This window comes from Taudactylus pleione, unplaced genomic scaffold (genome assembly GCF_031769625.1).
Source record: "Taudactylus pleione unplaced genomic scaffold, aTauple2 ptg000184l, whole genome shotgun sequence".
NCBI lineage: Eukaryota > Metazoa > Chordata > Amphibia > Anura > Myobatrachidae > Taudactylus > Taudactylus pleione.
Window position 1 is genome coordinate 1625934 of NW_028284586.1, and position 144179 is coordinate 1770112.

The window sequence follows — 144179 nt, forward strand, 5'->3', positions numbered from 1 at the left end:
GTGTCATTTTAAATTGTGAAGGGACTCTGGGCCTGTTTCTGACCCGCTCGCGAGCGCTGTACGCTCGCAAGCGGGTCGATGGTGCCTAAGTGCGCATGCGCACGATGGAGGGAGCTCCGTCATGCGCATGCGCGAGACCCAGCGAGCGACGGGGAATCCGTCGCTCGGGGTCTCACACCAAAGGGGGCGTGCTGTCGATGGTGAGTTACAGCATGCCCCCTTTGGTGGGCGTGCCAGGGGTGTGGCTGCCAGACAGAGGCGTTCCCATGGGAATGCCTACCGTATGGGTCCGGCCCCTCTGACATCACTAGTGATGTCAGTGGGAGTGATTTTGGCTCTCATAGAGCCAAAATCACTCCAGGGCTTGCGGCAGCGAGACCCTACCGCAGGGTCTCGTCGCAAGCCCGATGGTCGCGATGGTCTTGACCAACGCGACCATCATCATGGATGCTCGCATAAGCTGTGGGTGGTAACCCACAGCTATGCGAGCGTTCAAGAGGCCGCTCCAAGAATAGGTAGGAGGGCCCTGATTCAGAGCGAGCGCTCTGGTCAGAGCGTCCAGCTCTGATCAGGCCCTCTGATTCTCTCTGGCGCTATAATATCCCATATAATCTGTCATATATATATAATAAATTAGTAGCTATTTTTCAATTCAAGTCCCATTATACTGAATTTGTGTTATTTTATATGATCCAGATAATTTTGTTGTACTAACTTTTGCATGCAATATGTATATGTGTGCATATATGTACATGTATATGGATTTTTTATTGTAATATATCATTTATGGTATTTGTATGTCCATTTTCTATATTACATACATTTATATGAATGGTTTATTAAAAAGATTTTATTTATACTATTGTGTACCAGCACGGTCAATTTTCTCATGTTGCCTGCACTCTTCGCAGCCTTTCTTGAGACAGGAGAGAAGCCGGAGAAGTCAAGCAGCCTCACACCCAACCCTGCCCGTGTGCTTGCCTCCTCGCTCCCCTTGGCTATCCCTGCTGCCTGTCACCTGACCCCCCCACCGCAGTCTGTGACCCCCCCTCAGATCATACAGCCCTGCCGTGTAGGTCCCCTGCTGCTGCTGTGCCTTCTCCCTTGCTGTCGGCTCACAGGAGGAGAGCTCGGGGAGCTGAGAGGGAGCTCCTCGAAGGTAAGAGGACACAGCAGGGAGGGATCTTTTCAGATCCCTCTACTGTATTGAATACTGTACGCCATCTCAGGGTAGCATACAGTATCACTGTCAAGTTCTGAAAAAAATGCTTTTTCGGCACTTGATGAATGACATAATTTCCATACGGGGACTGTGGAATATATCGGTATAGAATTGTAACCAGTAATATCTCCTGCATTATAAGAATGATGAATAACCCTAGCACTTAATTTCTACAAAAACAGGGGAAAATCCTAATTTTCCCCTACTTTTGTAGAAATTAAGGGGCATATTCAATTAGGTGAGAAAAAGTCCTGTACTTTTCGCATGCCGGACTTTTCATTGCCATCGCTGGTTTTCCATGCGAAAAAGTATCGTGCTCGTCCCCACTTTTCCCCGTATTCAATTAGAAATCGGCAAAAACCGGACCCGGCGAAACTCCTAACAGGCGAAAAGTACTGTCAGATTTGGGGAAATCAGCCTGACACCCCCCAAAAGATGAACTGACATTGGGGATCACTATAGATACCCCCGAATAGCCCTGATGAAGGTATTTGGGGTACTTAAATTATCTCAATAGCTGCTAATTAGCATCTTTGCATAAGTGGTGAAGAATAGCATTTATCAGTATTTTTTGGTGAAAATCACTAGTCCCAGCAAATATGGGATACACGAATATGGGTACTAGCATATTTTAAAGTTGCTAATGTGAAGTTTTAAAAAACTTTAAGAAATCCACCTGCCGCAAGCACCTGCAAACTTAAAAACACCTGGGGCATACTTGGGGACCCCTCTGGAGTCTATTTAGCTAGTTTTTAAATTTTTACCCTAACTTTGGACATTTTCGCCCCCAAATGAAAGTACTTTTTTGTGGTGATATAAAGTATTTTTTCAACTTTTTTTGACGTAGTTTACCTTTGGGGGACTGTCCCAAGGGTGCAGGGGGGTTCCCGCAACTTTGCACCCCAAAAGCCCAATTCTGCACTTTTTTTCGTCACCTATTCATAGGCAAAACTTTTTTGCCGGTTTCATTGCATTGAGTTTCCACACCAGCGAAAAGTCTCTGGAATTGAATACGGAGGAAACTTTTCACATGGCGAAATGACTTCACTCTCGATACTTTTTCGCAGATTCTGACTTTTCGTCGCTAATTGAATACGGCCCTAAGTGATGATGAATAGAGTCCTATTACACAGATGCTGAATTAGCAGCAGGGGATAACAGGAGAATTGAGGACCTATTTCCCTGTGTTTCTCTTCAATAGGCCAGCCCACTATGTAAATTACAGCAAGATTTGGCACATTTCACAAAGACGATCTACCAGTGTGTACGGAGTGAAAGATGAAATGCCCAATGTCCTCACAACAGATATATCTTTAGATGGCAATGACGGTTGTTCAGTGTGTATGAATAACCATCATCTGCAGATATATCTTTCAGGTGCGTACCCAGCTTTAGTCTCATAATAATAACTAAACCCCTCACCCTCTTAATCAGGGATGGATTAAGGTTTGTGGGGGTCCCCTGGCAACTAACTTGTGGTGCCCCTAACAATAAAATTCTCAAAATGATATGCTGACAATGTTATTAAAAAGTATAATGTGTAAATACTCCCAGCTCCACAAATGTGATAAACATACTGTAGTGCAATCAGTTCACATTTGCCACAAAGAAACCCCAGTTCACATATGCCACAGTGCCACCCATGCTTATAATGTAACTATGTGTGGAGGCCACCCAGTGTGTGGGGGCCCCGAGGCAATCAGCCCATCCACCCTGTTAATTGGGCTCTGCTAATAATCATACCTAACACCTAACACCCTAATAATCATACTTAACCCCTTCCCTCATACCTAACCCCCTCACCCTTTTAATCATACCTAGTCCTCTCACCCTCTTAATCAGACCTAACCCTCCATTCCTCATATTCATACCTAACCTCATCACCCTCATAATCATACCTAACCTCATCACCCTCATAATCATACAGCATGTTCTTCCACACGTGGACAAGCACTTTTTGATGTTGAATTCTTTCTCCCTGGAGCAGCTGCGGAACAATTCCAGACACTATTATTTGCCCCATTACATGTGTTAACAAAATATTTAGAGCAGCGGCCAATATAAAAAAAAATATAAAGACTACATAGTGCAACCAAAAAAACTACTGTGGTTTCTAACCTAACAGTGCAATGGCCCTTTATGTGCTAGTTTATCTCAAAAAACATTATTGTTGAGTTAGATTCTATATTTATTTGCTAACATTATTGTTTACACAAAAATAAAAAAACAAAATGACTCTAATGCTGCCCATCCACTAGGCGATTAAACCTAGCGATTGAGCGATAACGACCGTCGTTATCGCTCAATCTCTTGGTAATCGCCCGCAAATTGGGCAGTAAACTGTTAAAAACGACCAGCGATGCGCACTCCCACTGGTCGTTTTTAACATCAATCATCGCCCGAACATGACGGTCAACCTGAGGACTGCCATCAGGTTGCCATGTTCGGGGATGATTGATCTGCATACACTGAACGTTCAGTGTATGCACTTCACCCCGCGGGAGACGACGGCAGATTCTACAGATGTGCCCACATACATCTATCCTCCATGCGCAAATAGATAGCAAAGGTAGCTTCTGCTGATTAAAATGATATGCAGCATGCCTATATTCTGTGTGTGACTGTGGTTGTATCTGCATGCTAAACACTACGTTACAGTGTTTCAGCCGCTGACACTGTAATGTAGCATTTTGCATACAGATTGCATACAGATACACCCGCACTCACTCAGAGAACAAAGACATGCTGCATATCATTTTAATCAGCAGTAGCTTGTGCCATCTATTCACATCGTTGTGTGAATAAGATGCATTTGAAGCTAAAAAGATGCACGAAAACACGCTCAATGCTACCGAGTCACGCCATGGCATGGCGCGACTAGGAGGGCTGTTTAGCACCCCAAGAGGCTAGATATATGTGTACCCATCTGTACTTAACAGTTATCTAGCAACTTCTAGAAGATAATAGCTAGAATCTAATTGGTTGCTATGGGCAACATCTCCACTATTAAAAATCCTCCAGCCTCTGCTGAGCTTCCCCAGTTCTCTTGCTTTGCGTCACTGTGTCTGCAGACCACACCTCTCCTCTCATTGAATCAGCTCCTCACTCCCTATCAAAGCACAAAATGGTGGCTCAGGGGTTTATATAATGTGTGTGTGATGCCTAAGTCATGGGACTTTGCCCTGCCAATGGGTGATTCTCTTTGTGTCAGTATGCTTGCTGAAATTAATCTCGCATTCCGGTTGGTCTAAAATCCGCGGCTTTTCCAGGGAGTTTTCTGGCGAGACGTCGAATGTGAACAGCGTATGTGGCTGAAATATCACTACCTATTACATACGGGAATTGAGACTGATACTCGCAACTTTAAAACATGCGATGAGATGCGTATTCATATGTCCGAATAAACTCACACACTATTACATTTAGCCCCTGGTCTGTCTTATGGGTGTTATGGGAGTGTCTCAGGTGTGTTACGGATGTTTTTGTGTACACAGATGCCTAATCGCCCACATTGGAGGCCATACTCAAATGGATAGTCTGCACCTGCCAAAAGGTTGGTGCAAATTTTGGTGGCAAGACTGATAGTGGTGTCTAAAGATGACCCAGGTGGCATTACAGCATCTACAGATGCTCATAGCAGAGGCTTCACTAGGGTTGGTGTCACCCGGTGCTGACACCTCCCCTCCACCAAAAAAAATAAAAAAAATAGTAGGGACCAAGGTACACACACACACACATATATATATATATATATATATATATACACACTAAAGCCGCATACACACTGGACGATATTTGTGAACGATATAAACGATAATGATATCTTTGAATGATATATCGTTCATATCATCAAGTGCAGTGGTGGGCCCAGGTGCAAAAATTTGCTTTGGGTCCCCCTCCTCTGCCCTACTCCATGTTCAAAGTGCAGTGGGTGACAGATAGGTAGAGGTTGACAGGGAGAGGCAAGAAGGTGACAAGGAGAGGGTGACAGGGAGAAGAAGTGGGTGACAGGGAGAGATTGAAGGCAGTGGGTGACAGGGAGAGAGAAGAGGCAGTGAGTGACAGGGAGAAGCAGTGGGTGACAGGCAGTAGGTGACAGGGGAGAGGATGAGAGGTGATAGAGAGAAGCAGTGGGTGACAGAGAGGGTGACAGGGATAGTTGACAGGCAATTGGTAAAAGTGAGAGGGGACAGGCAGTGGATGACAGGGAGAGAGTGAGAGGTGACAGGCAGTAGTGAAAGGGAAAAACAGTGGGGGAGAGGGTGACAGGGAGAGGTGACAGGCAATGGGTGACAGGGAGAGGGAGGGGCAGTGGATTACAGGGAGAGGGTGATAGGGAGAAGTGACAGGGAGAGAGAAGAGGCAGTGGGTGACAGGGAGAGGTGACAGGCTGTGGGTGACAGGGAGAAGCAGTGGGTGACGGAGTGATGACAGGCAGTGGGTGACAGGGGAGAGGATGAGAGGTGATAGGGAGAAGCAGTGGGTGACAGAGGGGGTGAGAGGGTGACAGGGATAGTTGATAGGCATTTGGTAAAAGTGAGTGGGGATAGGCAGTGGGTGACAGGGAGAGAGTGATAGGTAGGCAGTAGTGAAAGGGAAAAACAGTGGGGGAGAGGGTGACAGGGAGAGGTGACAGGCAATGGGTGACAGGGAGAGGGAGGGGCAGTGGATTACAGGGAGAGGGTGATAGGGAGAAGTGACAGGGAGAGAGAAGAGGCAGTGGGTGACAGGGAGAGGTGACAGGCTGTGGGTGACAGGGAGAAGCAGTGGGTGACGGAGTGATGACAGGCAGTGGGTGACAGGGGAGAGGATGAGAGGTGATAGGGAGAAGCAGTGGGTGACAGAGGGGGTGAGAGGGTGACAGGGATAGTTGATAGGCATTTGGTAAAAGTGAGTGGGGATAGGCAGTGGGTGACAGGGAGAGAGTGATAGGTAGGCAGTAGTGAAAGGCAAAAACAGTGAGTGAGATGGAGAGGGTGACAGGGAGAGGTGATATGCAATGGGTGACAGGAAGAGGGTGATAGGGAGAGGTGACAGGCAGTGGGTGACAGGGAGAGGGTGGCAGGCAGTGTGTGACAGGGAGAAGGAAGAGGCTGTGGGTGACAGGGAGAGGGTGATAGGAAGAGGTGACAGGTGGTGGGTGACAGGGAGATGCAGTGGGTGCCCAACACATTATACCACACTGTAGTGCCCCCCACATAATGTCACACTGTAGTTTCCCACACATTATGCCACACTATAGTGCCCACACATTATGCCACCTGTAGTGCTACCACATTATGCTACACTGTAGTGCCCCCACATTTTGTCACATTCTAGTGCCCCACACATTATGCCACCTGTAGTGTCCACACATTATGCCACCTCTAGTGGCCACACATTATGCTACACTGTAGTCCCAAAACATTATCCCCCCTGTAGTGTCCACACATTACGCCACCTGTAGTGCCCACACATTATGCAACCTGTAGTGCCCACACATTATACTACACTGTAGTCCCCACACATTATGCCACCTATAGTGAACAGTGGCCCTCATTCAGAGCCGTACGCTCTGAGCAGAGCGCACGCTCTGAATGAGGGCCGGGCTCCATTTTCATGGAGCGTCCTCCTGGATGCTCGTATAGCTGTGGGTCACCACCCACAGGCTATACGAGCGTGCATTGTGATGGTCGCGATGGTCGAGACCATCGCGACCATCGAATTTGCGAGCCGGAGCCTGCGGTTGAGGTTTTCAACCGCAAGCTCCGGAGTGATTTTGGCTCTATCAGAGCCAAAATCACTCCCACTGACATCACTAGTGATGTCAGTGGGCCGGCTTCTGACGGGAGGCGTTCCCGTGGGAACGCCCCCATCAGGGAGGCACGCCCCCGGCACGCCCACCAAAGGGGGCGTGCTGTCAATCAACATTGACAGCACGCCCCCTTTGATCGGACACAACGAGCGAAGGACTTTCCTTCGCTCATCGCGTCTGGCGCATGCGCACGATGGAGCTCCCTCCATCGTGCGCATGCTCAGTCCATAACATCGACCCACTTGCGAGCGGACAGCCGCTCGCGAGTGGGTCTGAATCAGGCCCAGTGTACTTACCAGCAGCATCCTTAGGCAGCAGGCAGAGCAGCAGTCACAGCCTCACAATGAGTCACACCCATGAGGCTGCACTGCTGCTAAACTCCATGTCAGAGGAGCATGTGATGGGCTCCTCCAATTAGAGCTCAGCACATGCTCCTCTGACCAGTAGTGCACTGCAGTGCTTAGCCTGACTGCATCGTGCCCTGGACCTCTCTGCGTGTAGCTGCCAGCTGAGTCAGTCAGACTGCCCGGCAAGCAGCTGCATAAATGACGCCAGGCAGTGTGGACCCCTATATTGCGGCAGGTCCTGGTGCAATGCCGGTAGTTACGCCCTGATCAAGTGTGTATGCACTAAGCGATCAACAATGTGTGCTCCCGCAGGTAGTTAACGATATGCCCAGTTGTCTGTACATGCAGCTCAATCTGGGGATATCTGCTGAAAGCAGCATAGGCCCGCTCCCCCTCCCCCCCTCCATCATTTGTCGTTGCCAGCATCGGCAAGTGTGTATGCACTTACCGATGCTGACGAGCCCGCCGTGTCTGACATCTTGGCATACACACATCGTCTAGTGTATATGCAGCTAACACGCACACAAAAAAGTTAAAGTGTACATAAACTATATTTTAAAAAAATATGTTTTGAAAAGTTTAATGATTAAAAGGAATAAAGCATTTTTTAAACTGGAGAAAAATCCTTAAAGGCTTGGGGGGCCAATTTATCTATAATAGCATACTCAATGAGATCTTAGCGCAATATTAGTGCCCATGTTCGCATTGCAGTATGCAATGATGCAATGATAGCGCCGGGATTTATGAAATAGCATCCAAAAGGGACAGGGGATCTGAATGGAGCCCATCCCTGCGATGTATAAGGAGTGAAGCAACCACATCAGTAATAATAATATATATGGGCCCTTAATAATTGAAAATTGTGCTTCCTTGTCATCCTTAGGTTCATGTATGTGGTGTTGTATGAAGTTGATCCTCTGTTCAGTCTTGCCAGCCAGCAGCCATTGGGTAAGGATGCAGGCACACATAGATAATGTGGGCAGAGGCACAAATGTGGAGAGGCACACAGTAAAAAGGGATAGGGCATAGATAGGTAGGGGGCAGAGTCACAGATGGGGAGGAGCAGAGTCACAGATATGGGGAGGGGGGGCAGCAGAGTCACAGATATGGCAAGAGGGCATATGCACAGATATGGGGATGGGCAGAGGCACAGAAAGAGAGTGATCAGAGGCACAGACATGGGGAGGGAGAAAAAGCACATACAGTATATGGGGAAGGGGCAGAGTAAAGAACAGAGCAACATATAGGAAGGGGCAGAGGCACAGATATGGGAAGGGGGCAAAAGCACATATACGGGGGAAGGGGCAGAGTAAAGAACAGAGCAACATATAGGAAGGGGCAGAGGCACAGATATGGGAAGGGGCAAAAGCACATATATGGGGAAGGGGCAGAGTAAAGAACAGAGCAACATATAGGAAGGGGCAGAGGCACAGATATGGGGAGGGGCAGATTCAGGAATGGCAAAGAGGAGGACAGTGGGACAGACTTCATAGGAAAGAAGGGCTGAGGTACCTCTGTGCAGTGTGTGGATGGTAGAGCCGTCACTCTCTCTCACATTGCATTGTTAGTATCTTCTTCTGTGCAGTGCACTGCATGCACATTATGCCGGCCAATACGAGCAGGAGAGGAGAGCTGGGGGGCCAGATAGCTGTACAGGCAGAGCTAAGAAAGGAAGTTTATCAGGTGGGGGGGCTGAGAGGGGGTAACTGCATGTGAGAGGGGGGTCAATTCTCCAAACTTTCTCATGATGGAGCAGATGATCCTGGACCCGGAGGGAGGTCGCGGCCAGTGTTCGTCAGAGGTGGAGCCTGCAATCAGAGAGCGGGGGCTCGGATGAACACTGGAAGGCTGCTGTAGCAGGAACAGAAAATTCCTGTCTAGAGCAGCACAGCGATTAGTTGTCCGGTAGGCCTATATTGATGGGCGGCCTGGAGCTGTAGCTCCACCTGCCCCATTGGTAATCCGGCATGCAGGCTGGAGTGTGTCGGGGGGGGAGAGAGGTGCGTTCACGAGTGTGAAGCTTCTGGTGTCATCCCCTTGAAGGGTGACACCCGGTGCGGCCCGCAACCCCCTTGTAACGCCACTGGCTCTTAGTGGGCATCTCAGTCCTTGGACATTTGGACATTTATACGCAAGGGAAGGGCTTTGTAGTGGCATTTGCATTAAGTCACAAATGGGAGACTGTATCCACCTCTGAATGCAGCCCATTCACTCCAATGTGGGGTTTTCTTGTAAGAAAAAAGTCCTTATACAGAAGGGCAGCCAGGAAAAAGATGTTCCCAAAACAGCTACCAAAGATACATAGAAATTGGCATGGTCTTTGCAGCAAGCTGGACCAAGAAGACAATAAATAAATAATGTGTACTAAACGGAGATATGACATTTTATACCATGTGATAGTTATTGTACTTACACTCCCAAAGATTCATTTAGGAAAAATACATAACCTTCAACCATTATTCACCACAGGATTGGTATTTCACATCCTTGTTGAGGTGGAATTCTCCTTTGTCAATGTGGGAATCACCTTGACCATGTATAATTCCTCTTTCCTTCCTTATTCTCAACATATAAGGAACCACAGGATGTGCAAACAATGACAGGAATATACTTTATGCTGTATTTTAATACTGTATAAAAAAAAGGATTGTAATTACTCACTTGACACCGGTGAGCTTGTAGCATGTAATAAAAAATATGAAATTCACTGCTTGGTTCACAAAGAATTTAATTGTGAAAATAATAGTGCACTGATACAACAGTATACATCTTAAAAAACAAGTTACACAAACATATTACAAACGGTATGCAGTCGGGAAGCCGGCGGACCTAATCCCAACAGCCGGCTTCCCGACTGCTTTATCCCGGCGAGGGTTAAATGACAAGCGTCTAAGTCTAGATGCCTGTCATTTTACTGATGCCGGGAGACCGGCGCCCGGCATCCCGATCGAAGTGACTCCGGGCGCCACTGCGGACAGCTGCGGGGGGGGGGGTTGAGGGTTAGGTTCAGGGCTCCCGAGGGGGACTTAGGTTTAGGCACCCCCCCTGGAGGTTAGGGTTAGGCTAGGGGGAGGGAGGGTTAGGGTTAGGCACCCCCGGGGGACTTAGATTTAGACAGCAGGGGAGGGGGGGGTTAGGTTTAGGCACTTAGAGGGGGAATTAGGGTTAGGTACTGTGGGGGAAGGTTAGGGTTAGGCACCCTAAAGGAGGGTTAGGGGGTTAAAAATAGGTTAGCTAATACTTACCTTCAACGATCGGGATTTCTTCCTCTGCCGGCCTCCTCGTGTCGGGATTCCAACCGCCGGGCAGGGGTCCGGGGGTAAATCATACCGCTTCCATTACAAACATTGCTCTGTTAGGGTAGATGCCATGTCTCCTCTTGTGTTGCCATCTTCTTGTGCTTAATACCCTTGACCTATGTCTCCTTTATGTGTGATTATGTCTTTTTGTACATCTTTTTTTGTCCTCCTTAGATATTTAACCCATTTTTGTACATCTTTTTGCCCTCCTTAGATATTTAACCCATGTTTGCACATTTGCACATTATACTTTAGCCATACTTTATAGTCAGTTTACTACAGTTTAGCATGACATTTTGTATTTATTATTACAGTATATTACCTACAAGGCTCTTGTTACTTGTCTAAGAGCGGTTTACATTTATTATCTTTTTGGCGACATTCTTATTTTACTGAGGGGTATCCGTTTTTCCAGTTACCTCTGCATTCCTGAGTTTGTGTTTCTTGTATATGTGTTCTGCCTATCTTTGTATTAGCCGCCTTGCATTGAGTTACAGTATGCTTATGAGCAGCTGTGTTCATTCTTTTGTGTGACCTACTGCACTGTATGTTGCTATATAATGGCCACCCACAGTAGATGCTGTTTTACTATCTACATTACTATTTTTTTATTTTCCTCAGCTATTCAGTTTTGAGTTGTTAGAACATGGAGTGCACTACAGCGCTGCCTCCATTCTGCTTGCTAGTGAAGCATCTTCCTTTACCAAGATGGCTTAAATTGGGCCTTCTGCTCATGTGTGGTGCCATTTTAGTTACTGTGGGCCTGATTCAGACCCGCTCGCGAGTGCTGAGTGCTCTCAAGCGGGTCGATGTTGGCCCAGTGCGCATGCGCACGAGGGAGCCGGCTCCGTCATGCGCGAGACCCGGATAGCGACGGCCAAGCCGTCGCTCCGGGTCTCGCTACAAAGGGGGCGTGCTGTCGATGGTGAGTGACAGCACGCCCACTTTAGTGGGCATGCCGGGGGCGTGGCTGCCCAGACGGAGGCGTTCCCATGGGAACGCCTACCGTCTGGGGCCGGCCCCACTGACATCACAAGTGATGTCAGTGGGTGTGCTTTCGGCTCTGATAGAGCCGAAAGCACTCCAGGGCCTACCACAAGGGTCTCGTCGCAAGCCCGATGGTCTTGACCATCGCGACCATCTTTTTGGCCGCTCACTATAGCTGTGGGTGGTCACCCACAGCTATGCGAGCGGCCAGGAGGCCGCTCAAAAAACACAGAGGGACGGCCCTGATTCAGAGCGAGCGCTTTGTCAGAGCCAAGCCGTCGCTCCGGGTCTCGCTACAAAGGGGGCGTGCTGTCGATGGTGAGTGACAGCACGCCCACTTTAGTGGGCATGCCGGGGGCGTGGCTGCCCAGACGGAGGCGTTCCCATGGGAACGCCTACCGTCTGGGGCGGGCCCCACTGACATCACAAGTGATGTCAGTGGGTGTGCTTTCGGCTCTGATAGAGCCAAAAGCACTCCAGGGCCTACCACAAGGGTCTCGTCGCAAGCCCGATGGTCTTGACCATCGCGACCATCTTTTTGGCCGCTCACTATAGCTGTGGGTGGTCACCCACAGCTATGCGAGCGGCCAGGAGGCCGCTCAAAAAACACAGAGGGACGGCCCTGATTCAGAGCGAGCGCTTTGTCAGAGCGTCCGGCTCTGAATCAGGGCCTGTGTTTGATTGCCACAGTGGGACATGGACGTGTTCCACTTAGCTTCAGTTAGAGACATGAAACTACCTGCATTTATCTGCAATTGCTTGCCTTCATACATGTATGTATGCTCTGCACACGTGTATGTGTATAACAGTGAGTACAGCTGTACAATACCTTGTTTGCAATACCTTGTCTGCAAACCAAGCCATTAGGTAAGTTCTACCTGGCTGTAACATCTAATACACATTAATTTCACTAGTGCCTACTATTTCAATCTCTGCCTACTACAAAATAGTGCACACGTCTCACCGTGATTTACCTTATATGCCATGCTGCAAATTGTTTGCTATTTTTTTTTTATATATTGGTAAGTTGCTTGATATATATATCATATGTTGTTTCCCATATATGTTTAATGTCATGTCTGTGTATGTTTATTTATCTGTGCACATTGTTTATATTGCTTGACCACTCCCCAAAGTGCTGAGCCATAACACTTTATAATGACACATGCCTATGACTGATTCCAGACTGGATTTACCTGAGTTTCAATGTATTTAAGGTTAGTTATTTGTTAGAAAACCAACAAACTAAATCAATGAACAGCGCTGAATGGATAAAAAATAGTCTAAAGAAATGAATCACATTTAATCTTTACATCAAAAAAAATAACATATAACATACTTCAACATAAATGAATACAAAAAACTAATCAAAAAGAATTTAAAAATAAATATACAGTTGCTGCAATCAAAAATTATATTATGGTATACCAATATAAGGGTCACATATTATTTATCTGCATAAAAAATGTTTTGTAGTTATGTAGATTCCACTTGTGAATAAACACAGTTCATTGATATTCCGTTATAAAAGATGTTGCAAAGTCAACCAACAAAAATTGTTTAGTTGCTAATAGGATACAACATGCATTTATATCTCACCCTTCATAAGCCTGATAGGGGAAAGTCTTTAAACATTTGATTTTTAGTTTAATCCAGGAGATTCAGGACCTCATTCAGAGTCGGTCGTTGCGGCCGCACGGTCGTACACAGCCGATGTTCGCTAAACTGCGCATGCGTAAAGTTCGCAATGCGTGTGCGCAAACTAGCTGTTACGATCAGAAATTTATCTCTCCTTGAACACAGCCAGGTCGTTAGTTTGAGTGACAGATTGAACCGTTTGTGGGTGGTAACAGGGGAAGGTGCTTGAAAACGGGGGAGTGGAGATCCGAACGCAGGCGTGCCTAATTATGCGAACGGCGTTTAATGGGAGTGCATAATTAACAAAGTAATGTCATGGCACATGTGACATGGGAGGTTTGTACACTGACTTGATCGTAGTGCTTAAGAGAGGGTATGGTCAACCTTAAGCTCTACGACCAGCTCCGATAGTTCCCAATGGTCGCGATTAATCCTTATATCCCAGGAGATGCAGTCATGTGTTCTACCAGCAGAACACAATAAAGTTTAGAAAAAAAATAATAATTTTTTCTTCTTCTAACAGTACTGTGTGCTGCTGGGAGACCACATGACCGCATAGCAGACGGAGCCGGAGGCTGCTGCGCGAGCAGGTAAGTGATGAACGGGGGGGAGGTGAGCGGGTGGGGGGAGGGGGGGCAGGTGAGCGGAGGGGGGGACACAAACTTACCGGATCTGTAGGCAGTGCTGCGCATGCGCTGGTTTTACAGATGTAACAGCGCATACTCAGCACTGTCTACAGATGCGATAAGTTAGAGCAGGCAGGGATAACTATCTATTTCCCGAAAAGCTGTCATCGCAAAAATAACAGCTTTTCGGAATGGATAGTTATAGGGAAGAGGAATGATGAATTCCTCCAGTAATTAGGTAGAACTCCATGCGAGTTCTAAACCTAATTACCTCCAGGGAAAGTTTAGTTATGATGAATAGGCCCCAACGTCCGTCCTGATGCACAGGAATTGACACTGCTATACGAGGGTTTTACATAATAACGAAGCCGCCTCCAGCAGCGTTAATTTGCGTGCATTAGGATGGACATTAAGCCTTTAGCGGTGCTATCCACAGGTACATGCACGTTTTTAACCCCGCCCTACAGACGGATGAGGGAGTGACGGACCTAGGCAGAGTCCAGTGCAGAAGCCGCATTCAGCAGTGTCAATTCGTGTGCATCGGAAAGGACATTAAGCCTTCAGCAGTGCTGCCTACAGGTACTTGCACGCTTTCACTCCCCCTCAGACAGATAAGGGAGAGACGGACTCAGGCAAAGTCCGGTGCCGACACCGCTTATCATCTCCTGGGGGTATAGTGCATTACGCTCCCCGCACAGGGGGTTAACAACAAAGACAGAGTTCCCTGCCGCATGCCTAATTAACTTTATTATAATAATTTAAGAACTTCTCTATAAGACTAACGAAAGACACAGTCCATTGTCGACGCCGCATGGTTTTACCCGGTGTCCATTCACTGCATACTCTCCCTATATGTGGATTCTAATGGGGATTGAGGGTCTCATTCAGACCCGGTCGCAAGCGCCGATGTGCTCGCAACCGGGTCGATGGTCCCCACAGAGCATGCGCACGACGGAGCCGGCTCCGTCGTGCGCATGCGCGAGACCTGGCTAGCGACGGGCACTCAGTCGCTAGGGGTCTCGTTGCAGACGGGGCGAGCTGTCGATGTTAAGTGACAGCTCGCCCCATTTGCTGGGCGGGCCGGGGGCGTGCCCGGCCAAACGGAGGCGTTCCGGTCGGAACGCTTGCCGTTTGGGGGCTGCCCCACTGACATCATTGATGATGTCAGTGGGGAACTTCCTGCTCAAGCAGAGCAGGAAGTTCCCTGTGGCTTACGAGATCCCAGACCCAACCTTAGGGTCTGGTCATAAGCCCCGATGGTCGCGATGGTGATGACCATCGCGACAATCACCCTGGTCGGTCGCTAGAGCTGTGGGTGGTAACCCACAGCCTAGCGATCGACCAGAAGGCGGCACTTAAAAAAATAAGTGTCCGCCCTCATTCAGAGCGATCGCTTGCAGCAAGCGATCGACTCTGAATGAGGTCCTGAGACTCCTGGATTAAACTAAAAATCAATTGTTTAAAGACTTTCCCCTATCAGGCTTATGAAGGGTGAGATACAAATGCATGTTGCAACATTGTATCCTATTAGCTACTAAACAATTTTTGTTGGTTGACTTTGCAACATCTTTTATGATGGGATATCAATGAACTGTGTTTATTCACAAGTGGAATCTACATAACTACAAAACATTTTTCATGCAGATAAATAATATGTGACCCTTATATTGGTATACCAATAATATAATTTTAGATTGCAGCAAATGTATATTTATTTTTAAATTCTTTTTGATTAGTTTTTTGCATTCATTTATGTTGAAGTATGTTATATATAATTTTTTTTATGTAAAGATTAAATGTGATTCATTACTTTACATGGGCATTTCTTTAGACTATTTTTTATCCATTCAGCGCTGTTCATTGATTCAGTTTGTTTGTTTTCTCTTTTTGGTTTGCTACCATATTGCACAGCTGCAAGGGGATAATTGTTTTAATTGTTCAGTACCCCAGTCAGCGCCTGAGGCTGATTTCTTTAGTTTTTTCTTTGTATAGTTATTTGTGAGCCCTGAAGATGATATTATAATTAAACAAAAACATTGTATTAACGGCCACTAGTAGCAGTTTTCTTTCTGTGAATAACCAAATTTATTAAGGTTGTTTTTTTTACCATTTTGCTACAGTTATAATGGTTAATGCAGTATTTTGGTGTATTTACTGTTTATTCATTATTTATTATGATAGCATTTTGTTTATATTTATGCATTCTCTTACATGTTCCTAGTGCCTTGTTGTTGTAGGTGGTGGTTTTGATGCTGATGGGCTGTTCACATGACTAGCCACATTGACCATGCGCCCTGCGGCATACATCTAAAATGGCAACATGTTTATGTTGAACATGTGCTTCTATGGGGCTGATTAAGAGATGTACATTAATTTGATGTTAAACCGCATCTCCAATGACTTGCGTAGGAGCCGTACTCCACATGTTCAGATCTGGATCTGCAATGTCAATCACAGTACCCAAAAAGCCACAGCATGATTTACATGCTGCTGGCTTTGGAGGTGGCATACTGGCAGCATGCTACAGTACACTTAGCAATTTAGTTTCCACCTGCCCTGTAGAACACCCCTCTGAGCAGCAATAAATATGCCCATAGGTAGAGCTAGACACACTCTTTAGGCAAGCATGACATGCCCCCTCATTGGCATGCCGTGCAAACTCTGATACCAACTAGAATCTCCCTGAAGTTAGTTTCCAAAGGTAGGCAAGTATGGAGTACAGTATAAATATATTGTTGACATAATATATTTATGATTTCTTTAATTCTTTTACAGGTCACGAGACATAGGACGACCATCAAAACAAATGAAACGGGCAAGGTCCCCAACAATTCTCCCCCACTGGATCAGGGCCGCAGAGACCGGAACTGAGCCCAGGTACTGTAAGGGCCGTGGCCTAATCATAGAAGCATGGCCATGCACCCTACAAAAATATGAGGGGCACAGGGAGGCGCCTTATGTTCTTTAGCCATGAGAAGAGCCAGGGGTGAGGGGGGCATCAGTGTGATCGCTTTTCCCCGCACTGCAGTCAGGCAGAGGAGATGGCTACTGCTCAGTCGCAGTACCTCAGGGTACTACCAGATAAAATCCCATATCTCTGGTTCCTATAGTCTCAATATTACCTTGTCCCTCTATAGCTCTGCTTTCTGTGTGAGGTCTGCACCTTTTCCGCCAACTTTGTTTGTTTTTTTCCTGTTTCTATAGGTTTTTTATGCCTGGTCGCTCATATCAACTATCTGGCACTAGAGGATTTTATGGTACTTTATAAATAAATGAAGACAGAATAATAATAAACATGTATGAAAACTATTAGCCAAATTAAGCCTTATACACTGTTGCTACTGGATTGAAAACAAAGCTTTAACTGTAATGGGGGAGAGATTATATCAGATTCTACACTAGATTACCCATTGTCCAAATTCTGTTTTGAAAATGTAAATAAAAGGAACACAGCGCTCACTGTATCAAAATATATACAAGAAAATATTTAAAAACAAAATGAATTGGATGGTTTAATGCAATAAACACACATTTATTAATTTCAAAATAGTAGTATATAGTACTTCACATATGAATAAAAATAAGATGTTGATTCACACAAAATATAATATTTGCAATGAGTGAATGGTGCAATCAAAATATCAAATAGTCCCAGCTCCTATATCAGACTCTCAGCTTATGAGAAGTAAATCAAAGACTTTAGATAAAATAGACCAATAATTGGCCAAAAAATTTGAAGGTTCAGTATTAGTAGGTAAAATGTTACCAAACAGTGGGAGATGTAGATCCATACAGTCCTGACCAAGTAACACTTGTAGATTTAGCCAGACCAGCCCTACACCATCTGCAAGTAGCAAGCAAACTGCGAGGTTCTGGTCCAAGATGTTTAAATAAGGAGTCCCGGGGGTAAGTACAATGGTGTAACACGTTTCGTTAATAAGTAAGTACCATTCAGCTTCTTCAGAAGCATATATGGACCAGAACCTCTCCAAGTTCCATTATGCTTCACCTCCATCTTTGTAGGTGTGTTATACCAATTCCTGTGTGATTAAAGTCACAGGCCAGCATCTCTTTTCACTGCATATGTGATGTGAATAAGATGGAAACTGTAAAGAAAGATATGGTACACATAATCTGGGAGTGTCTCAGTCATGCAGGGCACTGTATGGCTTAAAAGTGCTCAGTTAATGTGGACACATCTGTATGGGATGCGGTCATAATCCTGACCGAGGGGATTCCAGCGTTCAGAATATCAACGCTGGAATTCAGACACATGTCAGAATACTAGCGCCGGCATCCCAACCACCGGGATCCAGAAGGTAAGTAGTGGGGTTAGGGCTAGGCAATAGGGGGAGGGTGAGCATTAGGCATTAAGGAGGGTGGATTAGGTTTAGGGTGCGGGGAGGAGGAGGTTAGGTTTAGGCACCAGGGAAGGAGGGATAGAGTTAGGGGTAGGAAGAGGAGGAAGGTTAGGATACCGACCAACAGGTGTCAGTATCGGGATCCCGAGTGCTGGCATCCCATACCCAACCCATCTGTATTGTATACCCCCAGGTTACTCAGGATGTCCAATGAAGTCATACTGTAAGAGCCAGTGAAGCTGCATGCAAGGACGCAGCCACTGGCTTTGGCATGCCCAGAAAACTGAGCCAACATGCCTCCATTTTCTGAAACACTGGCTGTTGCCATATTAATCATGCTTTGGCTTTTAGGGCAGGGGCTTAACTAGAACTTGGGGGGACCCATAGCAAATTTTTCATGACCCCCCCCCTCTCAGCCGCTCACCTCTTGAGCACCATGGCCGACCTCTATTTTTTCAGCAGTGTGCTGCGCAGAGCAGACACATCTGCTGTCCCAGCCAGCTCCACTTCCATCTCTCCTCACTGACTGATGTTGGAAGGAGGCGTGGCCATGCTGAGCTTGCTGGGACATCCCCAGATCATGGCCATGAGTCAGAGAGGAGAGCAGATGTGCCTACCCCGTGCAGCACACTGCTGAAGTAAGACAACCATAGTGCTCAAGAGCTCTGCCAGAAATATAACAGGCCTGGCAGTGTAGGTGCACAAAGGGCCAGTCCTCGGCACCGTAGGTAAAACTTTTGCCTCCCGTGCCTCCCCCATACCCAAAGAGAGAGCTGGGATATATATATATATATATATATATATATATATATATATATATATATAGGTGAGGGGGGGTTGCCCACATTCTGGTGGTATCAGCTCCCTCCGAGGAAGAGAAAACAAGGCGGGCACATTCTGCATCTGCAATAGAAGTTTAGAATACCGGGTTTTCTGCGCTGTACAGCTCATACTGGAAATATAGAATTCAGGGTTTTCCAAGTTGCCCAGAGCCAGCAGAAAGTCAGCAGCATAGGAAGGGTTTAAAACTCTCACACACCTGTTGCTCCTTGCACTGATGCTGTCTAGCAGCCAGGTAGTAAGAGTAAAGCTGGACCAACTTACATCCAACCAGCCAACTAGTTGATTGGTTAGAATGAAAATCTGGTAACGTATGAAAGCAAATGACAATCAGCAATTTACTCCCAAACTTCGGAAAATGGACAAAAAATGATTTTTGAACAAATTGTTTAGATCAAATATTTAACAAAACTTGTCTGAACGACCATTTTCATCTGTTTTCTGGCATTTAGGAGCAAATTGCTGATCATCATTTACTCCCATTCCTTACCAGATTTTCTTTCCAACAAATCAACTAGTTGGATGGTTGGATGAAAGTTGGTCTAGTGTGTGGCCAGCTTAAGTGTCTATAATGCCAGGGTCCAAGGGCTATGTTAGCAGAGCATGGCCAATTGTGGCTGCAAGCCATAGCTGACTGCTAAGCACAAGGAGTGCTGGAACCTTTTATGTTTGTTTGCTTTTTATCTGTTATTTGCCTGTGTGTGTCCAGGCCTATGCTCAAGTATCATATAAAAGGTAGCAGCGCCGAAATTCTAATTCATTAACAGACAATTGCACTTATATAATGGTCACAATACACACAATTCATATTGAAATTATTTAATAAAAGAAACATAAGATCTACATGAAAAATAACCAGATTGAGAAAAAGTATAGAAATCAGCTAAAAAACCTCAGAACTAAAATGGAGGAGAATGTGCACATATAAAAAAATATATATTGGAGTATTGCAGAAATGGTAAATTCAGTCCTGCTTGTTTCCTAATTGTATCACTGGGTCATATTGAGACAATGTAGCTTGATAAACTAAAGCTCCTCTTAGAGTGAAACACAATCCACAGAGATGGTATTTCTCACAAATGCATCGCTGGAGGGTAATGTCCCATAGAAGTAGGATAAGTATAGACCAATACGTCCTCACCAGTCTTTCGGTGCTTCTTTGAGTGGAGCCTTATCCACCAGGAAAGGAGTATTTTTCCAGAAAGCATATGAATGGTCCCAATTGTAAATGCTGCAGCATATGATCCAGTGTTGGTTCAAGCAATTCCACCGTAAATCAGTCCCTGAGGTAATAGTGGGTGAACACCTGATGTGTTTCACTGCTATCCTGTGCAGCTTTATCAAAGGTGACTGTCTATGTCCCATGTTGGGGTTTAAATACCCTCCTTAATAGGCAGCTGATTGCACCTGATTCAGGTAATTACTAAAGTGCATTTCCATGTATACAAACATTAAAAACAATTATTAAAACATGTAATATATATCTATATAGACTCGGAGACAGACTTACCATAGAAAATAATTGTGATACAATTAGGAAACAAGCAGGACTGAATTTACCATTTCTGCAATACTCCAATATATATTTTTTATATGTGCACATTCTCCACCTTTTTAGTTCTGAGGTTTTTCAGCTGATATCTATACTTTTTCTCAATCTGGTTATTTTATATGTAGATTTTATGTTTCTTTTATTATTAAATCATTTTACTATGAATTGTGTGTATTGTGACCATTATACAAGTGCAATTGTTTGTTAATGCATTAGAATTTCAGCGCTGCTACTTTTTATATGAGTGTTGTTTCTGTTTTTATTGGAGCTGACTACTCCCAGTTTTTAGTAGCTGCTTTAGAACAACAATCCATTTCAGTGCCTAAATACACCTTAATTGGTTAATTATTTTCTTGCTGCCACACTTAGGGCTCTATTTACTACAATCCGCATATTGAATGCAGTTTGTAGTGTGATATTATCTTTATAGACTCAGAGACTTACCATAGAAAATAATTGTGTTCTCAAAGAAAGCTGTAAGTTTGAATATCTCTTGCTGTCAGATCGGAACAGAGTTTCCGGTAAGTCAGACACAGAGATAGTCACATGACATTCACATTACGGGCTTACAGCTCATAATGACTACATTTATTAATGAATGATGGAGTGTTCTTACTAGAATCAGTGTCTATTTACTTTTTTGTGATGATCTCTCAAAATACCTGATCGCCGCTGAGTTTTCATATTGACATCGTAGCTTCCTGGTTTGCAGGTCACCGGTGACTTCACGAACAGGATTCGAAATCCAATGGGGTTTCCCCGCACAGGTTCGAATCCTGTTCGTGACGCCAAAAATTTATGTGATGTACTGACTGGTTTATACAGTGCTGCACCACTAGCACCAGGTTCAGGTGTGTTCGGATTGCTTCGGTGGCCGATTTCCCCGTGTTCAGATAGGACACACCGTGACAGAGAGGCAAGCCTGAATTCCCCTTTTGCAGACACAATGACCAGTCAGGAGGGAAGGTGCAACGCAATTTTATTATTGGTTAATATTTAACAACAAATGACAGGAGATATTTACCATATACAGATAGAATGAAATTAATTACACTATTCAATGACAAGGTATTTATTTATTACCTCCACGTCATCTACCGGTGACCCCAGCTGGCAAGCATGTGAAATCAACAAGAACCACAATTCCTGCAGAACTTTACTTTACCAAAAAACAAATGAGAGACCTAAATATGAAACCTGCTGGTCTAGCTTGAATCAATGGTGCTCTGGCAGTCTATAGCTGTGAAATACAGTCTGTGTTAACGCTCCCATTTTGCTGAGGAATAACGTGGGAAAAAAAACACATGCAGGCCAAGCTTGTACTTGTAGTTCTCCAGCTGTAATGGCTAACAGTTCATGCAGAGTAAATGGCCCAAGCACAATAATGCAACTTCAAGTTAGGCTGGTACTTGTAGTTCTCCAGCTGTAACGGCTAACAGTTCACGCAGAGTAAATGGCCCAAGCACAATAATGCAACTGCAAGTTAGGCTGGTACTTGTAGTTCTCCAGCTGTACCGGCTAACAGTTCACGCAGAGTAAATGGCCCAAGCACAATAATGCAACTTCAAGTTAGGCTGGTACTTGTAGTTCTCCAGCTGTAACGGCTAACAGTTCACGCAGAGTAAATGGCCCAAGCCCAATAAAGCACATGCAATTTAGGCTGGTACTAGTAGTTCTCCAGCTGTAACGGCTAACAGTTCATGCAGAGTAAATGGCCCAAGTACAATAAAGCACATGCAAGTTAGGCTGGTACTTGTAGTTCTCCGGCTGTAATGGCTAACCGTTCATGCAGAGTAAATGGCCCAAGCACAATAAAGCAACTGCAAATTAGGCTGGTATTTGTAGTTCTTCAGCTGTAACGGCTAACAGTTCATGCAGAGTAAATGGCCCAAGTACAATAAAGCACATGCAAGTTAGGCTGGTACTTGTAGTTCTCCGACTGTAACGGCTAACAGTTCACGCAGAGTAAATGGCCCAAGCACAAATAAGCAACTTTTACTACCAGAATTGCCAGCCGGGGTTACACAGGGCTAAATAAACAAGTAATGTACATTACATCACGGGAATTGACAAAGCAACAGATTCACAGTAAGCATGCACCTTTTGCTAATGAGATGACAGCACAAGTAATATAAAGTACATCAGCATGAATGGACTTTGAAATGGATACACAGCAGTGTATAAGACAATTTACATTAACCCCAATATCAGTAAAGATTCAAACATTTCATACAAGCAAAATATTAGTCAGCATTTACAATAATAACACAGCGAGCAGTGAACATCTTTACAGAGTGCTATAACAGATAAAGGGCCACGGAGGACCACTATCAACCCTTTAGCTAACACACGAGTCAAACAGTAAACAGAGCCAAATACATATCACATGGCATTACATTTACTTTACAATCCTTTGTACATCACCCACAGTGGCATCGGACATGAGCCGACACCCATAAGGCACGTCCCCTCCTGGACATGAACCAGAGGTTCACAGGAAAGTAAATGACCACCAATACAATACTTGGAGAAAAGAGGGGGTGACCTATCTTTTACTTCCCCCCCTATTTCATCACTACACACACACTTTACCTAATTTAAGGCACTATGAGGGGGGGGAAAGGGGCAACTATGTGCTTTAAACAAAGAAAAACCCCTGGTGAGCCTGAGAGTACATACAGGGCACAACTGCAGCTCCTAAGAGAGGACAAGGGACCCACTAAAAGGGCACTGCAGGATGCGGGATATAGGGTGCCCTAAATGGGGGATATCTAACTAAAGGTAGGGGTTGCGCCCAGGGGCAGGCTGGAGGTAACAAATTACGGGCCTTGGTCAGTTACTAGCGGGGGAATGGGGCAACATAGTCCTCACCACTTGCAGGGGCTCTTCTGCCCAAATGGACTCCTCAACCCTGGAACTGTGCAGCTTGGGATTATGTGCACCGCACCAGGCCGCGCTCCGCTACTAGGATCCGCTGACGTGAGAGGGGACCCAAGTATCCAACAGGTGTCCGGTAAATATACAGTGCTTGATGTCCCCAGCAGTGCGGCTGTGTCCCCTCTGGGCTCCGGGAAAGGGGCAATGACTGCAGGGCACCTCTCCGCACTCCGGTCCTCTTCTGGATTCCTCCACGGTGTCTTGTCCGTGGTCCTCCTCTGCAGCATGATCCTCTGACAGGCACACTCTTCCGCTGGTTGGGCAGTACTCGGCGATTCCTCTTCCCCAGCTGCGGCGTTGTCCTCAGCGGAGGCTGTCCTCACCGGTGCCGGCAGTCATCAGTGTGCTGGCAGCCACTCCACTCCGGTCTGCAGGAGCTCCTCTTCCGACCACCGGCAGGCAGACTTTAACAGGCAGCAGCTCGGTACCAGCGGAGCAGCTCTACGCTCCAGGGGTCCTCTGGTTGGCGGGCACTGCATTGGGCAACCTGCGGCTGAAAGGGTCCTCTCGGCGGGGTCCTCTTGATCTCCCAGTGGTCCTCGGCTGCAGGTGCTGTCCACTTCGGCACTGGGGCTTTCCGTCCTCTTCACCCAGCTCAGCGGAAACCCTCAGTCTTTGGCAGCGGGACCTTCTCCGGCGGCTCCTTCTCCAGCCTGGCTGTGCGGAAGTCCTCACTAGCAGCAGCCCATCTCAACCGGCACCAGCGGGGCAGCTTCAGGGGTCCTCGCGGGTCACAGCTTCTCCAGCAGAAGCATCCTCCGCAAGGCAGATGGTAAGTCTTCACTTCTTTGTTCCCGGCAGTGCAGCAAATCCTTCTACGGTGTGACCGCACAGCAGGGTATGCTCTGGGAACTTTCCCAGCTGGCAGGCGACTTCCAGTGGAGACTTCACCCAACAGAGCAGCAGGCTCAGTGATCACTCTCCCTTTACTCTCCCCACCGCAGGGATCCTCATAACGACTCCCTGTCTCTCAGGCTCCGCAGCCCGGCCAGCTCCCAGGCAAGCTCTCCCCAGGCTCTCGGGAGACATAATTTATCACCTTGGTGCCTTCTCTGGCCCTCCTCTCTGGCATGATCTGGACTTCTAGTTTGCCAGGGGGCTTCAATAGCAGCCCACCCATAGATCCCTCTGCCCTGCAACCTAAGGAGCCAATCAATGGGGGGTAATTTTCCCGGGTTTCTGGGTGGCTGGCCAGCTGGACAATCTTGTCCCCTGGCTGCACATGCCCAGTAAGGGTTCAGGGACAGTGGGGTCACTCAGGGTTCACTATACCTGCCTATTATGTGGAATGGGACTGCAGTATATCTATGTACACACATAAAAAAAATATTGGGGGACCCCTATTTGGAAACAAACTTGGGGCTACCACAGGTGCTTGCTGACTTGGCGGCAGGCCAACAAGAACTGGCTACGGAGCAGCAAACCCAAATCCAGCTACTGCATGAAGAGCTAAGGGAAATAAGAAAAGGTGGGCAGGATCATGAAGTTTTACAAAAACTCACAGCTTCAGATGATATTGAGGCTTTTTTGTGCACTTTTGAATGTACTGCCGCCCAATTAAAGTGGCCAGAGGTGGAATGGGCTGTCCAGTCAGCTCCCTGTCTCACAGGAGAATCACAGCGAGCCTATACTGACCTGATGGTAGGAGAGGCTAGCTCATATCCTCATATAAAGCAGGTCATTCCCATCAGGGTTGTATTAACCGGCCCCAGTAAATCCCAGGAGTTCCATGATGGGTGGGCTGAACCTCTTCGAGCCTCCCAGAGTTCAACTGGCTAAACTAGCCAGATTGAGTAAAGCATGGTTACAGCCAGAGAAACATGCAGCGCTATGCATAGTAGAAATTGTTGCCCTAGACCATGCTATATGGGTATTAGACAGTGGGGTACAACACTGGGCCCTGCAGGCTGACCCCAGACATTTGAGGAATTATCAATGTTAGTTGAGCGGCACTCTACCTTTGGTAAATTAACCAAAGCTAAGCAAGGGTGACAACCAGTGCCGAAGCCCAGAGCCCAGGTACCCATTGCTAAGGACATAACCCCACTTCCTGTGGTGAGTTTCAACTGTGGTGAGTTCAGTCATGTGTGGCAGGACCATCCAAAACAGATTGAAATGATGGATTGCAGTGCAGGGAAAACAACCAGATCTATGGTCATCATGGCTGCTGAGACCATCTCTCCGGCAGACACCACCCTGTTCCGTTTGATGGTACAAGTGGATGGCCGGGCGATCTGGGCACTAGTTGATACTGGTAGTGCCCTCACCATTGTTGCCGCTAACCTGGTACCTCTGGAGGCTGACCAGGTTTTAACCCCTGTAAGGTGTTGTGTATTCATGGGGATGTTCAGGAGTGCAACGTGTGCATCTACCACTATTGATAAAAGGACGGTCATTGAAAGTGTTAGCCGAGGTGACAACCAGACCACCTTACCACTGATCCTGGACAGGTATTCCCATTGCTGCAGGATGTGTTATGTGGCATGACGATGGTAAACAGTCAGCAACTGAGGCGAGCTGCAGGACGAAACAAAGACTGAAGCCCAGTGGTCCCCTGTTAGTGAGCAAGTGTCTTTAAAGTACGAAGGCAGAGACCAACAAAATGATAGAAATCTGGTTAATGCCTTTGAAAATGTGGTAGAAATTAATGGCAAAATGGTTGCTGCTGTGCCACCCGAAGGTGTACCATACTTTATTTTGAAAAATGATTTGGTGTACCATGTAATCTCTTTGCAGGGTAAAAGGGTAGATCAGTTATTTGTATTAGGGGCGGCACACATGCATCTGTGGGGTGGCCATTTAGGGGAGGAGAAAACTCTCCAGTGCATACAACCTAAGATTCTTTTGGCCTGGTATTCATGCTGTAGTAAAGAAATTTTGTCAGGAATGCCCAGTATGTCAGAGGACTGCACCCCAGCCACAGTTTATGGTGCCCCTGGTTCCCCTCCCTATCATTTCAGTACATTTTTAGAGAATTGGTATGGATCTGATAGGGCTGGTGGAAAAATCTGCTCAAAGGCATCAATACATACTAATGGGGGCCATACCAATACGAAATCTAGTACCATTGCCCGGGAATTGTTAACACTGTACACCTGCCTGGGAATACCAAAGGAGGTATCAACAGACCATGGTACCCCTTTTGTCTCAAAACCAATGAAAGACTTGTGCCAGCTGTTAAAGATGTATAGGATTATTCCACCAGCAAACAGACGAACTGGTGGAACACTTTAACCAGACCCTTAAACAAATGATAAAAAGGGCAGTATCTGAAGAAAAGCGAGATTGGGGCTTACTCCTACCCTATTTAATGTTTGTAGTGCAAGAGGTACCCCAATACTCTATGGGATTTAGTCCTTTTGAACTCCTCTATGGGAGGCAACCTAGAGGGATTTTACATCTGTTGAAAGAGGGATGGGAACAACAGTCATGTCAAGAACCTAACATCGTTCAGTTTGTGGCCCAATTGTATGGCCGTTTATGGCACCACTCCTGAACGAGCACATGGAAAGAGCACAACAATGGCTGAAACGTCATTATGATGCGACCAGGGTTAACCAGTTCTGATACCCACCAGTGAAAGCAAAATATATGCCCAGTGGCGAGGCCTTTATGAAGTTATAGAGTCAGTGAGACCTGTTAACTATAAGGTTCGACAAGAGGGTAGAAGGAAAGAAGTGCAAATCTACCATGTAAACCTGTTAAAACCCTGGAAAGAGAGTGTTGGTGAACCCTCTTTGGTCTCCAAGAATACCCCAGAATGTCATGTACACACTAATAATATCCTTGATCTTAGCCAGAAGCAGCAGGTGGTGAATTTACTAGCATGACACCAAGATGTGTTCTCTGCCATTCCGGGGAAAACCCAAATTATCCAGTATGATATAGTCACTCCTCCCGGGGTGGTAATAAAACAGAGGCCGTACCGTATACCCGAGGCAAAGTGGGCAGCAGTCAAACAGGAAGTAGAGGAGATGCTGCACTTAGGGGTCATAGAGGAATCAAAAAGTGAATGGAATAATCCCATTGTTTTAGTGCCTAAACATTCAGGTGCTTTAAGATTCTGCAATGATTTTCACAAACTAAATAAAGTTTTGCATTTTGATTCTTACCCTATGCCCGGGATGGACGAGCTGGTGGAGAATTTAGCAAACAACCAGTATCTCACCACCTTAGATTTGACTAAAAGGTATTGGCAGATTCCTTTGACTGAGACTGCTATGGCCAAAACAGCCTTCTCTTCCCCAGAAGGTTTATATACAACCTTTATGTATTATGTTTAAAATATAGCATGGGTACAAAGATAGCACACACACAAAAACATACAGACATAAGCGGGTACACATGTATCCAGCCAACCTATCATGCGACGGGACCTGGCGGGGGACCCGGCATCGGCAAGTGCCTGCACACTTGCCGTTGTCTGGAGCAACAGTGCTGCAGCGGCGGCCATGCTGTAGATGCTGGAGTGCGCATCATCAGTGACATTAAGGGTACACACTAGACTCAAATTATATTCTCTATATTTATGGAATTTCAATTAGTAAATGCAATATCAATAAATAGTCAAATAAATATATATAGTGTGCTCACCAATAATAGCAAGTGAAATATTAGGTAAATTGTGCACAGTGCATGTGAAAGAAAGATGCTTCACAATATCTTTGTGAGCAGTTACAGAAAATCCTTCAATAAACTCTGACCACAATGCATCTCACTTTAAATATCTAAATAAGTTTATATATAGGTTATATATTAAAAGTATAAGTGTGCCCCCAGAAAAAATAGAGTTTCTTTCTTCTTCTTTCTCATATTAATGTAATTGTTTACACTTAGGGGAGCACCACCACAAATTGCATTTTCATGCCCACGGATAGGGTTGGCATTATAGTGTTATTATGGATGACAAAGTTGTGAATAGGTATTACTTTACTATACCAATATACTGTACATTATACACCTAGGGGTCGACTCAGACCTGGACGCTAAGCTGCACTCTCTCGCTGCCAAAAGGGGCTGGGTATGCAACTTCCATGATCACACTGGCTGGTGTCTATGTCTTAGAAAGCGATGGCAGAGTGAGAGCACACTGGTATAAAGACGCCCACTTTTCTTTCTTAACACATGTCATCTCCAGGAAGTGTATGATTAATCAGAACCACCGAGAGCCATCGGAGGTGCACACAGCGCTTGAGGTAGACCCTACCCCGTCGCAAGCACTGCGATCACTGCAGGCTGAAATATAACCAAGTGACGTGTACAATGACGCTTCCATGCTAATTATGCACACCCATAAAACTCCGTTTTGACGCCCAGACACGCCTGCGTTTGCAGCACCACTCCCCCATTCACAAGCACCTTCCCGTTACCACCCACAAACGGCGCTATCTGTCACTCAAAGTAGCGCTCAGTCTTTGTGTTAAGAGCACACGATTCCCGATCACAATGATTGGTTCGTGCATGCAAACTGAGATGCATGTGCAGACATGCTGTTTGCATTAATAAACACAGATTGCATAAAATGAGATCTCTTCAGCTTGCATTCCTTTTTCATGTGAAATGCTGATGTAAAGAGCCTAGGCATCTACCATGCACCATTTCAAATGCCCCCTTCCCCCAGGTGTGATACAAAAGGTCAACAATCATTAAGTCAACACCAGAAGGTTGAATGTGGAAGAAGGTCGACATGACAAAAGTTAGACAGTACAGAAAGTCGACAGGAACAAAATATGGACAGGCTCAAAATAACAACAGGAAAATGGTCAACACAGAAACGGTCAACACATATTTTGTTTTGTTTTTCTAACCCTAATCTTCACCCTAACCCTAAATCTAAAATAAAAAATTGCAGAACAGCGTGAATATCCAATTATAAATATAATCCCCTGGTAGGGCAGAGATAGTGATCACAGCGTGGTAACGTATTTATTAATACAGTGCCAAATGCAGGATTTCTAGAGTGGGGGTTTCCAAATGCTTGATTTTAGAACGAGTGTGGCCAGTCCATGTTGAGGGCATAATTAGCACTTAACCAGCTTTAATATGCGTAATACAAAGTGTATTGTGTGTTATAATTCCAGCATATACAGGACCAGCGATCACAGTATGCCATTAGATTCAGCAGTGGGGCCATCCTGCCTGAGCTGAGTGTTTTTATTTCAGATGTGGGAACCATTCCAGAGCATTGGAGCAAGTTCGGGAGTCTGGGGGAGCAGCAGAAGAACTTAGCACTGCCCTGGACATATATGTACATATTGGTCTTGTCATGCACTGGATAGTGTATTATTATATGGTATTAATAATTAACCCTATTGATTGTCTGTAGCAGTGCATCCCTGACAGTGCGTGTTTTCCAGATCTCCTAATTAGTACACAGGTGTCTTTATTACTGGCTGACACATGATAAAAGATCCACAGGTGGTGCTAATTATTTCATTTGTGATTCTGAGAACAACATGCAGCACTAGTAAAATTGTAATTACTATTTCTATTGTGGTCATGGTGTGGGCTGGGGAGAGGGTTTCCAGGCAACCAGAAACACCCCTGTGTTTGCTTATGTAATACATATATAACACCGATATTCAGAAATATAATACTAATATAAATAATATCATAATATGTCCAAATTTGTAAATCAAGCTTTTGGTATAAGTAATGCTGAAAAACCTGTATAGAATCGGGCCCCGTTTGCAACCAATATCCTGTGTATAAGCTGCCAAATAATTAAGATCATCTCATATATATATATATACAGTATATATATATATATATATATATACAGTATATATATATATATATATATATATATATATACCGTATATACTCGAGTATAAGCCGAGTTTTTCAGCACATTTTTTGTGCTGAAAAAGTACCCCATCGGCTTATACTCGAGTGAAGTGTATAGCGCTGACCGGACGGAGTTCGGTCACCACTACACAGCACAAACACACAGTTGCCGGAGCCGGCAGCTGTGTGTTTGTTGTAATCAGCAGCCGCTGAGAGTCTGTCAGACTCTCATCGGCTGCTGCTGCTCCCACTGCGGGAGGCATCTTCCAGCTCCCGTAGTGGGTAATGGGAGAGACGTCATGAGTAATGACGTCTCTCCCATGGGGTTTCAGGTAAGTGATTTTTTTTTTTTAATTATTACGTCTCTCTCTACTGGGGGGGCGGGACTACAGGGGGCAATTACTACAGGGGGCACTACCATGGGGTGATTACTACAGGGGGCACTACCAGGGGGCGATTACTACAGGGGGCACTACCAGGGGGAGATTACTACAGGGGGCACTAAAAGGGGGGATTACCACTGGGGGAACTACCAGGGGGGTATTACTACTGGGGGCACTAAAAGGGGGGATTACCACTGGGGGCACTACCAGGGGGGATTACTACTGGGGGCACAACCAGGGGGAATTACTACTGGGGGCACTACCAGCTGCTGCATTTTCCACCCTAGGCTTATACTCGAGTCAATAAGTTTTCCCATTTTTTTGTGGTAAAAGTAGGTACCTCGGCTTATATTTGGGTCGACTTATACTCGAGTATATACGGTATATATATTTATTTATTTATTTATCCTTAACAGATAGCACAATGTCCCAAAGTCAGAAATCTGACATATATTCACCAGAGTGTTCAGACAGATAAATAATCCCAAATATGCAGCGGGATATAATAGTCACCCAAGTGATATTAGCGCTGTTCTGCAATTTTTAATTTCTTTTTCTTTTCTATTCATATGTGGATCTCACTAATCCATCAGAACCAGCAGCTTTCCCTGCAAATTGTGTATATTAGCATATATTGTTTGGTACCCCCCCTATATAGATATCATTTACTCATTTATTACATAGCGCTGGGTTCTTTTCTGCTTTTTTCTAACCCTAAATCTAATCCTCCCCTTGGTGCCTAAACCTAACCGTCCCCCTTGATGCCTAAATCTAACCATCCAGCAAGTGCCAAAACCTGACGGCCCCTTCTACAGCCTAACCCTAACAGTCCGGTAAGTGCATAACCATCAATCTTACACTGACCCTAAAAAAAAAAATGTGTCGACAATGTATGTGTGGACCATTTCCTTGTCGACCTTTTGTACCCGCCGACCTTCTGTACAGTCAAGTTTTTGTCATGTCGACCTTCTTCCATGTTGACCACGTGGTGTCGACCAAATGACTGTTGACCTATTTCTAGGTTCTCAATAGAATACTTAATATGAATCAAAGAAGCAAACTTTTTAATGTAAATGTTCACAAATTTCACAAATTTATACAGCTTAGAGGTAGCTGATCTGATCCCGGAATTATCAGGTGACCAATAAATTTTTTATATTTTTGTAGATTTTGGGAAAAAGTTAAATACAGCATCCTAGGAAACAAGTTCCTTAAAAATCTATATCCATCTCCATTGACTGACCCCTCCAACAATCCCTTCTATAACATTACTTCTATTTCCAAATGTGGATAGTGTAAGGTTCTCCCTTTCTTTCCCCTCTTAGTTCTTCCTATTTTCTTATTTGCCCAACCATTGATATCCGATTCATTGGTGTCCATTTTCCCTTTTGGACCAAGTCCATGTACTTTCTAAATAAAAAAGCATGTGATTCTCTCCTAATATTAGGAGTACTAATTAAAGGACAGTGATCCCTATAAAATGTGACTGATGCCCAATAAAACCATACCCTGATGAAGTGTGAACTGCTAAGTTAAATATTTTTTATTATATGATCATTTGCTTGTTATATGAATATATAAAAAATAATAGATGCCTCCTTGTGCAATATTTTCAAAATAATACATCAATGTATATATATATATTCCATAGACAAAAATCCTTACGGTTTCACATGTCCCATTAAGGCTGCTTAGACATGATCTGAAAATTCACAAAACCTATTGATTTTCTGCCACTCAAACTTAAAAAAGCAATGAAATTACGTTCATTAAGGCTGATGCCTTAATGGACGTGTTCCTTGCGCAATACAGATATGGTATGCCATCACACCCTGTGGTTAACTGCAGATTCAGCACTCTCACAGAATGAGATTGCTGTCACTCACAAAATGGTGGAGCTGCTAATTCATAGAATTGTGTGCTCATTGTAATACACACAGGGTGACACACACACACAGGGGTAGGGGGTCACACACAGGGGTAGGGGGGTACAGGGTGTCACACACACAGGGGTAGGGGGGTACAGGGTGTCACACACACAGGGGTATTGGAGTACAGGGTGTCACACACAAGGGTACAGGGTGTCACACACACACACAGGGGTAGGGGGGTACAGGGTGTCTCACACACAGGGGTAGGGGGGTACAGGGTGTCACACACACAAGGGTACAGGGTGTCACACACACACAGGGGTAGGGGGTCACACTCACACACAGGAGTAGGGGGGTACAGGATGTCACACACACACAGGGGTAGGGAGTACATGGTATGTACCTGATTTACTGTAGATGGCTTCTTAGCAGCAGCTTTCCTCCCAGCACAGTAGTCACAATCATGCGCACCTGAGAGAGAGGAGCTCTGGGAGAAGCGCCCAGCTGCTCTGATTGTACAGCACAGAGCAGCCGAGAAGCATCCTCCGTGCCTCCCTCCTGAAGCCAGCCATTTATATGCGGCTGCAGTAGGCACTGGACCACTAAAGTTGTACCAATCGGGGGGGCGCGGCAGCCGGGCATGGCATACACATATCCCATATGAATCAGTCTGGGCTGGCAGGCATTGACGGACGGCGTCCACCGGCCCGGCAGAGTTGAGGATGGGACCGGCTTAGCGGGATGCCGGTGAGCCGCTGGCCATGCAGGCTGCCTTCCTGGTCAGCTTTGTGACCTGTACCGACGCACCGCCGGTGCCCAGAGAGCCGCAGCTGCACATAGAATGGACCTGGGAGGCGGCGCTGTGCTGGCACAGGAGGGAGACTTTGCGCTACCACTAGCACAGCTCCTTCCTGGGCGGCCGATATATTCCTACTGAAATACTGTTATCTCCTCTGTGCTCAGCCGTCTTCATATCTAAGCTCTACTTCATGGTCAGCCAGGTGACAGGCTGGTGTAAAGTTTGTACAACTAATGAGAATTCACCACTAACATTACTCTCTGGGAATATACTGTACTCCAGCATGGTGGTGGGTGACAGGACTGTAGAATACCCCCCTCTGTGTGGCTGCCTAATAGCTAAAAGGCAGCCATGTTAGTGCACCCAGTTGAAGCCACAGTACATACATCCTCTGCAGGAGGCTCCTACTGCGGCTGCGCAACAAGTTGAAAAGTCCTATCTCTACAATGGTGCATTCTGGAGGTAATAGTTTAAAAACTGTCACTTTCTAATTTACCTGAACCCCAAAAGCACATACCCTGGCACAATAGTTACCTAATAAAACAAACCCAAGTCTAAATTCCACCCCTACCCTGAGTTTTGCCTTCCCAAAAATCCCCCATAGAGAACAGCAGAGAAGTTGTCCTAATTGAGAATGTCAGAAAAATGTGACAGTTAGAGCTTTAGATTACTCCCAAATCCTATTTTTTTATGTTTATGCCCAGAAATTTGGCATGCAGCACCCAGTGACAGTTCTACCTGGCCTTACCAAATTTCAGATCCGTACCTCTAATAGCTTTTGAGGTGTAGCCCCTTGAACACTCTGCCCCCCCCTCCAGAATTCTCTATGGAGAAATCCATTTTTTTAGATGCAGCCTTAATATAAGGGCACGACTGCCCTTATAATATATATATATATATATATATATATATATATATATATATATATGGAATCAGTATGATTTACCACCGACGGCAGCAGCACAACAAGCATGAAAATCCTGATCGTAAATTAAGGCATCGCTAACCTTTCTAACCCCTCTAACCCTAGCCCTCCCTTAGGGGTGACTAACCCTAACCTCCCCCCCAAGTGCCTAACCCTAACCCCCCTCTAAGTGCCTAAACCTAACTCCCCCTTCCCCGCAGCCTAACCCTAAGTCTCCTGGGGGGTGCCTAACCTTAACCTCCCCCGGGGGTGCCTAACCCCCCTTCCCCTAGCCTAACCCTAAGACCTCCCCCGAGAGCCCCTAACCTAACCCTCATCCCCCCGCAGCTGTCCGCGCCCGGCTTACTTTCGAGCGGGATGCCGGGCGCAGGTAAAATGACAGACGTCGGGATTTCAACGCCTGTCATTAGACCCTTGCCGGGATTACACAGTCGGGATGCCGATGGTTTGCATCTCGACTGCATACCATATATGTATATATATATATATATATATATATATATAAAAGACCTCTCACTTGTGTTAATATCCTCTATTTTATTCTAATTCCCTGCTAAGCCAGAGTAGGTAGGCCACTGCTTCCCCTCACGGCCATTAGACTGCACCTGTTATCAGTCATACTGTCCCAACATCAGCTGTAAGATGGTGGGGACTGGCGGAGACATGGTCAAACATTGAGGCACATAGTGTGGTCAGATTTCTGCATCTAAAGGGCACATCAGCAGCCGAAATTCATCACCTACTAGTTGAGGTGTATGGTGAACATTTCATGTTACAGAAACAGATATACAGGTTTGGTGCACTTCCTTTGATAAAGGCAGGACAGTTGTTTAACATGAACAGCGATCTGGCCAAGCACGGCCACCACAGATGACAATTTATGCCGCATTGAAGGTCTGTTTCAGGAGGACAGGCGCATTTGAGTTAGTAATATTACTGACAAACAGAACATCTCAGTGGGAACTGTGCACAACATTGTTCAGGACCAACTGGGGAACAGGAAAAAGTGTTCACACAGAAATATACAAAACCAGTAGGATGAAAATGTCTCTTGTGCACTTGATGTAGTATCATGAGGAGGGGGTGCAGTTCCTGCAGCATTTTGTTACTGGTGATGAAACATGGGTGTATCATGCAAAACTATAGATGAAGCAAGCATCCTTGACATGGAAACACGCATTGTCCCTACCTTCAGAAATTCAAACAACTTCAATAGCAAAGAAGGTAATGGTGACTGTATTTTGGGACCACAAGGGGGTGTGCTTATTGATTTCCTCACCAAGAGAGATATTGTGATTGCTGTCCACTATTGTGAGACATTGAGTTGAATGCAAAGACAAATTCATCAAAAACAACCTGGGTTTCTGCAAACAGGCATCATATTGCTACTCGATAATGCCAGGCCACACCGCAAGTGTGAGTTGGTATGGTACTACCAATGGGAGGTACTGGACCATCCTCCCTACAGCCCTGACCTGGCACTGAGTGATTTCCATCAATTTGTACCATTGAAAAAGCAGCTTGGCGGAAGGTGATTTGCAACCGATGGTAAAGTTCAGCAAGCCGTCATGTCCTGGTTTCAGGCAAATTACACTGATTTATTCTATGCCAGGATAGATACCCTGGTTTCCCATTGGAACAAATGCATATACAAGTGTAGGGACTATGTGAAAAAATAATTTGTACCAAGGTCATAGTATTGACTATATATATATATATATATATATATATATATATATATATATAGCAAACAAAGGCGGCACTCAGATGACTTGCACAGAAGATCAATCGACCCAGTTTGATGTCAATGTTTCAGAATCTTTATTGATTCTTTCGTCAGGAAACGTTGACATCAAACTGGGTCGGTTGATCTTCTGTGCAAGTCATCAGAGTGCCGCCTTTGTTTTTTTGCTACATTTGGTAAACCCATTGACATTGGGTTCACCTGAGGAGGGCAACGGACGCTGTTGATTGTTTACAGCTTTGGAGTGCCGGCCATTGCATTTTATATATATATATATATATATATATATATATATATATATATATACACAAAACTGGAAACAAACAGCGGCATTCAAGGCAATTAGTGAATGACTTCCTGTTTCTCCTCCGAAGCATGCACGCTGTGGTGGCTTCTTCCTATTTAAGGTCAGTCATTAGTTTTATATGTTTACACCTTGATTAAGGGACATGTGAGTCCCGAAACGTCGGATCATGTATTGAGTGCAATACACCTTTGTATTTTTTCACAAGATCTTGAGTGCCGCTGTTTGTTTCCAGTTTTGTGTATCCATTTCTATTCCAGAAGGCACCAGGGCCACCTATCTCAGTGGATTGAGTGCCGATCCGAATACCCGTTTATATATATATATATATATATATATATATATATATATAGTTTACAGTATAGTGAAAGGATGGCACTCAGGGTCTCAACAGCACTTCTAATAAATAACAGGCACAGTCAGGAAATATAGTCAATGTTTCAGAGCGTTGGCTCTTTTATCAAGACATATATATATATATATATATATATATATATATATATACTGTATACACACCAAGGACTTTACTGGCAGCAGTCGGTCCATCAGTCTTTCTGGAACAAGAGTGCAGAACACCAGTGTGACTTCACTGCCAAAATCCATCAAAGCCAGTAAAGCCTGTTGCTCTATCAGGACTGTCACTAGGAACAGCAGTGGGCTATCCGGGGATGAGGTCATGGTCACACAGACAGGAAATGTGAGGACCCATCGCCCCACGAAGCAATTCATCGGTTCCTACCAACTTGGACAATTCCTCTGAAAGTTTGCCGGTTCGCCACACTTAAAGCACCCTTCTGGGGTCACCCTCCACTCTGTGCTAACATCTTGTGCTGATTATTTTCTGAATATTGGCCTGACAACCTTCTCTGCTGTCTGGGCCATATTCCCTGGGCATAATATCGGACAATGGCTACCCCAAGCTCCTCAAATGACTGCAAATTGCTCTGCAGAACCCATTTTTGCATTCCCTGCTTTAGGTTCCAGACACAATGGTCAATTGCCAGGATGTCCAGGATCCTGTCCAGTGGCTTTCTTTCAGGCTCTAACCAACTCTGGGTTAACTTTGCCAGATCGGCTAGCTGAGCATGCATTGTGGACCCCAGCCTATATTGCCAGTCAGAAAAACACTGTGCTTTCCTAGGCCCTGTCACCCCTACCCATGCCAGAATGGCAGCTTTTAGCTGCTGATAATTCACCGTTTGGGCTTTGGGCATATCCATATATGCCCGCTATCCTTCTCCCGACATGTATAGGGAACCAGTTGTGCTGCCCAATCCTCTATTGGCCATTTCAGCTGAGTCGTCATCCTCTCAAAGGACAACAGAAATGCCTCAACATCATCAGATGGTGTCATCTTCTGCATTACAGCAGACCTTCATTCACCCAATCACAGCTGACTGAGCTCTCCCTGCAGTAGTTTGTTCTGCTTCACCAGACCTCAGCGACTGCCAGAGCCAGCTCCAGGCACACTCAGAGTGTGTGGCCACACAGGGGCACCGGGTCCGGCTGGAGAAAATCCCTGCACTCCACCTACCTGCAGCAGATATTATTTTATGCTCAGGGGTAGGGTGCTGTGAAGGAGTGGGCGGAGGTGAAGCACAGGACGGCACTGGGTGCAGAGACACCTAGCGCCGACCCTGGTAACTGGTAGCATCTGGGCTTGCTGAGCCTGTTGTGGTGCAGCTAGATTAGTTAAGGCTCGGGCTGACTGAGTTGCAAATTTGGGCTTCTCTTATTGTGCACTGGCAAGTCAGTGTTATTAAACCAATATAAACTAGCTGCCACTAGCCGCAGAATATTACCTTCTAAGAGGCACAACACACACAATAAAAACTTCCCCTGTAAGTGGGTTTAAATAATATTGCAAATGAACGTTTTGTTCATAATACACACAGGAACAAAGTTCCCTGGTTTACTTATACAGGTTGAGTCTCCCATATCCAAATATTCCGAAATACGGAATCATTTTGGCATGACTGAGATAATGAAACCATTTTTGATGGTTCAATGTACACAAATTTTGTCTTAGGTACAAATTATTAAAAATATTGTATAAAATTACCTTCAGGCTGTGTGTATATGAAACATAAATGAATGTCATGCATATATACAAACTTTGCTTGAGCCACAAATTATTGAAAATATTGTATAAAATTACCTGCAGATTGTGTGTATAAGGTGTATATAACACATAAATGCATTCTGTGTGTATATTGGGGTCCCATTCCCAAGATATTTCTTTATGGTATGCAAATATTCCAAAATACAGAATATTCCGTTATCCAAAATACCTCTGGTCCCAAGCATTTTGGATATGGGAGACTCAACCTGTACCACATCGTGTTTCAATACAGTCAACACATTTCTTCATGTGGCACTACAATAACCAGCAATAACCAAAGCACTGTGTCTTTAACTGAGCAGACGAAACTAGTTGGGCGTGGTTCGGTGTCTGACATTGGACGTGGTGTCGTCACAAGCTGAGTCCCAAGCTGTTTGTTGCAAGGAGAGCCGGACAGGATTGACACTTTGTATAACGTGGATATCCATCACTCTGGGTGCTATCCGTAGGCCCCGGAGGGTTGAGTGTGAGCCGGCCGCTGTTTACTTTGATGTACAGTATGTGAGCTTATTACACTTAGTAAAAGTGATTGTTATTTTTTACTCAAGTGGATGCGCCTTGTCTTCTTCTTTTCATTTCATGATTGATACTATTTGGCTTGTGGTGAGGCTAATAAGAGGACGGCAGCACGTACATCGCCATTATTTGGGACTTTATTGATACTGGAATTTATTTGTATTTATTGTATGCTCTTAAGTGGATATGTTGCAAACTTGTGCATTCTAAATATATATATATACATATTATACACATACAGATGTGCCCTCGCACATCTTTGCTGCAGTCACTCCAAACAGACCCTTTTGGCACGCCAGGTCCCGTGAGACTCCGCTAGTATTGGGCATCTCATACAATAAAAAAATAAATACATCAGAGAAAATACCAATCAAAAATGGGGAAAACATACAAATAACTATTACATAAAAATCGTATGATACCTAACATTATGTTGTGCCAAAAACAAGTCCATATTATCACTTCTTGGTCCCACTTCTATATTTTCAATAGCTTTGCAGGTAAGGGATGTCAGACTGGTTATCCTGTTTCTTATATTTCTAATATGCCCCTGCATCATGATTTTTAATGCTCTTTTTGTTTTTCCAATATAGCAAATTCTAAATCCACATTCTAGTAAATAAATCACTAGTAAGTGTAGCAATTAAGTTAGCTCCGAATGTTGTAACTTTTAGAACCATCTGAACTATAAAATTGTTTACATGGTTTTGATATATGTTTACACACAACACAATTTCCACATTTAAAACATCTTTTGATCTCCCAATTAAACAAAGTACTTTCCTGAGATTTAGTTTACTGCATACCAGGGGCAGCTTTTTTAATCAATATATCCACTCTAGCAGATAAAATATATTTAAGTAACAGATCCAATAGTAATATTTCCTATGTTTGTTGATAATATTTCTAATAAATACCTTCTAATTATTATATTTAATTAAAAATAGAATCTTCTCTTTCCTATCAGGTATTTGTTTTATATTCTGAAAGCGACTTTCTATCTTTTTAACTTTCTCCAAATCACAAATCACCACTTTGGGTCATATAATTGCATACTGTTATGCTACAGATGTGACGTTCTTCATCTTGGCCGCCACTGTGACTTGCAGCGGCATGTATGCCATGAGTCAGTCACCCATAACCCGGTATGCATGCTGCAATCGCACCCACGATCCTTAGGATAACATGGTCCGAATGCTGCCGCGGCCTGCAGTACTGTGGCATACACGTGCTTGGCAAGTCGCATTCTGTGATGAGTGTGCACGTTTGCCACATAAGTGGCAAAGATGACCGAGGACACTTCTGTAAATGATAATAGCACACCATTAATTTATCTAAGTTGAGAGCCAACTCACCTGGAGGAACCCAGAATCCTCCTAATAGAATTACAGGAACCAGCATGCCCTCCAAATGCTGGTCCCATCCATGCCTCTTAGAACAGTAAAATAAAATAGTGGCTCCTCAAGTCAACTTAATGGTCCTTCACAGGTAAAGAGAGGGGTTTAATAATGACTATAAAAAAATCCTCCTAGCAGACTGCAAAAGGCCAACAATAAGATTTGAAACCTTTGTAATATTACTTTTCCACTTAATCAGTTTACCACTCTTAAAGTGGATATAGCTTATGCTATCAACTGTTTTAACAAAATTTGAAGTGACAACTATATTCCCTTTGGAACTTAACACTAAATCTAAAAATATATTTTATTTCCATCTGTTTTGGCTGTAAACTTCAGATTACAGCTAAGAATGTCTATATATTCCAGATTTTTTATGTGTTACCCTCCTAGAAAGGAATTTTGTTAAAATATTTTTCTCTTAAATTTCCATAAAAAGGTTTGCGAAACTTAATGCAAAAACCGTCCCCATCGCAGATCCCCATTGTTGAAAAAAAAAAAGTGATTGTGTTCTAATTTGTATAGCATAATTTTTCACCAAAGTTTTCATACAGAGAGTGAGCTTTATCTTCCTTATAGAAAAAAGCACTGCCCTATGATTTTATGATTGAGAACATTTACTTAAGAAGCATTATTTTTTTTTATTGCTTAACGTTGTAAATCAATTCACTTTTATTATACAACTATATCATTGATTTAACTAAACAGTAACTGCCATACTAATTTTATGTTCGAGAAAACTTGCACTTTAATATCTATATTTATTTGCACATGTGACCCAAGGTCATAAATAGGACAGAAATATTCATATTATTTTATATATCTATAATAGAATACATATAGTGTACTGTATAGAGTGTTAGGGGGTAATAATTGGGATCAGTATGAAATACCATTGGACGCATGTCCGGCGGTTCGAATCCCGATGTTGGAAGACCGGCAGTGAAGATCCTGACAGGTAAGTATTTTCCTATTCACTAACCTAACCCCACCTAACCCTAGCCCTCCCTTAGGGGTGCCTAACCCTAACCTCCCCCCCAAGTGCCTAGCCCTAACCCCCCCTGTAAGTGCCTAAACCTAACCCCCCCTTCCCCGCAGCCTAAACCTAAGTCTCCCGGGGGGTTACTAACCCTAACCTCCCCCCAGGGGTGCCTAACCCTGTCCCCCCTTCTGCTAGCCTAACCCTAAGTCCAGCCCCAGGAGCCCCTAACCTAACCCCCCCCAGCTATCCGCACCCGGCACCCGGCTTACCTTCGATCGGTATGCCGGGCATCAGGCGTTGTGCTCCCGATATAGGTAAAATGACAGGCATCGGGATTTCAACACCTGTCATTAGACCCTTGCTGGAATTAGACAGTTGGGATGCCGACGGTTGGCATTTAGACCGTCGGCATCACGACTGCATACCTAATAATTGTATATGTATTTTATGTAAATGTTTAAGTGAGTGGCTTGTTTTGTTTTATTTAGTCATAGGAAGAACGTATAACTTAGGTCACTGGTCTTGGTTGCTGAACTGCCTTGGCAGGCAATAGAGCAGAAACTTTTTAGAATGCCCATGTGCCAGCTGTGGTGGATGGCTCATGAGCCAGGTGGGAAGGAGAAGGGCATGAGCCAGGCAAGAGATTTAAAGCATTACGATAAGGTATTGTTAATAGAATTAACAAGGAGCGCACATAATTAATTTTATCAATATAATAAAAATGTATAATCATCAATTATATATATATATATATATATATATATACTTTAGAATGTATAATGACACAAATAAACACTCTTAATGCAATCAATTTAAATTTTTCCATTACTCTTAAGAAATATATAAGGTGCTGTATTAATAAAAAGAGAAAATCCGCCTTATGAAAGCTTAATTCAAGGTAGCTATTCAGTGTCCTTATTTAATTGAAGTGCAGCAGCTGATCATAAATGAGCCCTCGTCTCCAGAACAATGCCAGATGGAACACCTTACTCAACCTACTTTTTACGGATACAGTATCAAAATTCAGAAGCCCATATGGTATTGCGGTATTATTGAAATGACTTTAGTGAAGAATAATAGTATCTCACTCAATACGGTCTTACCGCTCCTTTATGCATAGTCAATGTGGGCTAGTCTCTCTCCTGCTGGTTTGACATTGCAAGGCAAACTGGCGGTGTCCACCAGATACAGAGGGAGTTTACAGGTGATTAAAGCTTGTTTACAGGGTGATATAGACGGCTGTAACGATTCCTATGGACAGTAGCTTCTAGGTGGAATTTTCTTCACTCCTTGATGTGTTTCTCCATTGTTGTCAAAAAGCGGTTTCCTCAGAAGGCAAAAAAACAAATAATTGCTTAGATGCTAGAAAAGAATTTAAGGGTCACTTGACCAATACTAAATGTCTCAGAAATTGTAGCACCTTTTTTAGAAACCAGTGCAAATAACTGACATCTGTGTCTGTAACTAATACCAACCTTTAAAAATATTTTCCCCTGGACCACGACTTCCTATACATTGAATGCCCACATCAGCCTGCTGAACCACAGCAGCTTAGCTCTAGAGACATGCAAAATATCTTGTACTTAATAGTGATAATAAAATGTATCCGTAAGGATGAATACCAATATTTAAAGTCATATCTTTTCTTCTCTCATTGATGCCATTTTTCTAATGTAAATGTTTTGGATTTGTAAAGTATTTGTTTTAAGTTTGTATTACCAATATATTAGGCTAAATGCCATACTTTTTATTTTCTAATTTCAGATACAGTCCGCAGGCTAATATTATCATTCAAAATAACTCTAGGAGTAAGTTTATTACCACTCTAAAAGTAATTTTAATTTCCCATAAGGAATAAGTTTCCATCGATATAAGTTCTTCTATATATCAACATTATGAATTAATTTTCATCCGAATACATTTCATTATTTCACAAGTCGCCATTATTTATTAGATTACAAAGTTACCTCGGAATAGGCTTATAAATACAAAGGCCCCTGATTCTCCCACTCGATAGCCTTATAAATAATAAGATGTTATAAATAATAGCTAAACTGAAAATATCAGATTTTATTTAATTCCATACATTAATTTCACCCTAAAGGCGATAAGGTTCCCAATGAATATATCCAGAAAGTTATTTTTTACAGAGAATATTGAACCTGTCTCCTCCACAACCTCAATCCCCTGAATACTTAGTACTCTTACATCTCCATCATGATGATTCCTAACATGTCTAGATAAACTGTGTTTAGAATTCCCATTTTTTACATTCCTCCTATGTTCTAGGAATCTTGTATTCAGGGAACAAGTTGTGCGGCAAACATATTGTGCTCCATATTTACAAGTTATTAAATATACCACATAAGTTTATTGACAGTTTATCAGACTTTTAATATGAATCATACTTTTAATATGAAAACAGGTTTTCAAAGAAGTTGAAACAAATTCTTTACTTCTATGTAAGATGAAGTCAAAGTCATGCAGTGGTTCTTGCCACATTTGAAGCATCCTGAGATGTTCCCATTCAGCCAGTTAGATGTATTAAAAGTCCCTATTTTAGAATCATGAAAGTGGCTAGGTGCAAGATGTTCCTTCAAATTTGTGGCCCTCTTAAAAATAACTCTAGGTTCTTCTAAATAGTTAAACAGTATCTTTTCAAGTTTTAATACAGGATAATTTTTCTTAATAATATGATTAATCTCCTTAGACCTTGAATTAAATTTAAACACAAAACATGGAGTCTCATTTGAATGTTGTTTAGTGGTACACTCATTTACTTTCAAAGGATTCAAAAGAGATTCTCTTTCTTTTTTAAGAACTTCATCGAACGCAGATTCTAGAAGTCCTAGAGGATAACCTTGTTCCAGAAAATTATTAGTTAGCTCTTTATCTTGCATTATAAAATGTTCATTGTTTGTACAGTTCCTTTTCAAACTGAGATATTGTCCCTTAGGGATGTTAGTTAACTATTATTTATAATGGCAGCTCTTATAATTCAGATATTTATTGCAATCTACTTATTTCCTAAATGTAGTAGTTGAAATCGTATCCCCCACAACATGTAATGCAATATTTAGAAATGTGATATTGGTTTTGTTGTGATGTTGGTTTTGTCACAATTACTAGTGAATTTTAAACCATAGGTGTTATCATTTAAATGTGATAAAAATTATATAGTTGAATTTAAATCCCCCTTCCAAATAATAAATAAATCAACTATAAATCTCCCATATAGAACCAAGTTCACCCCAAATGTAGCGTTCCCGCTAGGCTGTTTTAGCGGGGCGTGGCGCCCTGCCCTCCTTCTGGAGGGCAAAAAGCACCCTGCCCTCCAGAAGGAGGGCAAAAAGCGCCCTGCCCTCACAGCCTGCGGGTGCCATCTTCACCCGCGGGACGCAGTGTCCCACGGGTGGAGAAATGTGCGGTGACCCGGTCACCGCCGGAGAATAGATGCCGGGCGCATGCGCCCGGCATCTATTCTCCCTCTCTGCAGCGCTTGGGGGCTGCCCGGCATGTCCATAAGTGCCGGGCACGCCCCCAAGTATGACAAAAAGGGGACGCGTCTTATAGACACGCCCCCTTTTCATGACCACGCCCTTGCCCTCTCTAGCTCCGGCGCCCTGCCTGCCGCCGGAGCTAGAGTGAACACTACAAACTGACATCCCCAGAGATACCACTCCTCAAATGAACCCATATAAAAGTTTGCCAAGCTTGAGGTGAACTTGGTGCCCATTGGAGTCCCGTGTGTCTGTAAATAATATTGTTTATTAAAAATAAAATAGTTATGTGTAAAAATAAAATCAACCAATTCTAAAATAAAATTAATCTGTGAATAAATTAACTTATTATCTAGTTGCAAATAGTGTTTAAAAGCAATAATACCCACTTTGTGTGGAATATTAGTGTATAGTGATTCTACATCACATGTCAAAAGTAAGTAATCATCTTGCCATTTAATATCACAGATTAAATTTAAAAAATAGGTAGAATCTGTAATGTATGATTTTAATTCTACAACATAAAATTGTAAGAAGCTGTCTACAAAAGCAGATGCATTTGAACCAATTTTACAAAATTATAGGGTGCCCTGGAGAGGAGGAAAGACTTTTATGAATCTTGACATATGGTATTATGTTGGTGTTATAGGGTGTTCTGTATATAAAAAAGAATATTCATGTTTATCAATTATTCCTTCTTCCAGAGCCTGATCCAAATTCCTTTTTAATACTATCAAATAAGATTTTGTAGGATTGGAGGGGAGTTTAATATAGAAGCGAGAATCTTCCAGTTGTCTATAAGCTTCAATTAATTAGTCCATTTTATCTTGAATTACAATTCCTCCCCCTTTATCGGCTGCTTTGATTGAAATAGTTTTATCACTCATAAGCGATTACAGAGCTTTCCTTTCATTTGGATGTAAATTTTCATGATAACATTTACCTTTATTTCTCCTCTTTTTGTTTATAGACTTCTTGCACAATAGGCGGAAGTCTTCCAGGGTCGCCATATATAACGTCTCAATATAGTCACCTTTATATTTAGTTGGATAAAATTATGATTGTTTTAGACAATTTCACCTTAGAGCTCCTTTAATAATTATAAATAGGTATTTCTGTTACAGTATATGGAACATTTTAGTTCTTTAGTTTTGTTAACATCTGGATTATTTTATCTTCCTCTTTATCCAAAACTATTGGTAATGTACAATTATATTTTTCTTTCTGGGATATACAGTATTTGCAAAATATCTCTTTCTACATATATCTCTGGTGTATCTATTTAATTCAACAAAAATATTAAATAAATCTGGTTCTTTTGCTGGTGCAAATTTTAATCCCTTTGAAAATAGTACATTCTCACTCTCTGACAAGAGTCTAGAAGATGAACTGAAGATCCCTTTATTTCTCACATTCTTCTTAGATTTTTGGAGTGACTTTCTCCTTCCTCCTCTACATCCTCTTGGATGTCTTGTCTGAATCTTTTTGAGGATTCCTGATCCAGTACTGAGAACCTGTTCATATTGGAGGTGGATTTAATCCTAAAAAATATTTTTTACTGATATTTAGAGGGTGCTTCTGAGTTTTAATTTTAGGGCAAGCACCTTTCTTATTAAAGGGATCTTGGTCACAATTTCTCTTGTAATTTGAAACTTCTCTACTGCTATTCTGGTTGACATTAGTTAAATCGTAGTCTCTTTGGTTCCGTTCATTAGAAATCAACCTACCAATATAATTATCTGATGTCAATCTTTTTTATTTATATGCTTTTTTGCCTTCTGAGGAAACCACTTTTTGACAACAGCGGAGAAACACGTCAAGGAGTGAAGAAAATTCCACCTAGGAGCTACTGTCCATAGGAATCGTTACAGCCGTCTATATCACCCTTTTTTTTTTACCAGCCAGAGAAGCTTTAATCACCTGTAAACTCCCTCTGTGAGACTGTATCTGGTGGACACCACCAGTTTGCCTTGCAGTGTCAAACCAGCAGGAGAGAGACTAGCCTACATTGACTATGCATAAAGGAGCTGTAAGACCATATTGCGTGAGATACTATTATTCATCACTAAAGTAATTTTAATAATACTGCAATACCGGCGCCAGCCGGAGGACGGAGCTCACTCCTGAGCTCCGTCTGCCGGGTCCCGCAGTGCACTATGGGAGTGATGTCATGATGTCACTCCCATAGTTCAGAGGAGCAGACACCAAGGATGGATGGCAGCGGGCACTGGAGCAGGGTTTAAGGTAAGTATTGGTTTTTTTTATGTGTGTATGTATGTATGCGTGCATGCGGGAGGGGAGGGCTTATTACAGGGGCCGCATTACTGGGAGCACTACAGGGGCCGCACTACTGGGGGCACTACATGGGCCACACTACTGGGGGCACTACAGAGGACCACACTACTGGGGCATTACAGGGGCTGCACTACAGGGGCCTTACTATTGGGGGCACCCCCCCTGGGGCTGCACTACTGGGGGCATTACAGGGGCTGCATTACTGGGGGCACTACAGGGAGCATTACAGGGGCCGCACTACTGGGGAGACTACAGGGGGCATTACAGGGGCCGCACTACTGGGGGCACTACAGTGGGCATTACAAGGGCCGCACTACAGGGCCTTACTATTGGGGGCACTGCATGGGACAAACTATTGGGGGCACTACAGGTGCCTTACTACTGGGGGCATCATATGGGAGCACTACAGGGGCCTTGCTATTGGGGGCACTGCAGGGGCCTTACTTCAGGGGGCTAACTACTGGGGGCACTACAAGGGCCTTTACTACTGGGGGTACTGCAGGGGGCATTACTACTGGGGCACTACTACAGGGGGCATTACTTTTAGGGGCTTTATTACTGCTGGGGGCATTGCATAAGGGGCACCATTACAGTGGACATTGCATAAGGGGCACCATTACAAGTGGGCATTTAGTGTTTTATGGGAACTACTACTGTGGGCATTGTGTAAGACCTAAGTTAGGGGGGCCCAAAAAGTTCTAGTTACACCCCTGATACTGTGTGTATATATATATATATATATATATATATATATATATATATATACTCATTTAGCCCCTCAGGTGAAAATTACTTTGCACAGGTGTAGTGGCGGATAAGTTTTGTGTTTTGTATATATTTTATATATAAATATTTTCTTTACCACAAAACTCATATGCCACTCCACCTGTGCAAAGTATTTTTCACCTGAGGGGCTAAATGAGTGCGGAGTGGGGGGGGGGCACATGCAGAAGTTTTGCCTAGGGTGCCTAGAAGTCTAGCACCGACCCTGCAGATGGGCTTCTGAATTTGGCTACTGTATCTGTAAAAAGGAGGTTGAGTAAGGTGTTCCATCTGGCATTGTTCTGGAGACAAGGGCTCATAGATGATCAGCTGCTACACTTCAATTAAATAAGGACACTGAATAAATACATTGAATTGAGCTTTCATAAGGCGGATTTTCTCTTTTCATTAATACAGCACCTTATATATTTCTTAAAGGTGCCCACACACATACCGATCTGCACACGATCCCACGATGTGTGCGATTTCCCCTGAACTCTCCCCCGGCAGCTCCTACACACAATTTGGAGTAAAAGGCATAAGATCTATCGTGCTTCTTAACTTTTTTTTTTTTTTCCCCAGTGCATTTTGTCCCAGATTGTCAGATCTGCCCTACTGCACGGCAGATCTGACGATGCGATGTGCGACCAGCGGGGACGCGCATCACATCGTGATCGTGAGTTAGGACTCACGATTTCCTCATGATTTGGCCATATTTTACACGATCTGTCGTCACGATTCGTCGGAATCGGCCAGATCGTGTAAAATATCGCTATGTGTGTGGGCACCTTAAGAGCAATGGAAAAATTTAAATTTATTGCATTAAGAGTGTTTATTTGTGTCATTATACATTGTACATATTTTAATTTTTTTTTTATTGATGATTATACATTTTTATTAAATTTATGAAATTAATTATGTGCGCTCCTTGTTAATTCTATTAACAATACCTTATTGTAATCCTTTCAGGAATATTACAGAAATATTCCATAGGAGCAGCAAGTACAATTTTATTAAGGAAGTAATTTTATAAGTTTTGATAACTTGTTTGTGCACGAAATATACAGTATATATATATATTATTACTGAAGAGATATAAAGCTGCAGCAGCATAGCAATCATAGTCAGTAAGTGTGAGGATGGAGAGTAAAACCAGTGTAGCTGCATAGTTTCACTTTTGGAGTTTTCTTCCCGTTTTTCCTGGTTTGCAGCAGTGTTTCACATTTGGATTGTAAAGACTCACAGATTTTAAACTACTCTGGCTCAAAATATACAATATTTTTTTTACATGGTAATAGTGATAGTAGTGTGGCCATGTCATCCTCCAGGGTCCTGGAACCAGCACTGTTGCTACCCCAGCCCATAATGATGCTGCCTGTCTTTCTGCCTGCTATAATGCTGGAGTGCCTACAACCCACCACAGTAGATGATGCAAGTGCAGCACTTCAGGATGTCTTATCCCCGAGTCAGCAAAGAGGATCCTGCAGCTGCAAGAAGAGCACCTGCATACCAGGTAACCTGAGGGTATAAAAGTGAAGAGCTGTGCAGAGAATTAGAGGAACAGAGAAGAAGAGGAGCAGTGTGTGACCAAGAAGAAATTTAAGTGAAGGGGGAGGAGGGCGCACTTGCATCTCTACTTTGAATGTTTCATATTATTAGTTGTAATACTGGTTTGGGTATAAAATTCCGGCTGCTGGGATGCCCCTAGTCAGAATAAAACTAACCTCCCCCCAGTGCCTAAATCTAACCTCCCCTTCCCCGCATCAGGATGTAGCCTGGAAGCCGACGGTCTAAATGCCGACCGCCGGCTTCCAGACTCTCTAATCCCGGCATGGTACTAATGACGGGCGTCGAAAACTCGACACCTGTCATTACCAGATCCCGGAAGACCGGCGTCTGGGATACCGAATGAAGGCAAGCCGGGCGCGGGGGGGGGATTAGGTTTAGAGCTCCCCGGGGGACTTATGGTTAGGCACCCCCCCGGGAGGGTTGGGGTTAGGCTAGGGGAAGGGGAGGTTGGGTTAGGCACCCCCGGGGTGAGGTTAGGACACCCCCCCAGGGCACTTAGGTTTAGGCAGCGGGGAAGGGGGTGTTAGGTTTAGGCACTTAGTGGGGGGATTAGGGTTAGGCACTTGGGGGGAGGTTAGGGTTAGGCACCCCTAAGGGAGGGTTAGGGGGTAGAATTAGGTTAGCGATGCTTACCTTAGTGATGATCGGGATTTTCACCCTTGCCAGGCTGCCGCTTTTGGGATTTCAACAGCCGGCCACTACAACCCCCGCACCCTAATCCTAACACTCCCTCCCAGGTGCCTAACCCTAACCCTCCCCCTAGTGCCTATCTCCGCACCCTAACCTCCCCCTAACACCCTGATACTTACCTTTGGGATGCCGACCTGTCGATACTGATGCAGGGATCCCGACCTGTCGGGATTTCAGTCCCCGTTTTTAGACCATCGGCATCCCGCATACCAGAATGCTAACAACATCCCCCAATACTAGTGTAGTATTATTCATGTTTTCAAAGTATGTTTCTTCTTTATGTATAATAAACTAGAAGATTAGATTTAATGAACACTAGGGCATTTATTAATAACAATGGTGTGTGCCATGTTAAGTATTATAAAATGTCAACTGCTTAAATATTGCTATTATATTTGCTAAAGAGTCAAATTACTATTTTTGTCCTTTAAGTCTGAATTGGGACAAACACACTTATGATAATCTAATGGTAAATGGGTGGTGGATAATGATTTCTGGTGCACCAAAAAATGTCTGCCCAATCCTCTTCACTATACCCGCCCAAAATCATCTATGAAGAAGTGATGAATATTTACAGAATGGAGAGGATCTAAGGCGACATAGAGCCATATATGACAAAATTCAAAATATGCAATTTTGACATGAAACAATGGAAACATAGGGCCTGATTCAGAGCCGGACGCTATTTGCGCTCGCTCGTCAAGAAAATAGGGGTGGCTATTCAAATGAACCGTTCGCTGTTTGCGGTCTGTTCACGCCTCTAGGTCTGAACGAGCGTACAAAACTTGCAGTCGTTTTTTGGGAAACTACGCCCCCTGGCCGCTCGCATCCTACGTCATGTCCGCTATTTATTAGATTAATCGAGTACATCGACCAGGGTATGAACTGCTCGCTATTCTTGTGGTTGGTTTTTGCTACCACAATTTTGCGAGCAGTTCTGGCTATAAAATAACCCAGTGACGTGGTCAATGACGCTGCTGTTTTAAATATGCACACCCATAAAACGCCCGTTTTGATCTTTAAGCACGCCTGTGATCGGATCTCCACTCCCCGTTTTCAAGCACCTTCCCCTGTTACCACCCACATACGCCTCTTTCTGTCACTCAAATTATCAGGCATTCGCTATTTTGCGAGCACATGAATTTCGGCCGCACTGAGTGGTTCACGCATGTGTATTACGATCCGTACGCATACGCAGTTGGGCAAACATCGCTCGGAGCGAACGAGCAGCCACTTGCGTCCGGCTCTGAATCAGGGCCATAACCTTTTAGTTACCAGTGCAATCGATGTTCCATGTACTTGATCGATATTTTTCAGTGATGATCAATACATATAAATCAAAGAAAAACACAAAAACAGACCAATGTGTAGTATTTAACAACACAGTAGTACACAATCCTTCAGGTGTAATAAAAGAAAGAGAGTGGTGGGTTCTAATTCTCCAAGGGGTAGAAAAGATCCTTGCCACCGCTAATGAATCTGGTAGAGTGTACCATAAACTCACTTCAATGTAACGTGTGAAGTGCATCAAATGGTATCTTTACATCACCAGGTGTGTGGTCAATGAAGGAGATAACGTACCATAACTCACATGTGTAAGGGCCGTGCTCCACTCAAAAAGGTTTCTTTTAAGGTTTATGATGTAATAGACCACATCAATTAGTTGATAAAAAGGTAATTTATTGATACAAAAAATAAGTTCTATATAGAAAGAAAATATAGCACGAAGTCCATAAGCTGAATCCAAATCACATCGGAGTGGGAAGGTGTAAACAAAAAAGTATGCTAAAAAGAGATTCGCCCAAACAGGTAAACAAAGGTCCTTACTTGGAAAACCTGTTAACAGCAGTCAAGCATACCTCCAATCCGTGGTCATGGAACAGTGTCTTTACAAATCCTGAAAAGAAATCCTCAGCTCTCTACACCAACGCCGTTTCGATCTCTGTAGGATCTTTTTCAAGGTGTGCACAGAGGCTGAGGGATAGGCATATTTATACCACATGACAGGAAGTGGTACAATTAACTAAAAAGTTTACATGAATCGAAAGGGGACACACTTAAAACATCATATGCATAGTAATCCAAATAAAACCAAATTGCAGGTACTGATGGAGAATATTACCACATAAAAGATGATAAATAAGCCAAACAACCCTGCCATCGTAGACCGGAAGTTCCGCGTTCCACCTCGCATAACATCCGCATTCCATGCCTCATTCTGGAGACGTAAACCGGAAGTGACGCGACGTACCATTATCCACCACCCATTTACCATTACATTTTTCACCCATAAGTGATAATTGATTTCAGGCAGCAACATTTTTAAACATTTAGACCACAGAAAGGAGCATGTAAAGGAAGCTTTCAAATTAGATTGTTGTTTGGACATAGATGAAACATCTGACGATGATCTTGAAATGGCTATGAATAAACTAAGCTCCCTATTACTAAAAGTAAATGCCCTTTGGTAGGAGATAGCTACCCTAGAAAAATACTTAGCAGATGACATCATACCCAAAGGTCTAAGAGTTAAAAAGATACCCACCTTCAAAGATTCCAGTGAATTATTCAAACAAGAATGGAATAAAATACTAGAAATCTGTTCTTTTTCTTTGATTCAACTAATCATAAAAGAAAGAAGGGACAAATTAAGGGCCATCAATGAAAAAATGTAAGTTTTACAAACATCTTTTGAACAGATACCAGAATTTGTTATTTTAGACAAAGAGTTAGAAATTAGAATGAGCAAACACACTAAAGACCTTATAGACAAAAAAAAAGAAAAAACTGAAAAGGGATCAGGATTTTTATAAAAATGGTGGACATAACCACAAAAAAAATCTAGAAAAGCCAAACATAAAAAAGAGAGAAAGATAACATATTACAGGATGTTTCAAAGAGGGATAAGAAAATAAAGGGAAAAAAAGTACACTTCCCTGACTATGACGAAGAAGAGTACATGGAAGAAGAAAATTATGAGGATCAAAACACCAATCTAAATGGGACTGAAAATTCAGGTAATCATTCCTTCGCCCATACATCGAGAAATTGGGATGATGATTATAGATGGACTTATCCAAGGAGATCCTTTAAGAATGACTATAGAAGTAATAGGCGGGATAGAATACCACCGATACCCACATATAACAGATATCACCCTTTTAATGGTTACAACACAAATAATAGACCTTTTTTAGGACAAAACAATCACTGGAGGAACACACGCTTTTAAAACCCAGGAGGGGAAAAAGAGGGGTGTGTAAAAAGAACAGGTCAAAAAGAAATAAGAACAAACATAGGGATATCACACTTGAAAAAGAAAATAAGAATGATGTGAAAATTTTAAATTTAAGTTAAAAAATATTGACATCAGATGAAGAAAATATTCTACAGAAGGGACTGAACTTTGCTCCAACCACATCTACAAATTCATTTAAAACACACATAGATGTTCATAAGTTTTCCAGAAAGTTGACCCTTAAAAAATTTTTCTCTATGGAAAATAATGATATATCCAACCTCAATGATGAAGTACATAAAAATACAACCAATTTTAGAAAAAAATCTTCATTTTTTTCCAACACATGTGAAAGGTTGTATGATTGATAGTTTCACGAAGGCATTAATAGAAGATATGGCAAAATTGAGTAAAAATAATAAAAAAATAGACTCCTGTAGGAGAAAATTATCCAATATATCCAAAAAAGAAAGAGAAGCCATTGTATCCCTTAAAAAGGATCAGTCAGTAGTCATTAAACCCTGTGATAAGGGGAGGGGCATAACCATACTTAACAAAACTGATTATATAAAAGAAATACCCTCTCAATTAAGTAAGGATGACACCTATTTTAAATTAAAAGGTGACCCCACAGCAAAAATCAGGGGAAATTATCTGAAATTCCTCAATAAACATCTTAACAATAATTCCATCACCAAAAGAGAATATGAATTTTTGAATATAGATAATCCTAAAACTGCCACCATTTATGTCTTGCCAAAAATTCATAAAAATCCTGTTACCCCCCCAGGCCGACCAATCATTTCCAGTTCAGGAGGTCTAACCACGAACCTCTCTGAAATTATTGCTTTTTCCTTCAACTGCTAGTTACCACAACTAGATCCTATTTAAAAGACACCACAAATACCATGAACAAAATGAATGCCATAAAATGGAAAGATTCATCATTCTTAGGTACATCCGACATTACTTCATTGTACACCATCATTAACCACAAGGATGGCATAGATGCTAAGTGGCACCTGGAAAAAATGGATATGACTCCAAAGAGGAGGGAGTTAATTTTGAAAGGGATACAATTTATACTTGAAAACAATAATTTTTTCTTTGAAGGTGACTATTTCATCCAGAAGGTTGGCACATCCATGGGCACCAAGTTCGCACCCAGCTATGCCAATTTGTTCATGTCCCAGTGGGAACAGCATGGGCTCACGTACAGGCAGGTGCGAACTTGGTGTCCTGGCATAGATATATCGACGACATCCTCTTCATATGGAGAGGCCCTAGGTGTGACCTTGATAATTTTTGTGATACTCTGAATTCCAACAGCGTTAATATACAGTTAACATTTAACATCAGTCAAAGTGAGGTAAATTTTCAAGATCTGACATTATACATAAAGGATAACACCATACACACAAGAGGATACACCAAACCCACTGATTCAAATAGCTTTATTCCATTTGAGAGTCAACATCATCCTCATTGGTTACGTGGGATTCCTAAAGGGCAATTCATCCGATTGAAACGTAATTGTAGTGAAACTTCACACTACAAAGAACAGATTTCAACCATGAAGGAGACATATTTGGTTAAAGGATAATTCATCCGATTGAAACGTAATTGTAGTGAAACTTCACACTACAAAGAACAGATTTCAACCATGAAGAAGACATATTTGGTTAAAGGATATAAAATAGACATTGTGGAAAAGACAGAACTAGAAGTAGACAAAATTGATAGAATAAATGTCTTAAAGGGAAAACCTAAAAAGACCAATAAAGATGCCTTTGAATATGCCTTTATATCCGATTTCGCATAAAATTACAAAGAACAAGAAAAAATCATTAGAAATCATTGGCATCTACTTCTTAGGGATCCGATTCTAAGGGATACAATACCCATTAAACCAAAGTTCATATATAGAAAAGGAGTGAATCTGAAGAATATTTTGGTTCGCATTTCTCTTCCATACCAATTGCTCAACCCAGTGAGAAGTAAGGGGTTCCACAGGTGCGGGACTTGTATGGCATGTAGAAATATACCTTCTCCAGAATCCAAATTTACTGATTTCACAGTGAATGACTTCCATTACAAAAATCAAAGATTTCATCACGTCACACTATTAACGTGATTTATCTAATTGAATGTAAATGTGGCCTCTCATATATAGGGAGAACAAGCAGAGCCCTTAAAACCCGTGTAGCTGAACATCTAGACAACATAAAGAAGGGCCTACACACACATACACTGTCAGAACACTTTAGTAGTAAACATAATTGTTCCACCACGAGCATCAAGAGATTCTTGGGTATACAACAAATAAAATCAAGCTGGCGAGATCGTGATATTGAGGGAAATCTTGCCAGATGTGAAATGGAATGGATTTTTAAATTAGGAACTTTAATACCTCATATCTAAATTCAGACTTTGAATTGAAATGGTTTTTAAAATAAACCTTGGCTTCCATTCCCCCTGGTTCATCGATTTTATCCCATGATTTGATTTTACCCTCTTTATAAAATATTTTTTATTATATTTTATTATATATTTTTTTGATTTATTTGGATTCCACACATACATTGTTATTCCCACATTTGATTTTATATTTATTATGTATGTTTTATCATGATGTCAATCTTCTATGGGCTATTTAATATTCCCTTTGTTATCCATCTACATACCATCAGCCAGTTGTAATATGGGTTATTTTATTTGAATACATGTATTTGGTGTTACTTTGTAACATAGTAGACCCGGTCTGTTCCTAAGTGAGACTTGTTACACAAGTTACATGTTGTATCCCGTGTCTCTCTCCGTTATTGCAATCATTAGTGTCACGTGACTTCTCCTGTCAGTCACACACTTTTGTTCTCTCCCCTTTCCTTCCCTCTGATCAAGTGTCCGCCGCGTCACTTCCAGTTCACATCTCCAGAATGAGGCATGGAACGTGGATGTTATGCGAGGTGGAACGCGGAACTTCCGGTCTATGATTGCAGGGTTGTTTGGCTTATTTATCATCTTTTATGTGGTAATATTCTCCATCAGTACCTGCGATTTGATCTTATTTGGATTACTATGCGCATGATGTTTTAAATGTGTCCCCTTTCAATTTATGTAAACTTTTTAGTTAATTCCACCACTTCCTGTCATGTGGTATAAATAGGCCTAGCCCTCAGCCTCTGTGCACACCTTGAAAAAGATCCTACAGAGATCGAAACGGCGTTGGTGTAGAGAGCTGAGGATTTCTTTTCAGGATTTGTAAAGAGACTATTCCATGACCACGGATTGGAGGTATGCTTGACTGCTGATAACAGGTTTTCGAAGTCCGGACCTTTGTTTACCTGTTTGGGGGAATCTCTTTTTAGCATACTTTTTTGTTTACACCTTCCCACTCCGATGTGATTTGGATTCAGTTTATGGACTTCGTGCTATATTTTCTGTCTATATAGAACTTATTTTTTGTATCAATAAATTACCTATTTATCAACTAATTGATGCGGTCTATTACATCATAACCCTTAAAAGAAACCTTTATGAGTGGAGCGCGGCTCTTACACATGTGAGTTATGGTACGTTATCTCCTTCATTGACCACACACCTGGTGATGTAAAGATACCTTTTGATGCACTTCACACATTACATTGAAGTGAGTTTCTGGTACGCTCTACCAGATTGATTAGCGGTGGCAAGGATCTTTTCTATCCCTTGGAGAACTGGAACCCACCACTCTATTTCTTTTATTACACTTGAAGGATTGTGTACTACTGTGTTGTTAAGTACTACACATTGGTCTGTTTTTCTTTGATTTATATGTATTGATCATCACTGAAAAATATCGATCAAGTACATGGAACATCAATTGCACTGGTAACTATTGTGGGTATAGTTATATCTCCATTGTTTCATGTCAAAATTGAATATTTTGAATTTTGTGATATATGGTTCTATGTCGCCTTAGACCCTCTACATTCTGTAAATATTCATCACTTATGATAATCTGTTTATATTCTGATATTACAGAAATTACCAACTAACAAACCTCATTGAGGACAATGATATAGGGATAATCCCACCCCTTTTTTGTCTCTGAGGATTGATAACATATCCAGATAACTCTGTCTGCTGATTAATTTACACCTATACCTAACCCCATCTTGAATTTACACTTTATATCATAAACACAGGGTAATATTTGTACTACATGTAGTGTGACAGTCACATCCAATTCCATAAGAGCTTTGCTCTAACCTTATAACTTCTAATTGAGATATAGGCTGGTGTTGAATAATTTCATCATTTACACACACTCATACAAAAATATATACTCATTGTATACAAATTATATTTTGTAAGCGTAAATAACACACAGTGAGTCTTTGTTTGGTTTTAATTCACATTTCTTTTCTTTATTAACAAAATTTGTATGTAAATGTCTCTATGTATATTGTCTTTTAATAATTTTTCGCTGGATATATTTTATTAAAAGTTCTATTTTGTATAAAATTTGTACACCATATGAGACAATCCTTTTTTTTCTGTCTGTTATCTGGTTCCTTGATTGTCATAGGTGGCAACTCTGAGGTCTTAAGTGAATTACTGTATATCAGAACTACGAATTCAGGGTATTTATAGAATTTAAACATGTGCAGAAGTTTTTTCTTTTGTGTTTCCCTAACATTATATGACATAACTGACATTATGTAAAAAAAAGGACAAAGATTTTACTTTAAATGAATCGTGTTTGTAATACTGATATGTGATTAGATCTACCCTTCCTTACCCATATAGGGAGTTCTAATGTATAGATTGCGAGAGGTAAATAATTATCACAGCTTTTATACAACAGCTTGAATAAACCAGTGAGTCCTTTATTTGGGATGTAGTCAGCATTCCAGTGTGCAGAATGCCGACGGGCAAAATCCTGGTGCCAAAATCCCGTTGGGATCCAGGCACTATAATCCCGACTATTGGCATACCGAAGATAAGTATCGGGCGTTAGGGGGATGGTTAGAGTTAGGCATTAGGGGGGAGGGTTAAGTTTAGGGTGCGGCAAGGGGGAGGTTAGGTTTAGGCACTAGGGGGAGGTTAGGTTTAGGCACCGGGGAGGGAATGTTAGGTTTAGGGTGCAGGGAGGGGGAGGTTAGGTTTAGGCACTAAAGGGGAGGTTAGGGCTAGGCACCGGGGAGGAAGGGGTGGGGGTAAGGGTTAGTCTTACCTTCTATCCTTAAGGGTGTCGGGATTCTGACTGTCGGTACACTGACCAACGGCATCCCGACTACCGGTACCTCATACCCAACCCATTTATTTATCTTGTGCTGCTTGGAACAAAGTTGCAAGTTTGTACTGATTATGTCATGGAATGGATACAGAGTAAGTAGTTCCTTTATAAACCTCACACTTCCAATAGCACTGTAAGCCCCGGTGTTAATTTGAAATGGTATATACCTGATGGAATCGTTTCTCTGCAAGTGACTGTTATATGTTTTTTCAATGAGATCTAACACCGGTGTTTTATCCGGAAAATTAATATGTTTTTTTTTCTAAAAGACATATTGTGCATTTTTTTGCTTATCTACCATACAAATTTGTACCATACAATTTTCTGATTAAAGGTGCTCATACCTGATGAAATTATTTTGCAATGACCGCTATTTGCCTATAAATTCAAAAATAACAACAGCTTCTATATAAGAAATAACCCTTGTATTTCTTTCAAGCCCTGAGAGGCTTACAGTGCTATTGGAAGTTTGAGGTTTATAAAGGAACTATTTACTTACTTTGTATCCATTCCAGGACATAATCGATACAAACTTGCAACTTTGTTCCACATAGCACAAGATAAATAAAGGACTCACAGGGTTATTGAAGCTGCGGCTGCAAGATAAGCTTATATATATATATATATATATATATATATATAGATACAAAAAAAAAAAAGACCATTTAGCTGCAGTACGAGTCATTATTTCTGCAGTCTCCTTGAGTGCCTGCCGTTTTTCTATCATTTTATATATATATATATCTATTTATTTATTTAATTCAGTTTATGTACCTATTTCTTCATTGCCTTTTTTATGTCAAATGTCTCTTTTATTTGTATTGTTTTTGACTGTTTTTTATTATTATTGGTCTGAGAAGGGTTATTAAATTTGATATCTAATTGTTTACCTTCAGGTGCATTAATTAGTCCCTGTATTGTGATAGCACTCCATTCTTTGTGGTATTTTCTATTTTGAGCTTGTAGAGGGTCAGCTTCTCTATGGTAGCAGCAGTCCTACAGGACCTATATTGCCTGAATTAAAGATTAGACCACTGATTTATCTCTTTTCCCCTCATCACTTATTGAGCCGTTTAGCGCCCCCTATGATGGGTGGACTCTGGCAACATGGTGTCTGCTCCATCTTACCGGGGACACCTCTACTGCACATGCGCAAATCTCCAGGAAAATGGCAGTGGTGGCCATTTCCCAGTGATTAGTGCTGCTACTAAAGTGCTGATGATGGTCTATGGAGTGGTAATTATTAAACATGGGTGCAGGGTGTGCGGTGTGGGCCCCCCTGGAACCAGGGCCCGTGTGCACCACACATCCTGCACCCATTATATATACGCCACTGATTTTCACTATTTGCAGACAGTAAATTGATAATATATAAAAAGTTTAAATATAAACACTCCAAAAAATAAAGTATAAAATAAATAAATTAGCTCATTTATAGGATTATATACTGGACGCGTTTCCCGGCACCTGGTTTGAGGAAATTGTTTTGTACTTGTAATGCCACTGATACATTTATAATAAATGTTAATTGAACCTAAAGAGAGATCCCCATTATTGAATTATGGGCCTGAGCCAGAGATGGACACTGTTATCATCACTGCTGTACACTTGGAGGCCCTTGGAGGCAGCAGCTATGCTAACATATGCTAATACAGCAGGAGGTGTATGATGACAAAAGACGCCTCCTGCCAACATTGCAGATCTGAGTGCTGCATCTGAAGATGCAGCATCAGATCACCAACGTGACCACAACTTAAGCTTATTCAGAATGGGCAATGAAACTGGTCAGTCGGGGCCAGAAAATCGGACCTTGGCACATCTACAAAATGGCACCCATCGCTGCCCCTTCCCCACCCCCAAATGGCCGCAGCATGTGAATTATGCTGTGGCTTTGGGGGCACTGTGAGCTATCTCGCAGGACCTGATCTGTGCATGCACAGTCCCTATACCATCAGAGATGTACACAAACCATTGGGTTTGAATACATCTCTGAATTAGGCCCTAAATTCTTTATTAATGGTTCTAAGGTGTTACCCAAATGTACAATAGCTGTGATATTACTTACTCCCTATATGGGTTAGTAAGGGTAGATCTAATCACTGTATAGTGTCATAGACACAATTTAAGTAAAATATTTGTATCTTACCATTTTCCAGTGCCGGAGAATCCTTTATTTATATACTGTATTTATCTACCCTTAAGGTCCTGGGAAACCATGTTTACTGTTTAGGCTGTAGTAATACGGTAACCTCTGGCACTGGGGCATGTCTATAATGGGTGCAGGGTGTGCAGTGCACATGGGCCCCTGGGTACACAGGGACCCGCACCGCACACCCTGCACCCATATAGTCTTTATACTTACCTGTCCGTTGCCTCCAGATTGCTGCTCTGCAGTGCCAGGCCGGTGCTACAGAGCAACAAAAATCGCTAGGAAAATGGCAACACCGCTAGAGAGAGTCTGCACACGGGCCCCCTCCTCTCTTATAACGCCCCTGGCACCAGCCATACCTATTTATTTTATGTGACTGATATTATAGTTATAATACTACTTCCCTCCCCCTGGCAATGTAGCCTGTGATAAGAAATGTGCTGCACATCCATTCCGAGACCAATACATCCTAGATATACATTATACAGAACAATCACAGGAATATCTTTTAACATCTAATTCCATTTTAAACAGCACAAATAAAGATCATACAGCATATACAGTAGTATGAATAAATTTCATGCAAAGCAATTTCTGTGCTGGAGATATTAAAGAAATGCAACTTTTGACATTAGAAAGAGAACAAGGCCAAGAAGAGCAAATGAAGGACGTGTGCCTGAAAAATAAGAGGACATGTTATTATCACTAGGAATACTGCCTGTAATATTATCACTACATTCTTTTCTGTCTTAATCTCTTTTAGCAAACAGAGTATTGGACCAATCTAGACTGAATCAGAGATGGATGCAGATCACACATCTTTGTATGTGGCGGCTGTGCGATAATCTGCCACAGGAGTTTCTCTGATCCACTCCTGCATCCGAGGATGCAGCATTGGATCATCTGCATGAACATTGGTCATCTGAGTATCTTCAGGTTAATCTGGGAAATTCACGATGTTGAAGCCAGCTAAGCCATGTCCAAGGACGCAGCCATTGGCTTCAGCACGCCCAGAAAAAGAGGACAACATGCCCTCATTTTCTGTAAAATTGACTGTCGCTGCCTCAAAACGTGGACAACAGGTCAATCATGCTGCTGTGTTTGAGGCACTGTGAGCGATATCACAGCCCCAGATCTCCACCGATGCAGGGCGGCTTCTGTGCATGCGCAGATCTAAAACATTGGAGATGTATGTAAACATTTTGTTTACATACATTTTCGAATTAGGTCCAGATTCTGAAGAGAGATCAAATTACATGTTCACAGGCAAAGAAGATTTTAGTTTACATTCTGTTGTCAACCTGGAGAGTCACGAGTGACTGTGTGTCTCTGCTCAGACCACAGATGCTGCACTTTGCTGCTGTATGGTGTAATGACAAAATAATATAATAATATGATAATGTTGAATGCTCTTTTCCCCAAATTCTCAAGTCTCAGTGCTAGACATTATGGATTGTTTTGCACTTTACAGGGAGATTACTGATTTGTGATCCCTCAACTAAAATATATGCCAGCCTCAGAGTGGAAAGTGCGAAGATGGTACTTCTATGGGAGAAGGGGGCTCAAAAAATAGCATCCCAGGGGCTTTAATCTCCATGCATGAGGGCTGCAGTAGGGACTGGTGTAATAGCATTGGGACCTGTGAAATACTGTAGCAAGTTTGCTAACCAGCGGTTCCAGTAAAATGCACCTGACTCCCTGATACCTCAGAACCTTATAACAAACACTGAAAAAATAAACACAAGCAATTTTAAAAAAGTCTAATTGGATAAAAGACCCCTCAATAAGCTATTTCACTACATAATTACATATAGAATAAAATGTTCTTTTTTCTTGTTATGATATGCTGCATTTTGTGTCCGCCCCACACCCCCCCTTCAGTTTTCCATCCATAAAGGCACTAATCCCTGTGCTTACCAACCTACAGCAGGGAGCATCGGTACCCCTGCTCACAGTGTCTCTATTAGTAGAAGCATGCTAAGGTTGTCTAGTATTTAAACTAGCTGACCATTTTTATTATGTATTCATTCTTTACTGCATAATGTAGCATCTGTGGTCCACTTTGACTATAGATGCTCCCTATTAATTAATTTAAGCAAACATGTGAACGTGTTTCATTCATCTGGCAGATGTACTATGAATCAGCCAAATGCCAGGGAAACACATGAGATGAGATTTTATTTTACTATAAAGTGCAGCACAAAGCAATTTCACAAATTTACTCAGAATTAGATGAAAATCAAATGTTTGCTACATCTGTAGTATAATATAGAAAGTGATGTCATGTACTGTGACATCACTTCCAGATAGCACCATCCATACTGTAGCTAGTAAGGATGGTGTTCGACCTACAATACTTTAGTATCTAATCATATCTGCAGAACTTTACTATTTTTTTTAATTAACATGTACCCCATAAGTGACCTCTAATGCCTGCACTTACTGTAAGTATTTTTTCACTAAGAGGGATATGTACTAAGCCTTGGAAAGAGAAAAATTGGAGTGAGAGAAAGTACCAACCAATCAGCTCCTGTCATATTTTAAACACAGTCTGTAAAGTCATAGTTAGGAGCTGATTGGTTGGTCCTTTAGCTCTCTCCAAGGCTTAGTAAATCTCCTCCTAAGATATTTATAACAACTAGGCACAATAGGGGATGTAGTCGGCATCACAATGGTCAGGATGCTGGCGGTCAAAATCCCGGCGCTGGACTCCCAACAGCAGCCTGAATGCTGGCTCCAGAATCCCGACTGCTGGCATCCCAACAGTGATTATTAGCTTTAGGGTTAGGTCTGGGTTAGCACTAAGAGGAAGGTTATGGTTAGGCTGTGGGAGGGTTGGGGTTAGGATTAGGCTGCGGGACGGGAGGGATAGGGTTAGGTTGTGGGAGGGTTGGGGTTAGCACTAAAGGGAAGGTTAGGGTAAGGCTGTGGGAGGGTTGGGGTAAGGGTTAGGCTGTGGGAGGGAAATGTCAGGGTTAGGCTGTGGGAGGGTTGGGGTTAGGGGTAGGCTGCGAGAGGGGAGGGTTAGGGTCAGGCTGTGGGAGGGTTGGGGTTAGGGTTAGGCTGCGAGAGGGGAGGGATAGGGTTAGGCTGTGGGAGGGTTGGGGTTAGCACTAAGGGTAAGGTTAGGGTTAGGCTGTGGGAGGGTTGGGGTTAGCACTAAGGGGAAGGTTAGGGTTAGGCTGTGGGAGGGTTGGGGTGTGGCTGCATGAGGGGAGGGTTAGGGTCAGGCTGTGGGAGGGTTGGGGTTAGGGTTAGGCTGTGAGAGGGAAGGGATAAGGTTAGGCTGTGGGAGGGTTGGGTTAGCACTAAGGCAAAGGTTAGGTTTAGGCTGTGGGAGGGTTGGGGTTAGGGTTAGGCTGTGGGATGGTTGGGGTTAGGGTTAGGCTGTGTGAGGGGAGGGTTAGGGTTAGGCTGCGTGAGGGGAGGGGAGGGTTGGGGTTAGGGTTAGGTTGTGGGAGGGTTGGGGTTAGGGTTAGGCTGCGGGTGGGGATGGTTAGGGGTTCGGGTTCTAATACTTACAAAATTTTGTCAGGATTCTGACTGTCAGGATGCCGCCAGTGTCAGATTGGGGCATGAAGGGCCCACCGGGGGAATGCAATGGTAGTGGCCCATGCTTTATGGCTTGGGTAACTATTAGAGAGTGCATGGTCTGGGCCACTTTAATGTACCAAACTGATAACAGCAATGCACTGTAGTGAATACACCATAGTCCTGGGAATGCAGTGTAATATAACACTTGTATAATAATTAAGCACAATTAGAGTAAAAAATTAATATTTTGTGTACTGTCTGAATCCTGACTTAGAGGAAAGGGTGGGCCCTCAGGCAGTGGGGCCCACCGGAGATTTCCCCTGTACCCATGTGGGCCAGCCCAACCCTGGATGCCGCTGTCGATATTCTGACGATTGGGATCCCGTCCCCAACCCTAAAATAGTTTGTTACTGTTGCTCTTGTATATGCAACAGTTCATCTGTGTGCACTGGCTTCATTTATAGCCACAAATCAGTTTTGAATAGCAGCCAACGACCATGGAAATAGAACTATCTGGGGTATATGTATCGGCTACATCGCCTGCGACTTGCAGACAGCCATGATATTCCTGCAATTTATCCACAATATTTAATGCAGCAAATTTTTAAATTGCAAAACCAGGTTGGCATAGAAAATCAATGTAGCGGCTTCATTTATAGCCACAAATCAGTTTTGAATAGCAGCCAACGACCATGGAAATAGAACTATCTGGGGTATATGTATCGGCTACATCGCCTGCGACTTGCAGACAGCCATGATATTCCTGCAATTTATCCACAATATTTAATGCAGCAAATTTTTAAATTGCAAAACCAGGTTGGCATAGAAAATCAATGTAGCGGCTAAATCGTCAAAATTTTCTGGCTGCTTGCAACTCTAACAGTATTACATTATATATATTGTATAGCCCTCTGCTTGGATGGCATAAGGGCATGGTCACAAAAGCACAGAAACCAGGGAAATAAGGCAGTGAGTCGGATGCAAAGATGAATGTACACCCCTGTTTGATGAGCATTTATTGTGCATTTTTAGCACAGTGCCTGCTCCAGAACTGAGCACATGTAACTACAGGTGATGCAGAGTTGTAAGTCTTTTATTCATATAACAGGAGTAACTGGGCTGTAATGGTGCATTCACACGCAGGCAAAGCTCAGTGAGAGTGTGTAGACGGAACTTTGGGCAATGCAGGGTTGGTGATAAGCACAAATACACCAGTTTAGATGTGTATCTTCTGCACCTATCATAGGTCTGATAATGATGACTGGTAGCAACTCAAGCGTATATATTAGGTATGGGCGCACTGCAAGATGCATATGGATGACAAATACATATTTATTCTGAGTACACAGTGCTAGAGCCCGATTGCTGTCTGACTGTATCAGGCCCAATGTGTTTAGCTAAAACTGCAGAAGGGGATGTGCAGACCAAAAATCAATGTTGTCTGCAGGTGAGAAGGAAACTCTAAGAGCACCGCCCTTTAGCATTTTATAATATTGTTTGCATCCAACAAGATGTATCAAAGAACATAACTTATATATTCTCCAGTTACACAAAATGTAAGTAGCCATGCTTACCAAAGGAGCCAGATGTAGTAGGTAACACTGTAAAACAATACAAGTCATGTAAGTATACATCCTTTGTGAGAAGATCATGGATCACAGCAACCTTCATGTGGATTGTTTATTGTAAGCAGTTACACAGGATTTCAGCTCTCAGGGGTCTATTCATTATGTTAATTATTGTACCCCAATAATTAACATTTTAACTCGGAGCGAGCGCTGGAGAAATTCATCATTGCTCCGGTGCAGAGACAGCTGATCTGAAATACAGCTGCCTTTCGGAGCAGTGAGACAAGTGCGCATGTGTGACCTACAGGGATCCAAAAGGATAACTCTTCGCAACCGGGGACTTTTTCCTATAGGGTTGCGAGCCTCAAGCGGAGGCAAACAACATCGGAAGATGAGGAATTTTTCCACAGTAAAGTTCAGAAAATATTGTATTTTCGGAGATTGATGAATTCTGTCTCTATACTATTGTATGGGGACAGCGAGCCATTCCACGAAAGAAAGGTAAGAAGGAGATATCTGTGACTACTTGATGAATGGTGCAAAAACTTATTTTCTACAATTGCAGGTGAAAATGTTCAATTTTCATCTGTTTTTGTAGAAATACAGGGGTCTAATTACTAAGCCTTGGAGATAATGTGAACGGAAATAAAGTACCGGACAATCAGCTCCTAACTGCCATGTCACAGGCTGTGTTTGAAAATGACAGTTAGGAGTTGCTTGGCTGTTACTTTGTCTCTGTCCACTTTATCTCCATCCAAGGCTTAGTAAATAGACCGCTAAGTAATGATGAATAGACCCCTCAGTCTTGCCCTCACCTTGCACACAGGATACAGATTGGATGAATCATCCACAAATAGTTCTCTCACACCCATGTACACATTTTATCTGCCACCATGTATTGTATGAGAGCAGCAGGTACCACAATACTGTCACACAAATGTACCCGCTGACACCCATTATGTTCTTGTTAGTCAATAGGGTTAAAAATTTACATACGGTACCAACAACCAAATTGTTAATGCATTTTACACAAATGTGCCTGCTGGCCCACACTATGTTCAGTGTTAGTTAACAATTAACACACCAGCACTCCAAGAGCGAGCACAGTCTATCCTAGCATGCAAAGGGTTAATATGGTCAAGCTACTATCACACATTTACTGTAGCATGGTCAAGAACTATTTCTCTTCATAAAAAGTCTACAGTATAAATCAACAGAGCAGCAAGGACTAAACTGTAAAGGCTGAGGGCCTGATGCAGGTTGGATCGCAATGCTGTGTTTGCACCCAACCGGCCGCTTCGAAAATATGCTAATGATTGCATTCACACTACCGTCACAGCACAAGATGCAGACGCCCAGCACTACATAATGCCGCCCCGTTACCCTATTCTCACATCCATACTGTTGTGCAAGTATGCGAAATCACCGGTAACATCGACTAACATCGGAGCTGCAGGCACACTTGTGGTTGACATGACCCTGCCGCAGAAGCTGCTACACTTCCTGCACGCAGTGAGGACTCAGGCTGCGTATGGCTTCGCTGTGAATAATTTATGCACGCTCCTCCAAAGATACTAATAGTCATTTTATTCCTTCTAACAAAGCAAATACAATCTTCCCAAAATGGACAAAATGTGTTTTTTCTGTTTAATTGAAATAGCAAAAAAGTGAAGAAAAAAAATGTTTTTTGCAGTTAGGGGTTATTGTTTGGTGATCACAGTGAAGAGGGTGATAGGGGACTGTAAAGCTGGGTACACACTATACAGTCGTTCTGTCGCTGATCATAACGATATATAGTACTGATCATGCAGTTCATACGCCAGACCAGTCGTTCGCGATGGTCGTTCATCAAATTGTCCCATCTGCTGTTCTGCAATGAACGACACCATGCTACTACATGTAGCATGTAAAGAGATATGGACCCCTCATATACCAGTTTATGCAGTGAGTACGGTGCGTGTAATGTACTGTTACATTGTGTCATTCTGCCGCTGGGTACACACATCATATAGTGTGTACCCAGCTTTTGTCCCTCCACCCTATCCACTGTACTACATTATTGTTATTATTATTATTATTATTGGAATATGATAAGCCATAGTACCTTGTCACATCATAACAGCCAGTGCCCACATGGTACTAGTTAACAGTGAAGACTTAGCTAGCATCTTTACTATTTATTAAAAGCACTTGAGTGCTGAGGATGAGTGGAAGTGTGCTGGCTCAGAAGTCCTTGTACTGGAAGTCTGCTGTCAGTGAGGGTCCGCGTCAGTTTCTCTGTTAACTACTGACAGCTTCCTCACTTACTGTGCATTGCAATGCATCACTAAAGAGGACCCATTAACACTATTTTACCTATAGCTGGAATACTCTGATTGTTTAAAAGGCCATAAACATGCTATATTGGCCTATTATTTTAATTTAAAGGAAAAATACATTTTTCACAGCCCTACAACACCTATTTATTATCGGCTGCTAGTTCATATACTACTCAAGGTTATATTAACCACTGCTTTAGTTATATTATTTTGTCTATATGATTATTTGTAGTTTAATTTATTGTTATGTCAAATAAATGTCTTCTTTTTATATATTCTATCCACATGGTTGGTTGACTATTATAGATAGCTTATATTAGCATATTGTGCGCTGTTTACTTGTCATTTTGTTACTCTTTGGAAATATACTCACTCCAATTTAACAGGTGCCCTTGTTCAAACTATTATAAATAGCATCTGATCAGATATATATTATACTGTATACATCCCCTTTACAAAAAGCAATGTTGTCTGAAGGTGAGATGAAACTCTAATAGTACCACCATGTAACTTTTGTGTATAAAGAGTGACGTTAATTGTCAGTTTAATTTTTTTCATAAATTAGATGAAAAAAATATTTAATATCACTTGTTTTCAACAAGTTATTTCAAAGAAGAATATACAGTAAGTGGAATATATAATCCCCGTTAGTGGTCAAAGTGGAAATTGTGAAGTGGGGCTATGGAAATATCAGGGCGGCTTTACTTAGGTCCACCCGTCTTCAGGGATAACATTAATTACAGAATGCTCTTTGTTTTTCCTGTAATGCAATAATTTTCTCTGTGACGGGATAATAGTAACAGGGAAGCAGAATTGTGGCAGTATCCATTTACTCATGATCTGCTGGTGCCAAATCAGGACTATGACAAATAGCAATGTGTTGTGTAAACATCAAGTGGCGCTATACCCCAACACATGTAATATAACCCATTTACTTCCCTCGTAGATATCAGGTTCAATGATAAGTCATACTGTATACTGTATGTGGCGAGAAAATAAACAGTATATAGCATGATACTGTATGCAAACAATAAGTTGAATTTATTAATAAATTAGGCTATATATGGCCATTAAAATTCAATGCATATAAGAACAAATACTGTATATAAAAACTAGAGATGTCGCACAAAAGGCTGCCATCACTGTGGCTTGTGCAGTATGTGTCTTAATGTCCCCAAATCTCACTATAAGATCTCACAATTTACAGTCAAGGAAAACATACAAGATATCCAACCTCATCTCCTGCCATACAACCAATGTTATCTATTTAATAAAGTGTTCCTGTGGATTGTATTGTATTGGATGAACCTCTAGGTCCTTGAAAACACATATGGGGGAGCATGTAAATAATATAAAAAATGGGTTGAAACCCACTCTCTATCTGATATTAAATAAAACAAAACATAAATGCTCAACAGGCAACATCACTAACTTCATGGACATACAATAAATCAAACCAACATGGAAAGATAAAGATGTGGAGTCAAAACTAGCCAAATGCAAGCAGGGGCGCAGAGAGGGCTCAGAGGACATATCTTTTTTTTCTTTCCGGGAAGGGGGCGTGGCCATGCCTCCCGCGATTAGGCCACGCCCCCTATTACCCGGGCCCGCCGCAGCTCTCAGCGGGCCTGAATGCAAGATGAAATGGATTTTCAGCCTTAAAATATTGATACCTGAAGGTCTCAACAAAGATTTTGAACTTAAATGGATTATCTAACACTGACTCTTTTTGGGATTCTCTGACGTCCACATTTCTTTTAGATCTTCTTTTAATAATATGTATGCACATATTTTTATTTTTATTAGTATATCCATTTTATTCATAAATATTCGCATACATTTTTTATTCTTTTTATATCACATCTTTTTTTATCTGGTTTCTTATGTACAGTATATAATATTAATTTGTTACTTGATCCCTTTATTTTATATACTGTATGTGGAACCTGTGATGGGGAATATGATTGGAGAACCCAAAGACCACTTCCAGTTTTTCAGAGGAAACCAAATGTTTACAAACTGGCCACTTCCGGTTCGACGTAAAGGAACTATTACCTAGATCTTGGCCAGCTACAGAACCTATGCCACCAGGTCGCAGAGAATAAGAAGACCCAAATGAAACCATAATATACATCCCGGTTGCGGTATGATGTCACTTCCGGTCACAGCGCACTAGGCTGGGAGCACCGATCTCAGCTCTATGTTTCTATAGACATATGGAAAGGTATAATTCCCCTTCAATAGACGTACCTGGAAGTGACCTGAGGGCAGAAGGGCAGGTTTCTGCCCACACTTTCCACCAAAAGAAGAAAGTTGTCTCCTTGCGGGCTCACTTCACTCGCCACAAGAATATATTCCCCCTCTATGCCGACTTGGATGGTAGGGACATTGGACTCTGGCTGATGACGTCAGGGTACAGAAATTGAAGGGGATTTTGCTCTTCCCATAGACATATGAGCAAGAAAGAATTTTGGCATGGACATTGAATATAAGTTATTCTTTTTTCAATTGCTGAAATGCATAACAGAAGTGGCGAGTCGCGTCACTTCCAATCCGGACAATTCTGGCAGCAGGACACACAACATTCTGTTTGAGAGTATTTAAACCTATGGAACTTTTCTAGCCTGCATTACCTTCTGAAAAAGAGCACAATTCTCGAAACAAGTAATGGTTTGCAGGACTTCACTACAACAGGAAGGGACCCCTTGTGTCTTGGACTGGGACCGTGTGCCAGGCACTGCAGACATTATCCAGAGTGTTTTGCTTTGGATTTTCAAACCTGAAATAACATCTTGGTTCTGGTATGCAGGCCATGGGCCACCAGCTATTGTACTGTTTACATATGTGCAGTTCATGTGTTTATTGCTGGCTATTTAGAGCCTAATATTTTTTCTTATATGCATTGAATTTTAATGGCCATATATAGCCTAATTTATAAATAAATGTAACGTGTTGTTTGCCTAGTGTATCACGCTATATACTGTTTCTTTTCTCTCCACATATACTGTACGACTTATCATTGAACCTGATAACTACGATAGAAGTAAATGGTTTTTATTTCATGTGTTGGGGTACAGCGCCAATTGGTGTTTACACATCATTTTGCTATTTATCACTATTTATTATGGGGTGATAGATAACCCATATATTTTACCAAAGGCAGCTCTACCTAGGTACGCTAGGGGTTTGTATTCACTTTCTTTTTCATTAGGAGTATGATAGTATACAGTTGCCCATTATCTGCTGGTGCTAGGGCACACGTTTGACAGTATACAGGTGCCCATTATCTGCTGGTGCCAGGGGTGTACAGTAATAGTATACATGTGCCCATTATCTGCTGGTACCAGGGCACAAGATTGACAGTATACAGGTGCCTGAAGCACTCACCTCCCCCCTCCCCAGCAATCACCTCCACAGCACGTACCACACCTCCCCTCTTAGCAGTGCTCCCCTCTCCACAGGGTTTCCGGCGGAATTTTGAATTTGGTGCCAGCTCCACGGGCCCGCAGCCAATTAGGGATGGCCACGAGGCCGCCACTGATTGGCTACCAGTTTGCGAGACGTATTTGGATGGCAGCAGACGCCATTCTAAATGCCACTGTTCTCCCCTGATTGACTGGTACCAAATTTAAACAGACGGCAGTGGGACAGTGATAGAACTATCACTGTCCCAGCACCGAGTGCTGAAGTGAAGTTCCAGTATGACATACCATTTCATAATGACACACTTCGAGCACTAACCCCAGGCATACAAAATGTAAGTAGACATGCTTACCAACAGTTGGAGAAGGACCATCTGTAAAACAATACATTACATGTACAGTAAGTATACATCACTTGTGAGGAGTCAGAAGAAATATATCTTTCTAAATACTTTCTAGTAAAGCAGTAACTGCAGAGATCCAGTGATGGACAGAATACAAAGTAAAGAATAACAATAATAACAATAGACAGTGGGAGTGGAGAATATGCCAGAGAATGGGACACTGAATTTGTAATAGGATAAAAAAGACGTAAACCAGGAAAAAATTGTGTCAAAAGGGCATTACAGTGAATTCAATTCAGAGGAATGAGATAATCAATGGTGTCAAAAGTTGCAGAGAAGCGCAGAAGGATGAGTTGTGAAGACTTCACTATAAATAGATTTTTTATTACTTTCAATGGTTTTGTAGGGTGCACTCAGTGTAATGTAGAGAGTGGGAGCCTAATTGCAGAAGGCAGTGTAAGGGACAACAGCAATGTTACAAAGTTGAACACAAGTTTCTTGGAGGCAAACTGGAGATGTACTAAGCACTTTTCGGCCCCATGACTGAGGATGTCATCCCATCTCTATAGTTGTTGGCACATCTAATTGGATGGATTTAGTCAGTATTTTACATAGTTATATTTAATCAGAGTCAGTCAGTAATTAAACAGATGATACTATAGCCCCTTACGATGATAAGCCATTGTCTGTCATTGCTTTGGAATAGCTAAAATGGACAACCCTTTTAATGGCATATTAGTACTTATGAGCCCACTAATAACATGTTACTACTACTAGGTATATTACTGGGCACTATTTCTGGTGGGCACACTAATAACATGTTACTACTACTAGGTATATTACTGGGCACTACTACTGGTGGGCACACTAATTACATGTTACTACTACTACTACTACTAGGTATATTACTGGGCACTGCTACTGGTGGGCACACTAATAACATGTTATTACTACTAGGTATATTACTGGGCACTACTTCTGGTGGGCACACTAATAACATGTTATTACTACTAGGGATATTACTGGGCACTACTACTGGTGGGCACACTAATAACATGTTACTACTACTAGGGATATTACTGGGCACTATTTCTGGTGGGCACACTAATAACATGTTACTACTACTAGGTATATTACTGGGCACTACTGCTGGAGGGCACACTAATTACATGTTACTACTACTACTAGGTATATTACTGGCCACTGCTACTGGTGGGCACACTAATAACATGTTATTACTACTAGGTATATTAATGGGCACTACTACTGGTGGGCACACTAATAACATGTTACTAATACTACTACTAGGTATATTACTGGGCACTACTACTGGTGGGCAAATTAATAACATGTTACTACTACTAGGTATGTTACTGGGCACTACTACTGGTGGGCACACTAATAACGTTACTACTACTAGGGATATTACTGGGCACTGCTTCTGGTGGGCACACTAATAACATGTTACTACTACTAGGTATATTACTGGGCACTACTTCTGGTGGGCACACTAATAACATGTTACTACTACTAGGGATATTACTGGGCACTACTACTGGTGGGCACACTAATAACATGTTACTACTACTAGGGATATTACTGGGCACTACTTCTGGTGGGCACACTAATAACATGTTACTACTACTAGGTATATTACTGGGCACTACTTCTGGTGGGCACACTAATAACATGTTACTACTACTAGGGATATTACTGGGCACTAGTTCTGGTGGGTATACTACTGGAATTTTTTTGTGACATGTTGATAATTAAGTACTAATTAATTTCAAATAGCACATTAACCACTTAACTGATGAATTTTTCTTCCAAAAACCGCTCCAAAATTGTTGATTTTTGAAATTAGCAAATTATGTTAATAATAGCTATTTAAACTTAATTCAATATATATTTTTTAACAAAAATGTAAAATCACGTTTAAATAGCTATTAACTACATAATGTGATTGCCATTTTGGGAACGTTTGTGAAAAATAAAAATGAAACGAGGGACAGGTATGTGTGTGTGGGTGTGTGTGTATGTATATATTGTGTGTGTGTATATATATATATATATATATATATATATATATAAATATACATACACTATATATATATATATATATATATATATATATATAAACACACACACACACAACAAGCGGTGACGGTGGCATATATAAAATTTGTATCTATATATATATGTATATATATATATATATATATAACTACAACAGAAGGCCGGCACTCAATTGTAAAAACAGTCCATCATGCCTGGGTGCCTCCAGACCGAAGTATTGTATATATAAACAATTATAGTGGCACTCACAGGACTTCTTGAAAATAGTATGGATGGTGTAATAACCCCTAGTCACCAACCAGAAGGATACTGGCTGGTGATTAGGTGTTATTACACCGTCCATACTATTTTCAAGAAGTCCTGTGAGTGCCACTATAATTGTTTATATATATATATATATATATATATATATATATATATATGTATATATATATATATAAATATATATACCCTTTGTACTGTATATACATATCGACAGTATATATAGATATACAACTGTATATACACATTTCCCGTTCACTGCGGCCAGCAGTGATCGGAATCATTGAGGGAGAGGCGGAGCTGCTAAAGCTGCTTTCTGCTTCTAGCGCAGACACATAAGCAGTAGAGGAGCCAGCCCGAAAGGAAGGAAGGGGAGGGAGTAACGTGCCTAGTAACATGTTATTAGTGTTCCCGCCAAGAAGCAGCACTAAGAGTTGTGGCTGCTGTTTTCACTCGCTGGAATGGGGGTGCTGCTGCCTGGACATATCGCAGCAGCCGCGAGCACTGCTAGGAGCCGCTACTACTGCTTCCTTTGAACCCGCGCCGAGTGGGAGTGAAGCCGGCTTCCCGATCACTGCTGGCCATAGTGATCGGGACACAGCAGCAGCCGCTGCTGCTTCAATGGAAGTCACGGCTGTACTTGCAGATGTGCTGGGAGGGGAGTAGTGCTGGGTCCCGATCACTGCTGACACAAAGGAGAAGGAGCCGCGGGTGCAGTGACCGGGAGGTCCCTCTAATATAGGCGGCTGCGGGATTAGCTTCCTGCATCCGCCTAGTGGGCGTTTATGGCTGGTTGCATCAACCATGTCAGGGAAAGCCAAGCCTGGTGTAGTCACATCTGATGTGACCGAGCCTGGTAAGTGGTTAAAGACCTACTAATACTAATAGGTATATTATTGTACATAGCTAATGATAAATATAAGAATGTAGAATGTAGTACTGATGGGCATATTACTAGTATAGTATGGACTTATTAACAATGTGTAACATACATTATTATAATGACATATAACTAAAAAACTAGGCTTATTACTGAAATATTACTATTAATTACACTTTATATAACTTAATTATCATTTCTGTCCATTGTCTTATAATATAATCATTAGCATTTGTGCAATAACATATAAATTATATTTTTCACAACTTGAAAACATACTGTACCTCCTCGAATTATTGGGCCAAGGCTCAACTGATAGCTTTTGTCAGATGCTGCATTACGGAGCCGAGCTCCGGAACATGACTGCAATAGATGGAATCATTTCATTATTATAGAAATCTAGATTACATTTTTAAATAACCACCTATCTTGTATATAATAGTGGTTCCCAAATTAGGTGCCAGCATGTTTCTTCTGCTGAGCTGCTCGCTGCCTATAAGCCTTACAGTAACAGTGTGGAGCCATTTGCACAGACTGCACTACTTGTGTGTGACTGTGCTGCTTGCTACTAATTCAACTTCCCCTCCATTATCCTACTCCTTCTCTGCAAGCAAAGTTAGAACAGGTTAATGGGTAATGTTTTTTTACTGCTAAGACATTTTCTGCAAATATTTATCTCTGCTGACAACCAAATCCAATGCTAAAGGTGAACGAGGTTCCTGCGCAGTATACTGGGCATCCGGCAGAATTCAATGTAAGTGTTTTCCCTTCTCCTCCTGACTCTGGTTCACTCTTCCCATGTGTGTTACATTATCTGTGTGTGTCTTTGCTACACCTCTGTGCCTGTCTCTGTCTTCCACTTGTATTAAGCTCTCTGTCTACAATTTTTAATGTGGACATGTTTCTGTCTCCCCATGGGTGCCTGTCAGGTTGACCATTTGTGTGTCTACCGGGAAGTAGTTAGCATCCCAGCAGACGGGATGCTAACGGTCTAAGTACTGGCTCCAGAATCCCAACAGCAGTCGGGATCCCGGCTCCAGAATACCGACCACCGGGTTAGGTTTAGGGTTAGGGGTTACAGTGGCAAACGCAGGATTTCTAGAGGGGGGTTTCCAAATGCTTGATTTTAGAGCAAGTGTGGCCAGTCCATGAAGAGGGCATAATTAGCACTTATCCAGCTTTTATATGTTACATACAAAGTATATTGTGTTTTGCCTAATTCCAGCATATACAGGACCAGCGATCACAGTAAGCCATTAGATGCGGCAGTAGGTCCATCCTGTCTGAGCAGGATGTTTTTCTTCAGATGTGAGCACCATTCCTGAGCATTGGAGAAAGTCCGGGAGTCTGGGGGAGCAGCAGAAGAACTTAGCACTGCCCTGGACATATATGTACATATTGTTCTCCTTATGTACTGGATAGTGTATTATTATACAGTATTAATAATTTACCCTATTGATGGTCTATAGCAGTGCACCCGTACCAGTGCATGTTTTCCACATCTCCTAGTTGGTGCACAGGTTATTTATTACTAGCTGACACATTTTAAAAGATCCACAGTTGGGGATAATCATTTAATTTGTGATACTGAGAAGAATATGCAGCGCTAGTAACATTCTATTATATTACTATTTCTATTGTGATCATGGTGTGTGCTGGGGAGGGGGGTTTCCAGGCAGACGGAAACCCCCCCTGCGTTTGCCTATGGGTTAGGTACTAGGGGAAGGGTTAGGCACTAAGGGAGAAAGGTTAGGTTTAGGGTGTGGGGAGGAGAAGGTTAGGTTTGGGCACTAGGGGAAGGTTAGGTTCAAGCACCAGGGAGGGACGGTTAGGGATGGGGGTAGGGATAAGGGTTATCATTAGGGTACTTACCTGTTAGTGTCAGGATTGTGACTGTAAGAATGCCACTGTCGGTATTCTGGCAGCTGGCTACCACTGTCCTCATATCCCATCTGTTCCCCCTACTTTTTTATGTGCTTAAACAACCCACTTACTCTACAACTTCTCCACTGCTCCCCCTCACCTTTCCCCTCCTACAAAAATATTAGTAATGTTATGCAACCAAATTCATTTTATTAATGTTTAAACTAGAAAGGCAAGCTTAAAATAGAATAGGAATTGTTTTTAGTTTTTTTTAATCCCTCTATGGTTATTTGTAGCTTGACTATGACTCTCGTCTTAAATATTAAAATGACTAGGTTATCATAATAATCTGTATTGTATCATTCCTGGTGTTCAGCAAGTGGGAATTTTTCCAACTTGAGTATATACCGTAAAAGATCCATTTAATTTTGTTATATTTCTTATTAAACTGTTTAACCTGCCACCTAGAGTATATAAATGGTACAGAAAAAAGAGAAAATGTGACAGTCGTACTTACAGGTACACACGATCCAGCGGTATCATCACACAGACTTATAGCGCAGTGCAGGTAGACATTGTTGTAATTGCCAACAAATTTAAAAACTTGGACAGAAAATCGACCTTTCCTTGAGACTCCATTTTCTAATACACTGATGGTCGAGTCTTGTCTGTTAGGGCAGCTAAAAAATAGAAATAAAATTGTTGTTTCTTCTATTTTGTTATCTGTAATACCTAATGACTTATTCTACACATTGTACCAAGAGAAACCACCAACACTGTAGCATGAACACACTTCCTTGGACACATACTGTACAATCAACATATGTGGTCTTTTACAGGCCAAGCAGTTGCAAATGTGATGTGTAATATATACTTTGTACAGAGCAGTGGGCCTAATTCGGACAAATCCGACACACTTACGTTCAGACTACTTACTGCTTTCTGATAATTGGAAAGTCCGCCTGTGTATACTGTACAATGCATGTGACTGAATGTGGAAGCCTATCCCGCCTACTGTCGCAACTGTCATCTTTAGTATTGGGACATTTACCCACCCTATGCTGGGTACAAAAAGTCTATCTGGAACAGGTGTGAAATTTCCACTCGCACACTACGATCAAGCACAGAAACTGGCATATACATACCCATGACACTCCAATAACACTGCCATGAGATGGAACAGTTCTGTGCGTTCACACAGTTGCTACCCAGTTACTGCCCAAAAATGTCCATATAAGGGGCGTTTCTGGGCGATAACTGGATGGCAACTGTGATGGATGAATAAATCCGTGATGGGTGCATAAATCCATATGCACTAGCAAACTCTGGCCCTGATTCAGAGCCGGTCGCTCTGACAGAGCGCTCGCTCTGAATCAGGGCGTCTTTTTTTTTTATTTATGGAGCGGCCTCCTGGCCGCTCGCATTGCTGTGGGTTACCACCCACAGCTAATGCGAGCGGCCAGGATGATGGTCACTATGGTGAAGACCATCGCGACCATCGGGCTTGCAACCAGACCCTTGTGGTAGGGTCTTGTGGCCGCAAGCCCCCACTTGTGATGTCAGTGGGGTCGCCCCCAAGCGGTAGGCGTTCTCATGGGAACGCCTCCGTCTGGGCAGCCAACCCCCAGCCCGCCCACCAAAGGGGGCGTGCTGTCACTTAACATCAACAGCACGCCCCCTTTAGTGCGAGACCCGGAGCAACGGATTGCCCGTCGCTATCCAGGTCTCGCGCATGCGCACGATGGAGCTGGCTCCATCGTGCGCATGCGCTCTGGGCCACCATTAACCCGATTGCGAGTGCTCAGCGCTCGCGACCGGGTCAGAATCAGGCCCTCTGTCCAATTGAGTATACCTGATCCACTACATGCACAGACACAGACTTATTTATTTGGCCCATGCGCAATATGCTAAAATCCGCGAGCTCCATCAGCATTTTCACTTGTGTCTGGCTCAGAATTAGGCCCAGTACCTTCAATTATAATTGTATGAATTATTAGCTGTTACGCTTTATCCATCCATTTATTTTACATGTATCTACTTATGTACAGTACCTGTTTATGATGATGTCATATTTCACTGAATCATCTGGGCTTTCTGTTGGGGTTGCGTAGCAGTGTTTCATAACCACAAAATGCCGAGAACTGTCACCTCCCTGAACGATAACACCGACGTACAGAAGAGAATTAGATGACAGCACAACATTTGATCCTTCATATGGAGTCAAATAGCTGCTGTCCTTATAGAGAGCCATCAGGGCCTTGAATTCTCCAGTTCCTCCAATACTGATATTTGTGGAACTATAAATAATACAAGGTTAAAAGTGAAAAAAGGTTTTACCATATGTGAAATCAAATAAATTATTTTGCATAACAATTTTCTGAATGTCGTGAATGCTAAAATCACCAACAAAAGTGGCCATGGTTATTTGTATTTAAAGGAAGTGGACTTCAAACTGACCCATTACAATCTTTCCTTACATGACATATGGTAATTTGTTACATATACTGTATGGAGACTTTTGATGCCTTTGTTACTTCTATAGAACTAGTAAAATGGACATGATTTGCCCCTGTCAGTACCTGCACTAGCCCCCTGTAATGCTAAACTGTCTCAGTGTTAGTTCTCCTTTGCTGGAATGTCCCCTATCCACTCCATTCCACTCAATATGTGCATGTCCATCTCAGGATATGCCATTCTGCATTAATAGTGGGTGTTTGGCATGTGATCTCCCACTCTGTTCCTGGATTTCCCTTCCTTCCTCTCAATTTTTTTTGGGGATGTCTTTTGTCGGATTTTGAGTTGTTGGCGGGAAAGAATGGCGGTCTAGTAGCCACCCGCTGCATTAGTGAGGTGCACTCCCCTTCAGTACACAGGGAAGGCTGAACTCATTCTATTGGGTCAGCGGCCCACCTGTACAGGTTGGCTTTAGGTGTGTATTTGATATGAGAGTCAGAGACCTCTCACTTCTCTGCTATTGTTGTTAGGGCAATTGGCCCATGCAGATGTTTGAAGTGAACTTGATTTAAGTGAAGTAGCTCCACTGATTAGCTGGCCGTTCTTTCTTCTGTCACATCACTATTTTCATGTTCACTACATAATAAAGCTCACCAATTGCACATCACTTATGCCTCGTGTCATTATTTAGAATTATATATGTTTATATAATCTTTAGGTTTATGGATATGCACTACGACTTTGTAGCAGATGCCGTCATCAGCCGCTAGAGCGTTAAACTTCCTCTGATTCTTATATTGGCTATACTGACTAATATAGGTTCTAGTGTAGAGGAAATGTGGCAATAGAGTTACCTAAAAAATGGATTCACAACTGTAGTCAGACTGATCAGCATGTCCAGCGGGTATGCACAAGATACTGATACAGACAGCTCTTCACGCCTCTCAATTATTCCAACAGATTCCACTATTACAAATTCCAGAGTGTTTTCATACATTGCATGTGTTGAATTTTTCTGTACAGAGTATAAAAATATATAACCTTTTAGAACATTACATTACAGTCAGACTGGCTTATTTGGCAGTATTGTGCAATTTAAATTTTAAACCCATTTCTCCAGTAAGAATATAGATAACTTTTTTCTAGTACAGCTTCAAAATAGAAGGATAACACCTGACTGGTAACTAAGAGCTAAGGGCCTGATTCAGCAAGGATCGCAGTCGCTAATACGCATGCAATCTGCCGATTGTTGCATACTGCACATGCATCACAGTGCGCATGCGCGAACCAGTGATTGCAATCGGGACTGCGATCGCAGTGACTACGCAGACCCATTGCAGAGAAATTGACAGGATGTGCCGTTGTGTGGGTGATGGGGGGTGGGTGAAACGCAGATGTGCCAGTGCGTTTGCAGAAACATGCATAAATTATCCACTCTGATGCCCTACGCAGCCATAGCGTGCCATGAAGTTAGCAATTTCTGAGTAAGGTCTGACCTTGTGCAAGTGTGCGTGAGGCTACGATGGTACTCGATTGTACCGATGGTTTCGCAGTCTTGGCAAACATTACGGATGTGTGTAAGGTAAAGTGGGCATCCTCATGTAGTGCTGCAACGGCATAGCGATTGCAATGAATTAGCATTCTATCGTAGTTGAACTGCGTGCGTAATCGCAGCTGCAATAGCGATCCGTAGTGAATCAGGCCTTAAGACAGGTAGCTACCTAACAGAATAACAACCTAATATAATTTGTTTTTAGAATTTTTTTGGAGAATCCGACTTTGTATCCTACAGACTATTTGCAATGAGTCATTTTTACTTTGTATTTTGATGAGCAAGTAGAGAGACTAGCTGAGTGATTTGCATACTATTAAGGCTGATCAGAATGCTCATTAATGAACTATTAGGGCTGAAATGAATAAAGTGGTGGCTTTTTATTTTACTTTCCATTTATTTTAGTGTATGTACTAAAATATATATATATCATCCTGGAAACAAGTCCCTGAGCCACCCAGTGGTTTTATTATTCCTGCCAGGCTCAAAGCCAAAAATCCTTAAACCTTAATTACTGTACTAAAGGAAATAATCAGTGACAGTGATTGTCGCAGCTTTATTCAAATACATTAAAATAAATCAGACAGGGTGGTGAGAAAGCAGTGTACTGTATACCATTAACAAAACCCTCTGTAAGATAGCGACCAGTTCCCCCTGAGGAAGTGACTGACTCGCCATATCAAACCGTCAAGTGTTACCCAACCACACTTTTGCCCTAAATGGCCACTAAATAAAAATAATAGTTACATACTGTATATAAACCACAAGTCGGGTGGGTGGATGGGGATCACATTTGGAAAATAATATATTTCCTCTTACTGAGAATTTAGAACCTCAACAAACTCCTCCCCCAAAATATGCTATTGGCTAGGAAGCTAATTTCAAAACTTGTCATTCACAGTTCTGCCCTTAACTAAACCATGAAACCTTGTCTGTCTTGCATAAAACCTGGCCACTCACAGACTCTCTTATTTAATCCTTAAGTCAGAGGTTCTCAAACTTGGTCCTCAGGACCCCACACAGGTCACATTTTCCAAGTCACCTAGCAGGTGCACAGGTGTATTCATTACTCACTGACACATTTTCAAAGATCCACAGGTAGAGCTAATTATTTAACTTGTAATCATGTGAGGAGACCTGGAAAACATGCACTGTTTGGGGTCCTGATCTAAGTGTTTGGTTACTATCTTAAATGTTTTAATAGATAATGCAAGTACATTGAGACATTATTAATCTATTGGTTCAAAGTAAAACATGCTCTATTATCCCCATCCCTGCTCCAACACTTCTCCGACAGATGTCCACTGCACAGAATCTGCACTGGAGGCTGGGATGTACTAAGGTTGTGGTGACCATTCCGCCAATCACCGCAACCTTACTAATCGCATATGTATTAACATATGCGATTAGTATTGCAAAGGACAGTTCTTGCGATAAGAGCTGCCCTTTGCGAAGCAGCTGACGCCAGGTGACGGGGTCTCCATGGGACCCCGATACCTCCGAGCCCCAGGTGCTTCCTGCTGGTCACCTGTGCAGGAAGCCCCGGTTTCCTCCTCCTCCTCCTCCTCTCTGCACCTGAAAGAAGATTAGGAGGAGGCGGAGGACCCAGCAGGAGCACGGGATGGCAACCACGGAGAGCAGGCGAGTGGGGGCCAGCGCTCGGCGATGGTGGGGCGGCGAAGCAAATGGAGCAGGGTGCGGTAAGAAGCCCATAGGCTTTTCTGGCGTTACCCTTCACAACGAAAAAAGGGCGGCCGCGGCTTAGTACATATGGAAATGCGGTAAAAACCACGAAAATTTAGTTTTTACCGCATTTTTCCTTTAGTACATCCCAGCCAGAATCTCTCAGTAGTGATAACTGATATACTTGTGAGATTCTATTCAACGTCTGTGCATATATTGTAAATAGAACCAGAAGGCAGAATACAATCAAAACCATTTGCTGAGTTGTCGTATTTTGCTAAATGTTCCAGATCCTATTGCGGCATTTTAAATGTTAAAAGTTTGAGATGCATTGAGATTGAAATGTATTAAAATATCATAGATAAGTATTTAAAGAACATTACATACAATTATTTGAAGTCCGCATTTTCCTGCTTGAAGTGGAGACAGTACGGAAAATGTGTTCTTGATGGGCTCATCGTGATATCCAAAGCAGCTGCTGTCCTTCAGAGTCATACTACTGGCATTGAGGTTTAGACTTTTCAGTTGACATTTAGAAAATGTGACTTTCATTTCATGGACTCCGCAGGTCAGCTCAGGTCTTATGTCTGCAACAGCTGAAACATATCTAAACGTTAAAAGGTTTTTCTATAGAATACAAACTAATAAGTTACACCACAAAGCTATGCATTAATTAAACATTCATTATTAAAGTAGTAATTTTAAATGTACAAGTAGTATCAGGAACTTGGGTCCTCCTTTGTTATGTACACCCTTTCCCACCAGCCCTTCCACCCCAGGTCCAGGCAAGCCAGGAAATTCCAGGCTGCTAGACAGATACATTAATCTAGGTTTAGCTTTACCTCTTTTTAAACCACACTTTTCCCACTGCCTGCCCCTATGTCAATTAAAGTTTTTTCCTTAAATGTAATCAGCTGATGGACCAATTAAAGGTTGGTATCTATGAACACTTTCAGAAGAGAGTACACCAACATCAGGAGCACAGAGAGAGTAAGGGGGTGCAGGTATAAAGTACCCAAATCTGGGCCTGTCTGGAAGCCAAGGCCTTCCAGAGTCACAGCCACATCCCAAGAGAGATTTGCCACCCCACAAGCCTACATATTTGGTCTCATGTACCATAGTACTGAGGTCCAACTTTACTCACTGCAGCTAAGATCAACATTGTTCTTCTATACAGGGGAGTCACTTAACTCTCTGCTTTCATGGCTGAAAGGTAAGAGATATACTCAATCTTTATTGTACCAGAAGAGATGGCAAAAGTAGTCACATTATGACGATAGTTTGTTCTGGATTACAATAGTAATCTAGATCAATCTCTTAATTGCTTCTGGACTAATGGAAACACCTCATTTGAAAAAACTGATGATTACCGGTGGGAGAAGTCTGTCTCTCTTCAGAGGAGTCACATGGTCTAGTGACACCCAAAGCGCACTGTACAACCCCCCCCCCCCCCGCGCGCGCAGCAAAGACGAGCACAACCAAAAACGGGCGTGGCCTTACAAAAAGAGTGAATGACCTTGTGGTTAGCCCTATTGCATCACTGCAAGGGCGTGCCCAGCATCCCCAGAGATGCTGGGCTGCCCCCGGAGGTTAGTGCCTGCACTGCCGGCTCCTCCTGTCACACTGTAGCACCCAGTTTTTGTCACTGAGGAGGAGCCGGCATTTTGGTGTCATCCCCTCCGAGAGTGACACCCAAGTTCGGCCCGCAACCCCACACCCTCATAGTGACGCCACTGATTCGTCTCACCTGATGCCTCCTACCGTATACAAGTAGAATCCACTGATTATGTAATTATGTAGCAACACAGTTGGAAAGAGGGCCCTGCTCGCATGAGCTTACATTCTAGATAGACTGTTGTTGGACACAAAGGAGGAGTGGGGAGCAAAGTTGGGTAATGTAATAAAGGCCAGAGAGTTAGGAGGAGGGTAATGGAGAACAGAGCATACAGGTTATCACTTGCATCTGACAATGGGGCTGCAAATGGAAGACTATTTTTAAAAAGTTTGACTTACATGTGTTAAATTCATATAAACTCTACACAAGTGGCATATGGTAGCCTCCGGGGTATTGGCTTCTCTCGGACATTTTAGTTTTATACTAGTACCAGTATGTTGAGAAAGTTACCTTTGTCCACATTTTTTGGCATTATCCCAAACTGACAACCTTCCAGTCAGAGATCATTAAATTACTAAAGTCAGCAATGGAGTAACAATCTCTCTCACCTGAGTTTTCTTCAAGCCTTTGGGTAAGCAAGCATAGGATTAAACAAGTGTTACATGTCACCCTTGCACTTTCCTTGATTATTAAATGAACTTGGTACAGAAATAAAATGGAATGCATCACAAGTAATCTGCACAAAGTGATCCCTTTGAACAAAGGCCCTCATTCAGAGCCGCTCGTTAGCGGCAGTACGCTCGTTCCGAGCGATGTTTGCACATCTGCGCATGCGTACGCGTTTTAGTACGCATGCGCGAACCAGTCAGTGCGGCCGAAAATCCTTTGTACGCTATATAGCGAGTGCCTGCTATTTTGAGTGACAGAATGAGGCGTATGTGGGTGGTAACAGGGGAAGGTGCTTGAAAATGGGGAGTGGAGATCCGAACGCAGGCGTGCTTAAAGGTCAAAACGGGCGTTTTATGGGTGTGTATATTTAAAACAGCAGCGTCATTGACCACGTCACTGGGTTATTTTATAGCCAGAACTGCACGCAAATTTGTGGTAGCAAACACCAACCACAAGAATAGCGAGCAGTTCATACGCTGGTCGATGTACTCGATTAATCTAATAAATAGCGGACATGACGTAGGATGCGAGCGGCCAGGGGGCGTTTTTAAGAAATAAACGAGCGTATGTTTTGCACGCTCGTTCAGACTTAGAGGTGGGAACAGACAGCAATGTGCGTACGGATCATTTGAATAGCCACCCCTTGTTTTTAAACGAACGACCGCAAATAGCGAACGGCTCTGAATGAGGGCCAAAGTCTGGCTCATCTCTGTAGGCTGTTCTATATTAGATTGTCTACTGGACAAACATATACAACCAATACCTGGCTATGATCATCATAAAGTAGTTTTATGCTGCTCACACGTACAGAACCATCTTGTGTATACTCAGCTAAACATACCAGAGACTTCATATTTGCAGTAACACCCATAATTTCCATCTTTCAGCTTCCATTCTTCATCTGCTTTACATAATGGTACACTTGTCGTGCTCGGGTCTAACAGAAGTACAGAGAGTGTTCAGAAAATTAAATAAAACATACAAACACTCATACAGTCCTAAAGTTAAATACATTAATCAGTTAATTAGCCCCCTCCTCTCTGTGGTGCAGTAGACTCTGGCATTGTGCCATAGTGTACTGTGCAGGTCTCCGGTAACATGGCACCCGCGCCGTAGCCCTGGAGACACCTCTACTGTGCATGCACAAATCTCCAAGGAAACGGCAGCCACACCATTTTCCCGGTAATTTGTGCCGCTACTGCAGTGCTAATGCGGGAATCCGGAGAGGTAAGTAGCAAATATGGGTGCAGGGTGTGCGGTGTGGGCCCCCTGGACCCACGGACCTGTGTGCACCACCCCATTGTCTGTGTGATATTGTGGAGAAAATGTGTTGTAACACCAGATATAAAACAAATATTACCAGATGTGAACCTGCTGTGCTTGTTTGCACGTGGCACTGGTTTAATCTGATTTTCATCTGTTGTCCTACAATGAATGATAAACCTTTCTATGTAGACCCCACATACAGTTACTCCCACATCTTTCCTTTATTAGGCAGAAGGTGACTATAGAAGAGACAGGAATAGATAACTATATAAAGGCCAAGGTTGGGGCAGACATAAATGTTTCAGAGTTGGTAGAACAGGCTGTGTCCACTGTAGCAAGTAGCGTCAAGAATCAGTTGAACTGATTTAGAGTTATGATGGGTACACACAGGGGTGTATCTATACTGGGTGGAGGGTGTGCGGTGCACACGGGCCCCTGGGTCCATGGGGGCCCGTACAGCACATCCTGCACCCATATTATCTAAAACTTACCTTCACGAGGTCCCACATCAGGTGTCTCAGCGCTGTTTAAAATGCCGGAAAATGGCCACCGTGCCCATTATTCTGGGGTTTTGCGCATGCGCAATGAGGAAATCGCTGGGAAAATGGTGACGCGCCATTTCCCCGGCAATCTGCACAAGCGCAGTAGAAACTGGGCACACTCTAGTGCCCAGAGTCTACTGATGCTGCGGTGGCCGGCCAGCCGCGTCAGTCGGCTGCCGGGGAGAGAGGAGGGGGCCCCGGACGGGGAATGGACATGGGCCCCTTCCCCTCTTAAGACGCCCCTGGGAACACACTAGGTTGTTGTGTACCCAGGCCGACATATCATGCCGCGGTTACACATTGAGCGATGTACTGAATGAAGGAACAATCCCTTGCAACATGCATGGAGCCGCAAGCAATATCATCAGATTTGTTGTGCAGCACATGTGAACACGGGAGTGCACATATCGTGTATACACACTGCACGGTATGCACAATATGTTGTTACGTTTTGGCCAATTCGTAACGACATTATCTCAGTGTGTACCCAGCTTTAGACTCAAGTATATTTTGGGGACCAATCCTGCAATTTCTCGAACTGCACATGCTCCACAGTGGAGCAAATACCACTATGAGCAACTATGGACGAGAGTCGTATATAACCCTGTTTCATCTCATTTGTGGTTAAAGGTCTATGATGAGCTGTACGCATGCAAAGACCCATTGAATGGTTTTTATTTGCTATATTTACTATACACTAATGAAAACTCAATGCAAAAAATATTTGGGACTTACTTAATACTACCAAGGATATAGAATATATATGCGATGATCAATAGCAACATATTCAATGTCCTCCACATAGACCATCCAAAGCAGAAATGTGATTGGTTGCAAATTTGCTTTACTTGCAGTTTTGAATGAACCCTTATCTTATCTGTGTCCTCAGATATGCAGCGCCTATGTAATGTCAGTAACGGTTAATGCAGAGTAACCCTAAGCAGAAGCTGAAACCAGCACTGTAGTAGTGTTAAAAGATAAATGACCGTTGTCATTGCTCTCCAAGGGAAAATGTTATTTTTTTTTAAATCATAAAAGTTTAATGTTTTAAAGGAGAACAAATATAGCCACATGTGGTGATATACAGTACAATAATATTATTTTTGGTAGTTCTGCAAATGGAGCCTGACTGCTCTTTATTTGTCTCTGTTATCAGCAGGTGTATCAAATCTGCCCTCTATATTATACATAGTGCTTGTGTTGTGCATACTCTAATTCCAGTGGAGAACTGAGTGCTGGGAGGTATGAGATGAACAGCGTACACTCATGCGGAGTATTCAATTAATGTCTGTGTAGTGCCAGTGTACGGACTGTTTCTCTGCATCTCAAGACTTGTGCGAAGAAAAGTCTCTAATGTCGCCATACCATACTGTAGTTATCAGTGAAGTGTGCAGACACACAATGCGTCCACACATGGCCGATAATTGAATACCCCCACTTTGTCTAGATTTTTCACAATTGCTCACTTGATACACTCAGGCAATAATGGTCCTTTGTGCCTCCCCTATGTAACATGTCAATCTTGTGTGATGTGTTACGTTGTGACAGCAATATAGGGCCTGATTCATTGCTATTGCGATCGCAGCTGCGATTACGCACGCAGGTCTACTGCGAAAATATGCTAATGTCTGCAATCACAATGCCGTCGCAGCCTAACATGCATCTGTAATACTTAGCAATATAGTGAAACCATTGGTAACATCAAGTACCATCGCAGCCCCATGCACAGTTGCACAAGGTCTGACCCTACTTAGAAATTGCTAACCTCATTGCACGCAGTGGGAGCTCAAGCTGTGTATACCATCGCAGTGGCTAATTTATGCATGCCCCCGTAACAGCGGTCAAACGGACTGACACGCCTGCATTTTGCCGACCACCCCTCCATCACCACGTCCAAATGGTCACTACCTGTCAATCAATAGTTAAAAGAGTGTTTAAACCTATTTTGGCGCTCACCCAATTGTATATGAACTAGTATGGGAAACAGGAGCTATATATATATATATATATATATATATATATATACTGTATATATATATATTAGGGATGAGCAGGTTCGGATTTCTGAAATCCAATAGACCCCCCGATCTGAGCCGGGAACCGAGTCCGGCTCGGGTTCTCCCGCCTGACTCGGAACTGAAATCAAGGCAAAACATCATCATCCCGCCTTCCGAATCTCGCGGGTTTTGGATTCTATAAAAGGTCCCCGCATCATCGCCATTTCTCACTTTGGCTGTGGACAGTAAAGAGGGAGGGTGGGAGTTAGGGCTGGCTGGGCTGTGTTGTGTTGTGCTGCTGTTGTCCATAGGGGCTGTGTCCACTCCTCCAAAGTCCATAGGGGCTGGCTGGGCTGTGTTGTGCTGCTGTTATCCATAGGGGCTGGCTGGACTGTGTTGTGCTGCTGTTGTCCATAGGGGCTGGCTGGGCTGTGTTGTGCAGTCAGTTGTCCATAGGGGCTGTGTCCACTCCAAAAGTCTATATGGGCTGGCTGGACTGTGTTGTGCAGTGTCCCATAAAGGCTGTAGTCCTAAACGGGTGCTGTAGTGTCGTCCAGGGGGTGATCTGTCCACCAGGGGTGCTCCCCCCAAGTACAAACAAAACATTTATTTCTGTGTTTGTGAATTGTGTGCACTGTAGCTGCACGTGCATCAACAAAGGAGCAGCGCCAAGCGTGCGCCTGTGTCATAAGTAAAGGGCCGGCTGGCTTATCTCTTAAAGGGTGGTGTAACGCCCAAAGTGCACTTCAAAAAAATAAAATTCTTCTTTTCTGTGTTGTGAATTGTGTGCGCTGTAGCTGCACGTGCATCAACAAAGGAGCAGCGCCAAGTGTGCGCCTGTGTCATAAGTCTGTTAAAGGGTGGTGTAACCCCCAAAGTGCACTCCACGAAAAATAAACAATTCTTTTTTTCTGTGTTTGTGTGTGAAATGTATGCGCAGTAGCCGCATGTGCATCAACAAAGGAGCAGCGCCAAGCGTGCACCTTTCTCATAAGTAAAGGGCTGGCTGGCTCGTCTGTTAAAGGGTGGTGTAACCCCCAAAGTGCACTCCAAAAAAAAATAAAAAATTCTTCTTTTCTGTGTTGTGAATTGTGTGCGCTGTACCCGCACGTGCATCAACAAAGGAGCAGCGCCAAGCGTGCGCCTGTGTCATAAGTCTGTTAAAGGGTGGTGTAACCCCCGAAGTGCACTCCTAAAAAAATAAAAAATTCTTCTTTTCTGTGTTGTGAATTGAGTGCGCTGTAGCCACACGTGCATCAACAAAGGAGCAGCACCAAGCGTGCGCCTGTGTCATAAGTCTGTTAAAGGGTGGTGTAACCCCCAAAGTCCACTCCAAAAAAAATTAAAAATGCTTCTTTTCTGTGTTGTGAATTGTGTGCGCTGTACCCGCACGTGCATCAACAAAGGAGCAGCACCAAGCATGCGCCTGTGTCATAAGTCTGTTAAAGGGTGGTGTAACCTAAAAAGTGCACTCCAAAAAAATTTTAAAATTCTTCTTTTCTGTGTTGTGAATTGTGTGCGCTGTAGCTGCACCTGCATCAACAAAGGAGCAGCGACAAGCGTGCGCCTGTGTCATAAGTCTGTTAAAGGGTGGTGTAACCCCCAAAGTGTGCTCCACAAAAAATAAACAATTCTTTTTTTCTGTTTGTGTGTGAAATGTATGCGCAGTAGCCGCACATGCATCAACAAAGGAGCAGCGCCAAGCGTGTGCCTGTGTCATAAGTAAAGGGCCGGCTGGCTCATCTGTTAAAGGGTGGTGTAACCCCCAAAGCGCACTCCAAAAAAAATTAAAAATTCTTCTTTTCTGTGTTTGTGTGCGCCTTAGCCGCACGTATATATCAATATAACATAAATGGAGGACAAAACTTTGTCTGATAAAAATAAAATAGGGAAAGATTAAGAACTGTGCATTCTAAGAAGATATCACAAATCTCCAAGGAGAGTCCAAGTGTGATGGCGGTTGCGATGCCTGACCTTCCCAACACGGACGGGAAGAGGTGCCTCTTTCCACCATTTGTACGCCCTCTGCAAGTGCTAGGAGGAGCACCCACAGTCCACTTGCTGATATGCAAATTGAAGATGTCACTGTTGAAGTACAACAGGATGAGGATACTGGTGTATCTGGTGCTGAGGAGGAAGTTGGCAAGGAGGATTCTGATGGTGATGTGTGTTTGTTTAAATCAGGCTCCGGGGGAGACAGTTGTTGTCCGTGGGATGAAAAAGCCCATCACGGTCATGCCTGGGCAGAAGACCAAACATTCCACCTCTTTGGTCTGGGAATATTTCTATCCATATCCGGACAACAACTGTCTTGCCATATGTACCATATGTAAAGGTGAAATAAGTAGGGGTAGGGATGTTAACCACCTAGGAACATCCTCCCTAATACGTCACCTGCAGCGCATTCATAAAAAGTTACTGTCAAGTTCAGAAACTTTGGCTAAGGCTGTAAGCAGTCCAGGGACACCTAAATCCCTTTGTCCTGTTGTATCCAAGTGCCTGCAAACCACACTGTCAACTCCCTCCTCGTCAATTTCCTCCTTAGTCAGGATCGGAAGTAGTCCTGCAGGCCATGTCACTGGCATGACTGGCTCTCCTATCCGGGATTCCTCCGGAGGATCCTGCATTGCTACGCTGCCGCTGCTGCTGTTGCTGCTGGGAGTCATTCATCATCCCAGAGAGGAAGTAGGAACACCACTACTTTTACTAAACAATTGACCCTCCAACAGTCCTTAGCGAGGAGGATGAAGTACGACAGCAGTCATCCTGAAGCAAAACAGATAACTGAGGCCTTGACTGCTATGTTGGTGTTAGACGTGCGTCTGGTATCCGCCATTAGAGCAGTGGAATTTAGACAATTGATGGAGGTAGTGTGTCCCCCGTACAAAATCCCATCTAGATTCCACTTCACTAGGCAGGCGATACCGAGACTGTACAGAAACGTCAGAAAAAGTGTCCTCAGTGTCCTAAACAATGCGGTTTAACCCTATGTTCACTTAACCACGGACATGTGGACAAGTGGAACAGGGCAGACTAAAGACTATATGACTGTGACAGCCTACTGGGTAGATGCATCACCTTACGCAGCAACAACAGCAGCATCACCAGTAGCAGCATCCCAGAAATGCCAGCTCGTTCCAAGGCAGGCTACGCTGTGTATCACTGGTTTCAGTAAGAGGCACACCGCCGACAACCTCTTAGAGAAACTGAGGGAAATCATCGCCCAGTGGCTTACCCCACTTAGACTCTCTAACAATGCCACCAATATTGTGCGAGCATTACATCTGGGCAAATTTCAGCATGTACCATGTTTTGCTCACACAATAAATTTGGTGGTGCAGAATTTTCTGAAAAACGACAGGGGCGTGCAGGAGACGCTTTGGGTGGCCCGAAAAATTTCTGGCCACTTTCGCCATTCAGCGACTGCGTGCTGAAGACTGGAGCGCCAGCAAACACTCTTGAACCTGCCCCGCCATCACCTGAAGCAATAGGTTGTGACGCGGTGGAACACAACCCTCTATATGCTTCAGAGGATGGAGGAGCAGCAAAAGGCCATTCAAGCCTATACATCCACCTATGACATAGGCAAAGGAGGGGTATGCACCTGACTCAAGCGCAGTGGAGAATGATTTCCGTGTTGTGCAAGGATCTCCAGCTCTTCGAACTTGCCACACGTGAAGTCAGTTCAGACACTGCCAGCTTGAGTCAGGTCATTCCCCTCATCAGGCTTTTGCAGAAGCAGCTGGAGAAAGTGAAGGAGGAGCTAAGATGGAGCGATTCTGCTCGGCATGTGGGATTTGTGGATGAAGCCCTTCATTCGCTTTGCCAGAATTCCAGGGTGGTCAATCTGTTGAAATCAGACCACTATATTTTGGCCACTGTGCTCGATCCTAGGTTGAAAGCCTAAGTGGTTTCTCTCTTTCCGGCCGACACAAGCCTGCAGAGGTGCAAAGACCTGCTGGTGAAAACACTGTCAGCTGAAGTGGAACGTGACACGCCAACAGTTCCTTCTTCATTTTCTCCCGCAACTGGGGCTGCCAGGAAACAACTTAGGTATCCTAAGCAACCCGCTGGCGGTGATGCAGGGCAGGCAGGACCAAGTTTGGACATCTGGTCCGGACTGAAGGACCTGGCAACAATTTCTGACATGTCTACTGTCACCATTGACAGAATGGTGGAGGATTACATCGGTGACAGCATCCAATGTCAGACAGTCTGTACCTGTACTGGCAGGAAAAAGAGGCAATTTGGAGGCTCCTGTACATACTGGCTCTATTTTACCTGAGTTGCCCCCCCTCCAGTGTGTACTCCGAAAGAGTGTTTAGTGCAGCCGGAAACCTTGTCAGCGAAAGGCGTAGGAGGTTGCTTCCACAAAATGTGGAGAAGATGATGTTCATCAAAATGAATTATCAACTCTTCCAGGGAGACCAGCCTACAGAATGTACAGAGGGACCTGTGGTGGTGGATTCCAGCGGGGATGAATTACTCTGTGAGGATGAGGATGTACACAACACTGAAGAGGGTGAGGAATCGGTGGATGAGGATGACATCTTGAGGAGGATGAGGACGACATCTTGCCTCCGTAGAGCCAGTTTGTGCAGGGACAGATTAATTGCCAGCTTGTTTTGTGTGGGCCCAAATGAACCAATCATTTTAGCCACAGTCGTGTGGCAGACCCTGGCGCTGAAATGTTTGGTTTGTTAAAGTGTGCATGTCCTGTTTATGCTACATAAGGGTGGGTGGGAGTGCCCAAGGGCAATTCCATCTTGCACCTCTTTTTTTTTCTTTGCATTACTGTATGTACTGTTGGGGTTTAGTTTTTCAAACTGTCATCCTGTCTGCCACTGCAGTGTCACTCCTAGATGGGCCACGTGTTTGTGCCGCCCACTCGTGTCGCTTAGCATAGTCATCCAGCTACATCGGTGCAACCTTTTGGACTAAAAACAATATTGTGAGGTGTGAGGTGTTCAGAATAGACTGGAAATTAGTGGAAATTAATGTTATTGAGGTTAATAATAGCATAGAAGCAGAAAAACCCACAAATTCTGTGATTTTAGCTGTTTTTATGCTTTTTTTAAAAAAAAATACAGATCCAAAACACAAAACCCACAGCCCAAAACACGGAAGGGTGGTTTTGGCAAAACCAATCCAGATCCAAACCACGAAGAGGGGTATTCAATATGAAATGTAAACTATGCTGTTGAAGTTTACGTTGCATATCGGAGATTTTCCTGGGATAAAAAATCGGGCGCGCGCCCGCTTTATCCCCGTATTCAATATGAAAGCTACGAAAACGGGACCCGGCGAAGTAGGATCGGCGAAAAAAAACGAAATTTACCTGGAATAAATTGTAGGACCGCCCTAAAACTGTAAAAACATGGGGGATTACTATGGGTACCCCCGTTTTAGCCTGCAAATGAAAGTCGGGGATTTAAATAGCAGGTGTTTTTTTCCCGACATTGAAGAAGTGGTCCCATCAATTTTGGGGTACATGAAAATGGGTACTAGCATATTTTTATGTCCCTAAAGTATTTTTAAAAAAATTCTGCAACTATGCACCTGCCGCTAATAATCTATTCTAGAATACACCTGCAGCATACTTGCAGAATAGCCCTGAAGCTATTTCCCTAGTTTTAAACAATTTTTTCCCATTTTTTTTTTTCACCCCAATTTTAAAATTAATTTTTTGGGGTGTCCCTATTTTTTTTCAAACTTTTTTTGACACAGTTATTTTTAAAATGTCATTACCAGGGGTGCAGGCTATTTTTTTAAGCCTGCACCCCTAAACCCCAATTCTGCACTTTTTTTCGCCACCTATTCAGTGGTGAAAAGTTATCCCCGTTTTTATTTCAAAGACTTTTCGAACCTGCGAAAAGTCTTTGAAATTGAATACGGTGTAAAACCAAAACCTGCGATAATAAACACAAAACACGAAAAGTGGCCGATGCACACCCCTAATATATATGTATGTATATATATATATATATATATATATATATATGAAAATTTATTTATTGATACAATGTGGAGATAAATAAACATTAAAGTAAAAATGATACAATATTTAAATATGTCAAAAACACTTAAGATATTATAAGGACCTAAAATTAATTAAGACCTTGTGAGAAAATATATATATAAAAAAAAACCATCTGAATCAAAGACATTATAAAAGTATTTAAGTTTTTGACAAATTTAAATATTGTATCATTTTTACTTTAATTTTAATTTATCTCCACATTGTATCAATAAATTAATTTTAATATATTGTGGCAGTATCACCAGAGGTGGCACTGGTGAGCAGCAGATTCTGTGTGGGGTAGGGGAGATCTGCCCACACAGACTAGAAAGGCATGGTGAGAAGATGCTTAATGGCTGCCGAGGGAACTCAGTCCAGGGAGGACTGAGGTAGACCAGTCAGACAGAGCTCACTGTGCTAGCAAGCCAGTGAGGGCCAGGAGACCTAAGCCTAGACCTGTGAGATACAGGGCAGGCTATCCAACTCTGGGACTGAGCTATGGTACCTGCAAGGAAGCAGGTCAGACTGTGAGACGCGGCAGCCAACAAGCTAAGGAAGCTATACCAGGCCAGGAGGCCAGTGTCCAGTCCTGCATGTGGCAGGAAGGAACACAAATCTCAGAGACTGTGAGAGACTTTCATGCAGAGTAGCTGCTTCTGTAGAGAGGGTTCAAGAAATGAGCTAGTGGCCTAAGAAAGGGCTAGGAATTTATCATTTTGTGTTTGTACCTGATTATGCTGGCAGTAAAGCACCACGTTCATTTATTTTACTGGAATGCCATGCGTGGAGTCTGATTCTGCACCTAATCACTGCACCACTGATACTAGTTACCAAGCTAATTACCCCAAGTATCACAATATATATATATATATCCCGTTTCCCATACTAGTTCATATACAATTAGGTGAGCGCCAAAATAGGTTTACACACTCTTCTAACTATTGATAACTGTAAGGAGGTAGAAAAGACCTCCTGTTAACCCTAGGCAGTACCCTGATCTGTTTTTTCACAGCACCTTTAGAGAGTAGGAGCCCAACGTGAACCCCTATATATCAACTACCTGTCAATCACTCTGCAATGGGTCTACATAGACACTGCGATCGCAGTGAGCCCTTCGTGCACACACATTGTGATGCATACACATTCGCAGAATGCAACAATCGCCCTATTGCGCGCATAATCACAGTTGCGATCGGTAATGAACCAGGCCCATAGTCAACTATTCTGAAGTAGGCAGGTGATGATTGGTCATGAGGGATTGTTATAGGCTTAGACCCACTGGGCCTTAAAAGCTGCACCTGCCAAAAAAAAACTACAAAGTAAACATTTTCTACCATGTTTATGTAATACATTTAAATGTTTGGAAGGAGATCTGAAATCTTTTCATCTTGCATTTATCTGTGATTTTAAAAGTTATTAAATAGAGATCAAATATCAATTCTTAATTGGTAGAATTTGTCACACTGCACAATATATCACTTACCTGTACAATAGGATAAAGAACAAACTGGTGTTCCACTCAGTTTATATACATGATATCCACCAGGACAAGCTTTAATCTGGACAGTTGATGACCAGAGACAACAGTTGTTATTCCAGTTGGCACAAGCAATGCGATTTATTATACCATCGCTAACCATCGGATGAGATCCACTCAGCCACATTGGGGCATCTGTACCACAACTGTAAATTGGTACACAGGTTTCTGGCATGCGAACTCCTCCACTGCCAATAAAGCGATACCATCCTCTCTTGTCACTGTCACAAGAACGATTAGATCCATGAACATTGGATGTACTTCTCCAGGTTTCATTGAGAACGATGTGGTCTGAACATGGATCAGAACACTGGTAAGACCCAAGTGATTTCAAGCACTCCATCCCTAGTCCACATGCACCTCGTGTACATTCATCAACTTCACAATAGTACCCGTCACCAATATAGTCATAGGGACAGACACAGGAATAGGAGCCCTTGTTGGTAATACATGTTGCTAATGAATGACACCTGTTTAGGTCAGGACTAGAGCACACATCAATCTCAACACAGGCATTCCCTGAAGAGTTGGTATAACCACTTGGACAGACACAAATATAAGATCCAAATGTATTTTTGCAAATGCCAACAGAGCAGTTATTGGACCAAACATAGGCGCATTCATCGATATCAGAACAGGCAAAGCCATCTCCAATGAACCCATCCTTGCAGGAGCATTGCACAGAGCCCAAAGATTCTTCACATGTAGCATGTAGGTGACATTCTGAACAATGAGCTGCAGCTGGGGAAAAAGATGACACTCTCTAAATAAGTTGGAAAATAAATAATCAATCAATCAACACATCCTTTCAATGCACTGAATAGATACTGTATGAGCTAACAGTGCAAGGAATTAATCTAACTACTCCTTCAACAAAAACTACAGTGCAGTATAGTAAACTTAATACAAAAGACATTGCATGTTAACCTACGACTGACATTTTATGCCTAAGTAATATTAATAAATGACTTGCATAGTAAAAAGAAGTGTCTTAATTTAGAAGCAGGAGTGCTAGACCTTCTAACATTACTGCTATACAACAACTTTATTTAAAAATAAAAACATACTGTATTAGGCAGTTAAATAGCAACAGAAAAACAAAGTTGTTACAAGGTAGTGGTTTAGCCAGTATCGCAAAGGGCTCCCATGCACATTGTGGATCTAACGCAGTGGTTCCCAAACTTTTTCAGTTCAAGGCACCCTTAGGGCACCCCTAAGCCAAAATAGTTACAGAGCAGTCCCTTTTTTAAAGTAGTATTTAGGTCAGGACAGAAATACTTATTAACTTGTTTGCAAAAATAATACACATAAATCCAAGAACAAATAATGTATATATTTTTTTCAATTATAATTCATTTAAAGAACAATTTACAGCACTCATTAAGAGGAATAAGAACAAAGTAAAAACAATATGCACCAAAATGTGTCATCCTCCATGTGTTTGTCATTGCACCCCCTTCCTGCATGTGTCTGTCATTGCATCCCCCTTCCTGCATATGTCTGTCATTGCAGCCCCCTTCCTGCATGTGTCTGTCATTGCAGATCCCTTCCTTCATGTGTCTGTCATTGCAGCCCCCTTCCTGCATGTGTCTGTCATTGCAGCCCCCCTCCTGCATGTATCTGTCATTGCTGGACCCCTCCTGCATGTGTCTGTCATTGCAGCCCCCCTCCTGCATGTGTCTGTCATTGCAGCCCCCTTCCTTCACGTGTCTGTCATTGCAGCCCCCTTCCTTCATGTGTCTGTCATTGCAGCCCACTTCCTGCATGTGTCTGTCATTGCAGGCCCCTTCCTGCATGTCTGTCATTGCAGCCCCCTTCCTGCATGTGTCTGTCATTGCAGCCCCCTTCCTTCATGTGTCTGTCATTGCAGACCCCTTCCTGCATGTGTCTGTCATTGCAGCCCCCTTCCTTCATGTGTCTGTCATTGCTGCCCCCCTCCTGCATGTGTCTGTCATTGCAGCACCCTTCCTGCATGTGTCTGTCATTGCAGCCCCCTTCCTTCATGTGTGTCTCATTGCAGCCCCCTTCCTGCATGTGTCTGTCATTGCAGGCCCCCTCCTGCATGTCTGTCATTGCAGCCCCCTCCTGCATGTGTCTGTCATTGCTGCCCCCCTCCTGCATGTCTGTCATTGCAGACCCCTTCCTGCATGTGTCTGTCATTGCAGCCCCCTTCCTGCATGTCTGTCATTGCAGCCCCCTTCCTTCATGTGTGTCATTGCAGACCCCTTCCTGCATGTGTCTCATTGCAGCCCCCCTTCCTGCATGTCTGACATTGCAGCCCCCTTCCTGCATGTGTCTGTCATTGCAGCCCCCTTCCTTCATGTGTGTCTCATTGCAGTCCCCTTCCTGCATGTGTCTGTCATTGCAGGCCCCTTCCTGCATGTCTGTCATTGCATCCCCCTCCTGCATGTGTCTGTCATTGCTGCCCCCCTCCTGCATGTGTCTGTCATTGCAGCCCCCTTCCTGCATGTGTCTGTCATTGCAGCCCCCTTCCTGCATGTGTCTGTCATTGCAGACCCCTTCCTGCATGTGTCTGTCATTGCAGCCCCCTTCCTGCATGTGTCTGTCATTGCAGCCCCCTTCCTTCATGTGTCTGTCATTGCAGCCCCCTTCCTTCATGTGTCTGTCATTGCTGCCCCCCTCCTGCATGTGTCTGTCATTGCAGCCCCCTTCCTGCATGTCTGTCATTGCAGCCCCCTTCCTGCATGTCTGTCATTGCAGCCCCCTTCCTTCATGTGTGTCTCATTGCAGCCCCCTTCCTGCATGTGTCTGTCATTGCAGCCCCCTTCCTTCATGTGTCTGTCATTGCTTCCCCCCTCCTGCATGTGTCTGTCATTGCAGCCCCCTTCCTGCATGTGTCTGTCATTGTAGCCCCCTTCCTGCATGTCTGTCATTGCAGCCCCCTTCCTTCATGTGTCTCTCATTGCAGCCCCCTTCCTGCATGTGTCTGTCATTGCAGCCACCCTCCTTCATGTGTCTGTCATTGCTGTCCCCCTCCTGCATGTCTGTCATTGCAGCCCCCTTCCTGCATGTGTCTGTCATTGCAGCCCCTTCCTGCATGTCTGTCATTGCAGCTCCCTCCCTGCATGTGTCTGTCATTGCAGCCCCCTTCCTACATGTGTGTCTCATTGCTGCCCCCTCCTGCTTGTGTCTGTCATTGCCGGCCCCTTCCTGCATGTCTGTCATTACAGCCCCCTTCCTGCATGTGTCTGTCATTGCAGCCCCCCTCCTTCATGTGTCTGTCATTGCTGCCCCCCTCCTGCATGTGTCTGTCATGGCAGCCCCCTTCCTGCATGTGTCTGTCATTGCAGCCCCCCTCCTGCATGTCTGTCATTGCAGCCCCCTTCCTGCATGTCTGTCATTGCAGCCCCCTTCCTGCATGTATCTGTCATTGGAGCCCCCCCATAGTACCCCCCCATTGAGGACCCTCTATAGTTCCCTATGCGGCCCCTTCCCTATAACACACTATGTGGCACTCCCCCTCCCCCCGCTCCGCACACAACTCGACTCTCTCCCACGCATTGCAGCTCCTCCAAGCCCCCGCCTTACTTACCTTTAGTAGCGATAGCCATGCCGTTTCAGCTCCTCAGCTTAGCCAAGCAGCCATCCACGACCCCCTTCAGCAACACCACAGACAGTTCACTAACCGGTTTCCCGCATGCTCACATAAACACTCCCACGCCCCGCCCCCTTGTACTGCTCCGCTCACCAAGCCTCTCCAAAGTCCAGCCGTGCAAGCAAATAGAAAAAAACAAAAAACAGGCAGCTTCTGGCAGCCAGCCGCACCCCGGAGACAGCGCTGTGGCACCCCAGGGACCCGCAGCAAACAGATTGGGAACCGCTGATCTGACGGCATGATTCAGATGAGGACGCAGAACACACAGCAGCTACATCTTTGCACACAGCTAAGGTGTATAAACTAGGGGTGAGCTGGTTCGGATTTCTGAAATCCGAACACCCCCGAGCCCCCCGATCCGAGGCCGATCCGAGTCAGGCTCGACTTTTCCCGCCTGACTCGGATCTGAAATCGAGGCAAAACATCATCATCCCGCCTTCCGAGTCTCGCGGGTTTTGGATGCTATATAATGTACCCGCGTCGGCGCCATTTTCTCACTCGGCTGTGGACAGTGAAGAGGGAGGGTGGGAGTTAGGGCTGGCTGGGATGTGTAGTGTAGTGCAGAGTAGTGTTGTGCTGTGCTGCGCTGCTGTTGTCCACTACTTCAAAGTCCATAGGGGCTGGCTGTGTTGTGCTGTGCTGCTGTTGTTAATAGGGGCTGTGTCCACTACTTCAAAGTCCATAGGGGCTGGCTGGACTGTGTTGTGCAGTCAGTTCTCCATAGGGGCTGTGTCCACTCCAAAGTCCTGTGCAGTGTCCCAGTCCTAAAGGGGTGCTGTAGTGTTGTCCAGGGGGTGCTCTGTCCATCAGGGGTGCTCCCCCCAAGTGCTAAAAAAATAATATTTTTTGTGTGTTTGTGAATTGTGTGCGCAGTAGCCGCACGTGCATCAACTAAGTAGTGCCAAGCGTGCGCCTGTGTCATAAGTAAAGGGCCGGCTGGCTTGACCGTTAAAGGGTGCTGTAACCCCCAAAGTACACTCCAGTCCAAACCAAAAAAAAAATAATTTTCTGTGTTTGTGAATTGTGTGCGCAGTAGCCGCACGTGCATCAACAAAGTAGTGCCAAGCGTGCGCTTGTGTCATAAGTAAAGGGCCGGCTGGCTTGACCGTTAAAGGGTGCTGTAACCCCCAAAGTACACTCCAGTCCAAACCAAAAAAAAAAATATTTTATGTGTTTGTGAATTGTGTGCGCAGTAGCCGCACGTGCATCAACAAAGTAGTGCCAAGCGTGCGCTTGTGTCATAAGTAAAGGGCCGGCTGGCTTGACTGTTAAAGGGTGCTGTAACCCCCAAAGTACACTCCAGTCCAAACCAAAAAAAAAATTATTTTCTGTGTTTGTGAATTGTGTGCGCAGTAGCCGCACGTGCATCAACAAAGTAGTGCCAAGCGTGCGCCTGTGTCATAAGTAAAGGGCCGGCTGGCTTGACCGTTAAAGGGTGCTGTTACCCCCAAAGTACACTCCAGTCCAAACCAAAAAAAATATATATTTTCTGTGTTTGTGAATTGTGTGCGCAGTAGCAGCACGTGCATCAACAAAGTAGTGCCAAGCGTGCGCCTGTGTCATAAGTAAAGGGCCGGCTGGCTTGACCGTTAAAGGGTGATGTAACCCCCAAAGTACACTCCAGTCCAAACCAAAAAAAAAAATATTTTCTGTGTTTGTGAATTGTGTGCCCTGTGGCTGCACGTGCATCAACAAAGGAGCAGCGCCAAGCGTGCGCCTGTGTCCCATAAGTAAAGAGCCGGCTGGCTCATTTCTTAAAGGGTGGTGTAACCCACAAAGTGCAGTACTCTCCAGCAAAAATAAAAAAATATTTTCTGTGTTTGTGTGCGCTTTAGCCGCACTTATATATCAATATAACATAAATGGAGGACCAAACTTTCTCCGATAAAAATAAAATAGGGAAAGATCAAGAACCACTTCCTCCTAGTGCTGTTGCTGCTGAGAGTTGTTCATCATCCCAGAGAGGAAGTAGGAACATCACTACTTTTACTAAACAATTGACCCTCCAACAGTCCCTAGCGATGAGGATGAAGTACGACAGCAGTCATCCTGAAGCAAAACGTATAACTGAGGCCTTGACTGCTATGTTGGTGTTAGACGTGCATCCGGTATCCGCCATTAGTGCAGTGGGATTTAGACAATTGATGGAGGTAGTGTGTCCCCGGTTCCAAATCCCGTCTAGATTCCACCTGCATCATCAAAGCAGCAGCGACAAGCGTGCGTCTGTCTGTTAAAAGGTGGTGACACCCTCAAAGTGTGCTACACAAACAATAAAAATATTCTTTTTTTTTCTGTCTTTGTGAATTGTGTGGGCTGTAGCTGCACTTGCATCCTTAAAGCAGCAGCGACAAGCGTGCGTCTGTCTGTTAAAGGGTGGTGACACCCTCAAAGTGTGCTACACAAACAATAAAAATATTGTTCTTTTTTTTCTGTCTTTGTGAAATGTGTGGGCTGTAGCCGCACCTGCATCCTTAAAGCAGCAGCGACAAGCGTGCGTCTGTCTGTTAAAGGGTGGTGACACCCTCAAAGTGTGCTACACAAACAATAAAAATATTGTTCTTTTTTTTCTGTCTTTGTGAATTGGGTGGGCTGTAGCCACACTTGCATCCTCAAAGCAGCAGCGACAAGCGTGCGTCTGTCTGTTAAAGGGTGGTGACACCCTCAAAGTGTGCTACACAAACAATAAAAATATTGTTCTTTTTTTTTCTGTCTTTGTGAATTGTGTGGGCTGTAGCCGCACTTGCATCCTCAAAGCAGCAGCGACAAGCGTGCGTTTGTCTGTTAAAGGGTGGTGACACCCTCAAAGTGTGCTACACAAACAATAAAAATATTCTTCTTCTTTTTTCTGTCTTTGTGAATTGTGTGGGCTGTAGCCGCACTTGCATCCTCAAAGCAGCAGCGACAAGCGTGCGTCTGTCTGTTAAAGGGTGGTGTAACCCTCAAAGTGCTCCAAAAAATAAAAAACTATTTTTTTAATGTCTTTGTGACTTGTGTGCGATGTAGCCGCACGTGCATCAACATAGTAGCAGTGCCAAGCGTGCGCCTGTGTCATAAGTCAAGGGCTGGCTTGGACATCTGGTCCGGACTGAAGGACGTGCCAACAATTTCTGACAAGTCTACTGTCGCTGCACATGATACTGTCCTCAAAGCAGCAGCGACAAGCGTGCGTCTGTCTGTTAAAGGGTGGTGACACCCTCAAAGTGTGCTACACAACCAATAAAAATATTGTTCTTTTTTTTTCTGTCTTTGTGAATTGTGTGGGCTGTAGCCGCACTTGCATCCTCAAAGCAGCAGCGACAAGCGTGCGTCTGTCTGTTAAAGGGTGGTGTAACTCTCAAAGTGCTCCAAAAAATAAAAAACTATTTTTTTAATGTGTTTGTGACTTGTGTGCGATGTAGCCGCACTTGCATCCTCAAAGCAGCAGCGACAAGCGTGCGTCTGTCTGTTAAAGGGTGGTGACACCCTCAAAGTGTGCTACACAAACAATAAAAATATTCTTCTTCTTTTTTCTGTCTTTGTGAATTGTGTGGGCTGTAGCCGCACTTGCATCCTCAAAGCAGCAGCGACAAGCGTGCGTCTGTCTGTTAAAGGATTACATCGGTGACAGCATCCAAGTAGGCATGTCAGACAGTCCGTACCTGTACTGGCAGGAAAAAGAAGCAATTTGGAGGTCCCTGTACAAACTGGCTCTATTTTACCTGAGTTGCCCCCCCTCCAGTGTGTACTCCGAAAGAGTGTTTAGTGCAGCCGGGAACCTTGCCTCCGTAGAGCCAGTTTGTGCAGGGACAGATTAATTGCCAGCTTGTTTTGTGGGGGCCCAAACGAACCAATCATTTCGGCCACAGTCGTGTGGCAGACCCTGGCGCTGAAATGTTTGGTTTGTTAAAGTGTGCATGTCCTGTTTATACAACATAAGGGTGGGTGGGAGGGCCCAAGGACAATTCCATCTTGCACCTCTTTTTTTTCTTTGCATTATGTATAGTTTGGGGCCTAGTTTTTCAAACTGCCATCCTGTCTGCCACTGCAGTGTCACTCCTAGATGGACCACGTGTTTGTGCCGCCCACTCGTATCTCTTAGCATAGTCATCCAGCTACCTCGGTGCAACCTTTTGGACATAAAAACACTATTGTGAGGTGTGAGGTGTTCAGAATAGACTGGAAATGTGGAAATTAAGGTTATTGAGGTTAATAATAGCATAGGAGCAGAAAAACCCACAAATTCTGTGATTTTAGCTGTTTTTATGCTTTTTTTCAAAAAAATACAGATCCAAAACACAAAACCCAGAACCCAAAACACGGAAGGGTGGTTTTGGCAAAACCAATCCAGATCCAAAACACGAAGAAAGATCCAGATCCAAAACCAAAACACGAAAAGTGGCCGGTGCACACCCCTAGTATAAACATTCTAATGCTGCAACAGGAATCCAAAGTAAATAGAACCCTCCGGACAGTAACGCAGATCCGAGTGCTGCGTCCGAAGCATTGGATGCCATTATTCGCGATGGTTGCAGCTTTAGGCCATCTGTATAAAGCTGAAGGCTACTCAGCTTGAGCATCTTACCTGCATTGACGAGGCCTGGAAATCTGCGTCTTCTGACCATTGAGTTAAATTTAATTAGTTTTATTTTTACTTTTTCAACTAATATGTTTAATGGTTTTCCCTGTTATCAGATAATTGCACCACATAGTGATTGCAGCACCATCTCAGTGGCAAATGCAGGAATTCTAGAGGGGGGTTTCCAAATGCTTGATTTTAGAGTGAGTTGGCCAGTCCATGAAGAGGGTAGAATTAGCACTTAACCAGCTTTAATACGCGTCATACAAAGTGTATTGTGTGTCATAATTCCAGTATGTACAGGACCAGCGATCACAATAATACATTAGATGTGGCAGTAGGGCCAGGATGCCTGAGCTGAATGTTTTATTTTAGATGTGGGCACCATTCCAGAGCATGGGAGCAAGTCCGGGAGTCTGGGAGCAGCAGAAGAACCTAGCACTGCACTGGACATATATGTACATATTGGGCTCTATAGTAGCAGATCCCTAACAGTGCATGTTTATCAGATCTCCTAGTTGGTGCACATGTTATTTATTATTGACTGATACATGTTAAAAGATCTACAGGTGGTGGTAATTATTTCATTTGTGATACTGAGAAGAACATGCAGCACTAGTAAAATTCTATTACATTACTATTTCTATTGTGGTCATGGTGTGGGCTGGGGGGGGGGTTTCCAGGCAGATGGAAACCCCCCCTGCATTTCCCTATGCATCTAGTGTACTCATAAAATATAATAACATGGAATCAGTGTATAAATACAGTATGCAATATCACATCATAACATAAGTAAATAGCATAAGAATCAAAAATCACACCACAGACTGTGTAGAACAGATAACTCACTGAAGCTACAGTAGCAAGAACACACAGAGGCAAGTTGATCCAGTGCTCAGTGATCCTGTACCCAACATACTGTATGGAATAGTAAACAGACTCATAGGACTCTATTTATTAACATTATTTTTACTAAAATAAAGTGAAAAGGGGTGTTTTCACACCCTTTTCACATTATGTTAGTTTCACCTACAGTTACTATAGGGCAATTGGAGTAGAATTCATAAAATTCTACTCCAACCCCTAAGTATCACTTATTTTTAGTAATCAGATTGCATTTCTCATAATTGTAATAGGAAATGTGATCCGACCAAAGTTACTAAAAATAAATTGTAAAAAAATACCGGGGAAAACCCTGTGATAATAACGTCACTTGGAGGTGGCATTATCCAGGGTCTCCCCCTGTTACTGGGCTCCTACTCTGCTCTAAAAGGCAGAGCAGAGCCGGGAGCCGGCCCCAGTGATCAGCTGTGTGGTGTAAACAGACCACACGCTGATACACTGCAAAAAAAAAATTGTAAAAAAAAAAATTCACTTACCTGACTCCATGGACCGGAGGTCGGGGCTCCGGTGATGACTCCCCTCCGGTCAGCTGTTCTCCCATGCTGCACTGCAGCCCGGTCATCAGCTGACCGGGTCATTGTGCAGGATGGAAGATCAGCTGACCGGAGGACATGGGAGACATCACCGGAGCCCGGATCATGCAGGTAATTGTAATTAAGGGAGAGGGGGGGTCATGGGGGGTCCGCGAATGCGGGGACGGGGCTTAATGATGGGGGCGGGGTTTAGCGCCGGGGGGGGGTAGCGGCGGCCGGTCGGCGCACGCAAGGGGCACTGGTCACAGTATTTTTTTTGCAAAAATACTATGACTAGTGTGCGGAGGGGATTCGCAGGGAGAGAGCTTTCTCGCAAGCCATGGCCCTGCAAGGGATTTGTAGTAAATCCCTGTGATATTGCCTGAATTCGCAATGCGAATTCAGTCGGTAATATCACACTGCAATCTGCATTACTAATGCAGATTGTAGTAAATAGAGCCCATAGTCACTGGGAGGTGTCAAGGAAACAGAGCACTGGTAATATGAATAGTGTGAGGGAACAACAAGAGGGTGGAGGGTAGGAGCACAGAGAGGGGGAAACTGGTACTAAATACCGACACCCCTTACTCTTCTTACCTATCAGCAGCAGCAGACTCTCTCCCTCGCCCAGCACACAATATATGAGTTATCAGGAGGGCTGGTATGCTTTAATAAAAATGTACAGATAGATCCATATTTATTTTGCTTCTGGTATAACATTGCAGGAGACATCTGAGAGCCTAATTCAGTACCGATCGCAAGTGCAACTACGTACACAGACCGAGCGATTGTTAGTCATTGCGCATGCGTACAAGCCTCACTACACATGCGCCGTGATCATACTGCGATTATACACGCACAGAGGAATCCATCGCAGAGTGAGTTACAGTGGGGGGGGTACAGGTGCCAGCCACCGGCTGATAGAGCCAAAAGCACTCCAGGGCTTGCGGCCACGAGACCCTACCGCAAGGTAGGGTATGTGATAACATAAGTTGCACCATCAACTCCATCCCTCTCGATGAACAATGACTAGGCCGGGATTTTTGGGACATATTATTCCACAGAAGCCAAATACTCTCTATACATGTCAGTCATGCCTTGTAGCCAAATACTGAGTGCCAGGATCAGTGTTCATTTTGACCGCACATGGAAGTGAGATCTGGTCATTTGGTGTAAAGGCCTTGAGGCTAGATATCTTCTGGAACACATCAGGGACTGTAAATGTGGCTAGAAGATAACTGCACACACATGACAAGGGTCATCATCCTATAGCAAGTTTTATATTCCTAGATGAAATCCATTTCAAAATAGACCACTATAAGCAACCTGCTGGTAACGACACTTCATTTTTAAAACATATTTAAACAGAAAATGTATAGCATTATAAAAGTAAAAAAATCATCACAATGTGCAAAACCAAACTAATATACTAATTAATTGTATACTTACATGAAATGTTCACGACTGAAAGACAAATAAGAAAATGAAATTAGTTGTTTGACACTGCAGTAAATCAGTAAGTCTTTCTAAGATTAAAGATAACTATATTTAATCATCAAATATACATTTTATAAGGCATCCAATCAAATGATAGATAGATAGATAGATAGATAGATAGATAGATAGATAGATAGATAGATAGATAATGAGTCACATTTCCAACAGGGAGCTATCTCAGTGGTATATGCATGTTCACCCTATGCCTACTTGGGTTTCCTCCATTGATGGCTACATACTTGAATACTTATTGGCTTTCAACACATTTAACCCCAGTGTGTCTGTGTTAAGAATATTGTATAAGTCACAGACACAGAGATTGATGAGAAAGATAATACATAATACTGCATAATATGTTGGAAATTTATATACTGTATATATATTCCACACAATTGTATTACAGAATGATCTATATTGTCCTGCAACCTGTCTATGTACTGAGTAGTAGGAATTCTGCAGTGTGTTGCGGTTGGGGTAAAACTGGGAACACTAAAGGACAAATTCTGCTGGTAAAACAATACATTTTGCAATGGAATGAGGCAAATATTTCAGGGAAAGATTTGGAAATGTCACTGTAATTAGTAAAAGATATATAGATTATTGTACGGTACTGTACCTAATAACCCTTCAACTCGAACAGAAATTTGACTTCCAGCGTATATAATTATAGTCCAAGTTCCATGTACTGGTTTATTTAATTGGTGCATAGAGCCCCAAATCTCTGAAACAATTGTTTTTATTTCAAGGGGAATAGCTGCAAGAGAAACACATTTAAACTTGTACAAAAATGTCTGAATGATAAATTGAATAACAAGCAGCTCATGAGGCCAAATATAATAGCCCGCGATTTGCGGGACCCGGCGCTATCCTGGCGAGATAATCACTAGATATAAAGCAGAAATTAGTTTACAGGCAAAACCAAGTAAATCTAATGGCTGCTTAGATCTAAGGATTATCTCGCTGGAATCGCAACGGCTCCCACAAATCGCAGGCTATTACCTTTGACCCATAGGGTCAAACAGAATTTTCATGAGGTGCATGGATAGGTTTAAGTACCTTAAATTAAATATTGTTACTTACAGTCAGGCCCAAGTACTTGTATGGAATTGATGACACCATCCGTGGTTATTAATAGTGCAGTAAAGTTATTTGCAATAGAGAAGCTCCCAGAATTATTGCCAGCATTATACTCCGCAGAGAACAGCTGCTCTGAGCTGTTAACAGGTCTCGAAAGTGTGAGGTCTAAGTAATGAAATACCTGTAACAAATAAAGCTCATTATGGGATGAAACATTATAAATGTCATAATAGTAAGTGAAATAACGTGCTATCCAGAACAAAGCCAGTTTACATTAAAGCAGTGGTTCTCAAACTCGGTCTTCAGGACCCCACACAGGTCACATTTTCCAAGTCACCCAGTAGGAGCACAGGTGTAGTCATTACTCACTGAAACATTTTACAATATCCACAGGTGGAGATAATTATTTCACTTATGATTCTGTGAGGACACCTGGAAAACAAGCACTGTTTTGAGGACCAAATTTGAGAACCTGTGCATTAGAGTGTGTAATGGACCCTAGTTATGTGTTGTCTGAGCAACGGATACATCTTTTGCAGCATGGCACAGGTGCAGTAGCATTTCTTCAAGATTATTATTATTTTTTAATAATTGTAGGGGTTCACTTGGAGCACATAAGGGCAGAATCAATTACCCACAGGTTGCATTACGTTGTCTATACTCCCAGGTAAAGTGCCGGGATGTATTCAATTACAAACCTGTGATCAACCCACAAGAAGCCCTGCAGTTAACACAGATTTCTGCTGGCACATCTGGAGCTTATAAGCAGAAATGTGCACTAACTACTGCCAATGGGCTGCTTGGAGGTTTATCAAGGGCCTCTAATTGAATAGCTCCTGGCACTTTACCTGGGAGAAGAAGCTGTGCAGAAAAACCTACAAGTAATATAGGTAGACCCATAGAGCAGTTATTATGGCACACATCATTCTACAGACTGCTTCATTGGTAGATTAATCCATGTTATACTACTGTATGATGACATAAAATAACCTTTGATGTACTGTGTCTTTATAAATTATTCTGTATTATCAGACTGGTTGGTTGGGACAAAAAGCAAATTGTTTTTATACTGTAAATCATTTTATAATACTGTAGAGAAACAGCTGGTTAATTACTTTATTCAGATCTGAAAGACCAACTTGAAACACAAGTCCAAAACTGAGAGCTGCAACATCTCGATAAATAAGGAAATCTGGATTATAGATGGTTCCACAAAGTCCGGTGACAAGGAAAAAAACCTGGAACAAAAATAAAAACATAACAGTCAACCTCTTTTTAGAATGAAGGCAGCATGTGTGTCTACTTTGTGGCTGTAGCATTGTATAAATTTGCCTACACATACACAGCATCACAAGTTAGGGGGATTTCAACTGTAAAGGTGAATCTTCTTTTATGGACATAAATAAATATCTATAATTTCAAATGACATACCTGTGACTGTTTCCTGCTTATTAGTGAGTGGATATTGTTTATCAAGTTTGTATTTGAGTAATCTTTAGCTGATGCATCGGTTAATACTAAGATGAAAGATTTCGGTGGAGAATTCGCTAAGGCCAGTTCCAGTCCTCCCATAGCCAGCTCTGGACAGTCTCCACCTGCAGTGGCTACCAGGCTGTTGAAGAAGTTATCAAACTCTGTCTTTGATTTTGTAACTCTAATAGGCCCAATAGCTGTGAAAATAAATGATAAACTGTGTTTATTATAGGCTCTATGTGTTGATGTACTTAGAGGGTCTCATTCAGACCCGCTCGCAAGCGCTTGAGCGAAATTCTCTCCATCCGGGGCTCAGTACAAAAGGGGCGGCTGTCTATGGCGGAGGGGGTTGCTTCACAAACGGAGGCATTCCCAAACAAACGCCTGCCGTTTGTGGGTGGCCCCACTGACATCACCAGAGATGTCAGTGGGAGAGCTTCCGGCTCTATTAGAGCCAGAAGAACTCTGGGGCTTGCGGCAGATGAGACCCTACAACAAGGGTCTCGTCGCAAGCCTAGATGGTTGCAATGGTCTTGACCATCGTGACCATCTACCTGGCCGCTCGCTAAAGCTGTGGGTTGTCACCCACAGCTTAGCGAGCGGGCAGGAGGCCGGCTCTTTTTAGAGATGCGGCCGCCCTCATTCAGAGCGAGCACTCGCATTTTGCGAGCGGCTCTGAATGAGGTCCAGAGTACCAGCTCGTCCATTTTTGGAGCAAAACAGAGACATATGTATTATGTAATATTAAGTTCTAGATATGATTATAGCTGAAGTGTGCAAACTCATATGTGATTTAGGATATTGGCAAAGGGAGAAGGGAAGAGTGCATGTTAACTTCAGCTGGGTTTTAGTCTCTGACGAGTCTAGGATAGCCAGGGGAGTGACTTTAGTGGATGGGAGTAGACGTGGTGGACAGATGTAGTTCATTCTAATGAATTAGTTATGCTTGGGAGAAGCACGGGAAGACCTTGGCATAGAATACATGACCAGTTACTCAGGAATGTACCAGAAGCAGTCCAAGACAAGTTGCTAGGGAGAATTGAGATGAGGTGAGTATTGATACTTGGGAATGCTGAGTGACAGAGCAGTACCAGTTATATGGGATGTGCTGGGTTGCGGAGCAGTACCAGCTATACAGGATGTGCTGGGTTGCATAGCTACATCTGCTAAACAGGATGTGCAGGGTTGCGGAGCAGTACCAGCTATGCAGGATGTGCTGGGTTCAGGCTGCAGGGAATTACACAAGTACCCAGTGCTGACCAAAGAGAACCGTAATCTCTAACTGAGCACTAACAGTACACCACACCAGGCTAGGAGAAACTCAGAGTACATGGCCCACACCGAGACCACTTGAGGAGCACAGTAACAAGTTGCTAACTAGGATTAGTGACTTGTTGCACTGGTAACCTCCCTTAGGGTCCAGCCTGATGATTGGTCCTAGAGTTCCCTTCAGCCACCCATTGGATCCGAGGCAGTCAGATGAAGGTCTCCAACATGGCGGCGCCCACAGCCTCAGACACACAGGAACGCCGGCCACATGGAGACACAGCTAGACTAACTCAGGACCCCCAGCCACTGGCCTGAGCCTCCAGATGCTACAGCTGGGACCCCTGCCATCCTCCCTAGACTCACACTGGGTCTCCATGTGCCATGCCACCTCCTCACCAGCGCCCAGACAAGTATTGCCCATGAGCTGGCACTGATCGCCCACAGAGTCCTGACAGTGCAGTTCTAATGAGTGCAGGGTGTTAGTCACTAAAAGAAAAGATTTAAAGCCTATTTGGCATCCCTTCTCAGCTGAAGTGCTACAATACATACCATCCGTGGAAGATTTTACTAAATCCGACTGCACCTTGCTATTGTCATGATACACCGGATAAATCTTTAAGAGATCCTTAGGGTTACTTTGGCCAGATTAATTGGTTGGGTGTCCTTGAAGGCTGAGTGCAGAAATAATACTAGTCATAATTGATAAAGACTGGGAATGATGTGTAGAAGGCTGAGGGCAGCAATACTAGTCATACTTGATAGAGACTGGGGAGCCAAAAGCTAGTACTGAGTGTTGGCGGAGACCGAGACCAGGGTCGCGGAGTCTAACCCACCGGCAGTTTTCGCCAGGGACACTTGCAAGAAAGTTTGGTCTTCGCAGTGTCTGACAGACAGGTTGTGGCCCCCAGGCTGTGTAACTCAGTAATAGCACAGAACAGGAAATAAGGCAGGCACGGTGTAGTATGTAGAACACTAGCTGGAGTAATAGCAGAACCAGCAATGTAGGATTCGAATCAAGATTGGAGCAGGCCAGCTACTTGGAATTCTAGCTGATGATGTCAGAACCAGCAATGCAGGATATGAATCAGGGTTGTAGCAGACCAGCTACTCAGGATGCAAATATGGGAACCAACAGGATGACTGGCAGACAGAGGAATACAGGCACCAGGAACATGGACCACGCATAAGCTATGACTGACAGGGTCTCACAGGGCTGACCAAATTATAAAGGAGAGAGGAACCAATCCAGAGGCCAGCTCCAGACAAGCCCCTAATTAAAATGAATCTCATGCAGCTGAAGTGCTGCATGTCTTCCACATCTGGTTCCTGACAGACCACAACCCCCCGTGGCCTCTGCACAAGGAGAATACCAATTTAACATGAATCTCTCATCTCAATGGTCAAACATTGAAATGGAAGCTTAGATTAGGTTGGAACCATGACTTACAGTATATTGGTTTTATGTGGCAACGCTTAGGCCCTGCGAACGTTCTCAACACTTTCCTGGATTTATTAGCTCACTTTTATTCTTTTTTTTTTAAAACAGGAATTTCAGAAGTTACAAGAGGCTATAATAGGTCTCCCTTATTTGCCAGCACCTAGAGAGCTATTACATTATCTAATTGTGTCAAGCTACCATTAGATCCAGTTTGCCTGGATCTATTAGTAAAAAGTTGTGTATGGGTTTTAACGCAATACACTTTTAATGGAATTTAGTCACATGACAGTTGTGACCATTTGAAGACCCATATCCTGTACACACTTTGGACCCAGTCATTTTGTGGCCTTAATCAACACTCACAATCAGTCTATAAAGAACTATTGCTACGTGAATATTGATCAGAAATTGTCAAAGTGAATTGTTAGGCTACAAACTGGATATTTCCCCAAATTGCTGGTTCCACTATATGTACAACATGTCAGATCATAGGCGTATTTATAATGGGTGCAGGGTGTGCGGTACACATGAGCCCATGTGTCCAGGAGGGCCCTGACTGCACATCTGCATCCATATTATACTTACCTTTTGTCAGCAAAACGGCCCCATCTTCTTCACAGTGCCATCTTCCAAGTCACCTTTTCAAGAAGCTGGAGCCATGCTATCTTGCCGAATATCACTGGGAAAATGACGCAGCGGAGAAGGAGGGGCCACCTGCCGCACAAGGTAAGACTTGGGGTGCTGCTCAGAGAAGGGGTCTCACTGCACATGGACCCCTACGGTATTAATATGCCCCTGTATCAGATGCTGTTTGAAAATAACCCATTACCTTGTTTATATTATCACCTTTAACATTGATTACAATCTCTACTGTACATTTCAATTACTGGGCAACTAATTACATCACTACGCACACTTTAACAATAAAATGTATTCTTATACTCTTATACTGTTGACATGGCAACCTTACAGTTCTGGTAATATAAAGCCATACTTGGGTCATTATACTCCACCATGGTATACTGGCGAACCCCACATGGAAACCGGGCGGTTACACGGTCCAGTAGCCAGGAATTCACACGTTTTAACTCTATGAAATCATCGGACATTGAGCCCGTTGTGTCGACCAGGTAAGTCAGGGATGAGGATTCTAAAGGAGACAAGACAATTGACTAAAACAATGTATGGACACATTTATTAACATAAAATTAGTCATCATATGTTATTCATATGCATATAAATTGGTTATAAACAGCTAACCCCATTTGGCAGTTCTGGCATTTTATTTTTTTACATCATGGGATCTAAATTGAATTATTCTGGAACTCTTGTCACTGATACATCACAACATACAGTACACCGAATTTTGAATATTAATCTAAAACATCTTATATATAAAGTTCATTGGCCTGGTTTTTGTTAATCTGTCTGTCTGGTTATGCATTCAACACCCCTGCAACAATTGGGATGAATCTAACGCGAGGTGGTTGTCCTGGTTCAACCTTCTGTTGGCATACACTGGGCAGAGATTTGACCCAGGGGGCCTGTTCTGGGCCTTCCACTGAATGGATTTGGACAAAAACTTCAAAGAGTAGTAACATTGGATCCCAGAAAACATTCTAGGGTGTTGAGGTCCCGGTCAGACCTCCTGTTGGTGTACGCTGGGCAGAGCTTTGAACCAGGGAGCCTATTCTGGGCCTTCTATTGGATGGATTTGGATAAACACTTCACAGACGGGTGGCATAATTGGTCTGGGATGCCTAAAGGAGTGGTTAGAGTCCCAGTCGGACCTTACGTCGTAGTGCGTTGGGTAGAACTTTGACCCAGGAAGCCTGTTCCACTGGTTGAATTTGCACAACATCACATAATTTGGACAAAAACTTCACAGAGTGGTAACATTGGATCCAAGAAGACATACTATGGAGTTGAAGTCTCAGTCGGACCTCTCGTTGGTGTACGCTGGGCAAAACTTTGAGCTGGGGAGCCAGTTCTGGGCCTTCCACTGGATGGATTTGGATGAAAACTTTATAGAGGGGTGGCAATTGGTATGGTATGCCTAATGGAGAGGTTGAGGTCCCGGTCGGAACTCATGGTGGAGTGCATCTGGCAGAACTTTGACCCAGGGAGCCTGTTATGGGCCTTCCACTGGATGGATTAGATGATATTACATAATAAAACTTAATAACAAAGATTTAAACCAAGGCAATGCTGGGCACTTCAGCTAGTTTTTAATGCAAATTATAAATTAATCCCATTAGTATTCATACACTATTGCCTTAGTACATACAGTAGTAGAAGCACCCCAAGTTGTGATAGTTACAGTGTTGCCTGCTAGCACATTGGCTGCATAAGGTGCCAATGAGACATGTAAACATGTCATCAAGACACTGGTCTAGCATTCATATAGTGTGTGTGTGCCCATCCTGATTTCTATCTACAACTGGCCCTTTTGAGAGTCAATTTAAACTTAAAATCTACTTCACTTCCAACTGCAATCCTTTGTTGTTACCTATTTTAGCCTTTCAAAAACGTAGCTTGAAAGCCTGTGATGAGAACAGGGTACCTGGAACTGTAGATAAATTATGCCCGTTACAGGGCCCTCTCTTGCCGGAAAAGATAGTCATGGCATTATTCACCTGTGTCATGTGGCCCTGTAAAATGACTGTCATTGTTCAATTTAAGTTACTGTATGTCATGTCTAGTTCAGGTTTCATATTTTTAGGTTATGGTAACTAAAAATCTGTGTATCTATTGACCAGAAATAATGTACAGTACATCACTGATGGTTAGCTTTGGCCAGAACAAACATTAGTTCTATTGCTTTACGATGACTAGTATGATAGTCCAATCTGTAACAACCCTAACCAGATTAGGAAGGAAGAGCATTGTCCAAATGAGTTAATTAGGTCACAGTAAAGCAGCCATTCCATTATTATCTAATACACATCAGCCTAGGACTGGTATATATTTACAGTATGTGCGATCATGTACAGTACCAAGTGGGCTGGCATATTTCCACTCCCCCTGGTACACGGGAATTCTTGGGTGAAAAGGGTGGCTTGGCGTGCTATTCTGGCTGACTGGTTAGAGGCTACGGCTTCTACTGGACTGTGTGGTTTCATGCTGAAGGAGTAGCTGATTAAGGGTAACATCTAGTTTTATTCTACAAGGAACAGGTCTAAGCACTGGTGGGTGTCTGTCAATAGTGGGGTGATAGCAAACATATAATTGAAGCACTACTAGAGAAAAAGTATGTTTTCCCATATGTAAGACCACTCAAATAATTTTTTTAGAAAATATATAATTTTCGTAAAAACTTTTTTAAAAGATATCCAATTAATGGTATTTTGAACTCATCATTAGTTGGATCACTAGATGTTGTGCCTGACATTGGCAGGTTTTTTTTTCCCTTTCTCTTCCCCATCTTCTCATTTCTATCTCATCTCCCCCTCTTAAACTGACTCTCTCTCTGTACCCCTCCCTCCACCCATGAATCTAGCCTTCACCTCTCTCTGTTTACTCCTCTTTCCTTATCTCTCTCCACCATGCCATGTCTTTCTCTATCTCTTTCTCCTCCTTTTATGCCCTTTCTCAATCTGTCCTTTCTGTACAACTCCTTTCCCAAAGCTCTGTCTCTTTCCCCCATTACAGTTGCTTTCTGTCTCTCTTTTCTGTCTCCCCCTCTTTTCTCTCTCCTCCTAGTTTCTCTCTCTTCCCCTCTTTGCTCTCTCCCCATTTTTATCTTTAGTATGCCTTATTTTTCCTGTTCCACCTCTTTTCACTTTGTCCATTTCACACATATTGCATGTAAGCACAGACAGAGAGTGGGTTCTTGTTTGCACATATTGGGGAAAGATGTTTTAGCCCATTATCTAAAAGATGACCTTCTTATTTATTTCTACTGTATACTTTTATCTAAACATTTAAATGGAGAAATACTTGGGAATGCACTGCTTTATCAAAGTAAAAAAGCCTTTACAAAGCAGTGTGTTAATGAAATGTGCATTGACATTTGATTGTATCATACCTTGGGCGGGATGTACTAAGCATTGCATCCACGATGAGATACATCCTGCCTGTCTTCGGGAACATACCGCTGTTCATTACGGTGGTATGTATCCAGGAATATGCAAAGGACAGCTCTCCCGATAAGAGCAGTCTTTTGCAATGGCTCCGGACCAGTGGCGTAACTACAGCCCCCGTGGTGGCATGGGGGCGCAGAGGCTTGTGGGGCGAGGTGGCTGCCTGCAGATTCCATCCGGACTGGCCGTCCGCATGAAATCTGCAGAAAACAGCCCTCCCAAAATGGCCGCCGCCTAGGAGGAGACATATGCTAGAGGTCCTACTGGACCTCTAGCATCTGTTAGTCACCCAGGCAGGGCGGTAGTGTGGACGGCACATAAGTGCCGTCCGCACTACATTACTAGCAACAAACACACAGCCGCCGGCGTCGGCAGCTGTGTGTTTGTTTTAGCAGCCGATGAGAGTCTGTCAGACTCTCATCGGCTGCTGCACCCACTGCGGGAGCCGGGCTTCCGGCTCCTGCAGTGCGTGATGGGACAGACGTCATGACGTCTCTCCCATCATGCAGAGCGGGCCGGCACGGGAGGACGCTGCACGGAGGAGCATGCTGGAGCGGGGATCAAGGTAAGCGGAGTTTTATTTTCTTTGTGTGTGTGTGTTTCTGGCCGGGCGGGGGCACTGCTGAGGGCACTACCACTAAGGGCACTGCTGGGGGGGAGGATGGACTACTACTAAGGGCACTGGGGGGGGGGAGGACGAACTACTGCTAAGGGCACTGGGGGGGGACTACTACCACTAAGGGCACTGCTGGGGGGGAGGATGGACTACTACCACTAAGGGCACTAGGGGGGACTACTACTACTACTAAGGGCAGTGCTGGGGGGGAGGACTACTACTAAGGGTACTGCTGGGGGGGACTGCTACTACTAAGGGCAGTGCTGGGGGGGAGGACTACCACTAAGGGCACTGCTGGGGGGGACTACTACTAAGGGTACTGCTGGGGGGTGACTACTACTACTAAGGGCAGTGCTGGGGGGGAGGACTACCACTAAGGGCACTGCTGGGGGGGGGGACTAGTACTAGGGGCAATGCTGGGGGGGACTACTACTAAGGGCACTGCTGGGAATACTACTAGGAGCACTGCACACTGGTGGGACCACTACTAGGAGCACTGCACACTGGTGGGACCACTACTGGGGGACACTGCATAGAGGGGGATTACTACTAGGGGCACTGCTGCGGGGACTACTACTGGGGGCACTTCTGGGTTGGACTGCTGGGGTGGGACTACTACTGGGGGCACTGCTGGGGGGCTATTACTGAGGGGCGTTACTGTGGGGGGACTACTACTGGAGGCATTTCTGGGGGGGGACTACTACTGGAGGCATTGCTGGGGGGGCTACTACTGGGGGCACTGCACTGGTGGCACCACTACTGGGGGCATTGCATAGGTGGGGATTACTGCTGGGGGCACTGCATAGGTGAGGATTACTGGTGGGGAGTACTACTGGGGGCATTGCTGGGGGAGGACTACTACTGGAGGCTCTGCTGGGAGGGACTACTACTGGGGGCACTGCTGGGGGCTTAGGATTGGGGGAACTATATAAGTGGGTCTACTACTGGGGGCATTATGTAAGGGGCACTGCATAGGGGGACCACTACCTGGGGCCCTGCATGGGGGGGGGGCATCAGAAAATTCTTTGGCAGGGGGGAGCAAAATTTATAGTTATGCCACTGCTCTGGACAGAGGGACTTCTGGGTTTAACACCAAGAAGTCCCTCTGGCATCCTTCTGCGCATGCGCAGAAGGGCATGGGCAGCGGGGGGGTTGATGGGCGGGATCCGATCGGATCACTCCCAAGGGGGAGCATCCCAATAAGAAGCCCATAGTTTTCTATTTGATAACGCCACCTGAAGGTGAAGTTACCCATCGGGACAAAGCACAGTACTTAGCACATTTGGGGAATGCGGTAAAACCTCAGGGGGATTTACCGCATTTTTACCCTTAGTACATCCCGCCCCTTATCTTTAAGTATAAATGATTAATAAAGTATAAATTATTTAAATTGACTGTGTTTTGATTATCATTTTAAGCGACTATAATCTGCAGTGTTTTAATCTCCCATGGTGTTATGCCATGTAAACTATTAATGGCCTGATATCAATGAGTTTATGCTATGGAAACTACTGAAGTATTTCGCTACATGAAGATCATATTGTTAAAGGAGCTATATTAATTACTTTTTGAAAACAGGTTTCTGAATTATAGTAACCATTTAACCAATATTATGAGTTAGATATATACAGTTATGAATACTTGTAACATATATACAGTATCACACTGCATTTTGGGATTCTCTTATCAAATAAAACATCTACAGAATATAGTATTAGTGAAAATGACATCTGAGAAGGATAGGAATAAGATATACAGTTATCCTTTAAGTAGAGCCAATTTAAATATTACTTTTAGTCACATTGTGACTAATCTAATGTACTAATCTCTACAACTTGTAACAGTTCACGTCATTGTGAAAAGACAAACAGAAAGGGTTACTGTTTAATATTAATCATTTCGGAGTGCTGGAAGTGAAGGAACACAGGGCCTGATTCAGACCCGGACACTATTTGCGGACGCTCGTTCTAAAAAAGGGGCCGGATATTTAAATTGAGCGCTCGCACTTTGCGGTGTGTTGACGCCTCTATGTCTGAGCGAGCGTCCGAAAAATGCGCTCACTTTTTTGTAAAGACGCCCCTTTGCCGTTTGCATCACACGTCATCTCCGGTATTTATTAGATTAATCGGGAAAATCGAAAGGCATCTGAACTGCTCGCAGTGCTTGTGGTAGGATTTACTTCCCGCAATCACTGCGAGCAGTTCAGGCTAAAAGACAACCAAGTGACGTGGTCGACGACGCTCCTTTACTAATTATGCACTCCCATTAAACGCCCTTTTGACCGTTAGGCACGCCTGCGTTCGGATCTCCACTCCCCCGTTTTCAAGCACCTTCCCCTGTTACCACCCACAAACGGTACATTCTGTCAATCAAATTAGCAGCCCCTAGCTGTTTTACGAGCGCACGATTTCCGACCGTAATGACTGGTTTGCGCATTACGACCCATACGCATGCACCGTTGTGCGAACATCGCTCAGAGCGAACGAGTGGCCGCTTACAAGCGGCTCTGAATCAGGCCCACATTTCAAAACTACTGTTTTTATACCACATTAACCTGACAAATATCAATTCAGAAATGTCTAAACTGTGTCTAATCCATATATTCCCTCAAAAATATGGATAATTCAGAATATCACAGTACATCAAGGGAAGAGGAAGGGAATTATGAAAAGATAATTGTCTCCCTTATATAAATGTAGTAGATTTGATAATAGCATATTGATATTTTATACAAAATAATTTCAGTCTGAAGTGCACCACAAGGGAAAACTTAAATTTTTAAATTTTAGCGAGCGGCCAGGAGGCCGCCTTTCAAAAGAAAAGTGGCCGCCCTCATTCAGAGCGAGCGCTCGCATTTTGCGAGCGGCTCTGAATGAGGTCCTCAGTACAGTGCTTAGTACTCTCTCTGAAAACACTCGGTGGGAGATGTATCAAGCATTGGAGAGAGATAACATACCAGCCAATCAGCTTCTAATTGTATTTTTTCCTCTAAAATGACAGGAGCCGATTGGTTGGCACTTTATCTCTCTACACTATCTTTCTCAAGACTTATTACATCTCCTCTATGTATGGATTTGCATTGCTACCTCCAAGTAATAGATGTTAAAATTAAATAAATGTTTTCACACTGTAGATGGCTGCCTGAGTGTTAATCCCTAAGGCTACCTAAAGTAGCCAAAACACGATCCTCAAGGCTCGCCAACAGTTCAGGTTTTAGAGATATCCATGGTTGAGCACAGGTGATTACATCAGATTGACTAAGGTACTAATAAAGTCACCCGTGCTCAACCATAGATATCTCTAAAATCTGAACTTTTGAAGAGCCTTGAGGACCGCGTTTGGGAACCTCTGCCCTCAGGTATCCTGGCTCCCACATTACTGATAGAGAGTAATATAAATTAATTCTGTGGGGCAAGGGGCATTTGGAGTGATACACCTCCCATTGCCTCAGGCTAGCTTTCCAGGGTGTGGGCAGGGGCGCCAAGAGGGTGGGAGCAGGTACACATTACCCGGGCTTGCTGCAGGGGCCCGGCGGGGGCCCGGGTCCGGCACCACTCCCCCACCCTCTTAAATCATAGCAGCCCAGCAGCCAGAGCAGTCTCCTATGCTTATGGGGGGAGAGATCACGCTGATCATGCCCCCCATTGGCTGTGCGCTGGGCTGAGGGGCACAGCGCCTCCCTCCCCAGCGCGCAGCGTCGCTGAAAAAAAATGTAAATTTTTTTTCTAAGGGGGCATGGCTATGCCTCTCACGATTAGGCCATGCCCCCTGTCATCTGGGCCCGGCACGGCTCTCGACGGCCCTGGGTGTGGGCAATACCTGAGAAGGGGGTCGCTGCCCATGCAGGCTTTATAACAGTCACACGTATAGATACAGGTATAGACTTATGCAGCAACAGTTCTTGTTGAATAACTTGGGCACCAGACCTTCTCTTAAAAAATAAATCTCCTCTTCCTCCAGCTCATACACTTGACATGTCAGATGGTGTATGACAATATTATGGATATGGTTCATTAATCAGTGTCCACACTTGCCTGCATCTCTGTATAAGTGTCAGTATCTAGGCTGGATAGCTGGCTGGATGGTGCAGTTTTTAAAGTGCCGTCTTTTTTAAGTGCAAAACTGTAGCGTTAGACCTGCGTTAAAACGAAGATAAATAGAAGGAGGAAGCTCTAAAGGGCCACATACATCAGCAATTGATTGCAGCAATTTGCAATCAATTGTGTATAAAAATCTTTCCCTTTTTCAATCGATTGTGGCAATTCTGCAATCTGCAATTGATTGAAAAAGAGAAAGAATTTTATACACAATCGATTGCAAATTGCACGATTGCTGCAATCAATTGCTGAAGTATGTGGGCCTTAAGTTCCATCAAACAAAAAACCTCAACGGCCTAAAGATTCAGGACTGTTACAACTGGATTTCCTGTGCAATCATGGCAAGAACACAACACTTCTATTGCTATTAATAATGCTGGCCTTCTGATTCTCACATACTGTACATCTCAATGCTTATCGTACTTGTCCCCATGTCAGTTTACCTCTTTCCACTTGGAAACACAGGACCTCATTCAGACCCGGTCGCAAGCACTGCGCGCTCTCAACCGGGTCGAAGTTTTGGTCCTGCGCATGAGCAGCGGCCGCACTACACGTGCGCAAGCCCCGGAGTGAGAGAGAATCTCTCTCGCTCTGGAGCTCACTATGAAAGTGGTGGCTGTTGATGTTGATCGACAGCTCGACCCGTTTTGTAGGCGGGGCGGTGGCTACACTAATGGAGGCGTTCCTGATGGGATGCCTGCCATTTTGTGGGCGGCCTCACTGACATCATCAGTGATGTCAGTGGGGAGCTTCCTGCTTGATCAGAGCAGGAAGCTCCCTGGGGCTTGCGGTTGCCAAGACCCAACCTTAGGGTCTCGTCGCAAGCCCTGATGGTCGCGATGGTCTTGACCATCACGACCATCAACCTGGTCGGTCGCTAAGCTGTGGGTGGTAACCCACAGCTTAGCTAGCGACCAGGAGGCCGCACTAAAAAAAAGAAGCGGCTGCCCTCATTCAGAGAGAGCGATCACTTCTTGCAACTGCCTCTGAATGAGGGCCACTGTCCTTTATCTTAGCTCTCTTGCCTGGCCTCACATCCTCTATCTGCTTACAATCTACAGTATTATTCAAATTCTGCAAACATTAGAACCTCACTTTTAATCTTCTCAATAACAAACTTGTTAATCTGCATTCATATTTACCAACACTATTCTTTTACTTGCATTTCTACAAATCTCTTGCATTCATATTTCATTTACATTCCTAAATTTCATTCCTCTTGTTTACTTGAAGAAAAACTCCGTCCTTCAATTAGTCTCTACCTAATCCTCTGTTCTGCCCCCTGCTTCCACCTTTATCCTTTCCCCCTAATCTCTTCCACCTCCTTCTCCCCTTTTCCCCCCTCCTCTATCTACCTACTCTTCCCTCCTCTCCCATTACTCTACTTTCTTCCAGTTCTACCCCCCCATTGTCCTACCAGCCCATCACTAAACCCTCCTCCTACACTCCTCTCCCTGTCATTTGACCCCACTGCCATCCACATCTCCCTCCCTGCCCACCTCCTACAGGTTCCCTTTCTAGCTCAGGTGCCCGTACCATCACTAAACTCTATTCATATCGGTCCCCCAAATTAATCTTACCTCCACGTTACAGCAACCCAGATAATCTTATTCACATCTCCCCCACAAACGCTATCTCTCTATCCTGTGCCTTCTGGAATGCCAGGTCAGTCTGTAATAAACTGGTCCCCACCCATGACCTTTTCATCTCTAACTCCCTGAATCTCCTGGCCATTAGTGAAACCTGGATCTCACCCTCTGACACCACTTCTCCTGCTGCTCTATCCTCTGCGGGCCTCACCTTCTCCCACACACCCCGACTTGGGGGTTACCATGGTGGCGGTGTTGGGGTCCTTCTATCCGCCAGTTATTCCTACCAGCTACTACCCTCTGAACCATCCCTTACATTCCCAACATTTGAGGTTAATGCTATATGCCTCTTCCAACCAGAAAACCTCAGAGTAGCTGTAATTTACCATCCCCCTGGCTCTCCCTCCAAATTCCTTGACAACTTTGCTTCCTAGCTCCCTCACTTTCACTCCTCAGATCTTTCCTCCATTATCATAGGTGATTTTAATATTCTTACTGACATTCCTGCAGAATCCTCTACCACTAAACTCCTTACCCTCACCTCTTAATTTTGTCCTGCCCAATGGACCTCATCACCCTCCCATGTGAGTGGGCACTCACTTGACCTGGTCTTTAGTCACCGTTGTGATATTTCTGATTACTCCAATTCCCCATTCCCCCTCTGTGACCATCACCTTCTCTCCTTTAACCTATCCCTCTCTCCTTCCCCTCCTTTACCTCCTAAGACTACCATTACTAAATGTAACATTGAGGCTATTGACTCTGTTGCTTTTGCCTCCCTGCTGGACTCTCTTCTCTCCCCTATCCTTTCTCTCTCCTGTCCTGAACAAGCTACTTGCCTGTACAATTCCTTCCTTACTTCTGCTCTTGACTCTGTTGCTCTGGCAATAACTATTCTCCCTCACAGAACCACAACACAACCCTGGCATTCCAAATGCACCAGATACTGTACTTGCAAAAGTGTTCAAGAATTGCTGAGCATCAGTGGCGAAAATCATGCTCTAAGGCTTCCTCCATTTCAAATGTATTCTCTCATCCTACAGTGCTGCCCTGTCCCTCTCCAAACAAACCTATTTCAAGAACCTTATCTCTTCCCAGTCCTCAAACCCCTGGCATCTCATTGCCACTTTTAACTCCCTCCTCTACCCTTCCCCTCCTCGCCTCCCCTCCACGCTCTCTGCCCTTGACTTTGCCACCTACTTTACATCTAAAATTGACTCCTTATGTGAGGACATCATATCCCATCAAACCCTCAGCACTCCTGCCCCTCCTTTCCCTGACCACTCCTCCCCTTCTGCCTCACCAACTCTGACATCCTTCTCCCCTGTTTCTGGAGAGGAAGTCAAGGTCCTCATCTGGTCTTCCCCTCCTTCCACCTCTCCTCTTAACCCGATCCCTTCCCGTCTCCTCTCCTACCTGTCTTCTTCTGCCTGTTCCCATCTTGCTCACCTCCTTAATCTCTCCCTATCATCTGGCACTGTCCCTTCTGCATTCAAACATGCCCTTGTCTCCCCCATTCTTAAAAAACCCACCCTTGATCTTAACATACTCTCCAACTACCGACCCATCTCTCTTCTCCCTTTTGCTTCCAAACTCCTTGAGCGTATTGTTTACAACCGCCTTAACACCTTTCTTTCCTCCCACTCCCTCCTTGACTCATTTCAATTTGGCTTCCATTCTCTTCACTCCACTGAAACTGCTCTCACGAAAGTCAGCAATGACCTCCATTTTGCCAAATCCAAGGGCCACTACTCTCTGTCATTCTCCTTGACCTCTCTACTGCATTTGACACTTGATCACCCTCTCCTCCTGCAAATCCTTCACTCTCTTGGTTTATGTGGCACTGCCGTCTCCTGGCTGTACTCCTACCTCTCTGATTGTTCCTTCTCTGTCTCCTCTCATGACTCCTCTTCCCCCCCATTTCCACTAACAGTAGGAGTTCCCCAAGGTTCTGTTCTTGGACCTCTCCTTTTCTCACTATATACATCCTCTTTAGGTGAACTCAAACTCCTTTGACCTCCAATATCATCTCTATGCTGATCATACTCAAATTCACCTTTGCCCTGAGCTCTCTCCCTCGCTCCTCACCCGTATCTCCAACTGTCTCTCTGCTGTCTCTTCATGGATGTCCCAGTGCTTTCTTAAACTTAACATGTCTAAAGGCGGGTATCCACTACTAGATATACAATGAGAGCATGATTATCTCGTTTGTATATCTAGTGATGCGCCTAGACTGAATGTTCACTCGTTCAGTCCAGGCACATCCATCATCCCCACACATGCTGAACCTGACGGGATCGTCAGGTTGACCAGCATGTACGGGCAATGATAGATGTTGGAAGCAACCAGCATGCACTCGCATCGCTGGTTGCTTCCAACCATAAAATGCCCGATGCATGCACGATTTGCAAGCAATTGCACGGTAACGACGTCGTTATCGTGCAATCGCTTGCTAAAATCGCCTAGTGGATACCCCCCTTTAGACTGAGCTGATCATCTTCCCACCCTCTTCCACTACCTAATTTCCCACATTTTCATTATCTATTGATGGCACAACTATCTCCTCTAGCCCCAAAGTGCGCTGTCTTGGAGTTATCCTAATCTCCTCCCTCTCCTTTAAACCACACATTCAGCACCTCTCGCAGTCCTGCCATTTCCACCTAAAAAAGTCTCCAGGATTAGACCCTTCCTCACCCAGGATGCCACTAAAACCCTCATCCACTCGCTGGTCATCTCCAGATTGGACTACTGTAACCTTCTCCTAGCTGGCCTCCCAGTCTTTCACCTATCTCCACTACAGTCAGTTCTCAATGCTGCTGCTTGTCTCATTTTCCTCTCCAGACATTCTACATCTGTTTCCCCTCTCCTTCAAGCCCTACACTGGCTCCCCTACCCCTTCAGATGCCAATTCAAGGTTCTTACACTTGCCTACAAAGCCCTCACCAAATCCTCTCCCACATACATTTCTGACCTTCTCTCCCTTCACACTTCCGCCCGCCCACTTCGCTCAACAAATGCATGCCATCTCTCTTGCCAACTGATTACTTCCTCCCACTTCTGTATCCAAGATTTTGCCCGTGCTGCTCCTTACCTTTGGAATGCTCTCCCTCTCCCTATCAGACACTCCACCACAATACAAATCTTCAAACGGGCTCTCAAGACCCACTACTTCATCAAGGCCTTCCAGCACTCATCCTAACCCACTTCATACTCTTTCCTCCCTATCTTCCCCTTCTGTGTCACGCCTGTCTGTCTGCCCTTCCCCTTTAGAATGTAAGCTCTCACAAGCAGGGACCTCTTCCCTCATGTGCTTCTCTTTACATTTTCTTCTACTCCTTACACCCCACAAGGGCACCTAACACTTGACTGCCAACGCCCTGCTGCTTATTGTGAGTGCTTTAATCGATATTGCAGCAATGTATATAAGTCGTGTCCTTGTCCTGCATTGTAATGTACTGTATGTAATGTACTGTAAGTTACTTGTTTCTTGTTCACTTACTAGTTTTATGCACAATATAAGCCGCTGTGGAACACTTGTGGCGCCATATAAATAAAGTATAATAATAATACTATGGTTACATTACATCTCACTCTTCTTCACCAGCACAGTCTTTAAGCACAGTTACAACGAATACTGATAGGAAGAAGATGCGCTCCAATATTCAACCTTGTAATGTGTGTCTTTTAGTATAATATTAGTCAATACCCTGATACAAGAATTTTTAAATATAGAATGTTTATTCATATGTGGAATTAAAAAACAAACTCATTTATAGATGGTACTTATAGGATGTCAATGCTCTCCATAATCAATTGGAGAAGACTGATTATCTCATGGGGATATCAAGTAAAACAATTGAAACAATCAGTACATTTATAATACCAGGTGCATGAATGATAAACACCTAATATCCCTATGTCACTGGGGGGAATCAGCCTCTCCTTCAGGGATTAGCTCTCCGTATGTTCTCTGCTCACTGCTTATAACATACATGCCCCAAGAGACTGCTATGCAGTCGTCAGTGATATTGGATATGAAGTGGATGTGAAATAGTACTGTAGATGAATAGCCACCTCTAGCTCTGACTCACTGTGGGAAATCAGCCTCTCCTTCAGGGATTAGCTCTCCATATGATCTCTGCTCTTGGCTTGTATCATACGTACCCCAGGAGACTGCTGTGCAGCCATCAGTGAGAAAAGCCTATGTTGGTGGATGGTGAGATGTATGTATTAAAGCGGCGTCATGCACTCTTACTCACCCCACTTCAATGGTAGACCTCTATATGATGTCAGTACTCTCTGAGATCGTTTTTTCCAGGGGCTGTTCAAAGTTCATGACTAATGTTCTGAGTGTCCTGGTATTAGAAGTAGTCCGCTTCAGGGATAATCAGACTGATGTAGTGGACACAGGGTCTGATGATATAACTCCCTGCTTTTTTCTTTATACAAAGTGTGACTGCGTCATAGTTAGATGCCGGGCCGCCCCCTTATGCAGCCCCCCAGTAGTGGTCCCCACTATCCAGTGCCCCTTGTAGTGGTCCTCCCTATTTAGTGCCCCCAGTGCAGTGCCCCTTGTGCCTCCAGTAGTAATCCCCTTATATAGTGCCCCCAGTAGTAGACCCCCCCTTATGCAGTGCCCATTATATAGTGCCCCCAGTAGTAGACCCCCCCTTATGAAGTGCCCATTATATAGTCCGTCCAGTAGCAGTCCCCCCATGCAGTGCCCCCAGTAGTAGTCTCCCCCTAGAGGTCCCCCCAATTACTGCCCCCAGTAGAGGTCCCCCCAATTACTGCCCCCAGTAGTAGTCCCCACAATTACTGCCCCCAGTAGTAGTCCCCCCAATTACTGCCCCCAGTAGTAGTCCCCCCAATTAGTGCCCCCAGTAGAGGTTCCCCCCAGCGGTGCCCTCAATTACTGCCCCCAGTAGAGGGTGCGCCCAATTACTGCCCCCAGTAGAGGTACCCCCCCTCCCAATACAAAAAATTATAAAAAAACTTACCTGCATCCACGCTCCTGCTCCTGGTGCCGCAACGTCTGCACGTCAGCCCTCCCGGGCTGGCGCGCTCTGCATTATGGGAGAGACGTCATGACATCATGATGTCTCTCCCATTACTCACTGCAGGAGCCGGACGGAAGCCCGGATCTTGCAGTGGGCGCTGCAGCAGCCAATGAGAGTCTATCTGACTCTCATTGGCTGCTGTTTACACACACATCTCCGCCAGCACTGGCTGCTGAATAACACACACATCGCTGCCATGCTGGCGGCGATGTGTGTGTTAGCACAGCTTGAGCCCGCCTGCCACCCTCCTCCTGGCGCTATTGGGCAAGCGCTCAGGGGGAGGGAAGGGGCTCAGCTGTGCAGCACAGGACCGGCGCTGGAAGCCTAGTGCTGGTCCTGTGTAAATGTGTAGCGCTGACCGCACTCACTGCGGTCGGCGCTACACTGGATAACTAGGGCGGGCGGGTGCCGTGGCCGGCGCCCCCCCCCCCACGCCACCGGTCCTACGGCGCCCAGGGCACGCACCCTGCTCGCCCTGCCCTAGTTACGCCACTGCTTGTATTATATATATGTACTGATTGTTTTAATTGATATCCCCATGAGATAATCAGTCTTCTCCTATTGATTATGGAAAGCATTGACATCCTATAAGTACCATCTATAAATGAATTTGGTTTTTAATTCCACATATGAATAAACATTTTAGATTTAAAATTCTTGTATCAGAGTGTTGACTAATATTATACTAAAAGACACACATTACAAGATTGAATATTGGAGCGCATCTTCTTCCTATCAGTGTTATTTATCCAAAAGGTGGACCCCCTTTTTTTCTTGATGTGCTGCTATATATCAATCTACTTAGTCTATCAGAGCGCAGTAGATCCCACTTAGAGTACAGTTACAACGAATGCTTTACATTTTACTAGAGATGAGCGGGTTCGGATCCCAGAGATCCGAACCCGCCCAAATTGCGGGGATCCGGGGCGATCCGAGTGAAGCTCGGATCTCTCTGCCTGCCCCGGATCCCTCACCTGAGGCAAAACCTTGTGACCCCGCTGTCGGGTCGCGAGGTTTTGTATTGAGCGGGCTTAACGCTGATTGGCTTAGAGAGCCGTCTGTCACGACTCTCAGCCAATCAGCGTTAAAGCCCAATGAAAAAATGCACAGAGAAGAAAAAGAAGATGGCGTCCGCTATCCCCCGCCGCCTGACACTGCCGGCTCCCCTCACTGCCGACACCACTGCTGCCCCACATACTGAAGACCCGTCAGCGACCCCAACACTACCGACACTCCCACACTGAGGACACCACCAGCACCCCTGCACTGCCGACACTGTCAGCACACCTGCACTGAGGACACCGCTGGCACCCCCGCTCTGCCGACGACCGCCGGCACCCTGCATTGAGAACACCCCTGCACTGCCGACATAGTCAGCAAACCTGCACTGAGGACACCGCTGGCTCCCCCGCTCTGCTGACACCGCCGGTACCCTTCACTGAGAACACTGCCAGCACCACAGCACTGCCATTCCATGTACTGAGGACACCACCAGCAACCCCCGCGCTGCCGACACAGCCAGCAAACCTGCACTAAAGACACCGCTGGCACCCCCCGCACTGCCGACATCACCGGTACTTTTCACTGAGGACACCGCAGCACTGCCATTCCATGTACTAAGGACACTGTCAGCAACCCCGCTCTGCCGACACTGCTGTCACAGAAAGTGCACTATTGGTGTATCCAGCCCAAACTGTATAACACACTGTATCCGTGTTGGAAATTAGAAGCTGAACTGCCACATGTTAGTGCCACCCACTGTGTCACTTAGCTTAGTCAGCCAGCTAGCTGGATGCAACCTTTTGGCCTTAACTAGATGAAGAAATATAGAGAGGTATTGCGCACTGGATTCTGGACAGATTTGTTACAGGTGAGCTGCACTATTGGGACGGGTGTCTGCCCTCCTGATTAGAATGCAAATATTTGATCTATGATTGTAGATCACTATAATGCGCTCAAAACCTGTGACTGAATAAACTATGTCAATTATAGATATGTGAATGAATGATATTGATATTCAATACGTTATTAAAGAATTTTATTTGGGTGAAAGTAACTAGCTTTAAATCTTAGAGATGGTATTCATTAGCTGAATATGACAGTCAATCTTTTGGGCATATGCCGTCTGATGGCAATATTCAGTCTATAGATATAAAGATAAAAAGTTGGTAAAACATGAAAAAATTCCAAAATTAATCACTCTGGATCGGTGGGAGCGATGTTGCTCCAGTGGTCGAGCAGGAACTGGAGACCTTACAATATAGAGTCAGTATTAGTGATGTATTGGGTGTTAGTGCGGCGTCCCGCACTTGTGAATAAATGGTATTCGGGGCTGTTGCTGAATAATGTACCGCTGGCGGTTCTCAATGTGGTCTTCCTGGGGTAAGTAGTACGGACCCTCTACCAAGTATCCGGAGGTGTGTTGCAAAACCTCACCGTAGCCGTGGATCGCTAGCGCAGCTCACCCGGCAATGTCAGGTGGTCTGCGGTGCGTCCCGCCGGTCTACGGTCAGGTGTGCAGCAACAGGGGGAGAGACGGCTGTGGTACTGAAACCAGGCACCGTCTCCCCTACCAAGCTGTGGACTCACCTCCCAGGGACTCAGCAGAGTCCGCTCTTCCCCTTGCCGGCGTGTTGCAGTCGCGTTCTCCTCTTCTCCAGTCTCTCTCGGCGGAGAGCTTAGCGGCGGGGTATCACCATGGAAACCCCGCTGCTAAGCGTTCATTGGCTGAGAGAGGTCATCTCCCGTCTCTCAGCCAATGAACGGCTCCCTCCATTGTAGTCAATGGTGGGAACCGCAGGGTAAACTTTAATAACCTTGCGGCTCCCACCATTGACTACAGGTTACATAGGTAAGTATGTGTACATGTGTGTGTGTATCTATGTTTAATAAACTTATACTGTCACGGTGTGTGTGTCCTGTGTTTTTTTAAACATTTATTTTACAGGTGAACTACAGATACTAGTGGGCCCTTAATGCCCTGCATGCTGGTACTTGTGGTTCTCCAAGTACCAGCATGCGGGGCAGGCTAGCTGGGACTTGCAGTTCTACTTGTAAAGACAATGTTTGATATTCTTTATTTACACCACACCACACAATCAACCCGCCACCCACCGCCACCAGGGGTGGCGGGGATAGCCCCGGGCTATCAGCCTGGGCCTGGGGTGCCCTGGAGAGGGTGACCCCTTTATTGGGGGGGTCCCCAGCTCTCCAGGGATCCCCGGCCTGGGCTGACTAGCGGTCAGGGCTGATGCTGCGGCTGGGGGGCCCGGTGAAAGGGCTCCCCTGGCTGTGGCATCAGCCCCCCGCTAGAAAAAGTCCAGTGCTGGTTCTGGAACATACAGGGGAACCCTACTAATTTTTTTCCTCTGTATTTCCAGAACCAGGACCGGATCAGAGCCCAGAGCTGGTTGCGCAGAATACGGGGGACCCCTACGTCGTTTGTCCCCCATATTTTGGCAACCAGCGCTGGTTCTGACTAGCCTGGTGCTGGTTGTGCTTAAGTACAGGGGACCCCTACGTCATTTGTCCCCTGTATTTAAGCACACCCAGCACTGGGTTACTAATGCCCGGGGGTGGTTGCTCTTTTTTGGGGGGGTGCACGCCATTTTTTTCTTTTTTTACACAGGTTTTTTTTTTTTTTTTACCACAGCAGCACAGACGGGTCTCACGGACCTGTCATTGCTCTGTGCCAATCACACAGATGCATGTAGCACGGATCTCCCGGGTTCGTGCTACATGCAAATGGGCACCATAACGCTGATTGGCTTCCTGTCTGCCACTGCAGTGCCACTCCTAGATGGGCCACGTGTTTGTGCCGCCCACTTGTGTCACTTAGCATAGTCATCCAGCTACCTCGGTGCAACCTTTTGGCCTAAAAACAATATTGTGAGGTGTGAGGTGTTCAGAATAGAGTGAAAATGAGTGGAAATTAATGTTATTGGGGTTATTAATAGCGTAGGAACAAAAAAAGGCCCATTTTATGTGATTTTAGCGTTTTTCTTTATTTTTTAAGAAAAAATCCAGATCCAAAACGCAAAACCCAGAACCCAAAACACGGAAGGGTGGTTTTGGCAAAACCAATCCAGATCCAAAACACGAAGAAAGATCCAGTTCCAAAACCAAAACACGAAAAGTGGCTGGTGCACATCCCTAATATATATATATATATATATATATATATATATCTATATATATATATATATATCAAAGGTCCGGCACTCTAACTGTAATAAGAATCAGCTGCCCTGGTGCCAGTGTCAGACGGGTACATGTATCATAGGTGTTGGTGCTTCAAAAGCCATCCTTCACCACACTGCACTCCGGGACTAAGTATAAGAAAATTTATTGCAGCAACATTTCGGAGCGGCTAGCACCCCGTCTTCAGGTATACATAAACAATAAAATAGATCTTATCTTATAACCCCACCGACTGATGGTGAATGGTGCATAGACTGAGCTCTGGATCCACGCTGCCGGAGGGTGAGCAGCACGTCTCACTGACGTCACCGTCGCTCACCTTCGGGAGTTGCCATGCCAACCCAAAGCGATTGTACGGGCAGATTTCTTAGTGAGAATCAAAAACTATAACACCAAGAATATGTAAAGAGTGCTAGATATTGAAAAAAAAGAGAGAAAGAAACAAAAACAGGACATGTATGCAACCCATTAAATTTGTATGTAAATGAAGTAGGAAAAAATTAAAACAAAAGATAAAAATAAATAAATGTGCTTAACTTAAGTGGCATACTGATATAATGGAAAAAAATATAACCACATAAGTATAAGAAGCTGTTAATACTATGATACATAAAATATGAGTACCACAAACCGCTCGGAGATCAAAAGACGGTAGTACAGGAAAATAGTAAAGGAAGATAGTGAAGGAAGGACAAGCTACTGCGGAGAGAGTAGAAATGGATAAAAAGCATCATCCGCAGTTCTTTCATAGAAAATTGCTTCGGGTAAAATAGGGGTTCCCCATATAAAGATTTAAGGCAGGAACCTGAAGACGGGGCACTAGTCGCTCCGAAACGTTGCTGCAATAAATTTTCTTATACTTAGTCCCAGAGTCACTGGCATCACAAGGCGAGTGCGGGGGGTGCGGGCCGCACTGGGTGACACCATCCAAGGGGGTAACACCAAAATAGCAGAGCTGCTCTGCTATTTTGGTGTCACCCCCTCGGATGGTGTCACCGAGCAGCCAGCCACACTGCAGTGAGAGGCAGGGGCTGTTGGCTGCCCAGCAGTTGCTGCTGCGCTGACCAGGGATTACTCAGCGGAGCACCACAGCAGCTACTGGGCAGCCTAGGCTCTCCCCTGTCCATTGAATGGTGAGGACGGGGGGAGTTGGGGGGGCGTGACATGCGGCCACGCCCCTAAGAGTGCGCCCATGAGTGGACGTGGCTTCGCAGGATGAAGCCACGCCCCCTTCCTCTGGCGCGCAAGAACATGGATCCTGGGACCGACCACCGCACCGGATACAAGTAAGGTAAGTGACGCCACTGCGCAGAGTGCAGTGTGGTGTAGGATGGCTTTGAAGCACCAACACCTATGATACATATATTATATATATATATATATAAATATATATATATACTCACACACATTTACACACACACATATATGTCACACATACATTACACACACACACACTTACCATGCTGCAGGTTGGAGATGGAGACGGGACTAGGCACCATGTCAATAAGGTCCGCTCCCTCGTGGCAAAATGCAGCGATTCACGTGTCAATTGGGAGAGGGCGGAGCCAAATGATGCAATTCTAATTCTATTGCATCATATTGGCTCCGCCTCCTCTCCATTGACCCGTGAATCGCTGCATTTTTTCGCAAGGGGCTTAATAACATGGTTGTGTTTGCTCCCCCTCTGTCAGGGGGGGTTTCTGGGTATGCCCAAAAACCCCCTGTGTGCGCTACTGCTCACTATACATTTAGTGCAAAGACAAATAATTAAGAAGCGATAATTTGATTTTGTCATTAAACTATTCAAGATTTTTCATTCTGAACCAGCCATTTGTCCTAGATAAGTGCTACTTACATATAATTGGATTTAAATGTGGAGGTCAGGCTGGGAAAAAGGATTTCAGAGTACTACTGTATTATACATTAAGGTGAGCAACAGCCCAAGCAGCTGTTACAAAGTTTTGAAAAAAACTACTAAGTCACATTACAGAAAAGTAAAGATGCACTATACACAAACATTGTTTTCAGGGTAATTGTTTAGACCATATTGCAAGGAGCAAATTTAGGTATGTAGAGAAGCTAATTATGAAATTTGAGAACTTAGAATATCTAGAGAAGGTCTAAGTTTGTTTCATATGCAGACATATATTTCTGGTAAATTCAAAGAGATATATGTAGCTATAATAATATACAGAAATTGTGGTGACTGATATGTGAAATAAATATATTGCCATTACAGTACATAGCCAGAAAAGATTGTTCTTACAACTGCAACTGTAAATGAGTGAGGACATTTTATACTCTCCATAATATACAATGTGTAACACCATAATTATTTCTGGTTCTTTCCAAGTACACCCCGAATATAGCTTTGTTACACAGGGGACTGAGTACTTCCACTGGGCGGGAGGTCTTTTATTTACATATGTACATACATACAAGTGCATACTTATATTCCATGCAATTGAAGATATATACTTGAGCTACAGCACTTAAAATACACATATATCTATGTATGCAAACACTAACAATAGATACGTGTGTGTGTGTGTGTGTGTGTGTGTGTGTGTGTGTGTGTGTGTGTGTGTGTGTGTGTGTGTGTGTGTGTGTGTGTGTGTGTGTGTGTGTGTGTGTGTGTGTGTGGAGAGAGAGAGATGTAAATCCTGCTTTGACTAGTGTCTATAAAAGTTATAAATATCACAGTATTATCGAGGACTTGTGAACATACAGTTGTACATTATGTAATATGTCCTATGGATATTACAAACTGTATGACCATTATCTTTGCATTATCTGGCTCCATATATACTGTATATTTGTTTATATTTCTTACCTGTTTGTTCAGCACATGATCCCTTTCCAGCAACTTTGGCTTCTACGGCTGTAAATATATTAATAGTATAATAAACAAGGGCACATGATAACATAATACAGAAGGCAACAGCAGTTATGTCATTGTGCTTGAACAATATATAATCAATTGTATGCTGTATAATATTCAAATGGGACTACGTATTTTGGAGGAAAATTATTATTTTTTAAGTTTATTAATGTTTATGTTAATTTTTTTTTTTCATATATTGTCCACTTACCCCCACTGCGTGGAGTAGATGCTGCTCTACAGAATGGGAAGAGCAAGGCAAAATAGAGGAGATGCATGATCTTCTGTCTACCTATAATGTGTAAGGTTGTCTTGCCTTAGATTTATAAATACTATCATTTTTAATTTGCCCTCCTTTTATATAGTAGAGAAAGGAACTTTTACTTTGCCCTTTGAGCTCAATCATGAAAATGGGTATACCAATTTTATTTTACATCCTTTTCCTTGTTTTGAAATTTCCCAAGAATCTATTCCCTATACTCTTAATTGTATTAGTAAGCAACACATTGTTTTATGAGAGTGTTGTGTAATACTGACACCACCATGACTACCATACCATAAATCCCTAATTTGAGACAAGACTCTGCCTACAGTATATGCCTTATTTCAGCACATTCTGATTATCTATTTATGAAAGGCTGAAATCCCTAAACCTTGCAAGAATATGATGCTTTCACAAAATGTAGGGCTTTTGCCTATTTATTTAAGGCCCCTTGCAGCTAAAGATTGTCACAAGTGATAGCCTTCACCAGAGCATACTGTTTTGCATAGGGAAGTCATGGACAGTTGGGATAGGATGGAGTCAGCAGGGTGTGTCCACTGGAAAAAATTATTATTCATAAAATAAAATAATTTAATAATTTTCCTTTGGTTTTAATCCTTATATATATTTGTTTTCTTTTTTTTTTCTTTTTTACACATTTGGAAGACAATGTATTTCTAGGATCAGGTCTAGAAATGCCACCTTTGATTCGTGAAAATTGTAACTAAACTTTATTTTGAAATAATTCACATATATTTTCCTTAAGGTTTTTGAACTTCATCAATCCTTTCCACACTACATTATATAATTAATAAAGTGTTTAATCATCTTAATTTGCTTATTTTTAAACGGGTCTTCCACATACTATATATATACAAAGGTCTCTCGTTTGTTCCATCCAACAGTTTCTCTGACCTGAGATGGCAATCTGAAAAATATCAACTTAACCGTAAACTTAAGTTAAAAGAGTATTTTTCTAAAAATGCTCCTTTGCCTATGAATCCTGTAGTTGCAATACCAGAAAAATTTAAGCCGCTACAAAAGAAGTCTGTGTTTGACCCTTTATCAAACAATTAGTCGATCAAAACATTCATGAGAATATTAGAACAGGAGACTAAGGAGGTTGTGGCAAAATCTACATCTAAACCAATACATCATAACTTATCACCTGATGAGAGACGAGCGTTGAAATCCTTGAGGCAAAATGAACATTAATTATTCGTCCTGCTGACAAGGTGGGGGCTATAGTCCTACAAGATCTTGCAGACTATAGATCCGAAATCATCAGACAGTTGGACGAACTGGGTGTCTATTGTAAACTTTCAGGGAACCCTACAGTCAGTTTTACCCGTGACTTGAAGGAGGTCTTCATTTGGGCTAGGGATGCCCATTTCATAAATGATGAGATCTTTCAGATTCTATTACCTGAATTCTCGTTGACACCGGTCTTATGTGTCCTCCCGAAAGTACATAAAGGGTTAAACCCACCGCCTGGAAGACCGATAATTTTGTCCCGTAAGTTATTATTTCAACCTATATCCATTCTGCTCGATTCTATTCTTCAAACTCTGATCCATGATCACCCGAATTTTCTCCTAGATACAACGATGTCACTCCAATTTCTTAAAAACCTGGATGTATCCCCGGCAGATGTTTGGCTGGTTATGGCTGACGTCACCAGATTTTTACACCCTTTTCACATTATTTGGTGTAAAATTCGTAAAATTTTAGTCCAAGCCCTAATTATCACATATTTTAAGTAATCAGATCCCATTTCCCATAATTGTAATGTGAAATGCGATCTGTCTGCAAGTTACTAAAAATAAATTGTGAAAAAATACCGGGGGAAGCCCTGTGATAACGCCACCTGGAGGTGGCGTTATACAGGGTCTCCCCTGGTTACTGGACTCCTGCTCTGATCTAACAGATAGAGAGCACGGAGACGGCCCCACTGGTCAGGTGTGTCTTCTAAACAGACCACATGCTGATCACTGCTTAAAAAGAAAAAAAATAGTAAAAAAAAAAAATAATAACTTACCTGAGTCCAGGGACCAGAGATCGGGGCTCCGGTGATGTTCTCCCTCTGGTCAGCTGGTCTCCCATCCTGCACTGGGACCCAGTCATCAGCTGACCAGGTCCCAGTGCAAGATGGGACATCAGCTGACCGGAACCCAGAGGACATCACCAGATCACCAGAGGTAAGTGTAATTAAGGGAGGCGGGGTTGTGGGCGGAGCTTAGTGGCAGGTCAGGGCTTAGCGGTGGCTGATCGGCACATGCGCGGGCACTTATCATGGTATTTTTTGCAAAAATACTGTGATAAGTGTATGGAGAGGATTCGCAGGGACAGAGCTTTATCACAAGCTCTGTCCCTGCAAGGTATTTTTAGTAAATCCCTGTGATATTGCCTGAATTCGCAATGCGAATTCAGTTGGTAATATCACACTACAATCTGCATTCTAAATGCGGATTGTAGTAAACAGACCCTTAAAGGATGTGCCATTGGATCGTCCGTGGCACCGACCTACGCGAACATTTATATGTTCGATGAGGAGAAACAGTTGTCTTTTAGTGATAATAAGGTTGCATCTAGAATTTTGTTCTGTAAAATAATTATAAACGATTTATTCATGATATGGACTGGTCCATGTGATGATTTAAAAACCATTTTTGATTGCCATAACAGTTCCGATTGTCCTGTGAAACTCACATATAAATTGCATCGTGAGGAAATTTTATTTTTGGATGTCAAGATTAGCCTATGGGAATCTGTGCTTGATACCACTGTGTATCACAAAAACACGGAATGTAATACTTTTCTGCACGCAAACAGCTGTCACCCAAAGGGCTTAAAGTTTGGCATTCCCTATTCACAGATGATCCAGCTCAGAAGGATCAGTAGTGTTAAAGAAAATGCAGAGCAGCAGATTGATGATCTCATTGAACGCCTTTTGGCTAGGGGCTATGAATTGAAACATTTATTACATCTGAAGCAGAAAGTCTAAAGCTGGGTACACACCTAAAGATTTTCTGTCCAACCATCCTACTAGATGATTGGTTGGAATTAAAATCTAGTAACATATGGGAGGAAATGACAATCAGCAATTTGCTCCTAAATGCCAGAAAACAGATGAAAATGGTCATTCAGACAAGTTTGTTAAATGTTTGACCTAAACAATTTGATCAAACAACAGTTTTTGTCAATTTTACGGCGTTTGGGAGCAAATTGCTGATTGTCATTTGCTTTCATACCTTACCAGATTTTCATTCCAACCAATCAACTAGTTGGATGGTTGGACAGAAAATCTTTAAGTGTGTACCCAGCCTTACAGTTTAAACAGAGTGATCTGTTGTGCAGGAGAATACACTAATACATTTACATGGGTCACATAATTTAATATTCTGACTCCACAGATCAATAATATTGGTAAACAATTGTGGCATCTAGTCCAGACAGATAATGATTTACAACTCAGTAATCACACACTACACCCATGTTACTCCAGAGGTAGTAACTTGAGAGATTTGCTTGTCAAAACTGATATTACAGGCAGAGGTACAAGTCCCTCTAGATGTTTTTTACCAAGAAAACTCGGTTGCTTCAGATGTACACGTGTCACATGTAGACACATGCTTATCGGGGATATATTTCATCATCCGCACTCTGGGAAAAAATTACAGATTAGAGACCATTTTACGTGTGAGTCATCATTTGTGATCTATCAAATCTTATGCCCATTGGTTCTTACCTATATTGGTAAGACCTCCAGAAAATTCAAAGAGAGAATGGGTGTCCATAGATCTGCTATTAGAACAGCACTTACCAAGGGCACCAGTGATCAACCTGTGGCGTGTCATTTTATCGAAGCTGGACATAACCTTGCCAGTCTTCGATATATGATGATTGACTACATACCCCTCATTAAGAGAGGGGGAGATAGAAATAAGATTCTGCTGAGACTAGAATCTTTTTGGATTAATTTCTTAGATGTTATCTCGCCCAAGGGCCTCAATGAAGTCCTGCCGCTAGCATGTTTAATTTGATATTAATACACTTTCCCATGTAACTGTCAGATTTGCTTTAATTTATTGCAATATTGTATTTTGCATTTATGATCTAGGTCATCAGTCATCTTTATTATCAGGTGTTTGCTGACTATATTGACCATTCTTTGTAATTATTCAGTTGATATACTGTAGCTTAATGTGTCCATGTCTTCACAGTGTTCTAGCTGTGTATCATGTTCCTATGGTGATGGGTGTTTCACTGACGTGCACAGTGTATTTGATATTGTTTGTATATTACCTGATGACAATCAAAATATTACTTCACCGTGTTGTTGTTTCTCTATGAATATGCCCTGAGTGCCGCACTTGTGGTATTGATATATCCACGACTATCCATCATGTGTTGATGGCTCGTTATCAGCGTTCTGCAGGTGAGGGTAATCTTCTTGATACTTGTGGCTATATATGTCTTTTATTGTCATTGTGTTATTGTAACCTGATGTCCTTATAAATCCATATTGCCAATGTTTCAGGGCTCAGCACGCCCTTTTGTTAAGGTGCAAGTAACAAAACTAAAATATTACCTTAAATAAGAACAAGAAGCCCATCAAGTGAGTCTCCTGCTGGAGGTTCGGGGAGTCTACATCTGGCTGCCGCCGAGTCCCTGGCTAGTGATGTCATCAACTCCGACACATCTGGTAGTCATGGCAACCAGGACGCCGAGCGGTCTAGTGGAGAAAAATTCAACAATAAATTAATAAATTGGTATTAGAAAAAAAAGAACCACCAGCTCACCAGGGGCATGCTCAATTTACAAATATAGAACCTTCATTCCCCATAATTTTAAGAACCAGGACTGGCTGGCAAGTCCGGAGCTGGTTAAGCTTTAGGAGGGGCACCCTATGTAATTTTTTTACACTTTTAACCAAATTTTTTACAGGCTACAACACAAGCAGCTTACACATATCTCACTGATATGTGCAGGCTGCTTGCTCAGGAGAGTTTTGCAGGGAGAAGACACTGCAATCTCGGGTGAGTCATCTCCTGCAAAACCTGCTACTCGGGGGAGATATCTCCTGCAAAACCAGCTACTCAGGGGAGATTTCTCGTTCTGCTTCACCATCGGACATCTCACTCTCAGCTAAACTCACTTCTTGGTAAATTTGAGAGTCTCAGAAGCTAATCGAGTTGAAAAAAGCAAACTCTCCCAGACTCGATTCTTAGTAAATTTACCCCTAAGTGTTGGAGCTGTGGCTGCTTGCAGCTGTATTGTACTTTTAGCCCAGGAGGACTCTGTCACCGTTTTTCAGCAGTGTGAGCCAGAGGGAGTCGGTCATGGTGTCTGCTAGCCCCGTTTCACCTGCGGCCAGGGGGTGTTCCTGTGTGGCTAACCTGCAGTCACAGTGGATGCTGCTGAGGCACTTTTTCCACATTTTGTTATGTTACAGCCTTTTTCCAAAATAGAGTAAATTCATTTTTGTCCTCAAAATTCTACACACAGGCTTTTATTTCTGCTCCAGTTTTACGTCAACCAGATTTGGACAGGCCTTTTCTATTGGAAGTGGATGCATCTTCAGAGGCCGTGGATGCAGTTCTTTCCCAGCATTATGGGGATAATCGAGTTCATCCCTGTGGGTTTTTCTCCAAGAAATTCTCGCCTGCCGAAAGAAATTATGCCATAGGTGAACAAGAACTCCTGGCAGTGAATTTGGCATTAAAAGAATGGAGATACCTGCTGAAAGGGGCTAAGTTCCCCTTCACTGTTTTCATAGATCATAGAAACCTCCTATTCCTCAAGAATCTCCAGTGCGTGAGTCCTCGTCTGGCCCGATGGGCAATATTTTTTGCTCAGTTCCAGTTCACCCTGACCTTCCGGTCTGGAGCTCTTAATCAAAAGGCAGATGCTCTGTCCAGATCTCTCCTCTGTGATGACAAAGCAGAGAATCAACAAAATACCCCTGTCTTGGAGTCAAGAGTATTTGCCACCCTACAAGTACAGCCTCCCACTGGGAAGTCCTTTGTGGCCCAAGAGTTAAGGAAGCAGCTCCTCACCTGGGCTCATTCCTCTCGCTTTGCAGGTCACTCAGGTACCCGGAAGACCCTGGAATTTCTGAAGAGAGGCTATTGGTAGCCATCCATGAAAGCGGACGTGTCAGAGTTTATTTCCTCATGCTCCTTGTGTGCTCAGCATAAGTCTTCACATCAGGCTCTGGCTGGTGAGTTGTTGCCGCTACCTATTCCATCACATCCATGGACGCATCTCTCCATGGACTTCATCATGGATCTGCCAAATTCTCAAGGGTTCACTACCATCTGGGTCATAGACCGATTCTCAAAAATGGTCAATTACATACTACTAAAGAAATTACCTTCTGCTCCTGACCTAGTTCATTTGTTTGTACAACATATATTCCATCTCCATGGTCTTCCTGCCGAGATAGTCTCTGACCGTGGTGTTCAGTTTACAGCAAAATTTTGGAGAGCCTTATGTTCAGTATTGCAAGTAAAGCTAAATTTTTCTACGGCTTATCACCCACAAAGCAATGGTTCCACCGAGAGGGTTAATCAAGACCTGGAGACCTTCCTTAGGATTTTCATGACATCTTCCCAAGACAATAGGGCTGTATTGCTGCCATGGGCTGAATTTGCGCATTATGCCTCCTACCACTCTTCCACAAACCAAACCCCATTCCAAGTGGTCTACAGTCTTCATCCTCGGGTTCCTCAATTTCAAAGCCTGCCCGTCTTTGATGTACCAGCTGTGGAAGACACTGTAAAGAGATTTGCATCAATTTGGACTCAAATTCGTGCTGACCTGGAGAAGGCGTCCTCCTATTACAAATTTCAAGCTGACAAGAAGCGTAGGATAGTACCACGTATGCAAGTTGGACACCAAGTCTGGTCGTCCACCCAGAACCTACGGCTCAGACTACCATCTATGAAATTTGCTCCACGCTTCATCGGGCCCTTCTCCATTATAGAAATTATTAACCCCGTGGCTTATTGCCTTCAGTTGCCCCCTTACCTGAAAATTCCCCTCCTTTCATATCTCCCTGCTTAAACCCCTAGTGTTCAATAAGTTCCAGTGTCCTGCCTGCTTCTCCCCATGTCCAGACTGAAAGAGGCGTGGAATTTGAGGTTTCCCAAGTCTTGGACTCTCGTATCCACAGAGGACATCTGCAGTACCTCCTGGATTGGAGGGGTTACGTTCCAGAGGAGTGTTGTTGGACTGATGCCATGATATCCATGCTCCTGCACTCATCAAAAGGTTCCATGCTGCCCATCCGGAGAAACCTGGTGAGTGTCCTGAGGTCACCCATAAGGGGGGGGGGGTACTGTCACGGCCAGGGATTCTCAGCATGGTGGTCACCGGTTATTACCTGTGAGGTCATTGTGGCAAGGGGTCTCTGGCAGCGGTGCTGGTGTTTATCGAGGGGCATTGGCTGCGCGTTGTTCTGTGCGGGCACATTGTCACTGAGGCCTGGTGGTGTTTCCGTTCCATTTGGCATGGGCGCTGCCATCTTGCCTCAGGTCATGTGATTCAAGCTGTCCAATCCTGGTGGGTCATGTGCTCTTCCAGCCAGTCACAGCACGGCACCTGGTATTTAGGAAGGTCCAGAGCCTTCATTCATTGCCAGTGCAACGTGTTTCTCAGCTGTGGCTGAGAGAGAGTACCTGTGCCTTACCTGTCTGCCTGGAAGCGCTACTAGCCTGTTACCTTGCCTGCTCCAAACCTGCTGGACTCACCCTGCACCCTCCATTTACCTTTCCCCTGCCTGAGTACCTGAACCTGCTGTTTCCCTGCACCTTGCCTCACACGCTAACTGCCAGCTGGACTTCATTACCTCTGCCTGCACTTCGCTACAGCTCACCAAACCTGCATACTGGACATTTCCTGCCTGTCACTATCTGGACATTTTCCCATTTGCTTCACCACAGTTATCAAGTGCACTTTAGTGCTAAACCTGGACTATTTCTTTCGCCATTCCCATGTCTGCTAAATCACTTATTAAAAACTCCACCTTTTATTTAAATCTGCTTCTGTGTCGGCTCCTGTCACCACCCTGGGTCCACAACAAACCCAGACCTTCACAAGAAGGGTTCGTGTTGTACCACTAGCTACTATATCAAAGGGTTGTCCTCCATTCCCAAACTTGGAGCCGTAAATATATAAAAGAGGGAAGCGCTCTGTGGCAGGCAAAAGGGGAATTATTACTAAAGCAAAACTTTAAAGGATTGACAAGTGGTAAGTGTACTGGTAAGGTCAGTATGAATTGAAAGTTTGATAAAGCTTTGCAATTCATACTGACCTTACCAGTACACTATACCACTTGTCAGTCCATTGAAGTTTTGCTTTAGTAATAAGTCCCCTTTTGCCTACCACAGAGCGCTTCCCTCTTTTATACATTATACAAAGGTGTAGCAGTATATAGTGCTGGAAATTTGGTGTGTTTTGATCAGGGATGTGCAGAAAAGGTAGGAAGGGGAGGCAGTGCCTTACCTGCCATACACTTATTACACCAGAGTTT

At 43.7% G+C, this 144179-nt stretch overlaps 1 protein-coding gene across 1 annotated transcript; it reads right to left on the reverse strand.

Moving 5' to 3' along the window:
• Nucleotides 1–61524: 61524 nt before the first annotated feature.
• Nucleotides 61525–113965, reverse strand: LOC148519686 (uromodulin-like). The gene is made up of 15 exons (XM_088476190.1): nt 113851–113965; nt 110108–110346; nt 109792–109914; nt 108680–108857; nt 108216–108353; nt 107552–107566; nt 96463–97257; nt 85997–86092; nt 83259–83467; nt 80491–80651; nt 79234–79479; nt 77700–77862; nt 75604–75682; nt 72112–72132; nt 61525–61592 (listed from the first exon to the last, which is right to left on the reverse strand). The coding sequence occupies exons 1-15, from the start codon at nt 113963–113965 to the stop codon at nt 61525–61527; spliced, it is 2646 nt and encodes an 881-aa protein (XP_088332316.1).
• Nucleotides 113966–144179: the final 30214 nt, after the last annotated feature.

What these genes read in the sequence shown, in the direction of transcription:
- LOC148519686 (XM_088476190.1), bottom strand. Translation starts at nt 113,965, where the DNA reads ATGTCCGATGATTTCATAGAGTTAAAACGTGTGAATTCCTGGCTACTG. An exon ending in CTGCAAATATGAAGTCTCTG is followed by an intron (nt 83,468 to 85,996) that starts GTATGTTTAGCT and finishes GATATGTTTCAG; the next exon opens with CTGTTGCAGACATAAGACCT. An exon ending in TATGACATCATCATAAACAG is followed by an intron (nt 77,863 to 79,233) that starts GTACTGTACATA and finishes TCTATTTTTTAG; the next exon opens with CTGCCCTAACAGACAAGACT.